The following is a 144,179-nucleotide window of genomic DNA, read 5'->3' as shown; positions in this document are numbered from 1 at the left end:
GCGGTAGCAGAGAGAACAGTCTATGACTAGGGTGGCTGGAGTCTTTGACAATTTTGAAGGCCTTCCTCTGACACCGCCTGGTATAGAGGTCCTGGATGGCAGGAAGCTTGGCCCCAGTGATGTACTGGGCCGTACGCACTACCCTCTGTGGTGCCTTGCGGTCGGAGGCCAAGCAGTTGCCATACCAGGCGGTGATGCAGCCAGTCAGGATGCTCTAAATGGTGCAGCTGTAGAATTTCTTGAGGATCTGAGGACCCATGCCAAATCTTTTCAGTCTCCTGAGGGGGAATAGGCTTTGTCGTGCCCTCTTCAAGACTGTCTTGGTGTGTTTGGACCATGATAGTTCGTTGGTGATGTGGACACCAAGGAACTTGAAGCTCTCAACCTGCTCCACTACAGCCCCGTCGATGAGAATGGGGGCGTGCTCAGTCCTCTTTTTTTTCCTGTAGTCCACAATTTTTCCTGTAGTCCCCGGGTGGTCCCGGGGATCGAACCCACTACCCTGGCGTTACAAGCGCCATGCTCTACCATTTGAGCTACAGAGGACCACTATTCAATGCTGGTCTGACCAATCGGAATCCACGCTTCAAGATTGTTTTGATCACGCGGGCTGGGATATGTTCCGGGTAGCTTGCGAAAACAATCTAGACGAATACACTGAAACGGTGACTGAGTTTATCAGGAAGTGTATAGGTGATGTTGTGCCCACTGTGACTATTAAAACCTACCTTAACCAGAAACCGTGGATAGATGGCAGCATTCGCGAAAAAACTGAAAGCGCGGACCACCGCATTTAACCATGGCAAGGTGACTGGGAATATGGCAGAATACAAACAGTGTAGCTACTCACTCCGCAAGGCAATTAAACTGGCAAAACATCAGTATAGAGACAAAGTGGAGTCGCAATTCAACAGTTCAGACACGAGACGTATGTGGCAGGGTCTACAGACAATCACGGACTACAAAAGGAAAACCAGCCACGTCGCCGACACCGACGTCTCGCTTCCAGACAAGCTAAACACCTTCTTCGCCCGCTTTGAGGATAACACAGTGCCACCGACAAGGCCCACTACTAAGGACTGTGGCCTCTCCTTCTCCATGGCCGACGTGATTAAGACATTTAAGCATGTTAACCCCCGCAAGGCTGCCGGCCCAGACGGCATCCCTAGCTGCGTCCTCAGAGCATGTGCAGACCAGCTGGCTAGTGTGTTTACGGACATATTCAATCTCTCCCTTTCACAGTCTGCTGTCCCCACATGCTTCAAGATGGCCACCATTGTTCCTGTACCCAAGAAAGCAAAGGTAACTGAACTAAATGTCTATCGCCCCGTAGCACTCACATCTGTCATCATGAAGTGCTTTGAGAGACTAGTCAAGGATCATATCACCTCTACCTTACTTGTCACCCTAGACCCACTTCAATTTGCTTACCGCCCCAATAGATCCACAGACGATGCAATCGCCATCACACTGCCCTATCCCATCTGGACAAGAGGAATACCTATGTAAGAATGCTGTTAATTGACTATAGCTCAGCATTCAACACCATAGTACCCTCCAAGCTCATCATTAAGCTCGAGGCCCTGGGTCTGAACCCCGCCCTGTGCAACTGGGTCCTGGACTTCCTGACGGGCTGCCCCCAGGTGGTGAAGGTAGGAAACAACATTCCACTTCGCTTATCCTCAACACTGGGGCCCCACAAGGGTGCATGCTCAGCCCCCTCCTGTACTCCCTGTTCACCCATGACTGCGTGGCCAAGCACGCCTCCAACTCAATCATCAAATTTGCAGACGACACAACAGTAGTAGGCTTGATTACCAACAATGACGAGACCGCCTACAGGGATGAGGTGAGGGCTCGGAGTGTGGTGCCAGGAAAATAACCTCTCACTCAACGTCAACAAAACAAAGGAGATGATCGTGGACTTCAGGAAACAGCAGAGGGTGCACCCCCCTATCCACATCGATGAGACCACAGTGGTCTGTGATTGTCTGTAGACCCTGCCACATACGTCTCGAGTCTGAGCCGTTGAACAGGCTGAGTGGGCGAGGTGCTTATATTCATGAGCTCGCCTTGACTTACAGCTCTTTGAAACGCCCTTGTGGTCATTGCCAGGTAACAAGGTAAACAATAGGCCACGTCATTGATGACAAGATAAACAATGGGCCACGTCATTCCGAGCCTAAATAGTATGCCTCAACCCATTTTCTCTGCAAAATGCTCTCATGGTCAGCAGAGATGATTATGGATATCAGACGAACAGCAGCAATACACAATTGCATTTCTATTGTTTTGTAACTAATTACAGAACACAGTTCACTGATACACTTCTTCACAAGAATTAGTAGCCTAAGTCACCTTAGAAGCTTAGACATAAGGGAATGTACATAAAAACAGTGTATTCAACAACTTATAGGTGCCTCTGCATTAGCACTATAAATTACAATATGTTCAGAATTGTATGTATTGATCAGACATGTATTTGTTCATTTACAATAGGCCAGCATAGACTAAATATTGATCAACATGAACACTCATGAGAAATAAAGGTGAGACATCATTTGACAAAAAATAATTAGAGCCATAAGCCTAATATAGGCACCCAGCTGCCCTACAGTGTGCAGGACCCAAAGATGTGTACTATTTGTAACACTCATCTCCACCCGAATGCTTGAAAAAAAAAAAAATACGATATCGTATCACATAAAAGTGAATTACTTAGGCTTTAGGAAATGCAACCAACTACAGAGATTGATGGGGAGGGGAGCGGGAGAGGAAGGGGACCCATGTACCCCATTTCAATCAAGCAGGCTTCAGTCACCCCCAAGATTGAAGCAGGAGACAAATTCAGCTATGGCCTCCTCCTTGTCAGGCCTCTCACACTGGGCAGACAGGGATACTGGGATGGACAGCTCGCACAGCAGGTGACCTCATTGAAGAGGAGATCCAGGGCCTGTCTACGTAGCCTGTAATGTTTTTGAAAAGGGAAATGTTTGTTAAATGGGCATTTAATTTAATTTTCTTTTATTTACTGTTCTGAGTTATGATGCTAGCAATTCATTGATGTAGTGATCTACTCATTCTACAATGTGTTTTCTGGTGTTTTTTAAGTACTCAATTTGAAATATGCAATATTTGAAACCTTGTTCAAAAAAACTTGTTCAAAGTATCGCCCTTTCTCAAACAAGCCATACAAAGCTGGTTACAATTTCAATTTCAGCCTCCAGAAAAGACAGAACAAATATTACAACAAATATTATGGTTAAACTCAAATATACTAATTGATTTTAAAACAACTTGATGGAATTATTTATTTTAAATAACATTTTTTATTAATTAAATTATGAATAGGAATTGTGGAGTTATGTCACACAAAATATATGGGAATGTTATATGTCAAAATATATGGGAATGTTTGCTCAATACAAAGTTACAACCAATTGATTGCAGCATTACCACATAAATGGAGAAGGCAAGTAGAAGGGGGAGAAGGTAGATAACTGCCCTATATTAAAGACCAAAGTTGGCTGGAAAAAAGTATTATTAATTTAAAAAAATGAACCACTTCCAATTGAGGACAAAAATGCTGACAGCTGTGCCACACAGGTTACAAAAAAGCCGGGAAGCCATCTTCGATGTTCCGATTCCGTGGCACTTGATTTATTAACTAATATACAAAACAATGATTGACTCAACAATTTCAGTTTTTCTATTTAAATTATTATTCAAAATTATGTAACTAACAAAATGTTATAGGGGGCATACAACCAGCTATGTCAGCTATGCAGATTTTGCTGTGAAGAGATAGAATCACTGGTCATCTATTAAGTTATTGCCCCCTTGTTTCTGGTCACTGGTTCAGGAGTGGCTAAAAAATCATAACATTGTTCTAAAATTAACCCTACAAATAGCACTGTTAGGCGATCTGGAAAGCCATAGTCAATTAATCAACAACAACATATTACTCTTAGCAAAAATATTCATTTTAAAATCACAATCTTTTGATAATATGCGATTAGAAAGGTTCAGAATCTATGTAAAACAACAAAGCACAAGGTAATCAAGAAAGGGTGGTCTATGTAGATAGGTGGGATGGGCTGAGAGAAGCTGAGGGGTGGATTTAATCTGTAATGGTTATTAATCTGTAATAGTTGTGACTGAAAATAATATTTATCATGTGTACCGTACATGTCTGAGTACTATGAATCCAAATGTTTAAAAAATCCAATGAATCCAAATATGTTACGTGATATGTAAAATATAAAATTACAAATAAATAAATAAATAGTCCCATGTATGTAAAAATGTATTTGTAACAAAAATGTATTTGCAAGAAAGTTACTTTTGTCCTCCGAAGAAGGGCCAATAACAAATAAAAATAAACTTTATGTTAGTATTTGGAATTTTTGTTTGCCTGAAATGCTCCATTAATGCAGATTTTCAATGAATAACAAATGATTTACAGTATGTTGGGTCTGTCTTCACAGGCTTCACAGCATATCCCCTTCTTTGCCTTGGGAAAGCAGATTTTGTATCACAGCATTCCTGCTGCAGTGGTGGCCTGGGAAGCTGTGCAGACAGACATTTTAGAAAATTAAACATCATTACAGCTTGATGATAGTGGAAAGACAAAAGGAGTTGTAAAGTGAAATAATAATAATAATGACACAAGCTGTAAGACAACAACCCACACAATGGAATGGCAAAGTATGATTTTCAGGGGTAAATTGCAAATACTATACACCCCGCAACTCCTTTGTATACAACATTCCTTCGTGCCAGTTGTGTGTTGGCAGTTCTAAACCTCAATGTAAGGGTGCTTAGGGATGGAAGAACAAAAACCATACATTGACTATCAGGTGTGTTATAGAAAATATACCCTTCACAAGTCGAAACAGCCACAATTGCGTTATTTAACGTTCGTGTCACACTCATCGAACTCTGATACATTATGGTCAGCACTTGTAAGATCCACTGTCAATGATTAAACAGCATATGTCTTCAGGATTAGCTTCCACCTATATCGAATGTTCTCCCACTTCACTTGAAATGTGGAAATGTGCACTGCACACGCGTGACATGATAGTAATTTTTGGTGCAGTCTGTCCAGACAAAATGAAAGGCTTTTGCCAGCATGCTGGTAAGTAGCTTGCTAGTTAATAGTCACACCCATAGACATTAAACCTGTCACACCGCCACAGATGAATGGTTTACCAGAACCTTTGGTTGTACTTTCTGCTCGGTTTGCAAACCAAAAGCCAAAGCAAGGCGTATTCGCGCACGTGATGACGGTTTTAAAGCAGTACATATTTAAATTAGTTAAGATGATAAGACGCTACCATTGGTGTTTTACATTTCCGGCTTTATGTGATGTTGCATAAATCCGGAAGTAAATACTTGGTAATGCCACAACTAGAACAATGAGGCAGATATTTCACCGGATGTATAAATGTGAAGCATCCGCTTGGCGTTTCCACTCACTACCAAATATGGTAGTGGGAGAAGATGGAAAGAGATGGATTTTTGCCGACATTCTGCTAATTTTCTCAACGATTAAACATTTGATCTCAATACAGTTTTCTGTTCCCAAAACTAAAATCAGTTACGAACACAGTGGACAAAGTTTTGTAGACTTTACCCTTTTACAAAGTTTCAAAAAATGGCATTGTTTAGAAGGAGCGCAAATGCAAATTTAGTTATTGCACACAGAGTAGATATTCCCTAACCGAAATATGCAAATATATGATAGAACGTTCAGGATCTCGCTAGCTCTTGCTTGGCTCTGCCCACCTCCTTGCTTGTTCTGCCCACTATGACTCATTTGTTCAAATTTGAAACGACAGGCTGTGATCTATCTTGGTTGGGTAGGTTACTTTCTAAATGTAATCCATTACAGTTACTAGTCACCTGTCACAAATTGTTATCAGTAACGTAATTTTTGGATTACCCAAACTCTGTAACATCATCTGATTACTTTGTTACTTTTAGATGACTTTCCCCTTAAGAGGCATTTGAAGAAGACTAAAAGGATCCATTAAACACATTTGGTGTGTCATCATAGTGGTCTCTGACTTGTGGTCAGACTTGCTCAATTGTAATTAACTTAAACTAGCGTCTTTTTTCAATGCTGAATTGAATGTCATTGAGAGAACAGAAAGTAATCCAAGAAGTAATCAGATTACAATATTTTTGCTGGTAACGTAACTGTTAGATTTTTGTAATCAGATTACATGTAATTTACTCCCCAATCCTGCATACTCTGCTTATGTGTACTATATCCAACCATGTATACATGCTGGACTGAGAAAATTCACAGGCAGAGAGGTCATGTTAGAGGGGCTAATGATGGTGAAAGACAGTGGACATGTATGATTTTCTCATGTTCAGACCTATCCAGTGGTGTCCTCTTAAAATTGTTAACTGAGAATTGGCCATTCAGGTTCTACGCACAAGCAAGACAATACGCAAACACAGTACAATATGCTAAGAACTTGTGGTGTCGAGAAAACTATGCTGAGATGCTGTGAGAACAAGAATTCCGCTGACACTGTACTTTGATTATAAAGGTTTATTTATATCAAAGGGTTCCAGCGTCAATTTACAGATATCTGCCGATATCTGGAGAATAACCGGACCCCAATCTGTAATATGTTATTCTGTCCTCCTTTGTTTTAACCAAGTATTTATATCCTATGCCCTATGTAACATAATATGGGTGTTTTCCCCTACAGACCAATCCCAGGAGGCCACCTAACAGACTTCCTCGGCTTTAAGGTGCCCCTATAGAACTACTCCCCAGATGCTCCCTTTAAGCTGAGTCAACATCCTCTAAAACCATTTGAAACCATTAGCAAAGTCATACATTCCTCAGATACCACAAACTCCAATACAAATTGAACAATGTCAAATGCTTCATTCATAGAACCACAAAAGATTGATCCAGTGGAAAGATAGAGCCTGCTCAAGCAAATAAAGAAATACTGTATTACCAGTGTTTACTTTACCAATATACTAACTCTATGGCAAAAAAACAAACAGTGGGGCAAATACAGTTGAGACAAAGAGGAAGGAGTTGTGACAACTCACACATACACTACCGGTCAAAAGTTTTATAACACCTACTCATTCAAGGGTTTTTCTTTATTTTTACTATTTTCGACCATGAAGGCCTGATTCACGCAGTCTCCTCTGAACAGTTGCGTACTGCATTAGCATCAAATAGCCCCCGCGATATGCAACTTTTCAGGGAAGTTAGGAACACATATACACAAGCAGTCAGGAAAGCAAAGGCTAACTTTTTCAAACAAACATTTGCATCCTGTAGCACTAACTCCAAAAGGTTTTGGGACACTGTAAAGTCCATGGAGAATAAGAGCACTTCCTCCCAGCTGCCCACTGCACTGAGGCTAGGAAACACTATCACCACCGATAAATCTACAATAATCGAGAATTTCAACAAGCATTTTTCTACGGCTGGCCATGCTTTCCACCTGGCTACCACTACCCCGGCCACCAGCTCTGCACCCTCCGCTGCAACTTGCCCATGCTCCCCCCGCTTCTCCTTCACACAAATTCAGACAGCTGATGTTCTGAAAGAGCTGAAAAATCTGGACCCCTACAAATCATCTGGGCTAGACAATCTGGACCCTTTCTTTCTAAAACTAGCTGCCGAAATTGTCGCAACCCCTATTACTAGCCTGTTCAACCTCTCTTTCGTAACGTCTGAGATCCCCAGAGATTGGAAAGCTGCCGCGGTCATCCCCCTCTTCAAAAGGGGTGACACTCTAGATCCAAACTGTTACAGACCTATATCCATCCTGCCCTGCCTTTCGAAAGTATTTGAAAGCCAAGTTAACAAACAGATCACCGACCATTTCGAATACCACCGTACCTTCTCCGCTATGCAATCCGGTTTCCGAGCTGGTCATGGGTGCACTTCAGCCACGCTCAAGGTCCTAAACGATATTATAACCGCGATCGATAAGACAGTACTGTGCAGCTGTCTTCATCGACCTGGCCAAGGCTTTCGACTCTGTCAACCACCGCATTCTTATTGGCAGACTAAATAGCCTTGGTTTCTCAAATGACTGCCTCGCCTGGTTCACCAACTACTTCTCAGATAGAGTTCAATGTGTCAAATCGGAGGGCCTGTTGTCTGGACCTATGGCAGTCTCTATGGGGGTGCCACAGGGTTCAATTCTTGGGCCGACTCTTTTCTCCGTGTATATCAATGATGTCGCTCTTGCTGCTGGTGACTCTCAGATCCACCTCTACGCAGACGACACCATTTTGTATACATCTGGCCCTTCATTGGACACTGTGTTAACAAACCTCCAAACGAGCTTCAATGCCATACAACACTCCTTCAGTAGCCTCCAACTGCTCTTAAACACTAGTAAAACTAAATGCATGCTCTTCAATCGAACGCTGCTGGCACCCGCCCACCCGACTAGAATCACTACTCTCGACGGGTCTGACCTAGAGTATGTGGACAACTACAAATACCTAGGTGTCTGGTTAGACTGTAAACTCTCCTTCCAGACTCACAATAAGAATCTCCAATCCAAAGTTAAATCTAGAATCGGCTTCCTATTTCGCAACAAAGCCTCCTTCACTCATGCTGCCAAACATGCCCTCGTAAAACTGACTATCCTACCGATCCTTGACTTCGGCAATGTCATTTACAAAATAGCCTCCAACACTCTACTCAGCAAATTGGATGTAGTCTATCACAGTGCCATCCGTTTTGTCTCCAAAGCCCCATACACTACCCACCACTGTGACCTGTACGCTCTTGTTGGCTGGTCCTCACTACATGTTCGTTGTCAAACCCACTGGCTCCAGGCCATCTATAAATCACTGCTAGGCAAATCCCCGCCTTATCTTAGCTCATTGGTCACCATAGCAGCACCCACCCGTAGTCTGCGCTCCAGCAGGTATATCTCACTGGTCATCCCCAAAGCCAACACCTCCTTTGGCCGCCATTCCTTCCAGTTCTCTGCTGCCAGTGACTGGAACGAATTGCAAAAATCTCTGAAGCTGGAGACTTATCTCCCTCACTAACTTTAAGCATCAGTTGTCAGAGCACCTTACCGATCACTGCACCTGTACACAGCCCATCTGAAATTAGCCCACCCAACTACCTCATCCCTATATTGTTATTTATTTTGCTCTTTTGCACCCCAGTATCTCTATTTGCACATAATCTCTTGCACATACAGTGAGGGAAAAAAGTATTTGATCCCCTGCTGATTTTGTACGTTTGCCCACTGACAAAGAAATGATCAGTCTATCATTTTAATGGTAGGTTTATTTGAACAGTGAGAGACAGAATAACAACAACAAAATCCAGAAAAATGCATGTCAAAAATGTGATAAATTGATTTGCATTTTAATGAGGGAAATAAGTATTTGACCCCCTCTCAATCAGAAAGATTTCTGGCTCCCAGGTGTCTTTTATACAGGTAACGAGCTGAGATTAGGAGCACACTCTTAAAGGGAGTGCTCCTAATCTCAGCTTGTTACCTGTATAAAAGACACCTGTCCACAGAAGCAATCAATCAATCAGATTCCAAACTCTCCACCATGGCCAAGACCAAAGAGCTCTCCAAGGATGTCAGGGACAAGATTGTAGACCTACACAAGGCTGGAATGGGCTACAAGACCATCGCCAAGCAGCTTGGTGAGAAGGTGACAACAGTTGGTGCGATTATTCGCAAATGGAAGAAACACAAAAGACCTGTCAATCTCCCTCGGCCTGGTGCTCCATGCAAGATCTCACCTCGTGGAGTTGCAATGATCAGGAGAACGGTGTGGAATCAGCCCAGAACTACACGGGAGGATCTTGTCAATGATCTCAAGGCAGCTAGGACCATAGTCACCAAGAAAACAATTGGTAACACACTACGCCGTGAAGGACTGAAATCCTGCAGCGCCCGCAAGGTCCCCCTGCTCAAGAAAGCACATATACATGCCCGTCTGAAGTTTGCCAATGAACATCTGAATGATTCAGAGGAGAACTGGGTGAAAGTGTTGTGGTCAGATGAGACCAAAATGGAGCTCTTCGGCATCAACTCAACTCGCCGTGTTTGGAGGAGGAGGAATGCTGCCTATGACCTCAAGAACACCAACCCCACCGTCAAACATGGAGGTGGAAACATTATGCTTTGGGGGTGTTTTTCTGCTAAGGGGACAGGACAGCTTCACCGCATCAAAGGGACGATGGACGGCGCCATGTACCGTCAAATCTTGGGTGAGAACCTCCTTCTCTCAGCCAGGGCATTGAAAATGGGTCGTGGATGGGTATTCCAGCATGACAATGACCCAAAACACACGGCCAAGGCAACAAAGGAGTGGCTCAAGAAGAAGCACATTAAGGTCCTGGAGTGGCCTAGCCAGTATCCAGACCTTAATCCCATAGAAAATCTGTGGAGGGAGCTGAAGGTTCGAGTTGCCAAACATCAGGCTCGAAACCGTAATGACTTGGAGAAGATCTGCAAAGAGGAGTGGGACAAAATCCCTCCTGAGATGTGTGCAAACCTGGTGGCAACTACAAGAAACGTCTGACCTCTGTGATTGCCAACAAGGGTTTTGCCACCAAGTACTAAGTCATGTTTTGCAGAGGGGTCAAATACTTATTTCTTTCATTAAAATGCAAATCAATGTATAAAATGTTTGACGTGTTTTTCTGGATTTTTTGTTGTTGTTATTCTGTCTCTCACTGTTCAAATAAACCTACCATTAAAATTATAGACTGATCATGTCTTTGTCAGTGGGCAAACGTACAAAATCAGCAGGGGATCAAATACTTTTTTCCCTCACTGTATATCATTCCAGTGTTAATACTAATTGTAATTATTTTGCACTATAGCCTATTTATTGCCTTACCTCCATAACTTGCTACATTTGCACACACTGTATTTATATTTTCTGTTGTATTTTTTTTTTACCCCATATGTAACTCTGTGTTGTTGTTTTATCACACTGCTTTGCTTTATCTTGGCCAGGTCGCAGTTGTAAATGAGAACTTGTTCTCAACTGGCTTACCTGGTTAAATAAAGGTGAAAAACAACAACAACAAAAAAACAGTTGATGTTGGGATGTGTCTGTTACTTTAACTCTGTGAAGCATTTATTTGGGCTGCAATTTCTGAGGATGGTAACTTTAATGAACTTATCCTCTGCAGCAGAGGTAACTCTGGGTCTTCCATTCCTGTGGCGGTCCTCATGAGAGCCAGTTTCATCATAGCGCTTGATGGTTTATGCGACTGCACTTGAAGAAACTTTCAAAGTTCTTGAAATGTTCCGTATTGACTGACCTTCATATTTTAAAGTAATGATGGACTGTCGTTTCTCTTTGCTTATTTGAGCTGTTCTTGACATAATATGGACTTGGTCTTTTACCAAATAGGGCTATCTTCTGTATACCACCCCTACCTTGTCACAACATAACTGATTGGCTCAAACACATTAAGAAGGAAAGAAATTCCACAAATTAACTTTTAAGAAGGCACACCTGTTAATTGAAACACATTCCAGGTGACTACCTCATGAAGCTGGTTGAGAGAATGCCAAAAGTGTGCAAAGCTGTCATCAAGGCAAAGGGTGGCTATTTGAAGAATCTCAAATATAAAATATATTTTGATTTGTCTAACAATTTTTTGGTTACTACATGATTCCATATGTATTATTTCATAGTTGTGATTTCTTCACTATTATTCTATGTAGAAAATAGTAAAAATAAAGAAAAACCCTTGAATGAGTAGGTCTTCTAAAACTTTTGACCAGTAGTGTAGGTATAAATGTGTGTTGGTGTATTATGTGTGGTTAAAATTGCATTCTTATTAGATTTATACAGCAGCTTCCCAGAAAGATGTCTCCCACCACATAGAAGCATTGCTCCAGGTTGGACATGTCATTTCAGCACATTGAGGAATATATCCTCAGGAGCACATCATATCTGTGGTTAAGAGATCATTTAATGGAGTCTCTACACCTTAAAGCAAATCAAGATCTTGATCCAATCAGCATCATCCTGGGTAAAATAACTAAGGACATGTCACGTTACATCACAGGCTGCAGACAGCATGGGTGGATTTTAGAACCACACGTAGTATGCAGGAGCAGGGTATTCAAACTACTAAGTCTTATTAAAAAAGGGGATGTTTTTATTCAAATCAGCATTACTACCACCTGTCATAGTAAAATGAAGGACTTGTACACCCCATACCAATGAAGTGCAAGCAAAACTGTATTCAAAGTAGTGAGTTCTCTTTCTGTTAAAGTTTTGTATTGGTTATTTGATTTTTAGTTGTGACGCAAATTGTCAGTCAGTTTTAACATCTTGGATTGCTAGCTAATATATCCGATACACTATTGCGAATAAAACATTTCCCTGCAAAAGAAAGAGACCAAATATTTTCTTCTCCAACTCGTTTTAATAGCAGGTAGTCTCTGCTGAACAACATTTATTTTTCCAGTGGGATAAAACAGCATTTGGTGAAATAATATCAAATAAATAAATTTAACAAAGCACCACAATATTGATCAAAGGCATGAATGTGCACTGTGTATATGGTAAGCTACATTCAATAAAAACCTTTCGTTTTCCAGCACATGCATCAAACAGAATTATAGAACCAAACAGAATTATAAAACTGAGTATGTAAAAATAAAGCAGTACAAGCAAGAAACGGCCACAAAAGGAGGACCCTTTTCCCTTTTAAAAACACGTTTGGACACTTCAGCCTCAATGGGCAGGGTCACACTGCCTTTTCAACATCTTGAAAAGCACCAGCAATCTAAGCACACTCAAGCCACAGTTACAACAGAAGAGGAAAACAATCAAACACACAGACATTCAGTTGAAACTATGATGAGCACATATTCTATCACACAATCAGAACCCAAAAGCTATTGTATGTTGGTACTGCTTTTATAACCCAAATTTGAAAAGTAACCCAGAGGGGCAGGTGCATAAAGAGTGTTTAAATACTAGCCTGGTCCCAGATCTCTATGAGCTTTAGGCAACTCCTCGTGAGGATTGTTGCCCTTTCATACATGTATAAGACATGTAACATGTATGGCATGACAACTAGTCAGAGAAGTCCATAGTCAGAGAAGTCTAAAGCCCAGACAGGTCTGGGACCAGGCTATAGTCAGAGAAGTCTAAAGCCCAGACAGGTCTGGGACCAGGCTATAGTCAGAGAAGTCTAAAGCCCAGACAGGTCTGGGACCAGGCTATAGTCAGAGAAGTCTAAAGCCCAGACAGGTCTGGGACCAGGCTATAGTCAGAGAAGTCTAAAGCCCAGACAGGTCTGGGACCAGGCTATAGTCAGAGAAGTCTAAAGCCCAGACAGGTCTGGGACCAGGCTATAGTCAGAGAAGTCTAAAGCCCAGACAGGTCTGGGACCAGGCTATAGTCAGAGAAGTCTAAAGCCCAGACAGGTCTGGGACCAGGCTATATTCAGAGAAGTCTAAAGCCCAGACAGGTCTGGGACCAGGCTATAGTCAGAGAAGTCTAAAGCCCAGACAGGTCTGGGACCAGGCTATAGTCAGAGAAGTCTAAAGCCCAGACAGGTCTGGGACCAGGCTATAGTCAGAGAAGTCTAAAGCCCAGACAGGTCTGGGACCAGGCTATAGTCAGAGAAGTCTAAAGCCCTGACAGGTCTGGGACCAGGCTATAGTCAGAGAAGTCTAAAGCCCTGACAGGTCTGGGACCAGGCTATAGTCAGAGAAGTCTAAAGCCCTGACAGGTCTGAGGCCAGCTATAGAAATGCTGAGTCATCCTCTACAGTAGGTTTCAATGTATCCAGTGGCAGCAGTCCCACAGCTCTCCCTGGAGGGCAAACGCAAAAACAGCCCAACTCAAAATATCCAATTAACAGAAATACAATCTCTTGCAAGTTGACATAAAATGATAAAACCAACATCTAAAAAGGGTTTAAGAGAGTTGGACTTGAAATAATTTTTAAAAACAGTGTGAGTAGAGATTGTGTGTGTGTGTGTGTGGGGGGGGGGTCATATCTCCCCTCAGTGCGACGGCGGATCATGGGGGGGCAGTTTTCACATTCCGGCAGGCAGGGCTTGAAGAGGAGAGAGGGAGCTCTTTACTTCTTCCAAACGGTGTAGAAAACCCACCTGAGTCAGCTCGTTAAGGAGAATTGCATGCAAACAACAACCACACGTCTCTGTATGAATGTTTGACTATGTCTGGCTGTAAATGGGAGAAGTGTCTGATAACTGCAATACTTTTTATAAGGATACAGTTCCATATAAGAGGGCACACACACCACCTCTTTGGAAAAGTTCACAGGACACGAGAGCCTTCCCAGCTGCTCCTCATAAAGAGCCAGTGCCTCAGTCAGATTTGCACAGTTTCCCTGAGGACCACAACTCTGGGTTAAAACATGGACCACACAGCAATTATGTAACAAAATATACAGTTGAAGTCAGATGTTTACATACACCATAGCCAAATACATTTAAAAACTCAGTTTTTTCACAATTCCTGACATTTAATTATATTAAAAATTCCCTGTCTTAGGTCAGTTAGGATCACCACTTTATTTTAATGTGAAATGTCAGAATAATAGTAGAGAGAATTATTTCTTTCAGCTTTTATTTCTTTCAACACATTCCCAGTGGGTCAGAATTTTACATACACTCAATTATTATTTGGTAGCATTGCCTTTAAATTGTTTAACTTGGGTCAAACATGTCGGGTAGCCTTCCACAAGCTTCCCACAATAAGTTGGGTAAATTTTGGCCCATTCCTCCTGACAGAGCTGGTGTAACTGTCAGGTTTGTAGGCCTCCTTGCTCGCACACGCTTTTTCAGTTCTACCCACAAATGTTCTATAGGATTGAGGTCAGGGCTTTGTGATGGCCACTCCAATACCTTGACTTTGTTGTCCATAAGCCATTGTGCCACAACTTTGGAAGTATGCTTGGGGTCATTGTCCATTTGGAAGACCTATTTGCGACCAAGCTTTAACTTCCTGACTGATGTCTTGAGATGTTACTTCAATATATCCACATAATTTTCCTTCCTCATGATGCCATCTATTTCGTGAAGTGCACCAGTCCCTCCTGCAGCAAAGCACCCCCACAGCATGATGCTGCCACCCCCGTGCTTCACGGTTGGGAAGGTGTTCTTCGGCTTGCAAGCTCACCCTTTTTCCTCCAAACATAACGATGGTCATTATGGCCAAACAGTTCTATTTTTGTTTCACCAGACCAGAGGACATTTCTCCAGAAAGTGCGATCTTTGTCCCCATGTGCAGTTGCAAACCGTAGTCTGGTTTTGTTATGGTGGTTTTGGAGCAGTGGCTTCTTCCTTGCTGAGCGGCCTTTCAGGTTATGTCGATATAGGACTCGTTTTACTGTGGATATAGATACTTTTGTACCCGTTTCCTCCAGCATCTTCACAAGGTCCTTTGCTGTTGTTCTGGGATTGATTTGAACTTTTCGCACCAAAGTACATTCATCTCTAGGAGACAGAACGCATCTACTTCCTGAGCGGTATGACGGCTGCATGGTCCCATGGTGTTTATACTTGCGTACTATTGTTTGTACAGATGAAAGTGGTACCTTCAGGCGTTTGGAAATTGCTCCCAAGGATGAACCAGACTTGTGGAGGTCTACAATGTTCTTTTTGAGGTCTTGGCTGATTTCTTTTGATTTTCCCATGATGTCAAGCAAAGAGACACTGAGTTTGAAGGTAGGCCTTGAAATACATCCACAAGTACACCTCCAATTGACTCAAATGATGTAAATTAGCCTATCAGAAGCTTCTAAAGCCATGACATCATTTTCTGGAATTTTCCAAGTTGTTTAAAAGGCACAGTCAACTTAGTATATGCAAACTTCTGACCCACTGGAATTGTGATACAATGAATTATAAGTGAAATAATCTGTCTGTAAACAATTGTTGGAAAGATGACTTGTGTCATGCACAAAGTAGATGTCCTAACCGACTTGCCAAAACTATAGTTTGTTAACAAGAAATTTGTGGAGTGGTTGAAAAAAAAGAGTTTTAATGACTCCAACCTAAGTGTATGTAAACTTCCGACTTCAACTGTATGTGTCATTAAAAACGTCACACTAGGATAAACTTGTCTCTCATGAACAACAAAGACCCAAGAGACAGACATCATAAGTCGATCATGTGTAGGGATAGTAATATCAATTTCATAACACCAGGAGGAGTAAGAGGTGCATTCCACACAGTGGTAGAGTGACTTTATGAAACATTCAGCTAATATGGGAAAGGCCGTCTTACCTGTGTGAAGTACTTCCCAGTAGGACGCAGTACTTTGATTGAGAGATCCAAGATAAGCTGTAGGAACTCCCATGTAGAGTCTGAGACAGAGTAAACCATCTGTCAATCAGTTATGTGAGCGATTCATATAAGCGTCTTTCCTCCTATCCAAGAAACAGGCTAACATTACACTGTCCACATCTTAAATCAGATCAATTCTTTGCAATGAGGTACAATGCAGTGCCTCTTTACATGAGCCATACCGGTATTCATCATTGTACAGTTAGAAATGAATGTCCAAGAGGACCCCATGAGAGCATCTGTCACTCACCCTCCTCTGGCGCTGTGGAGATAGGAACTGCTGTGAGGTCATTGATGACGTAATCAAACGTCTTCCCTTCCTCAACATACTTTTTCAGAACCGGAACACAGTCCTCTACCAACACCTGGAAATACAGTCATGGTAACCCCTTGTAGTAACATACAAGACAATACAGAGCGGTGCAACTCTTTCAAGAGTAGTGGGCAAATTACAAATGTTCCATCTCTACTAAGGAAAAGTGCAATGGACAGCACTGTAATCCTCACCTGGTAACAGTCTCCCTTCAGTTTGTCCAGAACACTTCCACAAGCCTTCCTCATGTGCGTCCTACACCCATCAATCACCATTTGGTCGATGTAGACACTTTGTCAAGGCATTACAAACCAGGCACATGGATAGATCACAGACCAGATAGTCCTACCGGGTTACGTCTAGAAAAATTATCCAAGGTTAGTGTTAAAATATTTTTGGTGCAAATCCCTGAAGCAATCTGTTAACTGGGCACAGAAAGACGTGAAAAGCAGCGTCCTGAAAGGATATCTCCACCATGGTGATCATCTCTGGCTTGAGTTTGACGGCCTCAGCGAGGATACCTCCATCACCGCCTCCTAAGATTAGCACCTCCTTTCCTGTATAGTTCTCTTTCCCTCTGCCCATGATGGCCTGGGTGTAGGGTAGGTCACTCTCTGCCAGATCTGCCATATGATCACATTACAATATCATCAGATATGCCATATAATTACATTACAATATCATCAGATATGCCATTACTGAAACCCAGTCAAATGTTAATCTTATTAGATTCAGATTTCAATCACGAAAAACTACAATAGTGACCTCAATAACAGTAAATAACATAATTACAATGATATACATGAGCAGTAAGTGATGGAATAATTCATAACAATTGTATCAAAAATTCACACAAATTACACATAGGTTTCCTTACCTTGTATGCAGTCTATGGACAAGGTATGACAGCAATCCATGCCCTGGTTTTGATTTTCCTGCCACGGTTTTCAAATGCTAATGTTTTAGCATGTGTGGCACAAATCCCATTTAAGTCATGCAATTCTCGCACATCATGTCCAAATCATCCGAAAGTATGTAAAATATATTGTGAAGCGCAACAAAATCACGTACAGATGATTAGAACATGTGCAAAAAACGCTAATATCGGTACCATGACTTAAATGGGATTTGTGCCGTAAATGCTAAAACGATAGCATTTGGAAACAGTGCCAGGGAAACTAAACCAAAGCATGGATTGGTGTCATACCTTATCCATAGACAGCTTACAGAGTAAGGAAACCAATATGTAATTTTGTAATTTGGGTGAACTATCCCTTTAAATCAAGGCCTGTAGGAATCAGAGTACAGAGTTGAGTGGTCGGAAATCCTTTCCAACCGCTCTGGTAAAAACCGCTCCAAGCTCACAGGAAAAAAAACTGCCGCTCCAAATTTGCTCCATTCATTAAAAACCAACACCCATCTATTTTTGTGACTACCTGGACCTACCATTTGGTTTTAAAGTATTGAAATCAAACCATATGATTTGAATGAAAGGTATTTTAATAAACATGAAAAGATGACCGTAAGAAGTGCTCATACTCTGGTAGGAATGTTATATTTTACTTACTAACATCCCCATTGAGGATCAGGATATTGCCAAACTGCTGTGAGTGCAAGATCTTTATATTCTGGTATGCAGAGTCCTCATCGTATACAACCCGATCTATGTCATACTCCACCAGTCTGCCGTCGGCTGTGGGCCAGTATCGATCAACAGCTGCACCTCGTGTCAGAGCTGGGAGCCTGGGGAAGGGGGGGAATGGTAGAAATCATGTTCATGATGGCATCATGGAGACATTGACAGATGGTTACAGGGTAATAATTTCACACTACAGCTTGTGTACCTCTCCAGTCATCACACAACAAGGCCACTACAGTATGATCATCCACCACTCGAGGCTTACCTCTTGACCCTCCTAATGTTTCCATGTAGGAGACTTTTCAGCTTCTTTTCCAGTGCATTCAAAAGCTGAGAGAAAACAGAAAAATCGTATTTATTATTTTGCATATCCTAACGTTACATTAAGCAAAATATCCTAAATGTCAAATAGTCCAAAGGCCTATGGCCACGTGTTGCAGTATTGAACTCATGGAAAGGTGTCCTACTCAGGGTATTCAGAAGGTCTGTTAAATAGTATATATTTGTAATATTTGCGTTATTGTGTATGGATATAAGCAGGTCCAGTGCAAAGACAATTATTTATTTCATCACCTACGTTATCTACTTGTGCAATGTTATCTCCTTCACAACACTGCAGATCAACGGTAACCAGACCATGGGAGTGCACACGCAGAATAACCAACCTGAAAAGAGACAGACAAACAAACAGAGAGACAGACAAACAGAGTTAAAGTGTGGGGAGAACAGCATTGATTCTAGGCTATAACCTCTCACTCACTTCTCTCTCCTTAAACCTAGAGCTCATAAGTAGCAGATATCCTATAGGCTACAGCTGTGGCATAATACAGGTTGTGACCTATTATTGACCTAACATTTCTGAAAGCACAGTGGAGATCCAGGGGCAGCTGAAGGTTGAGCATTTTTTTAAATCCAAAATGATGTGTTGTGTTGCTGCGGGCAGCCATATTCATGCAGGCTTAGGCCCACACAATGCCTCACCAGCTGTGTTTACCACTCACCACACAAAACAGGAAGCACCAAACCCCTTAGATCCGATACACAAAGCCACTAAAGGGCTATGCGTTCAACTGAACACAAGCCATTGTTGTACCAATGATACACTTAACTGGCCAATCAATGGTCTTCCTAAAGGGTGTCTGACCACTGGAACACACCTGGTGTTTCCATTGGACAGTCTGGGTATTGGTAAAAATAACTGGGATTTTACAAATTCCTCACACACATTAAATATTTCTCAATTAGAACAACATTTTTGTGCAGCCTGTATAGCATTCCTTTTATTCCAAACTAACCTTGACAGATATCTGACGTTAGAGTATTTGCTGAGGAAATATTACACTGTTGAGCTAACTAGTGTTTGGAACTTCTGTTACGCCTACATCTATTTTGCATAAACCTTGATTGTGCTGATCTAAGATGACATCTATCAATACAGTTCAGATACAGTCATTTACATGTAAAAGGACCCATGAGCACCAACATGTGAAGTTTATAAGAGCATATCACATTTGGTGTCAAGTGAAAGGTAAGAGTTTATTTTTGGGAAATGACGGCATTGATACGTTTTCCAACCATTTTCCATCTTAAAAATAAGGAATAAGCAAAGGCGTTGATTTCTGGTCACACAGATGGAAAAGGGGTCGTAGAAAACATCTACTAGAAAAAGTTCTAAAGAGGTATTAGAAATACATTAAAAACACAATAACGTTGAAGTAAAGTCCCCTGCCATCTAATATCAACATTTATATTTAGTTTTGCAGAAATTATTTGCTTTCTGTAAGTTTAAGAAATATTGCCTAGTGTATTGTCATTCTGTTACCAACATCTTTATATTTTATAATCTCTCCCTCATGAGGAAGTTCACAGAAGTTAAAAACAAATAGAGAGTCGCACGCTATATACAGTGAGTGCTGATTTTGTACGTTTGCCCACTGACAAAGAAATGATCTGTCTATATTTTTAATGGTAGGTTTATTTGAACAGTGAGAGACAGAATAACAACAAAGAAATCCAGAAAAACGCATGTCAAAAATGTTATAAATTGATTTGCATTTTAAATGAGGGAAATAAGTATTTGACCTCCTCTCAATCAGAAAGATTTCTGGCTCCCAGGTGTCTTTTATACAGGTAACAAGCTGAGATTAGGAGCACACTCTTAAAGGGAGTGCTCCTAATCTCAGTTTGTTACCTGTATAAAAGACACCTGTCCACAGAAGCAATCAATCAGATTCTAAACTCTCCACCATGGCCAAGACCAAAGAGCTCTCCAAGGATGTCAGGGACATGATTGTAGACCTACACAAGGCTGGTATGGGCTACAAGACCATCGCCAAGCAGCTTGGTGAGAAGGTGACAACAGTTGGTGTGATTATTTGCAAATGGAAGAAACACAAACTAACTGTCAATCGCCTTCGGCCTGGGGCTCCATGCAAGATCTCACCTCGTGGAGTTGCAATGATCATGAGAACAGTGAGGAATCAGCCCAGAACTACACGGGAGGATCTTGTCAATAATCTCAAGGCAGCTTGGACCATAGTCACCAAGAAAACAATTGGTAACACACTACGCCGTGAAGGACTGAAATCCTGCAGCACATATACATATACAGGCCCGTCTGAAGTTTGCCAATGAACATCTGAATGATTCAGAGGAGAACTGGGTGAAAGTGTTGTGGTCAGATGAGACCAAAATCGAGCTCTTTGGCATCAACTCAACTCGCCGTGTTTGGAGGAGGAGGAATGCTGCCTATGACCCCAAGAACACCATCCCCACCGTCAAACATGGAGGTGGAAACATGGGGGTGTTTTTCTGCTAAGGGGACAGGACAACTTCACCGCATCAAAGGGACGATGGACGGGGCCATGTACCGTCAAATCTTGGGTGAGAACCTCCTTCCCTCAGCCAGGGCATTGAAAATGGGTCGTGGATGGGTATTCCAGCATGACAATGACCCAAAACACACGCCCAAGGCAACAAACGAGTGGCTCAAGAAGAAGCACATTAAGGTCCTGGAGTGGCCTAGCCAGTCTCCAGACCTTAACCCATAGAAAATCTGTGGAGGGAGCTGAAGGTTCGAGTTGCCAAACGTCAGCCTCGAAACCTTAATGACTTGGAGAAGATCTGCAAAGAGGAGTGGGACAAAACCCCTCCTGAGATGTGTGCAAACCTGGTGGCCAACTACAAGAAACGTCTGACCTCTGTGATTGCCAACAAGGGTTTTGCCACCAAGTACTAAGTCATGTTTTGCAGAGGGGTCAAATACTTATTTCCCTCATTAAAATGCAAATCAATTTATAACATTTTTGACATGCGTTTTTCTAGATTTTTGTTGTTGTTATTCTGTCTCTCACTGTTCAAATAAACCTACCATTAAAATTATAGACTGATCATGTCTTTGTCAGTGGGCAAACGTACAAAATCAGCAGGGGATCAAATACTTTTTCCCCCTCACTGTATAAACTCCCAGTAATTTATTGGGTAAAGCACCAACGTTTCAGCATCACTGTGCCTTCTTCAGACAATAAAGAAGGCACAGTGATGCTGAAACGCTGGTGTTTTACCCAATAAATTACTGGGAGTTCATATATATATATATATATATATATATATATATATATATATATAGAGTGGGCAACTATTTTTATAGCTTACAGTTTATTCGCTGTTAGCACCTCTACACAAAATCATTTCTTTGGGTGTGTGCCATCTCATGCTTTTTATTAGAAGTTCACAAAAGTAACAAGTAAAAGGTAGACCTACCAATTAGTTAGTGTTTTTTCTGATAATTTTATTTATGAATAATTAAGTAATTAAAACACGTCACTGTTACCAAATCGGGCACACCACGTCATTTCAATACGGAAATTTGGGTAATATTTGGTTGAGAAATTGATAAACGAGATTTCAACCTTTACTCACCCATTCAAAAAGACAGCCAGAAGTTTGTTGAATTCCCAATATTACAGCAATTGTGACGCTCTCCACAGACCTGCGACCTTCGCATGCTATCTTGAACATGCACGCTTTCTATGATTGCATAAGAAGACATGTATAGTTACAGTAAACTAACCTCAAAATGTGGCCATGGATGCGTTACTCATGTTAAGGGTTGAATAAATACTGTTACATTCAGGGGTGAAAGTACATTTCACGTCCTCCTATATATGTACGCCCACCGCATGAACAATGGGTCATAGATGTACATAAGGAACCCCTATTCAACCCCTATTTAGTATGATCTCTGTGGGCCTAGTAAAGGTTTGTCATTTAACTTCTATCATGTATTAACTTTAAAATGGGGCATAAACACAACCAGTCATGGCGTTTGTCTGACTGTCAAACAATCACTCCAAGCGCCGCTCCTGTTGGCTACCCGTGCACGTTTGTCCACTCACAAAATAATTCCAGCATCCCAACAGTGCACCCGCAATTTAATGAATGGAAAGAGAAATCAGTTAGAAAAGAACCTAATAGTGTAATGACATTCGACAATTGTCATTAGGCCCACTACGCTTATAGTATGAATTGATGCATCCACTGCTGCGGGCTAGGCATGTGTGTCTCAGTCTCTGCAACTTATCTCCGCCTTACTGTATAACAAAAGTATTGTTTAATTCTGTTTGGTTGACAAACACAACCAAATAGCAACATTTAAAGGATATGTTATACTTCGATAGTTTCATCTGAGCTACTGGCTTAATCCTATTCTTAAATTTTTATTAAGTTAAAGAATAGGACTCAATATGTAACTTTTGGGGTGACCCGACCAAATTAGAGTTATAGATCTGTCACTCTCATTGAAAGCAAGTCTAAGAAGCAGCAGATCTGTTCTATTTCTATGCTTCCCATTCTTAAGTTTAGTTTTTGCGTCTTTTACTTTCAGTTTTGTACACCAGCTTGAAGCAGCTGAAAATACAATATTTTTGGCTATGGAAAATATATTTCACAGCGGTTTAGATGGTACAATGATTCCCTACCCAACGAATGCTTGTTTTGTCACACAAACTGAAAGTAGGCGAACTATTTCTGCATATTGCACCTTTAAAGTGCATTTAAAGTTTGATTTGATTTAGTCCTTTTCTTTAACTTAGATTTTTGGATGAGATGGAGACGTGAATCCAACATATCAATTATTAATTTTTAGACAAACTGGAATTAAACCAGACTAAGTCAGTGGCAAAGATGGCGCTGTCCAAGCAGAAGATGACTTTGTTCGTGATGCGTGCCCCCAAATTATACAACAGCACACCGGACTTGAAACAAAGATAGATGTAACCATGTGCTATTCAATGTATTATTTGAGTGGCATTGGTGCTCCCAAGTCAAAAATGCATGTGCATTCCACAGGTCACGTTTATAAGTGTGTTCAAAAAATGTTATCAAGATTAGGAAAAGTTTTGCAGCACACCTGAGAGTTCCTCAGGGCACATGAGTATGCCACAGCACACCGGTTGAAAACCACTGGAGTAGAGTTCAGTACAGTAGAGCACGTGTAGAGTACAGTATAATGTAATATACTCAACTGGACTGTAGTTAACTATATTCTACTTTTCTTTACTGTGCTCTACTGTACAGAACTTATGGCTGCATGATATGGGCAAAAAATCGAATTGCGATATACATGAAGAACACCTGCTCTTTCCATGACACAGAATGACCAGGTGAATCTAGGTAAAAGCTCTTATCCCTTATTGGTGTCACTTGTTAAATCCACATCAATCAGTGTAGATAAAGGGGAGGAGACAGGTTAAACAAATATTTTTAAGCCTTGAGACATGGATTGTGCATGTTTTCCATTCAGAGGGTGAATGGGCAAGACAACAGAATTAAGTGCATTTGAACAGGTATGTTAATAGGTGCCAGGCGCAGCGGTTTGGGTCAAGAACTGCAACGCTGCTGGGTTATCAAGAATGGTCCACCACCCAAAGGACATCCAGCCAACTTCACACAATTGTGAAAAGCATTGGAGACAACATGGCCCAGCATCCCTGTGGAACGCTTTCAAAACCTTGTAGAGTCCATGCCCTGACAAATTGAGGCTGTTCTGAGGGCAAAAGGGGGTGACGGTGCCCACTCTGGTCTTGGCATGTGCACTCTAGTCAACAGCTCACAGATACAGTGCGGGTTGGCTACCTACATGAGACTATTATGGACAAAATAGCACGATTATTTATATTTGTCACACGGCAGCCAAGCATCGATCATCATGTCACCAAAATAAGACCCTCAATATTTATTGGAAAAGAGCGTAAAGCTCATCACCGTGCACTTTCACCACCCTGTGAAGTTCATCATAACTTATTTAATCTGTAGTCTAATAAACTGCATGCTTTCCCGAGTCGTAGTGGTTGGACCACACAACATATTTTTGCGTGAATCCAAGTTTACTTCAATATGATGGTTATTATAATCAATATTTGCGCATAAAGGTGCTTCCACCTCCATTTCTCACATAATTAATTTCAGACACAAAAAGAACCTACCTTGTCTAGTGTATTTGGTTTAGTCTACATTTGGAAAGTTTACCGACAAATTTGCTGTTGTTTCCATCAGGCCTGTCGTGACATTTTTTATCCAACATGTACTTTACTTGCGTAAAAAGGTTGGATGGAAATGTGGTTATAGAAATATAATAATTATTTATATTAGGAAGCAGTGGAAAGCAACATCGTTCTAGTTTGGATCAATCTGTTGACTGCATTTGACCTAACAGAACAGCATGCAAACTTATGGTGAATATAAGCAGCCACAAGAGGAGAGGGAGACATGACAAACAGAGTAAACTATAAAAACGGATATTACACACGGCTGAGTGGCGTTTCCATCTCTTGCGATTTGGATATTGCAAATGTCAATATTGCAGTTTCAATGTGAATTTGTTGTACAATACTGTGCGCTGCTGTACTGATCTGTCCAAACTTATTAAACATAGATGTCTATGATTGGTACAGATTTGGTCCGGTCTGGACCAACCAAATGTGGTCTTGTTTGGGGGCAGAGCTCATTAGAATAATAGCCAGTGTGTTAAATAATACCCAAACATACAAAGGAGCATATTAAAATGTTCTACCTTTGTGTACCTTTCATGAAGAGAATGACATTCATAATTAGGCATTTCTGTAGAGTACAGATCCAGGACCCATGATGTAATCCTGTTACCATCATTCTGTTGCTGGGTGTTGATCCACTTCACTTACTGTAGTTCAAAATAACCTAAATAGATTTTTTTCAAACTCAAGATGTCATGTCATAGCTGACATCCCATTCTTTCTGCAGACATCTTTGAATCTTAATTCAGAGTAGATATTTAACCAAGTTTTTTGAAAACGTAGTCACATAAACTGAGGGAGATTTTACTGTCATTCTGTTACCAAACTTAGGATCTGCACTGTTCCTCAAGGAAATGTGTTTTAGTAACATTTTCTGTGGCAATTGTTAAAAGTAGACTTCTGTATATACATACAGTGGGGAGAACAAGTTTTTGATACACTGCCGATTTTGCAGGTTTTCCTACTTACAAAGCATGTAGAGGTCTGTAATTTTTATCATAGGTACACTTCAACTGTGAGAGACGGAATCTAAAACAAAAATCCAGAAAATCACATTGTATGATTTTTAAGTACTTAATTTTGCATTTTATTGCATGACATAAGTATTTGATCACCTACCAACCAGTAAGAATTCCGGCTCTCACAGACCTGTTCGTTTTTCTTTAAGAAGCCCTCCTGTTCTCCACTCATTACCTGTATTAACTGCACCTGTTTGAACTCGTTACCTGTATAAAAGACACCTGTCCACACACTCAATCAAACAGATTCAAGCCAAGACCAGAGAGCTGTGTAAGGACATCAGGGATAAAATTGTAGACCTGCACAAGGCTGGGATGGGCTACAGGACAATAGGCAAGCAGCTTGGTGAGAAGGCAACAACTGGTGGCGCAATTATTAGAAAATGGAAGAAGTTCAAGATGACGGTCAATCACCCTCGGTCTGGGGCTCCATGCAAGATCTCACCTCGTGGGGCATCAATGATCATGAGGAAGGTGAGGGATCAGCCCAGAACTACACGGCAGGACCTGGTCAATGACCTGAAGAGAGCTGGGACCACAGTCTCAAAGAAAACCATTAGTAACACACTACGCCGTCATGGATTTAAATCCTGCAGCGCACGCAAGGTCCCCCTGCTCAAGCCAGCGCATGTCCAGGCCCGTCTGAAGTTTTCCAATGACCATCTGGATGATCCAGAGGAGGGATGGGAGAAGGTCATGTGGTCTGATGAGACAAAAATAGAGCTTTTTGGTCTAAACTCCACTCGCCGTGTTTGGAGGAAGAAGGAGGATGAGTACAACCCCAAGAACACCATCCCAACCGTGAAGCATGGAGGTGGAAACATCATTCTTTGGGGATGCTTTTCTGCAAAGGGGACAGGACGACTGCACCGTATTGAGGGGAGGATGGATGGGGCCATGTATCGCGAGATCTTGGCCAACAACCTCCTTCCCTCAGTAAGAGCATTGAAGATGGGTCGTGGCTGGGTCTTCCAGCATGACAACGACCCGAAACACACAGCCAGGGCAACTAAGGAGTGGCTCCGTAAGAAGCATCTCAAGGTCCTGGAGTGGCCTAGCCAGTCTCCAGACCTGAATCCAATAGAACATCTTTGGAGGGAGCTGAAAATCCGTATTGCCCAGCGACAGCCCCGAAACCTGAAGGATCTGTATGGAGGAGTGGGCCAAAATCCCTGCTGCAGTGTGTGCAAACCTGGTCAAGACCTACAGGAAACGTATGATCTCTGTAATTGCAAACAAAGGTTTCTATACCAAATATTAAGTTCTGCTTTTCTGATGTATGAAATACTTATGTCATGCAATAAAATGCTAATTAATTACTTTAAAATCATACAATGTGATTTTCTGGATTTTTAGATTCCATCTCTCACAGTTATAGTGTACCTATGATAAAAATTACAGACCTCTACATGCTTTTTAAGTAGGAAAACCTGCAAAATCGGCAGTGTATCAAATACTTGTTCTCCCCACTGTAGGTATATGGTGTGTTAAAATTTGCAATCAATGTTTTTGTTTGGCATACATTTTAAAGTGACATAGAGACTCACATTTTCACTCTGTTACCATGGAATTGCCCATACATCACCTTGAACTAGTGGCACCCTGCCCTACGGAGGGGTGAAAATGTGGCACCCTGCCCTATGGCACCCTGCCCTATGGCACCCTGCCCTACATTTTATCTTTGAAGATTGCAACCATGACCATATAATCTTCAACTCAAAAAACCCTGTGCAAAGCATAGTATGGTAGCTTGTTATCTATCAATAGTTTGGATACATCCCCATTATTGACTGTCTCCTGTGCTTTATTATGTGTTCTTATTATTTTTATTGTAGCACTTTGGCTTTTTGAAAAGCAAAAAAATATATACTAGATGTAATTCTATTTATTCTACAAAATATATTGATTGTGACATAAATAATGATGACAGTGTTGATGGAACTGGTGCCTACCTGCCATTCTTGCCAATGAAGGTAGCAAGGTATCCATGTCCCTCCGTGTCATGGACAGTTTCTGTCATTTCCTGCTCTTGAAATATAGACTGCAGCCCATGCACAGTTGAAGGACAGTCAGCTAAACAGAAAAGGGGAGGGGCATATATGGTGAGAACAAATCAAATCAATTTTTTAATTTTAATTTTAAATTGTATTTGTCACATGCGCCGAATACAACAGGTGTAGACCTTACAGTGAAATGCTTACTTACAATCCCTTAACCAACAATGCAATTTTAAGAAAAATAAGTGTTAAGTAAAAAATTGATAAGAAAAAGAGAAAAATAAAAATAACAAATAATTAAAGAGCAGCAGTAAAATAACAGTAGTAACACAGTTATGACCAAAACACAACCCCCTCATTAAATTCCTCTTCCAGACAGAATCACCAATAATGGCCCATTCTCCCTGAGGGCAGTCCCAGATTAATTTCTGCCCAGTCTGATCGATAAATGAAATGGGCGGGAGAAGTAGGCTATAGCTCAGACATCTCTGTGTTTCACAGCTCCTAGTGTAAATAGGCCTGCTAGGTAGGGGATTAGCCCTGGGAGCCTCTTCCACCCCCAATTTATCAGGTATGTTTGAGAGGGCAAATGACTGCAGTCCCTGTGCAGGTTTAAGTAGGTGATATCTTGCTAGGTAAAGGAGAATGGATTTATCTTACTGCACACACCGGTACTGTACCTTGTAACAACCACCTATAATTGTAGGAGAAAATTACGATTAATAATCTAGATAACTAGCTAGCGACGGTATGTTCTTTTCTTGATTGAGTGTGCACCATAACAGGCAGACCAGACAGTTGGCTGAAATTAATACAAAATTATGGCAGGAGCCTAATTTAACTAGGAAATTCATCTTGCAAGCCTTTTTACATTGAGTGGCTATGGATTTCAAACCCATTATTGGCCACTGGGACCTTATGATTTATTGATGGCTAGCCTCACCAATAAGCATGGTCACCATTGTTTAGCTAGCTAGCTACTCGCAGTTTGACTGTCTGTCCAGTCACGCAGACAGGCGCAGCAGCAGACACATGGCTTTGCTAATCTAGCTAGCTAGCTACCTAGCAACTGCACGAAAGGTCATATATCAATCTGCTGGCAACCAGTGACTTGGAATTATGCTACCTAGCTATTAAGATAGCGGATGCCATTTAGTTAGATCAATTCTTACTCAGTATTAACGAGTTATGTCCTCCGAGAAAACCCCCCACTAATCGTGCATAGCTAGCTATCTATATTATTTTTATGCAAGTATATTGGACAGACTACGCGTATTGACAACGATTAGCTAGCTAACGTACAGTAGTTAGCTAGACGCGCAAAGGGAAAATATAACCGCCCATGTCCTGTAGTGCAACCTGGTCTCAGAGCATTTCGTATTATTCTGCTGAAACCGTTCGTAATCTAGCGAATGCCCGTGTGTGCAATTTACCTGGCGCTGAGAGGTTGAAGTCGAGGGTGTAATGTCGCAGTGCCATGACTGGGTACAGCCGTCAGCCATGCCTGGAGTAGGCAGCTGGTGTGAAAACGGAGTTTGTCTGTGGATACTGAAGGAGGAACCGTGGGGCCTTGATCGTACTGCCTGTGCCTCTGCTGCTGCTTGAGTGAGAGGGTTCGCTAGAATGCAGACTGGTCTGTTTGTGGACACGCAGGGGGGATGGTCCGATGACGCTGTGGCTAGTCTACCTCGTGCTTACACTTGACTACAGTTCAGACTAGGCCTACAGTAGGCTTCCTGCGAGTTGGGCAGAGAGAGACCTGTTCCCAAACTAATGTTCTTATATTTCTTGAGATTAAAGGCCCAGTGCAGTCAAAAACGTGATCTTCATGTTTTGTATATTTCCACACTATGAGGTTGGAATAATACTGTAAAATTGTGAAAATTATGATAATTTCCTTTTAGTGTAAGATCTGTTTGAAAAGACCACCTGAAATGTCAGCCTGCTTTGGTGGGATGGAGTTTTGGCCTTCCTGGTGACATCACCATGCGGTAAACTAGTTAATAGACCAATAACAAAGAGAGTTCCAAACCTCTCTGCCCATAACAGCTAGTTTTATTTTTTCCCTTCCCCACTCAGACCACTGCCAGACAGTCGTAGGAAAATTCTCTTTGCTAAGAAGCTATTTTTGTTTCTTTTAGACAATTTGAATGGAAAACAGTCACAGTAAGGTACTTAACAGTTACCCAGAAATATTTGATATTGAGATAAAAATGGCTGCATTGGATCTTTAATATTTTATGTGTTCCACACTCCAGTCCTTTGCAGGGATGGGCAACTTGCAGCCCACAGCATCCAGCCAATTAAATAGGTACATCCCACAGTGTATTTTTATTTATTTTTATGAAATTAGAGATTTAGCTGAGTAGCCTAAGCAGCTGATTTCTTATGCGTTTCATCTCAGTGCTTGGGAAGTGAACTGTTTTGACTAATCAAAAATGTCCTTTTGATACAAAGATCCTGATGAAATGTGGGAGATTTTGGAGATTTCAGATAAATAATAACAGAAGGGAAAGCTTCCATTCCTACGGAAAGGTGACTTCAAGCTGTGTGTCTATTAGATGTAAAAAAATAAATATATATATATATATATATACAAAATCTGCCATTTTAGTGTTTGATGCAAACACTTGCAGCCCACATCTTGATTTTAGATTAAGTAATCCAAAATGTAATAGGCTATTTTTAAGAATGTAACTGTAATCTGATTAGGCCTACACATTTTTTAAGTAATCTGGGTTGATTACAGTTACTTCGTTTTTGTAATCTGATTACATCGTAATGCCTGTTACATGTAATCTGTTATAGTGTCGTTTGGACATCCTTCCAAATCCTGTCTCGTCCACTCGACTATTGGAAGTCTGGGAAACTTCAGTATTGGATTTGGCGTTTGAATGGGAGCGCTGGCATTCAGCAACAGTGCACCTGTTTAGTTTTAGTGGAGATCCCTCAATAATAATTCTCACTATAGCACATTGGTAATAGTCAGTGACAAATACACAGAGTGTACAAAACATTAAGAACACCTTCCTAATATTGAGTTGCACCCCTCAATCAAAACTCAATTCAACTACTAACCACAACTACTGACCACAATTACCGACCACAACCATACAACTACTGACCACAACCAACCAACTACTGACAGCACAACTACTGACCACAACACAACTAGAGACCATAACTACTGACAACAAATACTAAACACAACCCCTGACCACAACCACACAACTAGAGACCATAACTACTGACCACACAACTACTGAACACAACCAAAAAACGACTGACCACAACTACTGAACCACACACCTACATACCAAAAACTACTGACAACAACCACACAACTACTAACCACAACCAACTACTGACCACACAACTACTGACCACAACTACTGAACACAACACAACTAGAGACCATAACTACTGACAACAAATACTGAACACAACCCCTGACCACAACCACACAACTAGAGACCATAACTACTGACCATAACTACTGACCACACAACTACTGAACACAACTACACAACTACTGACCACACAACTACTGACCACAACCACACAACTACTGACCACAACTACTGACTACAATAACTGACCACAACCACACAACTACTGACCACAACCAACCATCAACTGACCACAACAACACAACTAGGGACCATAACTACTGACAACTACTGAACACAACTCCTGACCTCAACCACACAACTACTGACCATAACTACTGACCACTACTGACCACAACTACTGACCAAGACTAATGACATAACACCACAACTACTGACCACACAACTACTAACCACACAACTACTGAACCACAACCACACAACTACTGACCACAACCACACAGCTACTGACCACACAACTACTGACCACACAACTACTGACCACAACTACTGACCACAACCACATATCTACTGACCACTACTGACCACAACTACTGATCACAACCACACAACTACTGACCACAACTACTGAACCACACACCTACTTACCAAAACTACTGACCACAACACAACTACTAACCACAACTACTGACCACAAAGCTAATGACCACAGCCACACAACTACTGACTACAATTAGTGACCACAACCACACAACTACTGACCTCACAACTACTGAACACAGCAACCCAACTAGAGACCTTAACTACAGACCACAACTACTCAACACAAACACTGAACACAACCCCTGACCACAACCACACAACTAGAGACCACAACTACTGACCACAACCACACAGCTACTGACCATAACTACTTACCCACAACTACTGAACACTACTGACCACAACTACTGACCACAACTAATGACCACAACCACACAACTACTGACCACATCTATTGACCACAACCACACAACTGCTGACCACAACTACTGAACCACACACCTACTTACCAAAACTATGGACCACTACGGACCACAACTACTGACCTAACCTACTGACTACAACTACTGACCACAACCACACAACTATTGACACACATGCACACCACACAGACTAAGGTGTGGGACTGACCGGTACCCACCAAAGGGCAGGACCTGGATTCAGTCCAGCAAGTTCCCTGCACCCCAATTACTGAGAACTGAATCATTCAACATTTCATCACAAGTTATTTGTCAAAATAACATTTTTGATTCGTCAAAAGTCTAAAAGTCTTGACTAATCAAAAATGAAATTTTTCGACACATAGATCATTATGACATTTTTTGATTATTCAGGTATCAGTAAGTGGTCTGACTTGTTTGGTTAAAAAACTGAACATTTCACAATTTCACACACACCCAAGGCAAAGGTGTAGGACTGACAGGACCTAACCTCACTGACCTGTGGCACTAGGCCTATGCATATTTGGGTATTATTCTACACATTGGCTATTATTCTAATGAGCTCCATCCCCAAGCAAGACCACATTTGGTTGGTCTGGACCGGACCAAATCTGAACCAATCATAGACGTCTATGTTTCACAAGTTTGGACATCACAGTACAGCACAGTAGAGTACAGTAAAGTACAGCGCAGCACAGTAGAGTTCAGTAGAGTGAAGTACAGTATATTTCAGTACAGTACATTATACTGTATTCTACTCAAGTGTGCTCTACTGTACTCTACTCTACTCTACTCTGGGCGGCAGGTAGCCTAGAGGTTAAAGAGGCGAGCCAGCAACCGAATCCCGGGTCTGACGGGAAAAATCTGGCGGGAAGTTAGCTGGCATCGGGAAGGTTGCTGGTATCAAATCCTAGATTACATTTACATTTTAGTCATTTAGCAGACGCTCTTATCCAGAGCGACTTACAGGAGCAAGTAGGGTTAAGTGCCTTGCTCAAGGGCACATCGACAGATTTTTCACCTAGTTGGCTCGGGGATTAGAACCAGCGACCTTTCGGTTACTGGCACAACACTCTTAACCACTAAGCTACCTGCCGCCCCATTGCCTGCCGTTGTGCCCTTGAGCAAGGCACTTAACCCCCCACAACAACTGCTCCACGGGCAGCCCCCTACTCCAACCTCTCCAATCTGTATATGTATGTGGAGGGGTTGTGACAAAGCGGAAGTGACATTTCGGTTGGACCTTGTGTACAATTGACAAATAAAGTGATCTTAATCTCGTAACCTTAATCTACTGTACTGACCTATACTCTACTGTTCTGTACTTTACTCTGCTGTCCAAAGTTGTGAAACATATCTGAACCAATCATGGATGTCTATGTTTGGTCCAAATTAAGGCCAGTCCGAACCAGACCAAAAACCTGTGGACGTTGTAATCAAGGCCAGGACGGACTGACCAAAAATCTGATTTTACAGTGGATATTCATCAAATCTTTCATAATTATTGTGTTCTAATAGGCCCACAATGTGGTTACTAAAATCCGATTTGGGTATATTAGGGTTTTTTCGCTGCATAATATTTAGAAATATTCCTGCTAAATGCTAACTCCTGTTCGTATAAACTGGTAGCATAGCTAACATCCAGGACCTCTATACCAGGCGGTGTCAGAGGAAGGCCCTCAAAATTGTCAAGACTCCAGCCACCCTAGTCATAGACTGTTCTCTCTGCTACCGCACGGCAAGCGGTACCAGAGCGCCAAGTCTAGGTCCAAAAGGCTTCTCAACAGCTTCTACCCCCAAGCCATAAGACTCCTGAACAGCTAATCATGGCTACCCTGACTATTTGCACCTCCCACCCCATCTTTTTACACTGCTGCTACTCTGTTAATTATTTATGCATAGTCACTTTAACTCTACCCACATGTACATAATACCTCAACTAACTCTGCTCTTTTTTTCTCAACACTTTTTTGTTGTTGTTGTTTTATTTTACTTTTTATTAAGAAATAAATGCATTGTTGGTTAAGGGCTGTAAGTAAGCATTTCACGGTAATGTCTACACCTGTTGTATTCGGTGCATGTGGCAAATACAATTTGATTTGATTTGAAATCGATGGTGGTATTTGAAGCAGTTTTTAAGCGTAATGGAGTTGATTGGTGATGATGACATGAACATGTATGGGTGGCAATGAGGAGATGCTGAATCTTTCCCCCACAAGGGGATGCGTGAGTGGCATTGCCATGGTATTTCAATTGTTTTGGTCGAGTTCGATTGATCTCTTTGCCACATCTATTCAATTGCAATAATTCATTTTTTGGTAACAGAATTACGAGTTTTAATCACTTAATGGTCCAATGCAGCCATTTCTATCTCACTATCAAATAATTTCTGGGATACAATTAAGTACTATGATTGTTTACAAAAAAATAAATAATCATGCTTCTTAGCAAAGGGCAATTTCTCAAGCAATAATTTTGCTAGGACTGTCTGGGAGTGGTCTGAGTTGTTAGGGGAAAACTGAAAATGTGCTGTTATTGGCAGAGAGTTTTGGAACTCTTTCTTATTGCATTTACCGCATGGTGATGTCACCATGAAAGGCCAAAACTCCATCCCACCAAAACAGGCTGCAATTTCAGGTGGTCTTTTCAAACAGGTCTTACACTAAAAGGGCATTATCATAATTTTCACAATTTCACAGTATTATTCCAACCTCATAGTGTGGAAATATATTTATATATATATATATTTATATATATATAAAACTCTTAGCTTTCATTTGATACCCAACTATGAACTTCATGTTGGCGCTCATGGGTCCTTTTACATGGAAATGCCCCTTATTACAAAGTTTGTTCAGATACCCTGCATGTATAATAAGATGTTATATAAAATGGGTGAGGTCAGGTTAGAGATTACACAACGTCTGTCAGAGTGACTGTGCCCATTCCTTTGTTTGCAAAAGTAGGCTCAGACTCAGCTACACTTTGTAACGGCGGTGATACTGTATGTGAATGCTTCCATACAGCTGTTACACAGTAGGTACTGTAAAGGATATTGCACAGAGAATTTTGGACCAACCTTCACTCGGCGATACTTCCTCAATTCCCGACTTGGAAGACAACACGTCTTCTAAACATCCATGTCTAGGTTCGTTTGAATTTACACTGAACAAAAATATAAACGCAACATGCAACAACTTCAACGATTTTACTGAGTTACAGTTCATACAGGGAATTCAGTCAATTTAAATAAATAAATTAGACCCTAATCTATGGATTTCACATGACTGGGAATACAGATATAAATCTGTTGGTCACAGATACCTTAAAGAAAAGGTAGGGGCGTGGATCAGAAAACCAGTCAGTATCTGGTGTGACCATCATTTGCCTCACATCTCCTTCCATAGAGTTGATCAGGCTGTTGATTGTGGCCTGTGGAATGTTGTCCCACTCCTCTTCAATGGCTGTGCGAAGTTGCTGGATATTGGCGGGAACTGGAACATGCTGTCGTACATGTCGATCCAGAGCATCCCAAACATGCTCAATGGGTGACATGTCTGGTGAGTAATGCAGGCCATGGAAGAACTGGGACATTTTCAGCTTCCAGGAATTGTGTACAGATCCTTGCGACATGGGGCCATGCATTATCATTTTGAAACATGAGGTGATGGCGGCGGATGAATGGCACGACAATGGGCCTCAGGATCTCGTCACAGTATCTCTTTGCATTCAAATTGCCATCCATAAAATGCAATTGTGTTCGTTGTCCGTAGCTTATGCCTGCCCATACCATTACCCCACCGCCACCATGGGGCACTCTGTTCACAACGTTGACATCAGCAAACCGCTCTCCCACACGACGCCATAAACGCTGTCTGCCATCTGCCCGGTACAGTTTAAACCGGGATTCATCTGTGAAGAGCACACTTCTCCAGCGTGCCAGTGGCCATCGATGGTGAGCATTTGCCCACTGAAGTCGGTTATGACACCGAACTGCAGTCAGGTCAAGACCCTGGTGAGGACGACGAGCACGCAGATGAGCTTCCCTGAGATGTTTGACAGTTTGTGCAGAAATACTTCAGTTGTGCAAACCCATAGTTTCATCAGCTGTTTGGGTGGCTGGTCTCAGATGATCCCGCAGGTCAAGAAGCTGGATGTGGAGGTCCTGGGCTGGTGTGGTTATACGTGGTCTGCGGTTGTGAGGCCTGTTGGACGTACTGCCAAATTCTCTAAAACAACGTTGGAGGCTGCTTATGGTGGAGAAATAACATTCAGTTCTCTGGCAACAGCTCTGGTGGGCATTCCTGCAGTCAGCATGCCAATTGCACGCTCCGGTGCATTGTGTTGTGTGACAAAACTGCTAATTTTAGAGTGGCCTTTTATTGTCCCCAGCACAAGTTACACCTGTGTAATGATCATGCTGTTTAATCAGTTTTTTGATATGCCACACCTGACAGGTGGATGGATTATCTTGGCAAAGGAGAAATGCTCACTAACAGGGATGTAAACAAAGTTTTGCACAAAATGTGAGAGAAATAAGCTTTTTGTGCGTATGGAAATTTTCTGGGATCTTTTATTTCAGCTCATGAAACATGGGACCAACACTTTACATGTTGCATTTATATTTTTGTTGTAGAAAATGTAGAAGTAGAACATGCTTTGTTATTATTTTTCTCCATGAAGAAATCCAACAATGTGTAAGCCGCCATCTTGTCTATTTAAAATCTTCTCATTGATCAAGACAGGTGAGTGTTATCATGACATGCGGCACATTGGGGTGGACACCCACCTATCTCAATCAATGAGAGACGATTTGAAATAGTTTGTCAGTGTGGAAGTACTCCCAGTACTTTGATTTGTTAGAAGGATAAAATGACAAGAATATAACTGTAAAATGTCAACTGTGCCCAGGAGAGAAACACCTCTCCACTGCAAGAAACACAACTTCAAATCTGTTGAAGCACCTGCAAAAGCAACACGCCACGACAAAACTCGTAGCGAAAGTCCCCTGAGGCTTGACCACTGCTGCTGAAGATGACTGTAGGCCTACCTCCTCCAAACAACCAAGGCTTGATTTGAACCATTCAGGAGGACAGGCTGTAACCCAGGGAGAGCTGAACAAGCTTGTAGCTGGGTATGTAGTAGAGGAAATGCTGCCATTATCCAGTGGTGTGCAGGCCTACGTAACGTAACGTTGACATTGTTTACATTGAGTGAGGACGCGCAAGGGAGTAATAAGTAAAGGAATTTGTTACGGTTGAAAGAAGAAACAAGTAATAGGTAATATATTACTTTTTTTGAGTAATGCTCCCAACACTGGTGAGGGTGATGCTAATTGACATTGAGCCCCCCCCCTCGCCCACTCCCCCCTCTGTGCTTGCTGATGGGGGAGTTTGTTATTGCCTCTCAGCAGGGGAAACCATCGAGCTCAGGGGTGGCCAAATACAGCCTATGTCACAACAAAGGTAGGCTACTGTCTGTCCACACAACTATCAAGGGGAAAGGGGAAATTACAGATTTAGCCATTTAGAAATATGTATCATACAGTTTTGTTCACCTCTTTTTAGATTGGAGTGACTGTGCTGTTCAGGATTCAGGCTCATATTCTGACTAAGACCTGGGCAGCTGATGGAACATGGCTGGGTCTGTGCTGACATGGCCTGCCCCAAGTACACCAGGAGCCAGAGTGTGCAAAGCTGTCATCAAGGCAAAGGGTGGCTAGGCAAAGGGTGGCTAAGAATCTCAAATCTCAAATATATTTTGATTCGTTTAACACTTTTTTGGTTACTACATGATTCCATATGTGTTATTTCATAGTCTTGATGTCTTCACAATTATTCTACAATGTAAAAAATAGTAAAAATAAAGAAAAACCCTTGAATGAGTAGGTGTGTCCAAACTTTTGACTGGTAATGTATATGTAATGTCGACACCTGTTGTATTTGGCGCATGTGGCAAATAAAATGTGATTTGATTTGATTTATATATAATAATGTCTGAGATAGTGATTTACTGGGAACCCTTGTCCAACGCTGTAACTTTGTTTATTGAGTCAAGCCCCTAGAGGGCATCAAAGACCAATCAGACACTGGCCTAGAAAGCCTCAAATAATATTGTCTGAAAAGGCAGCCTTTATTTCTTACGGCCATGCTTCAAAATACATTTGACTAGTAGATTAACTTTAGACTAATTTAGCATATTGTGGAGACCTGGGTGTCTGCATTCAGGTGGAGAAGATGAAGTTATTTGCCATGTGTTCACATTTGCCATGTGTTCACCCCTTACGATGAGAGAGACCCTTTTCAGTCAAGCTACTTTATCTTCCTCCCTCTTATCCACTTGTATTGTGTATATCACCTTCTGACTGCCTCCCAATGAGGGAGTGGTACTGTATTTCCACCAGACGGAATGCACTGTGGAGAGGGAAACATGAAACGTGGGCCGCAGGTGTCTGCAAGCACAAAGACTCTCACATGCACTCAACCTTGAGTGAGAGCCAACCAGCACTATCACATTGACCTGACATACCATCACAGAGAGTCAGTCAAGCAGCCTGTTAACTTATTTATAGTTAAAGACACACAGTATCTACAAATTATGTAAACTGTTGGTCCAGTAGGCTTAAACATAAATCTTTTTTTTTTTTTATTACCTTTTTACAGTATTTCTTGAGACTTAATGAGGGGTGTGATGAAGATACATTCATTTAAAAGAGATGAATGACACAACTATTAAGAGGAAGTTCATGCTATTGTACATTCAGTATTTTGAGTAACAGTAGACCCAAACAAATCCCTGTTTCCTTCCTCTATACTTCCTGAGGAAGTGCCCCAGGGAGCATACAGGTGATTCGGAAAGTATTCAGACCACTTGACTTTTTCCACATTTTGTTACATTACAGCCTTATTCTAAAATTGATTAAATAAATAAAAATCCTCATCAATCTACACACAATACCCCATAATGACAAAGCAAAAACAGGTTTTTAGATTATTTTGCAAAATTTTAAAAAACGTTTTTTCCCCGTTTTTTTTCAGGTCTCTCAAGAGATGTCCGATCGGGTTCAAGTCCGGGCTCTGGCTGGGAAACTCAAGAACATTCAGAGACTTGTCCCGAAGTCACCCCTGCGTTGTCTTGGCTGTGTGCTTAGGGTCGTTGTCCTGTTGGAAGGTGAACCTTCGCCCCAGTCTGAGCAGGTTTTCATCAAGGATCTCTCTATACTTTGCTCCATTCATCTTTCCCTCGATCCTGACTAGTCTCCCAGTCCCTGCCGCTGAAAAACATCCCCACAGCATGATGCTGTCATCCCCATGCTTCACCGTATTGATGGTGCCAGGTTTCCTCCAGAAGTGATGCTTGGCATTCAGGCCAAAGAGTTCAATCTTGGTTTCATCAGAGAATCTTGTTTCTCATGGTCTGAGAGTCCTTTAGGTGCCTTTTGGCAAACTCCAAGCGGGCTGTCATGTGCCTTTTACTGAGGAGTGGCTTCTGTCTGGCCACTCTACCATAAAGGCCTGACTAGTGGAGTGCTGCAGAGATGGTTGTCCTTCTGGAAGGTTCTCCCATCTCCACAGAGGAACTCTGGCGCTTTGTCAGAGTGACCATCAGGTTCTTGGTCACCTCCCTGATCAAGGCCCTTCTCCCCCGATTACTCAGTTTGGCCGGGCGGACAGCTCTAGGAAGAATCTTGGACGTTCCAAACATCTTCCATTTAAGAATGATGGAGGCCACTGTGTTCTTGGGGACCTTCAATGCTGCAGACATTTTTTGGTACCCTTCCCCAGATCTGTGCCTCGACACAATCCTGTCTCGGAGTTCTACGGACAATTTCTTCGACCTCATGGCTTGGTTTTTGCTCTGACATGCACTGTCAACTGTGGGACCTTATATAGACAGGTGTGTGCCTTTCCAAATCATGTCCAATCAATTGAATTTACCACAATAACGCTCTGACCTGAGTGGGTGGGTGCAGTGTCCAGATGCCCCTTTCCAAGCACTCTGATTGGTTGGGAATGGCAGGGCTATGATGGGTGAGGGATAACTTAGGTAGGTTGAGCAGCCAAACTAACGGGATTTAAGGGAAACTGAAGGGACTGTGAGGGGAAGTTAGGTAGAGTGGAGAGGAGCGGGACGGCCTTTTTCTTTACAGGTATTGTGTGTAGATTGATGAGGAAAAATAATAATTTAATCAATTTCAGAATAAGGCTGTAACGTAACAAAATGTGGAAAAAGGGAGGGTGTCTCAATACTTTCCGAATGCACTGTAAATACTGAAACACAATGACAATAAGACAAGACTATTGACACACCCAGGACATTGGAAAATCTAAAGAACTATTTAAAGAACTTCATAAACCACTATATATATAAAAATAAAATACAAAATAAAAACATCCACAAATCATTGAATAGGGAAATCCTCTGCTAGGAAACATGTCAAATAATATTATGAACCTTTGGAAATTATATCTTGACTACATCCAGATTTTTCCCTAGGACCGCTCATCCACTTTTTGTATCTCCATGAGTACAAGGAAATACGATGAATAAGAAAATGGAGATATATGTAATTCTAGCTACACTTGCAGGACTTAACAATCATATTGGACAACTGCTCCACCTGTGCAAAAAAAGAAGAAAAAAAGTGTACATTCAGTGGATAGACACTGTTAAGAAACATTTAAACCAAGCAGCTTTGTTTACTATGATTTCAATTCAGTGAGGATGTTATGAGAGTTTGATCTGATACTTCTATCAATACAGCATTCACTGACCTTGTGTTGTCTACCCACATAGTAGAGAATGGGTAGGGGCTCCAAGACCTGTGGAACACAGCAGGGTTGTGCAGAGGCTCCAGGATTGTGGTGCTTATACAGAGCCAGTACCTGTGGTTAGGTAAACAAAAGGTTACTAGATATCTCATTGAATATAGTCTCAATCTCACCCCGTGGCAATACAGTGTCATTACTGAAAGCCCCAACTGCACAGATCCTTTATAGACAGTAAACAATAGAGAGGCTTACAGGTACATGACTGGTAGCATTACCTGGGAGTACTTGTTCTCTGTGTTCCATATATAGGTGCAGGGGCCCATGCAGTAGTTAGCAAAGTAGCCAGTGGGTTCATGGATCCACTTCCAGCCCAGGTCCTTACGGAAGTCAATGTAAAGCCTTCGCACACAGCAACTCTCTGAATTGCTGGGGGTACACACACACCTGTGAGTTATACATCTTACAGTGAGGGAAAAAAGTATTTGATCCCCTGCTGATTTTGTATGTTTGCCCACTGACAAAGACATTATCAGTCTATCATTTTAATGGTAGGTTTATTTGAACAGTGAGAGACAGAATAACAACAAAAAAATCCAGAAAAACGCATGTCAAAAATGTTATAAATTGATTTGCATTTTAATGAGGGAAATAAGTATTTGACCCCCTCTCAATCAGAACGATTTCTGGCTCCCAGGTGTCTTTTATACAGGTAACGAGCTGAGATTAGGAGCACACTCTTAAAGGGAGTGTGCAAAACCCTCTGCAAAACATGACTTAGTACTTGGTGGCAAAACCCTTGTTGGCAATCACAGAGGTCAGACGTTTCTTGTAGTTGGCCACCTGGTTTGCACACATCTCAGGAGGGATTTTGTTCCACTCCTCTTTGCAGATCTTCTCCAAGTCATTAAGGTTTTGAGGCTGACGTTTGGCAACTCAAACCTTCAGCTCCCTCCACAGATTTTCTATGGGATTAAGGTCTGGAGACTGGCTAGGCCACTCCAGGACCTTAATGTGCTTCTTCTTGAGCCACTCCTTTGTTGCCTTGGCCGTGTGTTTTGGGTCATTGTCATGCTGGAATACCCATCCACGACCCATTTTCAATGCCCTGGCTGAGGGAAGGAGGTTCTCACCCAAGATTTGACGGTACATGGCCCCGTCCATCGTCCCTTTGATGCGGTGAAGTTGTCCTGTCCCCTTAGCAGAAAAACACCCCCATGTTTCCACCTCCATGTTTGACGGTGGGGATGGTGTTCTTGGGGTCATAGGCAGCATTCCTCCTCCTCCAAACACGGCGAGTTGAGTTGATGCCAAAGAGCTCGATTTTGGTCTCATCTGACCACAACACTTTCACCCAGTTCTACTCTGAATCATTCAGATGTTCATTGGCAAACTTCAGACGGCCCTGTATATGTGCTTTCTTGAGCAGGGGGACCTTGCGGGCGCTGCAGGATTTCAGTCCTTCACGGCGTAGTGTGTTACCAATTGTTTTCTTGGTGACTATGGTCCCAGCTGCCTTGAGATCATTGACAAGATCTCCCGTGTAGTTCTGGGCTGATTCCTCACCGTTCTCATGATCATTGCAACTCCACGAGGTGAGATCTTGCATGGAGACCCAGGCCGAGGGAGATTGACAGTTATTTTGTGTTTCTTCCATTTGCGAATAATCGCACCAACTGTTGTCACCTTCTCACCAAGCTGCTTGGCGATGGTCTTGTAGCCCATTCCAGCCTTGTGTAGGTCTACAATCTTGACCCTGACATCCTTGGAGAACTCTTTTTTCTTGGCCATGGTGGAGAGTTTGGAATCTGATTGATTGATTCCTTCTGTGGACAGGTGTCTTTTATACAGGTAACAAACTGAGATTAGGAGCACTCCCTTTAAGAGTGTGCTCCTAATCTCAGCTCGTTACCTGTATAAAAGACACCTGGGAGCCAGAAATCTTTCTGATTGAGAGGGGGTCAAACTTATTTCCCTCATTAAAATGCAAATCAATTTATAACATTTTTGACATGGGTTTTTCTGGATTTTTTGTTGTTATTCTGTCTCTCACTGTTCAAATAAACCTACCATTAAAATTATAGACTGATCATTTCTTTGTCAGTGGGCAAACTTACAAAATCAGCAGGGGATCAAATACTTTTTTCCCCTCACTGTATCTCTTACAAACAGTGCGTTAACAAGGCGTCTAAGTAGGCCTACAGTATATCAATCAGCTAAAATAGATTAACTTTGTTAGTACACATTTAAGAGACATCAATTGATAGTTATAAACGTTCTCTTGGGCCGGTGGAATAAAGGATAGTCTCACTCTGAGCAGATCTCTTCAGTAGTGGTTTGTCTTTTCTTCCGAGAGCTAAGCTGGCTGTGGCGTTCCACAGGAAGTGACATCAGTAAAATGTGAGGCTTTGGCATGTTCGTGAAGAGAGTTTCTTTATCTCCCCTTCGCTTGAACATCCCTATTGTATAAAACATTGACACATCTGTCAGTAAAGAGATTCACAGTGGAGGCTAGTCAGAAAACGCATGGCTTGAGTTGATTTCAATATGGTGAAAATAGCTAGTAGACTGCAAATACCTGATATTTCGAAGAGGAATTCTTCCATTTGTTTCCCACAATCACAAGGCAACTTCAATTGGAACCCTTGCTCCTCTCCTGGAAAATGTTGTAAAAATCAAAATATAATGGTGTATCAAACTTATTTTTAAACCTGAAGGAATAGGTCTGCTGTTTTAGGTGTAAAATTCTGTTGAACAGTTCTTACACATGCTTTGCTATGGGCCTTCTTTGTAGTGCCACTTCAATCAGACACAGATTTGTAACAGGATATGATTGTCAGTGTTTCAACATACTATTTGTGTTATGCAGTTATAATTACAACCCTAAAGGAAATTGTAACTTACTAGCCCCTTGCAGCCACTCCCTCAGAGTCTCTGTAACATCAAAGGACACCCAGCGATTGGCCCATTCCTTGGAGACAAAATGGGACTTCAGGTAACGTGCCTCATCTTCAACACCTCTGTAGAGTTCCAGCCTCTGCTCGCTGCTGTCGGACATGCCACGGTTCTTGATGAGGAGACGGAGCTCAGCTTGAGAGAGCAGTCGATCAGTCCCCAATACTGACCGCATCTCTGACATGTTGAAGAGCATCTGGTGCTTACTGGTGTTCTCACCTGGAAAAGAAGGAGAGTCAGTCTCCTAGTGATTGTTAGTTATTTCTACTACTGGACCTGTCAGTGCCATAGAGGGCATAGAGAAAGCATTTTACCATAGTACCAGTAATAAAACTATTGTGGATAGATTTTGTTATATAAAGACACGATCAGGGAGAGGCGAATGCAGTTTCAGGTTTGGCTTTTCCTCAAATACTATCCACTGGAGCCAAATTACCCCTGTGAGTCTGTAACAATAATTACACATTGGAAGGGCCGCTGAGGAAGTGAGCCTGCTCTGGGGGGCAGATCATACCATGCTGTAGTCTATTCATAGACGCTAGATAACTCCTCTAGCATCTATTCACAAAGGTATCTTCTGTCCGGGGGGGTTTGTTAAGAGCCCCGATGCTCGGTCTGAACATTAACGCGCATCGCTTGAAGTACAGTTTTGGAAACATAAGGAAATAATTTTCTAAAAACAAAAGGTTAAATTACTAGAACCTTTATAAGGTTCCCAAACAGACATATTTCCATGTTACAGCGGTTGTTTACGGAAGACAGACAGGAAACAGAGTCGACCACCTGTGCTAATCAGCTATTTGGAGTGCTCTGAATACCTGTGTGTAACGAAATAAGGAAGCCAGAAAAGTGTTATAACTGAAAAATAATGTCCGCTGCAACTGGTTAAAACAGTGTACAGTAAGTGTATATTTTGCATTTGTGACATTATTTTGATGTGACAGGAGAGGGCTTTATGTTTCCAAAACCTTATTGCAAGCGAGGATTATTAACGTTTCTAAACATTAAAACAGAGTGTGGGGATTGTAGTTCACATGGTCCCAGCCTCTTGGCGATACTTACGCCTGAGAACTCTAGGGATAAGGCAGAATGCCACCTTGGGTTCTCAAGAGCAAACCATGCTGCATCGCCACATAGCATTACACTAAACCAGCAGCATAAAAAAGGAGCTAATCTGAGGTCACGATCCTGAGAGCTTCTGGGGCAAACCTAACCTGCTCAGAGTGACTGCCTGGACAACAAGTTTATACTGCAGAGATTTATACTGTCTTTTAGACAGAAAAAGGGGAAGGATCCAGCAAAGGGAAGGAAACATATGGTAGGGAGGTAAAAGGTTGAGGCAGGCCGTGGTTTTAAACACAGCAGACAGGGCAATTGCAGTCAGTTCAGTAAACCAATGGAAGAAACACCCATTTCCAGTCAACAACCTTATCTAAAGGACATAATTATACACATTTACATCCTAAAAATGTTCCACCAACTGCAGTTTGCTCAGTCAGAAACTACAGCACTATTTCAAATTCATCCTATTTACAACATAAGACAAGGTTGAAATAGCCTTGCTTTGCTTTGCTTAATCATTTGCCTGCTAACCCTATCTGCATCGCTCAATCCAGTGTGGTGAAAAGTTTGACAGATGCTTCATGGTATACAGGGATAGAAGCCACTTTATTTTCAAGGGCACGACTTGAGTCATTTAACAGCATGTATCCTGAAGTGTTCCTTCCTGCCAGCTGTTCAGATAAGCACACGGTAATCAGTCAGAGGAAACCTCCCTTGCCCCATCCATCTGTCTCACCCTCCACATTCTAGGTGACAATATGGTCTAACATTATTTCACTCCTTTACAGTTCAAGATGGAAGCTAGTCCATTTCCTAGACCAGAGTGTAGCTGTATAACATTTAGCCACCTTGCGAGATATTTGCCGACCCGTACCTGTGCCTGTTTGGCTACACTTCTCCCTCATCGGAGAGTATATCAGAAATCGGTTGACGGTTCTGATAAGGAACTCGTTGTTTGCGTCACTGAGAGGTGCCCAGGAAAGAATTACATCCAATTGTTAGATGTCCCCCCTCTCTATATCAAAACCAAACATGGATTCCATGTTGTGTCTAGCTTAGCACACACACCGGTGTGTTTCACACATTTGTCTAGATAATCAGACTATTGGGCAACATGCTGCTGCAGACGGGAAGTAGAACGGAGCGTGTACGCGCAAACATTGACATCCATGTTTGGTTTTGATTTCGAGGGGGGTGGTAGCATCTAACAATTGGACTTACTCATTCCTGGGCACTGCTCAGCGATGCAAACGTCAATTTCCTTATCAGAACCGTCCACGGATATACTTTCCGACTTGGGAAAAGCGTTGCCAAACAGGCACAGGTCTGCAAATATCTCGCACGCCTCTCCAATGGTATGCCCTAAGATGAAATGTTACTGTTAAAATAACTGTACATGCCAGCCAGCCTTGATGAAAGATTATGACAAAAAACATATACTCCTTACTTTTTTTTGCATTGCTATTCAATTACCATGGTGAAGGCCTGTGGTTAGCTAGGCTTTATATCTTAATCAACCTTTGAAGATCCCCCCACACACATCAACCATTTAACAAGCCTATACCTGACTGAAGTGAGGCTAGAGAAGCATCCACTTTAACCTGACAAGCCAGAGCCTGTGTAAGCAGCAGGATGTGTATGCATGTAGTCAGCATGCATGGGTATACAGGCAGGTCCATAATTATTGGCACCCTTGATAAAGATGAGCAAAAAAGACTAAGTCGTACAAATACTGAGCTATATTGTGTGCTTCAAACATTTGGAAATTCTATTATTTTATACCAATACAGTTGCACAGAGAAATATATTTTGTTACAAGTACTCAAATCTATTTTGGTACTTGCAATGGTAAAATATGGTGGTGCATCTTTGATGTTATGGGGCTATTTTGCTTCCACTGGTCCTGTGGCCTTTGTTAAGGACAATGGCATCAGGAACTTTACCAAGTACCAGGACATTTTAGCCAAAAACCTGGTTGCCTTTGCCAAGTGGATCTTCCAGCAAGACAATAACCCTAAGCACACATAAAAATCGACAAATAAATTGTTAATTGACCACAAAACCAACATTTTGCAATGGCCATCTCAGTCTCTGGACATGAACTCCAATGAAAACCACTGGTTTGAATTGTAGAGGGCAGTCCATAAGCGCAGACGAAGGATATCAAGAATCTGGAAAGATTCTGTATGGAGGAATGGCCTAAGATCCCTCCCAATGTGTCCTCTAATCTCATAAAACATTTTAGAAAAGGGCTCAGTGTTGTTATACTCACAAGGGTAGTGTGCTAAGTGTACTCACTTTGTTTCATGTTGAACTTGTGGACCTCCTTTGCAAAGTATGCCTCCTCTTCTGCATCCGGAGTGGGCGGTATGTATGTGTGCACCTGCTCCTCACTCAGCTCCACTGTGCTGTTGTAGATGGACATCAGGGAGGTTGGGACCTCCTCAGTGTCTCCCTCCTGGTCAATCTCTGGCTCCTTGGGCAGCCGCAGCTTGCTCAGTATCTGTCCACGGATGGCCTCAATGCGTTTCCTCTTCACCAGCTCCAAGTCCAGTGACTTACAGGTGGACATGGCTTCACTCCGACACACATATTCCAGCACCAATAAGGCAACCAGCATCAAACATTCTACCCTCATGGCACACTTTAAAGAGGAACAATGTCTAAGACAGCAGACTTTCAGAGTTGACTATTATGTGGATTTACCGTCCTGTTTGAGCTCGCCGAGTCCCGTTGCATGAGCTGATTTCAATGCGCTTCTCCTTCTGCTGTCACAATCCTCACTGAAACACAGGAGGCTTCAGGATCTCATGTGGAGCTCCTCTGAAACTGGCACATGCTCTGGAGCCGAGGTCAGACCACGGAGAAGCACCACAAGAGCTCAGCCTAGACTGAGTCACTGTCTCACTGGTATGGTGCCTCACAGACTCTCAGTGCTCCCTAGAGGCAGCCTCAATTCATGAATGAATGAACTACAGCACTCACCACATTACTACCTGTCCCTGGGAGCCAAATACACACAAGTTAAAAAAACAAATAAGCTCTGGAAATAGGAGACCCTGTGTAAACTGTGAGATTTGGAAAGTAACATCATGAACTATAAAGGGAAATCTCAATGGAAATTGTAAAGTTGTCTCAACTTTCTTCTCCACTATCTATAAACTTTAATTTGTTAAAATCAGTTCCAATGCAATTTTTTTTGCAAATGTGACAGTCTTCCTACAACATTACTGAAGAAGTTTTAGTCAGCTGACCCAATTCCCATTGCAGTCTGATAAACTGCTTCACAGATTAAGCCAAAGCAAAGGGGCGTATCATTAGTGTAAAATCATAATATTGAGAAATGTAAATGTCTTAACCAGTTATTCATAAATACATGCACACAGCATATTGCATTAAGCAAAATAAAACTACTGCCTAGCTTCAATTACTTAACCATTTCAAATTCTCCAAGACTGATGCTGTCATTCACTAGACCAGTAGATGCACTTTCCAATCCTAAACTTGCCAGAGAACACTCAAGACAAAGGTCCACCACAACAAATGAAAGAGCAGAGACATCCTAACAGCAACAACAAACTCACCCTCACATAGTTTACAGCTCCTTCTCTTTCTCTAGTCTTTACTATATCCAGATCCAGTTAGTTAAAACATTTCAGACTAAAACCAAAATAAGAAGAAAAAAACACTGCACACAATAATCTTTCCTATTAGAACCTACTGTTCAGACATTGATAGTGCTGTTTGTTTTACTAGCCATCATCAGCCACTGATCTTTTTCTCCATTTCCTTTGCTTTTCTATCCTAGTTCCTCTCTTGCGCTAAAACAATATGAAGCTCTAAATCCAGGAAGTGAGCAGCATTGTGAAACTTCTACCGTTTCAAAACACAGGGCTGCTTGTTCTGTTAGCTTTGCCGGAAGGCAAGACACGTTAGAACTTAAATAACTGGTTGATTTGCTAAATTGAATCCACCTGCAATTGCTAAAAACGTAGCATCATCCATAGTATCATCTAAATAGACTAACATGGCTACAGTATATTTATAGTTCATATACACTGAGAGTATACAAAACATGAAAAACACCTGCTCTTTCCATGACATAGACTGACCAGGTGAAAGCTATGATCCCTTATTGATCACTTGTTAAATCCACTTTATCAGTGTAGATGAAGACGAGGAGACCGGTTAAAGAAGGATTTTTAAGCCTTGAGACAATTGAGACATGGATTGTGTATGTGTGCCATTCAAAGTGTGAATGGGCAAGACAAAAGATTTAAGTGCCTTTGAACGGGGTATGGTAGTAGCTGTCATGCGCACCGGTTTGTGTCAAGAACTGCAACACTGCTGGGTTTTTCACGCTCAACAGTTTCCCATGTGTATCAATAATGGTCCACCACTCAAAGGACATCCAGCAAACTTGACACAACTGTGGGAAGCATTGGAGTCAACATGGGCCAGCATCCCTGTGGAACACTTTCGACACCTTGTAGAGTCCATGCCCAGACGAATTGAGGCTTTTCTGAGGGCAAAAGAGGGGGGGGGGTGAAACTCAGTATTAGGAAGGTGTTCCTAATGCTTGGGATATTCAGTGTATTTTGTCTCTTCCCTGTGTTTCTATCAAATGTTGACAACTACTGCATATTATTCAGAAAAAAATACATTGTTGAAAAGTGAGTTAATTGTGTCAGTAGATATGACACTTGCAAGGTAATGATTTATTTACATAATTCTACTATATAAAAACAAGAAGTTCATAGAAAAATATAAAATTGAAATTAAGTACAGTTTCAAATCTGGTTTGCATTGGTTAACATTTTTAAACATGACCTCAGTTATATAAAATGTTCTCAAAATATTGACAATCAGGAAGGCAGATGGTGTTGAAAGGCTGCAAGTATGCCACATCAATGCATCTCACAAGGCAAAATATCTAATCTGACCTGCTCAGTCTTTATGTACCCGTTGCAGATATGGTCAAAATCCCCACCTTCCCCACCTACTAACAATACAGTGCTCCATTCAGGCCTCTCTCCATTCACCCTTCACTCTGTCCCATCTCTCAACATTTCAGCTCTCTACACCATATCTGTCAAAGTGTCGCATGATGATGCCTAGCTCCAGCTCTACAGTGCCCATAGCCACCGTGTGCAGCCTATATCTGTCCGCCCCACTGTATATGATGTTTGGGGAGCGCAGCTGGGGACCTCCACCCACAAAGGTTTGAGCTATCTGCTCCTGCCAGGATCCCAGTGGTCTCCAGGTCACACAGCGTACATGGTGGTGCCCTGGGCTGGAGGGCACATGGCAATATCCATAACCATATAGCTGACAGCGCCCAAATGCATCCTGGTGCCAAACCTGCAGGTGAAGCTTGGGCCAGCCTACAGGGGAAGAAAAGTCAAATTAGTCAAATAAAATAACATTTTGTCAAATGCGCCGAATACAACAGGTGTAGACTTTACCGTGAAATGCTTACTTACGAGCCCATTAATGCAGAGTTAAAAAGTACGAAAATGAGCAAATAAAAATAGAAAATAGTAACACAATGAATAACAATCACAATAAATAACAATAGCGAGGCAATATACAAGAAGTACCAGTACTGAGTCAATGTGCAGGGGTACGAGGTAGTTGAGGTAATATGTACATGTAGGTAGGGGTAAAAGTGACTAGGCAATCAGGATAGAAAATAAACAGAGTAGCAGCAGCGTATGTGGAGAAAGTGTGTGTGAAAGTGTGTGTGTGTGGCGTCAATATGCATGTGTGTGTTTTGTGTGTGTGAGCGTACAGTGCCTTGCAAAAGTATTCATCCCCCTTGGCATTTTTCGTATATTTGAATTTCATGTAATGGACATACACAAAATAGTCCAAATTTGTGAAGTGAAATTTAAAAAATAACTTGTTTCAAAAAATTCTAAAAAATTAATAACATAAAAGTGGTGCGTGCATATGTATTCACCACCTTTGCTATGAAGCCCCTAAATAAGATCTGGTGCAATTAATTACCTTCAGAAGTCACATAATTAGTTAAATAAAGTCCACCTGTGTGCAATCTAAGTGTCACATGATCTGTCACATGATCTCAGTATATATACACCTGTTCTGAAAGGCCCCAGAGTCTGCAACACCACTAAGCAAGCGGCACCACCAAGCAAGTGGCACCACCAAGCAAGCGGCACCATGAAGACAAAGGAGCTCTCCAAACAAGTCAGGGACAAAGTTGTGGAAAAGTACAGATCAGGTTTGGGTTATAAAAAAATATCAGAAACTTTGAACATCCCACGGAGCACCATTAAATCCATTATTTAAAAATGGAAAGAATATGGCACCACAACAAACCTGCCAAGAGAGGGCCGCCCACAAAAAATCACGGACCAGGCAAGGAGGGCATTAATCAGAGAGGCAACAAAGTGACCAAAGATAACCCTGAAGGAGCTGCAAAGCGCCACAGCGGAGATTGGAGTATCTGTCCATTGGACCACTTTAAGCTGTACACTCCACAGAGCTGGGCTTTACGGAAGAGTGGCCAGAAAAAAGCCATTGCTTAAAGAAAAAAATAAGCAAACACGTTTGGTGTTCGCCAAAAGGCATGTGGGAGACTCCCCAAACATATGGAAGAAGGTACTCTCGTCAGATAAGACAAAAATTGAGCTTTTTGGCCATCAAGGAAAACGCTATGTCTGGCGCAAACCCAACACCTCTCATCACCCCGAGAACACCATCCCAGCATGGTGGTGGCAGCATCATGCTGTGGGGAAGTTTTTCATCGACAGGGACTGGGAAACTGGTCAGAATTGAAGGAATGATGGATGGCGCTAAATACAGGGAAATTCTTGAGGGAAACCTGTTTCAGTCTTCCAGAGATTTGGGGCCTGGACGGAGGTTCACCTTCCAGCAGGACAATGACCCTAAGCATACTGCTAAAGTAACACTTGAGTGGTTTAAAGGGAAACATTTAAATGTCTTGGAATGGCCTAGTCAAAGCCCAGACCTCAATCCAAATGAGAATCTGTGGTATGACTTAAAGATTGCTGTCCACCAGCGGAACCCATCCAACTTGAAGGAGCTGAAGCAGTTTTGCCTTGAAGAATGGGCAAAAATCCCAGTGGCTAGATGTGCCAAGCTTATAGAGACATACCCCAAGGAGACTTGTAGCTGTAATTGCTGCAAAAGGTGGCTCTACAAAGTATTGACTTTGGGGGGGTGAATAGTTATGCATGCTCAAGTATTCAGTTTTTTTGTCTTATTTCTTGTTTGTGTCACAATAATTTTTTTTTACATCTTCAAAGTTGTAGGCATGTTGTGTAAATGAAATGATACAAACCCCCCAAAATCATTTTTAATTCCAGGTTGTAAGGCAACAAAATAGGAAAGATGCCAAGGGGGGGTGAATACTTTTGCAAGCCACTGTATGTAGTGTGTTTGTGTATGTGTTGGAGTCTCAGTGTATGTGTGTGGGTAGAGTCCAGTGAGTGTCCATGCATAGAGTTAGTGTAAGAGAGTCAGTGCAAAAAAGGATCAATGCAATAGTCCGGGTAGCCATTTGATTAAAAGGCTGTCATGTGCCTTTTACTGATGGGTGGCTTCCGTCTGGCCACTCTACCATAAAGGCCTGATTGGGGGAGTGCTGCAGAGATGGTTGTTCTTCTGGAAGGTTCTCCCATCTCCACAGAGGAACTCTGGAGCTCTGTCAGAGTGACCATCGGGTTCTTGGTCACCTCCCTGACTAAGGCCCTTCTTCGTCGATTGCTGGTTCCAAACTTCTTCCATTTAAGAATGATGAAGCCACTGTGTTCATGGGGACCTTCAATGCTGCAGAAATGTTTTGGTACCCTTCCCCAGATCTGTGCTTTGACACAATACTGTCTCTGAGCTCTATGGACAATTCCTTCCACCTCATGGCTTGGTTTTGGCTCTGACATGCACTGTCAACTGTGGGACCTCGAGTCTCATAGCAACAGGTCTCTATACTTATGTAAATAAGGTATCTGTTTCTATTTTGAATACATTTGCTAAAATTTTGAAAAACCTGTTTTCGCTTCGTCATTATGGGGTATTGTGCGTAGATTGATGAGGGGGAAAAAATATTTCATACATTTTAGAATAAGGCTGTAACATAACAAAATGTGGGAAAGGTCAAGGGGTCTGAATACTTTTCGAATGCACTGTATGTAGCTTTCAATTTACGTCTGTGATGAACTGCTACATAGAAATTGTCAGGAAGCTAGCTAACTACCTTGCAGTCCTTTAGTGGTGTAGTGCAGATCAATGGGATGACTCCAGTATGCCATGTACCCTGTCTGAGGCAAATCCACTTGGGTTTGCCCCTCCTTCAAGCCAGAGAGAAGTCTCCATGCACCCCCTTAAATAACAAAATTGACGTGTTGTCGTAAACAGAGTATCACAATCACAACAGGTGAGTTGCAGTAAAATGCTCAATAAAATAATCTGAATATAACAAAAGACACCTGTATGAATTCCCCACTTGCAGAAAAGACTGTTCTGAGGGAAGCCGCTAGCCCCGACGATCTGACCGATAATGTGCAGCTCTGCCATTACTGGTATATGTGCAGCTCCTTTGCCTGCAGGTAGAGCACATAATAAGGCTGAATTGAACATCTGTTTACAGTGTCAGCGGCTAGCTGTGATTAGCTAGCTAATTAGCTATTGTATATGGCTAGCTAACTTCGTAGGTTCAAATGATAAATTCGTCAACATAGCTGGCCTGAAATATGGTTGTTAGTTAGCTAGCAAGCGAGCACATTTTATTAACGTTTTAATACATCACTGTATAACAAAAAATTATAATGTCAAAAACACAGCTACCGCTTGCATTCAATCAGAGGAAAATGCCGAAGCCACCATGATCCTAATTTCCTTGGCAACCAAACAGGAAACTACGGAAGCTGACGTCGAGAGAAAGCGGCAAAAGCGCGAATTCAAAATCCACAAGTGGTTTTGACAGCTCTGTTCCCTTCCTTCCACAAGGGAATCAAATATTTATGTCCATAGAGGGAATTTGCCTTTATAAACATTTTTTTAAATGAGTAATTGGTGTTTACCTAATGCTTTTATGTTGGTACTCCTTGCTTGGATGACCTTGTAGGAAACTAGGGAAATTGTGTACTACCTTATTGCAATGGAAGACTGTTTTCAGCCCCCTTTAAAGTCAAAGTTGTGGAAGTGAGGAGAGTCAACAGTCTGATTGCAGGAGTGGTACAGGTCAGAGAAGTCTGTGGTGGGCGGCAGGTCAGGAGGCCTTACGTCAGAGTTAGCAGAGCATGCACCTAGGTAAGCCATGGCAGAGGAAGCAGCGGCCCCTTCCATCAGTAAATACAAAGCCCTCACTGCCCGGGCATCATGGCTGGTGCCATGGCACAGACAGTCCACTGAACGATTAGTCCCTTTGTACCTCTTCATGTGAGGATATTGCATGCCTGTAGTGGACGGTAGAGAGAACATCTATGTCATGCACATCCTTAATTGCAATCTACACCACTACACCACCAGACGTCACATAAAACTCGACTTTTATCAAAAACTACAGATTTCAGCACCCAAAGAAAAGCTTGCATTTATACAGGACAAACATTGGTACAAAGAAAGCATTAAATAATAAAAACTTTTACAAGTATCGACGGACAGGGACTCGATGTTGTCGGGGGTGCAGTCCGCCCATACTCGTAGTCGCTCAACTCTATCGTATGTTGTGGAGTTGAGTTTATGGTCCTTTCAAGACAACTGGGAACTACTGGGTCAAATCATGAAGTCAGTGATCTTCAGGTCCAGTTTCCGACTTGGAATTCCGAGCTGGATGACCGTTTTAGAACTGTATCACGTGTTGGGCTAATATGTTGGATACATGTCTGAAGAGTTTACAGAAGACGGAAGTGCAAAAAGTGTCCCACTTTTCTGTATTCACTCAAATAATAGTACAATTAACAGTACTAATAACATTACTACAAGAAAAAATTAAACAGATATAGTACTTCAAGAACCAGAGCCCTGCCTAACCTAAGTACTAATGTAAACTGGATCTATTTTCTCCATTGGAAAAGCCTGTCCCACTTTAGCTACTCCATGCTGTCCTACTTTAGCTGTTTATGGTTGATAAACCAAAAAAAAGACTGAATTACAAAGTTGAAACATAATATTGGCAACTTTTTATATATATTTTGATGCACCAGTACATAGTATGCACATTTACATCACAATTTGGCACAGTGCCTTATTTATGACAGTTGTATAACCTTAACGTCAAAACAGAAAAAAAGCTGTCACTGATTTTACTGTGTGCTTCGTGGGTTGAGCTTCCTGTTTGAAGCTTGTGCTACCCCCCTCTGTGATGTCACACCAATGAAGTGATGGGATTTTTATCATGTGGTTTCTCTGCAAGGGTTTAGTAACAATAGTTTCGATTTTCTCTTGTCAGAACAAGAAATAAACAAATCAGGATTAAACTGAATTAAACTGTCCCAGTTTACACACCAAATTCACCCTACCCCAACATACGATGAAACATCCATGTCTTCATCACTGAAAAAGATAAACGGTTGTGTTTGATATCATTTAAAAGCATGCAAACAGTCTTGTCAAACTATTTTATCATTTCTTGAAAGAAAATGTTTTTGAATGAAATTATTATTATTATTTTTTTTTACCTCTAACGACAATTATCTAAAAATGCTTAAACTCATTTTTTTTTGTGTGTTGTGCCAGCCAACGGTTGAGACACAACATGCTATTGAATACAGGATGGGTGTCATTTTAATCATAGAAATATAATTAATAGAATGGACATCCCTTCAGACCATTGCAATTTAGCTGGTACACAATTGACATTTACATTTAATTGAAATTTTAACTTCTAATTACTACCACAAAGATGGCCGCCGGTATACCCACCGTCTAATTTAAATTTAAATGGTCATGTCTATTCTATTGTCTATATTTCTATGATTTCAAAATGGAGGATTGACGGTATAATTTAAAACAACAAATATTCCCATCCAAGTCAACATTCTCTGATGTGTGGACCTCCAACAACCATGTTTGTGGTGCCATTCGAAAGTTGACATTTAATTTCTCCCATTTTAGTTCATTTATCAGCCAAAACATAACACCCACCCTGTATTCAAGATAATGTTGTGTCAACCAATGGTAGCACAACAACAAAAAACTCAGATGATGTAAAATAGGGTCTGAGCTACAATATATGCAAATATGAAAACAATCAGAGTTTACGGGTTTTTAGATCATTGACGTTTAAGGTTAAAAAACATGTATTTAAAAAAACAAATTATTAAATAGTTTGACAACCCTGTTTGTAAGCTTTTAAATTATATCAATATCAACCGTTTATCTTTTCCAGTTATGAAGACATGGATGTCTCATGGTATGGTGGGTTATGCAAAATAGGTGAACTTTGAACACCTTTAACTCTTGAATGTTTTGTCATTCAGGTCCAAAAAGTCACTTTCTGAGCACTTCTACAATGGGCAAAATCTGTATGGAAGGTTTTGTACAAATCAAATGGGGTGCTGTCAAAAAGTGATTGAATTCAAATGGATTTACCCAGGAGGGACATTTGCATCTTAAAATATATTTATTTTATTGACATAATGCTTGTTTTCCATGAACAAATCAGCGTTTCTCAAAGAGTTCAGAGCATTTTAATGCATCCAACTGGTATTTACGACTTCACAACTGGTAAATTCCCATCCTTCACAACTGGTAAATTCCCACCTCCCACTTGGTTACGAACACAGCATACTTTCCAACGTCATAAATACAACAAGTATTTCTTCATAGTATGTAATGTATGCTGGGGGGAACAAATTCTCTAAAAGTATGCACTATTCTCAATTTACTGTTTCTTCAACGGTTGAGTGTGCATAAAGTCAGAAAAGTCTATGTAGAAGAGGGAGTAATGGGGGGAAAAAATGTCAAGAGCTTGCCCAACCGGCCGCAAGAAGGCACTATTTTTCCTTGGAATAATAGTGCCATCTTGCGGCCGGTTGAGCTAGTCAAGAGCAAAAGTTTTCCCTATGAGTAATTCAATCGTGAGAGACATGCCTAATACTCGCGGACTATTTGCCTATTAAACTAAATTCAGTCTCGAAGATAGGCTACATCATATCCAGTAGTAGTAAGTTATCTTGTGAATTCGACTTCTGGAAGAAGCAAAACTGTTTCAATAATTTCCATGAATGGCATAGTCTACTCTCAAGGATAACTTTTTGGAAAGCGGCTGAAACCTTCAAGAAATAGAGTCTAACGTGGATATTGTGCGAGGAAGAAGATGACTCATTTCTTGCCAGGAATTATGTAAAGATGTCTGTCTGAGGCATAATTTTAGTCGTAGTAGAGACCAATCTTGTTCTTCAAGAACAAACCTGAACGAGGATGAAGGGCGGCAAAGGGTGTTTGCATTTATTTGTTCTTCTGTTGATGGATATAGGTACAGTGGTCCCTGTGCCAGGTGAGTCAGCATGGATGAAAACAGAGATTCTGTTAACATTTTAGCAATATAAGTTACCTCTCAGAAATGATCATAACGTATGTTTTATTATTTGAAAAACTTTCTAAGAAAATGATTTTCCTTCATTATGGTTTATTTTACTTATGAACGTTTTAGGCAGATATACAGTGAGGAAAAAAACTTTTTGATCCCCTGCTGATTTTGTACGTTTGCCCACTGACAAAGAAATGATCAGTCCATAATTTTAATGGTAGGTTTATTTGAACAGTGAGAGACAGAATAACAACAACAAAATCCAGAAAAACTCTTAAAGGGAGTGCTCCTAATCTCAGTTTGTTACCTGAATAAAAGACACCTGTCCACAGAAGCAATCAATCAATCAGATTCCAAACTCTCCACCATGGCCAAGACCAAAGAGCTCTCCAAGGATGTCAGGGACAAGATTGTAGACCTACACAAGGCTGGAATGGGCTACAAGACCATCGCCAAGCAGCTTGGTGAGAAGGTGACAACAGTTGGTGCGATTATTCGCAAATGGAAGAAACACAAAATAACTGTCAATCTCCTTCAGCCTGGGGCTCCATGCAAGATCTCACCTCGTGGAGTTGCAATGATAATGAGAACGGTGAGGAATCAGTCCAGAACTACATGGGAGGATCTTGTCAATGATCTCAAGGCAGCTGGGACCATAGTCACCAAGAAAACAATTGGTAACACACTACGCCGTGAAGGACTGAAATCCTGCAGCGCCCGCAAGGTCCCCCTGCTCAAGAAAGCACATATACAGGGCCGTCTGAAGTTTGCCAATGAACATCTGAATGATTCAGAGGAGAACTGGGTGAAAGTGTTGTGGTCAGATGAGACCAAAATCAAGCTCTTTGGCATCAACTCAACTCGCCGTGTTTGGCGGAGGAGGAATGCTGCCTATGACCCCAAAAACACCATCCCCACCGTCAAACATGGAGGTGGAAACATTATGCTTTGGGGGTGTTTTTCTGCTAAGGGGACAGGACAACTTCACCGCATCAAAGGGACGATGGACGGGGCCATGTACCGTCAAATCTTGGGTGAGAACCTCCTTCCCTCAGCCAGGGCATTGAAAATGGGTCGTGGATGGGTATTCCAGCATGACAATGACCCAAAACACACGGCCAAGGCAACAAAGGAGTGGCTCAAGAAGAAGCACATTAAGGTCCTGGAGTGGCCTAGACAGTCTCCAGACCTTAATCCCATAGAACATCTGTGGAGGGAGCTGAAGGTTCAAGTTGCCAAACGTCAGCCTCAAAACCTTAATGACTTGGAGAAGATCTGCAAAGAGGAGTGGAACAAAATCCCTCCTGAGATGTGTGCAAACCTGGTGGCCAACTACAAGAAACGTCTGACCTCTGTGATTGCCAACAAGGGTTTTGCCACCAAGTACTAAGTCATGTTTTGCAGAGGGGTCAAATACTTATTTCCCTCATTAAAATGCAAATCAATTTATAACATTTTTGACATGCGTCTTTCTGGATTTTGTTGTTGTTATTCTGTCTCTCACTGTTCAAATAAATCTACCATTAAAATTATAGACTGATCATGTCTTTGTCAGTGGGCAAACATACAAAATCAGCAGGGGATCAAATACTTTTTTCCCTCACTGTATAGGGTTAGGCTAATATTAATGTTAATTTTACACTATTTAATGGTCAACTTAACTCATGCTTCCCCAAGTGAACAATATCTACTGAATATCAGTTTAACATTCAGATTAATGGGTGTCCTTTGAATCAAGTGTTTCAGTTTGTGAAGAGCCCGGCCAATGTAACCTCATCCCTGGGTAAGCCGGTGCAGGTGCTCTGTACTCTCCAGGGAGATGGAGGTGGAGAGGAACCTCCAGATGTGGTGTGGTTAAGGGACGGTCAATCCCTGGATTACGCTGACACCAATCAAGTCCAAGTGCCTGTCACTGAAGGAAGTTGGCTGACCATCAGTGAACTCAGGTCATTCTCAATTATGACTCTCTCTCTTGCTCTCGCTCTCTGTTTACGTCACATAAGTCAGACCAAGAAGGTATCTTTTTTTTTTCAGTGATAGTAATATGTCTGTCTGTGTGTCCTCAGAATTGATCATCTGGAGCTGTCAGACATTGGGATATACCGTTGCATGGCAACAGTGGGGAGGAAGGACTTGATGTCTCAGGAAGGGCTCATTCAGCTAGAAGGTAGAGTTTCTGTCTGTCTCTTCAATAATCTGACTTTTTATTTTCTACAGTATCTTACTTACAGTTAATCTTTTCCAGGAATCCCTCATTTCTCAGTGGAGCCTCATGACGTGACAGTAGTGGCTAATGTTAGCCTCAGCCTGCAGTGTGTGGCCCATGGGCCTCCAGAACCTGTCAGGATCATCTGGCTGCAGAACGGAGGATCACTCAACACGCTCCAGGACCCGGTGTCCCACTCTCCCTCCGCTCTCAACATCACAGGTAAAGACTTTTGTCTTACTTTTGCATTTAGCTTACAAACAATACATTATACAGGCTTAAAATTGAAACCGCGTTCTGTAACTGTCTATTTGCTTTTCTCTCAGTCTTTCCTCTGACTGACCACCTCCTTGAATCTCTGTTGTTAGGCCTCAACCATACCAGCAGCTTTTCCTGTGAAGCCCACAACAGAAAAGGTGTGGCTACCTCAGCCTCTGGAACAGTGACAGGTCCGTACAAACAGGGCAGGAGGAAATGACTTATGATTATGCTGATTGGTTTGGTCTTATTCATGACTATCCCTCCTGTCTTGGTGTAGTGGTTCCCTCCCAGGCACATAAAGTCCAGGCTGTAGAGGTCACCATCTCTTCGCTGCTGATCTCCTGGGAGCCTGGCTTTGGAGGGGTGTATCCTGTCTCTGTATGCTCTATACAGGCAGCTCCATCAGGTCCTGACCGCACTGCATTGCTTAATCACCTGATCCATAATCAGAATGTAAATGTACCACCTGCTCGACACCTGATCCCAGACCTGGAGCCCTACACCAACTATGATGTGAGGGTGGCTTGCCGTAGCAGTCAAGGTGCTTCCCCCTGGACACCATGGGTAACACTGCGCACATCTGAAGGAGGTAAGCTGTTTGCCACAATCCTCTACCCACGAACCATCAGTGTGTGTTTATAACATTCTATTACTGATCATGCATTTTGTTATTTGTATTCATCTACAACTCTTAGTCATTTTAGCAGATGATTTAATCCTAAGTGATTTACAGTACAATAAGTGAATTTAAAGTGCGATACCTATGTAGTAGAGGTCAGTGACTTACAGGGAATACAGGGGGAACAATGAGAGTTGAGTGACTCGCTGTGGAACTAGGCTGGTTATGGGCCAAAGATTATTCTGGGAAAAAAACGTTTTGAATTGGTTAAGGATTCTCAAGTGTTTTTGATAGAACAGACAGAAGAGATACAGGTTTATGGTTTTGAAAAGCAGAGGGGTCAAGCATTTAATTCTAAAGGTTTTTCTGAGAAAGAGCCAGATGGATGGAACCCGACGTTAAATCAAGATTTTCAGTGCTATTCCTCTGAGCTGGCAACAGACAGTCAAGTTTGCCAGTAAGAACACCCTTCTCTCCATCCTCAGTGTTTTAAATATAAACTTCTATATTGAGAAAGTTGCCTGTGTGAAGGAGGAGGTACTGAGGGCAGGAGGGAAACAGATGAAACATTCTCTATTCATGGTTTGGCAGAGGTGGGTCAATCCTGCTGTATCCATATAATGCTGCAGTGTGTTTGAATTATGGCTAGTGGAGAAGCGGTTTTTCCATGCCAACTCATGCTTTCCACAGTCTGCAATGTAGATATGTTTGTGTAAAAGGGAAATAGAAAGAGAGACTTTCAGAGAGAGGAGAAAAAGGGAAACTGACAATTCCACAGTGGTGTAGTGCACATCAACACACCATCAACTGGCCAATAAAGAATTTTCCTCAATAAAAAAATAGTCAGGGAAAATGGCTGAAAAAAGTCCTGATTCAATCAAATCAGTAACCAGATGTCAGGCTTAAAAGAAAACACCCTTCTTGTGCTGTGTGAATGCATGTTTGGATTCATTTGATTCGATTAGCTAAACGATGTTGACTGTGTGAAGCAAAAATAAGTCATCATCATATTGATTCATTTCAAACATGTTTCTTGTTGCATGCAGTAGATGGCTCATGATTCTTAGTTCTTTGCGTAACCTAACCATTTAGACTCTACTTTGTCACTCCTCTTTATCTGAAAATAATATGCACACACGAGGTAGCACAGACCTTTAAGGTGAGTGTGTGTGTGAACTATATTCCTGACCTCCCCACAAAGTAAAAGTATCTTATCCCGCTCATCTACATCTCTCACCACTGCTCCTTGTGTCAGAGTTAGAGGGGAGTGAGAGGGGCGCGGGCTGAGGGAGAGAGAGAGAGAGAGCCGGGTAGATGGAGGGAGAGGGGAAGGTGCTTGTGTTTTTGTTGGCCGAGGTGGAGCCACATGTGGAAACTATCAACAGTGGAACACTCACTGATGACATCACCAGGCTGGGTCCAGTAAAGGCCCCAGTTGCAGCCCACGCTATGACTCACAACGTGACAGACAAAGATGCCTTTATTTACATTGTTGTCTTAATAAGATAAATATTATGCACAGACCTTTACACACTGGTTTTAACAACATGAGTCTGGTAGTGTATATTACAGATCATTTGGTATGTTGTACACATTATTCCTTTTTTGTATCTGACAGTGCCAGAGGCAGCACCAGACAATGTGAGTGGACTGTTTAATGGAACAGATGTTATTGTCAACTGGACCAAGCCACCAGGCAGATCGAATGGCCAGATACTGGGGTACAGAGTGGAGTACAGAACCCCTAACATGTCCAAGGTAACCCATGTTACAGTTGTCAAAGTAAACATATGCTGTAGGCATTCTCTCTCTCTCTCTACCCTTTACACACACAGAGTGTAATGGCATCTTTGCTGTTGTTTTGTTTTCCTGTTTCAGGCTGTTATGGAGTCAGTTCAGTCCTCTGAGCTAGCTATCCCGCTCTCCAGCCTCCTGGACAGTGTGTCCCTGAGTGTGAGTGCCTGTACTGTTGCAGGGTGTGGCCCCTGGAGCCCTGTCCAAACCCTCAAACAGAAACAGCCTGGTGAGTCTGGACATAACAGCGGGAGACAACAGGATGGCTGGGATGGGCCAAGGAGAGGAGAAAACCGCAGGGATATTCCAAATGTTCTAGGTTGATTCATTTGGTAGCATATTCTAGTGTCTGTGTAATAGCTGACATACCTCTCTTTCCTGCATTTTAGATTTCTCCCCACATCAGGCATTTTCCTGGCATTGGTGGTATGTGATCATGGGGATTGCTGTCAGTCTGGCCTTGATAGGGTTCATCGTGGTATATGCAATCATATTGCGTCAAAGAGAGACATGCTTTGGGTATGTACCTATGGGTCTCCCTGTATCACTTTGTTAAATTTTTTTGTCATTGCTGTTAGATGATCAATTAAAAACACCTGTGTGTTTGTGTGTGCGCAACAGGAAAACATTTTACCCTATGAGAAACGGTGGTGGGGATTTCGTAGTAAGATACAGCGCCCGACGCACCTACAATCGCCAGTCAAATGAAGCCACATGTGAGTTGTCATGCCAGTGACGTAAGAGAAACAGTGAAGGGTGAGGTGATATATTAGTTATTAACACAAGTAAATGCCTTGGAACCAAATGATGTGTCATGCAGTGTGAGAGTTCAGGAACAGATGTTGAAGCTCAGATTTCATCTGTTTTCTCAATGTTGTTCTGTGCTAGATGTGGTGGGGCAGAATGGTGTCATGATCTGGCTGTTAACACAATCCTCTGGAGAACACAGAGCAATTCAATTGAGAAAGGAGTTCAAATCTTTGTAGAGTCACTGCTATTATTCTTAGGGGGCAAGGCGCCTAAATCTTTTATTACATTTCTTTCAATACAAATGAAAAATGTTCTAAATCATAGTTTTGTGATATGTTTGCTGATACAGCATTTTGTTTCACCACACATTGTTCTGGAAAGGCAAACAGGAAGAGAAAACATATACTGTAATTCTAGAGCAGCTTAACAATAATGGAATAATGTTTTTCAAAACAGGATTTCTCAGTTGTGGGGGATGGGGGATGATTCATGCTAAAGTTATTTTCCTATATTTAATGTTTTAAGAATCCCTGTTTCTGTGTAAGAGATGGAGTATTAACCCTTTCCACAGTGAACAGCCTGGTGATCAGTGATGAACTGAAGCAGAAGTTGCAGGATGTGATGGTGGACAGACACAAGCTGACCCTGGGCAAGACCCTCGGAGAGGGTGAGCTCGGACTAAAGCCTTTATCATACATTATATAACGTAGTCAGTCATTAACTACTACATCCCAGGCCCTTAAGAGGCTTAGATCCCCAGCTACACCCACCTACCTGACTAACAACATGTCCATGTCTTGCTCTGCAGGGGAGTTTGGCTCTGTCATGGAGGGGCTTCTGGTGCACGAAGAGACTGTCCTCAAAGTGGCTGTGAAGACCATGAAGAGTGAGTGATCAGACAGTATCAGATACCCCCATGTGTGTCTCCCATGGTACAGTATGTGTCAGTTTGATCTCAGCCACCCTCTCCTTCTCCCTCTCATAGTTTCCATCTGTACTCGCACTGAGATGGAGGACTTCCTCAGGGAGGCTGCTTGTATGAAGGAGTTTGACCACCCCAACGTCATGAGACTCCTTGGTGAGAGACTGGGCTGATTTGTTTTGTCACTTATCAATCTACTATTAACATGCAGTCATTTTGTCTCATAAGAGTCCGTTACAAAGTAGATCTGACTAGATTAATTATGTTATTCCCCGTCCTCCCTGTAGGAGTGTGTCTGCAGACGGTAGAGAGAGGAGGCTACCCGTCCCCTGTGGTCATCCTGCCCTGTATGAAACATGGGGACCTGCACAGTTTCCTGCTTTACTCTCGACTTGGGGACAGTCCTTTGGTCAGTTCCCTCCCACGAAGTTCGGAAAAGTTTTTGCTACATAAATAAAATGTAGCGCCGTGGTCTTTCTCCTTTCATGCATGTTCCATTTGTGCTGCTGTATAGCACCGCCCGTCTGTATCTAATCGTCTCCGTCTCCATCCACCAGTCCCTGCCTTCTCAGATGTTGGTGAAGTTCATGACAGACATCGCACGGGGAATGGAATACTTGAGCAACAAGAGGTTCATCCATAGAGACCTGGCAGCGCGAAACTGCATGTGGGGATTCTCACCTCTCTGTTCTGTCAATGTGTCCCCCTCTTTCTCACACATACTCTTCAATTTTCTTCTGTGATAGTCTGAGAGGATGATTGTAAAACAAGTTGAGCATGTTGAGTGATACGAGTAACAGTACTGTTTATTATGTTGCTACTATGTTGTCTACATATACACAGTGTACAAAACATTAAGAACACCTTCCTAATATTGAGTTGCACCCTCTTTTGCCCTCAGAACAGCCTCAATTCGTCGGGGCATGGACTCTACAGGGTTTCGAAAGTGTTCCACAGGGATGCTGGCCCATGTTGACTCCAATGCTTCCCACAGTTGTGTCAAGTTGGCTGGGTGTCCTTTGTGTGGTGGACCATTCTTGATACACACGGGAAACTGTTGAGCGTGAAAAACCCAGCAGCGTTGCAGTTCTTGACACAAACCGGTGCGCCTGGCACCTACTACCATACCCCGTTCAAAGGCACTTAAATATTTTGTCATGCCCATTCACCCTCTGAATGGCACACATACACAATCCATGTCTCAATTGTCTCGAGGCTTAAAAATCCTTCTTTAACAGGTCTCCTCCCCTTCATCTACACTGATTGAAGTGGATTTAACAAGTGACATCAATAAGGGATCATAGCTTTCACCTGGATTCACCTGTCAGTTTGTCACGGAAAGAGCAGGTGTCCTTAATGTTTTGTACACTCAGTATATATCTGTCCTGCAGGCTGAACGAGAATATGACTGTGTGTGTGGCTGATTTTGGCCTATCTAAGAAGATCTATAATGGAGACTACTATAGACAAGGACGCATTTCAAAGATGCCAGTGAAATGGATCGCCATCGAGAGCCTGGCAGACCGAGTGTACACCACCAAGAGTGATGTGGTGAGCTATCCTTACTTGGTCCAGCTACATTATGTGATCCATGTCTGCTACTGTATTTGGGTTTTAACATCCTGCAGCAGAATTCAAAGCAAAGAGTAAATACAAGTACATTATTTTTGTGACTGTGCTTATTTCCCTCTCTCGAAGTGGTCGTTTGGAGTGACTATGTGGGAGATAGCCACTCGGGGGCAGACGCCCTACCCTGGAGTGGAAAACAGTGAGATCTATGACTACCTTAGACAGGGCAACCGCCTCAAACAGCCCCCTGGCTGCCTGGACACCATGTGAGTGCCTATTTCTGGATCAGAACACATGAATCATTGAGTAGTTTGAATTGTATTACTTATCATTATTTAGTGGTATATAGTAGAGGCAACCAATGTACCTTTCCTGGAGTATCTGGATTTTTGGGAATTTTGTTGTATGAGCCTCAGTCCTCTATATTGTAGCTACTCCCTGATGTTCTCCTGCTGGCTACTGAGTCCTAAGGACCGCCCGGGGTTCCCCTCTCTGCGCTGTGACCTGGAGAAAGCCCTGGAGGAGATGCCCGAGCAGGAGGAGGCAGATGACCTGCTCTACGTCAACATGGAGGAGCCCTCAGGCTCTCTGCTGGGGGCTGTGGGGGGCTGGGAGCCCTTTGGAGTGCCTCGCCCATCCTACCGGAAGAACCTGGACCCTCTAGAAACCATCCAGGTGCATCATCATAATCATCATGATCATGCTGAACGCTATGTACTCTGCCCTCAGCACGAGGCCCAGCCCTATCTCAATGACTCTATTGACAGCCTGAGCTGGATGGCCTCCTCGTCGAGCCCCACTCTGCAGCTCCAGGCCTCCTGCTCCTCCTCCCCCACCTCCTCTCTCCTGCTGGACGGACAGGACAACAGGGAAGGAGGATGGGACCGGAGGGCCTTTAGGCAGTGAGGTTAAAAGAAGGCACATAGAAGAAATACTGAAAAAGTAGACAAATTCACTACAATACTGTAGTGTAGTCAAATTAACAAGATCTAAACAAATAATTGATTTGTTGTGTTACGGACGGTTCAACAGTTGTGTACATATACACTGTAGTCAATTGTCACTAATGTGCAGCCACCAATCACATGCTACATAAATATTTATCTTCCCAATATTAAGAAACCAAATCAACTAATCCATTGGCACTGACTGTGTAATACATTGGTATAATCCTTTACTGAAAGAAAAGTTCAGCATACTGTAAGTGCATCAATGCCTTTATTTAATAAATCAATGAACAAACCCATTAATAAACCAGTATTTTTTGTTTTAAGAAAACAAAGTAGCGAGTTCCCTCAAACTAAACAATGTACTGGATGCATTCATGGTGTTCACAGACTAGTCAGCCTCAAAATACATTCAATAAATTAAAAACAAATAAATACACAAACCCTAGTTACTACCTTAACAACACAGTAACCCTTATCAGTTCTGTTGAGAGAAATAGTAATAATTAAACAGATAAAAATAATATTTCAGGAAAAGCAGCAGTCGAAGAGCATTTAAAGCCAATACTGTACTCTGAATACATTCAATGTATGGGTAGTGGTTGTAGAGCTGTTCCAGTGGGCTGGTAAAATATGATCTAAGAGACTGTTGTGTCATCAGTGTAAATGGCTTTAAAGGATAAAGTACCATCAACTATACTCCAGTTGTGTTTCCAATAGATCTGGTACCGGTATCTCTTGCTTTAAGAGTAGGAGGAGATAGCTGGGAATCAAAGTACTATACCAATAACAACAGTTTTGGTACAGTATCAATAGTTGCTGCTGTCGCATGCAACTATTAAAGTTTGTTCCAATAATAGAGGGGACTGAAGTTTTACTAAATTAACATATGCATATGCACTTCATTATTGTGAATATTTGTGTGTTGGCAAAACAGAGTATTTTTCCACATTCATTTCCACAATGACATTTCAAGAATTACTTTCACTGAATGTTTCACCCTGACATTGCTACAAACACTTGTAAATGCAGTTTAGTTTGCATGTGTTTGAGCTATTGGAAGGAGAGGGTAAAGAGCCCTCTATTGGTCTTGCACTGTAAATGTGCCTTCACCCTGGCCCAACTCACTTCCATACAGGATAGTACAGCTATTTCAGTATGGTTTACTTAAGCAATAAGGCCTGAGGGGGTGTGGTATATGACCAATATACCATGGCTAAGGGCTGTTCTTATGCACAACGCAACGCGAAGTGCCTGGATACAGCCCTTAGCCGTGGTATATTGGTCATATACCACAAACCCCCAAGGTGCCTTATTGCTATTATAAACTGGTTACAAACGTAATTAGAGCAGTACAAATAAATGTTTTGTCATACCCATGGTATACGGTGTAATATACCACGGCTGTGAGCCAATCAGCATTCAGGGCTCGAACCACCCAGTTTATAATATGTTATTAATCCTACTAATTGTAGTAGTATGGCTATGCAAGCTGATCCTCATATTGCTTCCTGAAACAGTCCCCAGCAGGGAAGAAGTCCCACGCTCGCTCCTGGTACATCTTCCACACATACGACTCCTGGAACAGAGGAGAGGAGGAACCAGGGCAGAAGGAGAAAAGACGAGACAGCCAATTGAAATGAATGGCTACTAAATGTGAGGCATTTGGTGCCACAAACAGAAAGACTGACTGACAGACTCACCTGGCCAGTATGCTCCGTCTCATCTTTGTTGATGAGGTACATTAAGAAGAACCTGCAGAGGACAGACAGACAGGCAGGTCAGTGTGATGGCAGCTGGTCATGGACACACACTGATGACTGATTACAGGGAGAACACCCACATGTAGTTGGCCAAGTTGTGTTCCTCTAGGGTGTGGGTCTCGAAGCCATGCGGTGTCGTATCAAAGTAGTCGCTTCCAATTCCACAGATGAAGCACTTGGTCTACAAGAATCAAATAAACAGAAACAGTAGGCAAGATGGTGGTATGTGCATAACTATCTGACTGACTTAAACTCACCTAAAACTGATGAATGCCAAAGATACAATAAATAAAAAAAGATACGTACCTCCATGTCTTCCTTAACCTGCTCCTGTTGGTCTCGGAGCTCTCCGAAGGCGTCAATGATCAGACCTGTAGGTAACACACAAACTCACAGCCATCACTTCCCTTACAGTAGAATGGAATTATGACTAGATAGCTAGTCATAATTGTTTTAATTATGACTAGATATCTGAAATTGCCCTTGCTTGAGGTACTGTATAGTGGTGGGTAGTGTTTTGGAATGCATAAGAGGGACGGTGCTGTACCCTGGATGATGGCCAACAGGATGACAATGACAAAGAAGAAGAAGGTGATGTCAAAGACGACCCGGTAGAGTTCGTACACGTCTCCCGCCGGGTCCTCGATCTCATCCCCTATGCCACCGCCAGCACGCACGCCCACGTACATGTGGAAGAGGTAGCACTGACAAAAATGGAGGGAAGCAAGCACATCGAATATAGTGAAGTAGTATGTAGACTCACACATACTGTACGACTGTAGAGGATTGAGCTGGCCAGAGACAGAAAACATAACACTGACTCACAGTCATCATGTCATCACATTTCATGTCCGGCTCATCCTCATCTTCACTCTTGTTGTAAAACTTGCGGAAGAAGATAAAGGCCACTACAGTGTAGAGATACACCACCACTGCCAACAAGCCCAATGTCATCATGAGCTAGGAGGGAAACAGGGAATGAGTAGAATCAGCAGCACATTCACTACACATTTCACATGACATTTTAGTCATTTAGCAGACGCTCTTATCCAGAGCGACTTACAGGAGCAATTAGGATTAAGTACCTTGCTCAAGGGCACATCTACAGATTTTTCACCTAGTCGGCTCGGGGATTAGAACCAGCGACCTTTCGGTTACTGGGACAACGCTCTTAACCACTAAGCTACCTGCCGCCCCATGGAGGCTGGAAGAGTGTTACTGGACAGGTCCTACCTGTTTCCCATTGTGGGTGACGGAGGACAGGATAGTACGCAGATCCTTCACACCGATGGCTATGTCCAGCAAGTGACAGGCATAGAAGAAGTTGTTGTAATGTCCAAGCAAGGACATGATTGTGTACCAACACAGATAGAGAAAAGTCTGGGGGAAAAGATTGAAATAATATTAAGTTTGTCTTCAACCTACAGTATGAAAACTAACATTATTATAACCAATACATCTATAGCACAAATATAGAAAATACTATTAATCTATAATCCCTCTTACCCCATCTGTGAACACAACTCCAAATTTCCAGATCTGGTACTTAAAGTCAATAGATGTACACCTGAAAAATATATGATTTTACTTCAATAACAAAATGTTCTAATATTCATGTAGGGTTAACAATATACTGTTAATTTAAGTGGCCATGAAAAGCTCCCCTATTCGATTGAAGAAGTGTTTGTATAACAGCATTGGTTAATACCAGGCCAATGTGGAATTGTCTGGTTCCTCCTGCTTCTTATCAGTTTGTTGACTGACATCCAGTGAGGCTAAATCCATGCCAAGGAGCTCTGCGATCCTCTCTCTGCCGTAAATGTCTCCATACTTTTCCAGGACCTGGGTACACAGACATACCATGGACCATTCCATCCAGAGACCAACTCAACCAACTTCATACAGTGCCTTGCAAAAGTAGTAATCCCCATTGGCGTTTTTCCTATTTTGTTGCATTACAACCTGTAATTTAAATTGATTTTTATTTGGATTTCATGTAATAGACATACACAAAATAGTCCAAATTGGTGAAGTGAAATGAAAAAAATAACTTGTTATAACGGAAAGGTGGTGCGTGCATATGTATTCATCCCCTTTGCTATAAAGCCCCTAAATAAGATCTGGTGCAACCAATTACCTTCAGAAGTCACATAATTAGTTAAATAAAGTCCACCTGTGTGCAATCTGTGTCACATGATCTCAGTATATATACACCTGTTCTGAAAGGCCCCAGAGTCTGCAACACCACTAAGCAAGCGGCACCATGAAGACCAAGGAGCTCTCCAAACAGGTCAGGGACAAAGTTGTGGAGAAGTACAGATCAGGGTTGGGTTATAAAAAAATATCCGAAACTTTGAACATCCCACGGAGCACCATTAAATCCATTATTAAAAAAATGGAAATAATATGGCACCACAACAAACCTGCCAAGAGAGGGCCACCCACCAAAACTCATGGACCAGGCAAGGAGGGCATTAATCAGAGAGCCAACAGAGACCAAAGATAACCCTGAAGGAGCTGGAAAGCTCCACAGCAGAGATTGGTGTATCTGTCCATAGGACCACTTTAAGCCGTACAGGGAGTGGCCAGAAAAAAGCCATTGCTTAAAGAAATAAATAAGCAAACACGTTTGGTGTCCGCCAAAAGGCATGTGGGAGACTCCCCAAACATATGGAAGAAGGTACTCTGGTCAGATGAGACAAAAATTGAGCTTTTTGGCCATCAAGGAAAACACTATGTCTTGCGCAAACCCAACACCTCTCATCACCCCGAGAACACCATGTTTTTCATCGGCAGGGACTGGGAAACTGGTCAGAATTGAAGGAATGATAGATGGCGCTAAATACAGGGAAATTATTGAGGGAAACCTGTTTCAGTCTTCCAGAGATTTGAGACTGGAACGGAGGTTCACCTTCCAGCAGGACAATGACCCTAAGCATACTGCTAAAGCAACACTTGAATGGTTTAAGGGGAAACATTTAAATGTCTTAAAATGGCCTAGTCAAAGCCCAGACCTCAATCCAATTGAGAATCTGTGGTATGACGTAAAGATTGCTGTACACCAGCGGAACCCATCCAACTCGAAGGAGCTGGAGCAGTTTCGCCTTGAAGAATGGGCAAAAATCCCAGTGGCTAGATGTGCCAAACTTATAGAGACATACCCCAAGAGACTTGCAGCTGTAATTGCTGCAAACGGTGTCTCTACAAAGTATTGACTTTGGGGAGGGTGAATAGTTATGCACGCTCAAGTTCAGTTTTTTTGTCTTATTTCTTGTTTGTTTCACAAAACAAAATATTTTGCATCTTCAAAGTGGTAGGCATGTTGTGTAAATCAAATGATACAAACCCCCCAAACATCTATTTTAATTCCAGGTTGTAAGGCAACAAAATAGGAAAAATGCCAAGGGGGGTGAATACTTTCGCAAGCCACTGTACATACATAGCCTCCAAAACCCAAAAGTAGCTTACCTTTCGCTTAACAAACTTGTCCCAGTAGTTGTTTGGAAAAGAACTGTGAATAAACAATTGGAAAGATGTGCATCATTTAAGCTGTAATTCCTCAAGTTTTCTGAAAGGATATAATATTAGTGGTATAGGTAGACTTCTAGGAGCTTGCTTACGGTGTGTTGAGGACCAGTCTGTCCCATTGGCCTTTGATGTCATCATCCTCAGGCTGCTCTGTGATGTAAAGACCATCAAACTCCAGCTTCCTGGCCAGCTCCTTCTCTCTCTTAAAGATCACCAGAGGGATCTGAGAGGAACACACATTCTCTGTTGTAATTGAGATGTTTATGTCATGATACAGATCACTCGTGTTCTTGATGAAAAAATCCCACTAACTGTTATGGAGCACAGATACACTTGAGGTTTGTTGTTGTTGTTGTTGTTGTAGTATGTAGTATGTATGTATTAGTAGTAGTAGTATGTATTAGTAGTAGTATGTAGTAGTATGAATTAGTAGTATGTAGTATTTACTATTGCATGAACCTCACCTTTAGACAGTTGTAGCCGATGATGCAGAGGAAGGCGATGACTGTGTGCAGGGCGGCCAGAAAAGTGAGGGTGGGCTGCATGTAGCCAGTGCTCTCCTCCAAGAAGAAGTAGACTGGGCCCTCCTCCTCCTCCTCGTCTCCTCCTTCCTCCCCACCAGATCCCTCCATCTCTTCTGCCGAGCCCTCAAACAGCCCACTGCCCTCAAACAGCGCCCCCACCCCCGAGCCCTCAAACATGCCAGAGCCCTCCACCTCATCACCTTCTCCAGGGGGGCTGTCCGACACCTGCACAATGGACACAGGCAGAGACACAACAACACAGATACATGTGAACATTTAACACTTGATGTGTTATGCAGGGTTGAGGTCAATTCCAAATGAAGGCAGTCAATTCAGGAAGTGATTTGAATTTAAAGTTCTAAAACCGGTTATATGTAATGTTTAGGTCAGAACACTGTACAACCACATGTCACTTCCCACCTGGAGATGGTATTACACATAAAACAAATCAAATGATGGTCAGATACACTACATGAACAAAAAGTATGTGGACACCTGTTCGTCTCATTCCAAAATCATTACATTCACATTTAAGTCATTTAGCAGATGCTCTTATCCAGAGCGACTTACAAATTGGTGCATTCAACTTAGGATAGCCAGTGGGATATCCTAGCCATTAATATGTGTTGGTCCCCCTTTTACTGCTATAACAGCCTCCACTCTTCTGGGAAGGCTTTCCACTAGATGTTGGAATATTGCTGTGGCTGGGGACTTGCTTCCATTCAGCCACAAGAGCATTAGTGAGGTCGGGCACTGATGTTGGGCGTTTAGGCCTGGCTCGCAGTCGGATTTCCAATTCATCCCAAAGGTGTTAGATGGGGTTGAGGTCAGGGCTCTGTGCAAGCCAGTCAAGTTCTTCCACACCGATCTCGACAAACCATTTATGTATGGACCTCGCTTTGTGCATGGTGGCATTGTCATGCTGAAACAGGAAAGGGCCTTCTCCAAACTGTTGCCACAAAGTTGGAAGCACAGAATCGTCTAGAATGTCATTGTATGCTGTAGGGTTAAGATTTCCCTTCACTGGAACTAAGGGGCCTAGCCTGAACCATGAAAAACAGCCCCAGACCATTATTCCTCCTCCACCAAACTTTACAGTTGGCACTATGCAGTCGGGCAGGAAGCGTTCTCCTGGCATCCGCCAAACCCAGATTCGTCTAGTGGACTACCAGATGGTGAAGCGTGATTCATCACTCCATGGAACACATTTCCAGGAGTGAGCTTTACACCACTCCAACCGACGCTTGGCATTGCGCATGGTGATCTTAGGCTTGTGTGCGGCTGCTCGGCCATGGAAACCCATTTCATGAAGCTCCCGACGAACAGTTCTTGTGCTGACGTTGCTTCCAGAGGCAGTTTGGAAATCGTTAGTGAGAGTCGCAACTGAGGAGGACAGATTTTTACGCGCTACGCACTTCAGCACTCGGTGGTCCCGTTGTGAGCTTGTGTGGCCTACCACGTTTCCACGTCACAATAACAGCACTTACAGTTGACCGGGGCAGCTCTAGCAGGGCAGAAATTTGACGAACTGACTTGTTGGAAGGTGGCATCCAATGGCGGTGCCACGTTGAAAGTCACTGAGCTCTTCAGTAAGGCCATTCTACTGCTGATGTTTGTCTATGGAGATTGCATTGCTGTGTGCTTGATTTTGTACACCTGTCAGCAACGGGTGTGGCTGAAATAGCCGAATCCACTAATTTGAAGGGGTGTCAACATACTTTTGTATATATAGTGTATTTCAAGTAACAGTCATTTTTATATATAATGTAAGCATTTGTTCACCTTGTAGAAGAGTAGAATGAAGTTTAGAGCAAATGCAATGAACAGTGCCAGAAAACGCAGATTGTAAAAGTTCCGAGAGAGGTAGTTCTGGGAAAGAAAGAGACAAAATAAGTCGTATTAATCCAGGTGGACAGAGGAACTGACAGTATCCAAATTGCCACATCAGCAAAAACTATTAGAGGAAAGCAATTATTTAACTGCCATATCTAACCAAGAATTTGTTTCTTTGGATGTCCAGCTCAGTCCAGAGTTGGAACCCTTGCTCCCTGTGTTGTTTCTTATCTTTCTTAGCCTTGGTCTTCTTTTCCTTCGGTTCCTCCTGCTTCTCCTCCTCTTTGGTCTCAGCTTCTTTCTCGGCCTTCTCTCCATTTTCAGTGCTGAAAATTAAGTAATAGGATGTTTGGTTTTTAGCACGTTCCAACAAACACCACAACATTAACGCGTGTACAGTATGGTTCATACAGGGGGATGAGAGAGTGTAGGGGAGGCAAGACAGGTAGGAAGATGGCCTGATGTACTCACTCTGCCTTCTCAGGCTCTGGAGGGGGCTCCTCTAAGGCAGGAGCAGGAGCAGGCTCAGCAGCTTGGCCATCAGCAGATGCAGCAGCACCCTCCTCTGGTTGCTGCCAACCACAAGAAAAGGTCATTAGTATAAGTGAATGTAGACATACTTTACTGGAAAGCTCACCATGCACTTTTTAGTCTCTGCATTAAAAAGGAAAGGTGCCTCACTTGTTTCCTCCTGGTCAAAGGAGTACCCTCGGGAGTAGGAGGCTCAACAGTGGCCTCAATTCCCATGTCACCAAGTCCTCCTGGAGCATCGATGCGTGGTGGCCCCCCACCTTCCTTGTCTTGGTTGTCCTCCTGCTCCTCCTCTCCACCACCTGTGTCCATTTGGTCAGTCACCCCTCCTGCCTCCTGCTCCTCCCCAGCCCCAGGCTCCCCTGGCAGGTCCCCATGCACCTCGTCCTGGGTGGGGTCGGGCATACTGGCCAAGATCTCTGTCACTGTGATGTTCTTGGCTCCCTCCACCAGGCCTCCTCCAAATAGAGTTTGCCAAATGAGCAAGAAGAAGCCCTTACATACACTGTAGATGAAGTGCAGGATGCCAATGAGGATAGTCCAGAAGAAGGTGGCCAGACCCACCACTATCTGCTTGATAGTCATCTTCCTCACCCTGCGGTACTGCCTGCGCAGGTTACGGAAGGTGAAGATACTCAGGAAGTTCAATAAGCTGTTGATGAAGTCTGCAAAGGCAGAGCTGGACTCTGGCTCTCCTTCCTCTCCATTGCCCTCTTCATCTCCCCCTCCTCCTCCTCCTCCTGCTGCCTCAGCTCCTCCTTCAGCCGGCTCATCATCATCATCCTCCTCCTTCTCCTCATCCTGCTCTGAGATCTGGGAGGCGATGTTCATCTCAAAGATGGTGTCCTCGCAGAAGTTGACAAACATCTCCATCTTCTCAGACTCGCCCCCCTCATTGACAACATCAAAGATGAACTGTCGTTTAGACTCTCTGACCTGAGGCATCTCCCACTGTGTGCGGTTGACCTCACTGATCTCAAAGTAAATACGCTCTATCTTCCTGCTGGCACCCATGATCTCTATACGTCCCAGGAAGGGGCGGAAGTAGTTGAGTACACTCTCTGCCTGCTCTAGGAAGTTCTTCAGCCTGAGGTCATGAGGCACATGTTCAGACAGGTTGGTCAGCAATACTGCAATGTTAAAGCCAATGTCTTTAGCTGGCTCCTGGAAGCGGTCGGCAAACTCCTCAAAGTTGATCATGTCATTCTCATCGGCCTCTGAGCAGGACAAAAGGAATTGGATCTCAGAGGGAGAGTACTGTTTCTGGCTGTCCATTGCCTTCTGAAAGTCCTTCTTAGAGATCAACCCTCGGGGGTCGGTCACGTAATCACGGAAGGCGTCTGACGCCACAATGTCCTTCAGTTTGAGGAACATGTCAAAGAATTTGAGGATCATCTCCACGTTGCTGGAGGACTCCACCAGCATGTCCACCATCTGACGGGCAATGGTGCCATTCACAACATTACCTGAAACATGGCATAAAATGGAAGCAAATAATGAAGGAGGTGAGAGAAATGAAAGAGAAAAGGCAGAAACAGCAGAAAGATTGTCATGAAAATGTATTTTTACCCTCCAGTAGAGAGAGTAGCATAACCACCATGTCTTTCTGGAGGTCCAGTAGCTCCTTCAGCAGGTCAATCTGGCTGGAGTCCTACGAGCACAAACACATACAGTGCCTTCAGAAAGTATTCACACCCCTCGACTTTTTTTGTTGCGTTACAAAGTGGGATTAAAATGGATTTAATTGTCAAGTTCAACACTAATATATCTTGATTAGATAAGTATTTAACCCCCTGGGTCAATACATGTTAGAATCACCTTTGGCAGCGATTAAAGCTGTGAGTCTTTCTGGGTAAGTCTCTAAAAGCTTTCCACACCTGGATTGTACACTATTTGCCTATTATTATTTTAAGAATTCTTCAAGCTCTGTCAAATTGGTTGTTGATCATTGCTAGACAACCATTTTCAGGTCTTGCCATAGTTTTTCGAAACAGAATTAAGTCAAAACTAACTCGGCCACTCAGGAACATTCACTGTCTTCTTGGTAAGCAACTGCAGTGTAGATTTGGCCTTGTGTTTTGGTTATTGTCCTGCTGAAAGGTGAATTCATCTCCCAGTATCTGGTGGAAAGCAGACCAAACCAGGTTTTCCTCTAGGATTTTATAATATAATATAATATGCCATTTACCAGACGCTTTTATCCAAAGCGACTGACAGTCATGCATGCATCCATTTATTTTTAGGTATTGGTGGTCCCGGGGATCGAACCCACTACCATGGCGTTACAAGCGCCATGTTCTACCAATTGAGCTACAGAGGACCACACATTTTGCCTGTGCTTAGCTCCATTCCGTTTATTTTTTATCCTGAAAGACTCAGTCCTTAACAATTGCAAGCAGACCCATAACATGATGCAGCTACCACGATGCTTGAAAATATGGCGAGTGGTACTCAGATTTGTCCCAAACATAACACTTTGTTTTCAGGACAAAAAGTTAATTGCTTTGCCACATTTTTTGCAGAATTACTTTAGTGCCTTGTTGCAAACAGGATGCATGTTTTAGAGTATTTTTGTTCTGTAACGGCTTCCTTCTTTTCACTCTGTCAATTAGGTTAGTATTGTGGAGTAACTACAATGTTGTTTATCCGTCCTCAGTTTTCTCCTATCACAGCCATTAAACTCTGTAACTGTTTTAAAGTCACCATTGGCCTCATGATGAAATCCCATGTTTTTTTGTTTGTATTATCTTTTACCAGATCTAATGTGTTATATTCTCCTACATTAATTTCACATTTCCACAAACTTCTAAGTGTTTCCTTTCAAATGGTATCAGGAATATGCATATCTTTGCTTCAGGTCCTGAGCTACAGGCAGTTAGATTTGGGTATGTCATTTTAGATGAAAATTGAAAAAAAGGGTCGGATCCTTAAGAGTTAAGCACAGTGTTACTCCTGAACTTATTTAGGCTTGCCATAACAAAGGGGTTGAATACTGACTGAAGACATTTCAGCTTTTCATTATTTATCTGTAAAAATGTTGAAAAACATAATTCCAGTTTGACATTATGGGATATTGTGTGTAGGCCAGTGACAATAACTCTCAATTGAATCCATTTTAAATTCAGGCTGTAACACAACAACATGTGTAAAAAGTAAAGGGGTGTAAATACTTTCTAAAGGCACTGCACAGAACACTTCACAACAATTACATTTAGTGTTACAACTGTGCATTTCAGGCCTGTAGACATATAATGATAGTGAAGATAATTCTTATGCCAATGGAATCTCACATTGCTAGAGAATCTAGAAGTATTCATGCAGTATGACAGTAATGGGATGGCCTGAACCCATATGGTTTGGATTTCAGTGTAAACACCTTTCATTAATGAGTATTCAATGAGTTCACCAGCACAATGAGTCTCCAAATCTATATGAATCTGCTGATAAAATGTCCTTTGCCACTGACTATGTGCTCTACCACTCCTAAGAGCCATGCTGTATCTTCTTTGATAAATTCACCCACAGTGGTTAAATAACTTATCCTGTACGTCATCTGAGGTCTGCTCTGTATATACAGATCACTGCCAAAATAAAGGAAACACTTGACTAAATGAGGGATACAAAGTATATTGAAAGCAGGTGCTTCCACACAGGTGTGGTTCCTGAGTTAATTAAACAATTAAAACATCCCATCATGCTTAGGGTCCTGTATAAAAATGCCCAGTTGCCCATTATTTTGGCTACAATGGGTAGAAGAGATCTCAGTGACTTTGAAAGCGGGGTCTCACAGGAGCATAGGGGGTTTAAAGTGTGTGTCTGTGTGTGTCTCAGTCACCAGATCTCAACCCAATTGAACACTTATGGGAGATTCTGGAGCGGCGCCTGAGACAGCATTTTCCACCACCATCAACACCAAATGGTGGAATTTATCATGGAAGAATGGTGTCGCATCGCTCTAATAGAGTTCCAGAAACGTATGCGAAGGCGCATTGAAGCTGTTCTTGCGGCCAACTGCCTTTAAGACACTATGCTGGTGTTCCCTTTATTTTGGCAGTTACCTGTATGTACTCTAAGAAATAGATGATGAACTGGTACAAAACTGCCATTCGAGTAAATGCTTATGTCTCCATGGTAAGACAGAAGGAGCTGAAGGTTAAAAGGATAACACCTTACCCTTAAGATGATCCTTTGCTTGCATTTTATTGAGATACACATTTAAAATATTTCATTGTAAACAATTAACAAATCAGGGATTTTGTTTTACCACACACATCAACTTACATTTTACATGTATGCAACCTAAAATTCAAGAGAACCTGTATGTTCACTTGGTTTCTGGCCAACAACATTAGTTTAAATTATTAAAAGTGAAAAATAATATTCATTTTACACAGAAAGACTGGAGAGTAGCATGCATCTCCAACGTTATGCTGGAGCAATGTTAGAATTAGTGAGAAAGCATCATGTCAGAAGTGAACAGCATACAGCCAACCATACATTACTGTGTATAATGAGTGCACACGGAGTGGCAGATTAATACAGTGTAGGCTCCATCAGGGATTGTTAAAGGGCTGTCCCTTTTTTCAGTTAGCTTTACATTCACCTGCTTTTAAGAATTTCACGTTACTATCCCTAACGCAGACCATTAAAGGGGCAATCGGCAGTTGCTACATCCATTTTTGGACTTAAATTAAGTTAATAAATTAAGGATATGTACCCATTGATTCTTGAAGAATATCACTTATAAATGCCTCATGAGCTTAGTTCAACTGTCGTACCCCATCAGAACCCAAAATATAAGCTTGTTTTACTCCAATGTTTGTAAACAAAGTACATGTAAACAAAAACATGGTTAAAACTGTCATTTTGATATAACGTATGGTCAGTCCTTGCATCTATAGCTCTGTCTATGAATTTGAGAGGGGTTACATTTCTCCAGCCCCATCCCTCAGCTTTTTACCGAAACGGGGCGGGGAAAACGCTTTGTTATTGATTCTACTGCTGATTGCCACTTTAAAGAAGTTGAGTAAAGTCTGGAATGAGAATCCAATATACAGCAGGTAGGTTAGTAATGGAATTTTATAAAGCACTTGACGTTAACCAAATAAAACAATGTGGACCTCTGCCTTTCATTGTTGCAGTAGGTTGTTTTCAGTTGTTTTAATTGTTTTGGATGTTGACATACAATATTGCATGACAAAAAATAAGTACTTTTCTAGTTCTTATTCCAGCTTTAAAAGGCAGGTGAGTATAAAACAAACCGAAAAAAAGGAAACCAGGGATGAATCAGGACAAAACTGGTAAAAACTCAATCACGTCAATAATAGATAAATAAAATGAATACATACTTTACCCTGCATAGACCATGTGAAAGACAGTTTACATAATCAATATCTCCTAAGATTTGTAAGCAGAGTAAAAACGTAAAGACAGTGCTACATTTCAAAATACTTTGCCACGTGGTTTTTACTGTTAAACTTTTATCAAGGTGTTACGTACTAACATTACAACACTAATATATGTAATTATAAGTACTGTACATATCATTTATCAATCTACTAACTATTTACTCGTAAGTAACTAACATACTTACAGTATGATACAAATATGGCGTTAATTTCTTCAATTACCACTGTTCAATAGTGTGCCATAGTCATGTATTTGGTGTGTCTGCAAGCCAGTGCATTTGTGTGAATGTCAGTTAGAAAGACAGTGTGAGGAGATATCTGTGAGGGGGGTTGCTTTATGCATGGGAGTAAGAGCGGACGCTTTCATCACAATACGATTTAGTTCACCATTCCAGATTCAGTTTCTACAAACTACTTCTACCGTAATTATATATATATTTTTAGAAATTACAGACTTATCAGTCAAACAATGCAACAAAAGTGTTCAAGTTGTTGGCTTGAAAAGTGTTTGTTAAATGCAAAGTTGGCAGTCAAGTGTAAGTTCATAGCAAATTCTCACCCCTGCAATGGTAACACGGATCACTTAGATCGTGAAACCACAATGCTCTATTATAAAGTGCAGTTGCAAGTTGATACTGTATTTTGTGCACAGCAAGCAGTGTATACTAGCTACAACACATACAGATTTGTATGTTTACATATCAGATACGTGTGTGATATACAAGTTGTCATTTCCTCATGCACAACCAATCAATGTTTGCTTAAGGTAGATCATTTGTGGTTTCTAAATGCTGCTCGCTGTGTTTTGTATGGTGAGAGATGTGTATGTGTTGAGGCAGGTAGCTTGTACCTGTGCCAGCTTCATCATCATGTGGGCAAAGACGTGAAGGAAGCCCACCACTGCATCCCACAGCCTGCTGTGGGTCAGGGACTGCTGGTTGCCTGTACACGGACCCTGAGGGAGAACACCAGGTACGGTCACACACATACCATACCCAGTAACATCCAGTCATCTACATACTGTACAGATTCATGGGTTTATACTCACCTGGATGTACTCAGTCAGACTGTTGAAGATCTGTTTAGCCACTGTCATGGCCTTGGAGAAGTTCTTCTTGCCTGGCTCATCAATGATATCTTTCCCAGAATAATACCAGTAGAAATCACTGATTGACTCCTAGATAGATTTGATAGAGAGATAGAGAGATAGATAGAGATAGAAGAGAGGAGAAAGAGTAGAGAGGAGAAAGAGAAAGAGAGAAGAGAGAGCGAGAGAGAAATACGTGCATGGTGAAAGGGATAACAGGACACCTCTTTAACAGGTATGTGTTTATAGTCAGAGCGCCAGTACCTGCAGTCGGAGTAGGTAATCCACAGTGCAGATGATGATGTTGATAGTGGTGGTGCTGCCTGTCTGTGTCCGCAAGTAGTTCTGGAAATCTGAGACAAAACATACAGTAAGAGTCCACTCAAAGACTGCCAACTTTTGATTAGCATTACAGCATCGTTATTCAAGTCACGATTCAATGATACATCTGTCATTCCCTAAATAGAACACCATTGGCATAATTCCTCTCACCGTTATTGTGGCCCTCACAGAGCAGCTGCAACATGCGGAACAGATCACAGGTAAACTCATCATCCGACATGACTTTCTCACCTGGAGGGGGCGAGACAAAGGGAGAGAGCGTCACACTAGTTCTAGGAGTACTGGACATCTTTAAGAGTAGGGGGGTTCAGTCAGGCTACCTCTATCTGTGTGCAGCGTAGGCTGGAGGCTAACTAGAGAATTTGAGCCATTCATCAGAGTGTTAGCCTGTGTGTGCCATGGTCAGCAGCAATAAGGTGAGTGTGATGAGCATTGCACAGCTCTCCATCACGTCTGCGTAATCGTATTAGTAAGAGCTGCAATAACCTCCTTACAGACTGTCCATCTTTCTGATCACCTTGGCAACATAGATGAACAACAGTTTTAGTTGATACTGGGTTGTTTACTGTAAATACTGTGATGTCACGAGAGGCTGTGTCCTGGAGGGACGTTACATCCCCCTGAGGTGGCTGCAAACCCAGACAGCTATGGCTCCATCTGCTGGTATGGTCGGGAACTCCACCCCTCTATGGCCAATCTTCCCACGCAGCTGAAACAAATGAGGAGCTGATGAGCTGAAGGTTTGGGAAGGGAAGAGACACACTGAGGGAGTGTGTGGGGGGTGAAGAGACACAGTCTCCAACCTGGGCTCTCTGGAGGACAAGAGTGCTGCACGTCCACTTCCATGAGGAATATAAGGATTTGGAGATACTTACCTTTGGGAAATACTCACCTTTGGATATATGCACCTGTGGAAATACGTGAGAGACATTTGGAAGGACTTTTTGCTGGGTTGGCCACTAGCTGCAACGTGGACTACAGTAAGGCTGGGGAAAAGTTATCTGAGCGAGTGAGAATTATGATTTTGGATGTGGAAGAGACATCCCTGAACTGTTAACCCTTAAAGAGCCACAAGAGAACAGAATTTTGTTATATTTTCGTTAATTTCCCAAGACCTATAATAAAATCCTTGTTTTGTTTGAACCTTGTCTCCTTGCACTACTTGGAGCAATCCCGCTGAAAGCTGTGTAGCCTCTCGTGACGTGACAGATGGTGGAGAATACAGGCACGCTCAAGCGTTAATAGTGCATGTCAGAGGAGGATACCGAAGGTTTGATCACCCAGTTTTCCAAGTTGGCCGTAGGCTCCCCCGCACGACTGAAATGGAGGACATATTGAAAGCCCTTGTTGCTGGCCAGCAAGCCCAGATGCAAGCAACGTGGCTCTCTTGGAGGAGCAAAAGAAAGCCAACCTTCTGAAGGCAGAGGAATTGCAGTTGCAGAGACAGAGGGTTGTCCAAAATACCCGCCCAATAAAGGCAAGTGACTTTATATCTAAGATGGGAGCTACCGATGACATTGAGGCATACCTGCATGCATTTGACGCCACGGCCACTAGGGAAGCCTGGCCCAAGCAACAGTGGGTTGGTCTGTTAGCCCCCTTTCTAACCGGGGAATCGCTGAATGCTGTCCGGGACCTGGGCCCTGACCAGGTTACTGACTATGATGCCCTGAAGTCTGAGATCCTCAGCAGATATGGACTCACAAAGTTTGGTATGGCCCAGCGCTTCCACAGCTGGACCTTCCAACCAGACCAACCTCCTCGGGCGCAGATGCATGAACTTGTCCGAATCGCAAGGAAATGGCTGGATCCGCAGAGGAATACAGCAGCGGCGGTGGTGGAGGCCGTTGTGGTGGATCGTTACCTACGCGCCCTGCCTTATGAGGCAAAACGGTTCATCAGTCAACAGGCCTTGACCACGGCTGATCTGACCGTGGAAGCTGTGGAAAAGTACCAGGCCACAGCGGAGATGCTGAATGCTTCCCCGAAAAAGACCCCAGGAGTGCGGCCCCACCACAAATGGGAAGAACCCGTCCAAAGGACCCCAAGGTCTCGAACCCAGCCACGTCAGGACTTATCCCGGCTCCAGGGGAGCCAGAAACCAGACGGGTCCAAGAAGAGTACACCAGGAGGGGGGAACTCGACAGTGTTACCGGTGTGGGGAGATGGGACATATCTCCTGGCAGTGTGGGAAACCAGCCGATGAACCTATGCCCACTGCAGAGTCCTCCAGCTCAGCACCCACACACCGTTTTGCCTCGCTCTTGGGAGTCGTAGATGGCGGCCCAGATCGACCCCCCCACCTGCCCGGTAACTGTGAATCACCATGATGTGGAGGCCTTACTGGATTCTGGTAGCCGGGCCACCCTGGTGCGTAAGGATTTGGTGGGCCCAACGTGTCTGACCCCGGGGAAAGTCCTCCCAGTTTCCTGTGTCCATGGGGACACCAGAGAATACCCCATTACTGAACTTACAATGACCAGCACACGGGGAACCATACACACGACGGCGGGGTGGTTGATTCCCTCCCCGTCCCTGTCCTAATTGGACGAGACTGCCCAGCCTTTTACCCACTCTGGAGAGAGTCTCAGGAGAGGATAACCCGAGTACCTCGGAAACGGAGAGGCAAGACTCATCCTGGGAAGGCTCCGGTGCAATCCTCCGAGTTACTCACTCCCGCCCGGGCTCTGATAGGGATGGCAGGTGCCCAGACCGACACAGAGACGGAGCTACAGAATCTGGACAAAGAACTGTCTGGTCTGAAGGGGACCGCTGAGAGGTATCGTTTGTTAAAGCAACAGTTAGACATGAAGACAGAAGAGTTAGATATCCTCCAGGTTAAACTCCAACAGAGCTCCTTCCTAAGCAACAGGAGGAGCTGGAGAGGCTGCGCAGGACCATCGAGGAGTGTGAGGAGACCCTGCGCAGTAGTAAGGAGGTCCAGAAGAAGGCAGAGGGAGAAGTACAAGGTGTTGGAGAACAAGATGAAGAATGCGGAGGCAGAGAGAGAGAAGGAACTGAAAGCTGCTCAACAGAAGCTAAACTCTGCTAAAACCAAGGCTGATGCGTTCAGTAAGAAACTCAAGGAGAGACAACAGGAGGCTGAGTCCCTGGTCCTAGAGGTGGAGGAGTTGAAGAGAGAGCAGGCTGGCAAGCACCACGGCAATGCGGACGCCCTCTCCCGGCGTGATGCCTTCTTCGCTGCCTTTACCCCGACGAGGACGTCGGTCCCGAGGAGGGGATGTGTGATGTCACGAGAGGCTGTGTCCTGGAGGGACGTTACATCCCCTGAGGTGGCTGCAAACCCAGACAGCTATGGCTCCATCTGCTGGTATGGTCGGGAACTCCACCCCTCTATGGCCAATCTTCCCACGCAGCTGAAACAAATGAGGAGCTGATGAGCTGAAGGTTTGGGAAGGGAAGAGACACACTGAGGGAGTGTGGGGGGGGTGAAGAGACACAGTCTCCAACCTGGGCTCTCTGGAGGACAAGAGTGCTGCACGTCCACTTCCATGAGGAATATAAGGATTTGGAGATACTTACCTTTGGGAAATACTCACCTTTGGATATATGCACCTGTGGAAATACGTGAGAGACATTTGGAAGGACTTTTTGCTGGGTTGGCCACTAGCTGCAACGTGGACTACAGTAAGGCTGGGGAAAAGTTATCTGAGCGAGTGAGAATTATGATTTTGGATGTGGAAGAGACATCCCTGAACTGTTAACCCTTAAAGAGCCACAAGAGAACAGAATTTTGTTATATTTTCGTTAATTTCCCAAGACCTATAATAAAATCCTTGTTTTGTTTGAACCTTGTCTCCTTGCACTACTTGAGCAATCCCGCTGAAAGCTGTGTAGCCTCTCGTGACGTCACAATACAAAATAGAAAACCTCTTGCTGAATCATAGCCAATAGGTTGGCATGTACTGTAAAAGCACATTCACAGCAGCAAGCTATGATAAAAACCTCTGCACTTTTAGACACACAATCAAACACCATTATGTCACATACACAAACAGTTGTCCATAAACACTGAAAACACAGTATACTACATACACAGTATACACACATAAAAGTACATGGTCACATCAACATGTATAGATACAATGGACATCACGGTATACAGACATACAACGTATGGAGAAGTTCACTCCCTCAGTTCCTTAAGTCAGTGCATGCAGACACACAGTCATGCATCACAGACCTACTGCACTCCTAACTCCACTGAGTGTAGGTTAGGGCCAGAGTTTGGAGTTCTGTCCAACCAAGGTAAATAGGAGGAGGGTTGATGTCATTGTGGGGGGGATTACAGTGTAAGTCATGTGATGGTTCACAGAGTTGGGTGGGGCAGACACAAAGGGCTTATAGGGGATCATGGCCAGGGACCAGGGTTAGCGAGGATGAATTTGAGAGATCGATGGATTCAGATATTGATTCCGTGCTTCGGAGTTTCAGTAGATCTGTGGTTAGACACTCAAGGGGAAAGAATGCTTTTCAGTCATTGTCTGTTGCTAGTGCACATTACTCTTTGAGAGTTGAATAAGTTTGCTATGTATACATAGAAATGTATTTACCTGAAGAATAAAATGGCATTGGCATTACCTGACATGACTGAAAAGTTATTTCATAAACTCCTTGAGTGTGAAATTGAATAGAGGTGGGCTCCACAACACGAGATAATTAAAAAGAGAGAAAGAAGATGAAGGTGACAGGGAGAGCAAGAGAAAAGAGAGAAAAAAAGAGAGACAGAGGTATCATTTACCCCGTTCTGACTTCATGTCTGAGGACCAGCAAAGGAGGGAATGGGAGAGGGGAGGGAGAGACGCAATGATGGCAAGGTAGGGAAAGAGAGGGCCAGTGAGTTGACAGACAACAGTAGAATACTTAGGAGTTGGGAGGGGTGGTTAACAACATTCTATTGTCAATAATTCTAAAATTAGTTTACAAGAATATTACACTTACAAAATATTCTACAAATAAACAGAGTGTAAACAACACAAAATATTAGCGAGTCAAAATACAGTACTAGACAGACACTCTGTAAATTCAAATCACCATCTGACAAAATTACACAGTTAGATCAAAACATTTAATCATTCAATCATTATTGGACAGCAGAGTTTATGGATGTTACTACAACTGAACATTCATAAGATGGAGGAATGAAGTGGAGGAACTATCCCTCAGTGACCATAGGTCCTGATACTGAACGTGTGTGTGATTGCCTGGACAGGACATGGATGCAAAGGTGGTGCAAGGTGGGGCAAAGGTGGTGTACCAGTGTCCAGTATGGTCAGAGGTTTAAAGACTTACTTGTTCCCTCCTCCGACACCATACCCAGCCCCTCTGCCTTGTTCTGTCTCTCAAAGGCATTCAGGTCCAGGACACTGTCATGAAAAACAACACTTTTCTAAGCATACAGTCACCTTTTATCAAACTTCATAAGCTGTTGACTCCATTTTCTAGTATGTAAGTAAGTTCTACTCTATACTTGAGTAATTCAGGGGTGAAAACAAAAACCTGCATGTCTGCATTAGAGCCTGGACACTCAAAAAGAAGCCAACATCCTTCTTATCCTTCAGGTATTCAAGCATTTTCTGCAAACAGACAGTGAGACCAGTCAATAACTTCTATAAACTCAGGTCAGATGGATAGAGCCCACTGGGATGATACTTACCTGTTGAACCTCAACGTTACCACCATTTAGGATGGAGATGCCCAGTTTAAGAGTGGAGGACACCATGCAGCCAGTCTCACCTAGATGGAGCAAAAAGTACTCTTTACCATTCTAGATGACGGGTATAAATAGTCTTTGTAATGTGTCGACCATGACAGGTATCCTTCAAACACATGCACTGTGACTGAGAGACATTGACTTGTAGGGTTAGCCTGTAGGCAGCCTGCAAGATGTTCTGTATGGGCCGGGGAAGTACCTTTGCAGGCACTGATCATCTGCAGCACCATCTCAGCCGCCCCACGGTTGTGGAGACGGGACTGCTGGTATAGGAGTCTCTGCTTCTCCATCTCTTTCTCCTGCGATGGACACAGATGCTGTGACTGTGTCCTGATGGTCACACATCCCACCCCGCAGTCACTCCGCATTCACACAGCTTGTCCCTAGCTGGCTAGACGTTCTCCCTAACCTCCACTGACTTGCAGCCCTAAATGTTGAAATAGTGTAGGCCTATAGTTTTATATGCTACATATCACAGGCGGCTGGTGGCACCTTCATTGGGGAGGACAGGCTCATCGTAATGGCTGGAATGGAATAAACGGAACAGTATCAAACACATCGTTTCCATGTACTTGATACCATTCCATTGACTCCATTCCAGCCATTATTATGAGCCATCCTCCCCTCACCAGCATCCTGTGCTACATACTGTATCTATCTACATTTGAAATAGTTTCTCATTCTCAGTATCTACTCTCTGCTCTATTTCTTGTCATTTTCCTAGTATTGTATGGGAAAAACCAATTCAAACCTGCATGCTTCATGTGCTTTTTGACTCGTTTTCCACACATTTCATTATCTTTATATCACCCGTCTGTCTCATTCTCTCTCCCCAGTTAATTAGTCATGTAGTCGTTAAACTAGTTCTTCACGTTTGCTGACTGGAGCAAACGTTAGACTACAGCAAACAGCCCTGATGACCTTGCATGCTGCAGTGCTATTCAATGCAAAGGACCATACAGGATCTATTGAATAACCACAGTGTCTCCCCTGGTGTCTTATATCACACATTGAACTTTACACAGCCCTCAGAGTGGAGCAGTTCTGCTGAAAGGAATATTATGACATTTTTATTTTTAAAAGCCCAAACATCTCTTTGTCACAGAACCACATTTACTGTAATCTTGCTGTAATGCAGTTAAGCATATATAAGGTATAAAAACTAACCAGATTTAATATTGTAACCAACATTTTCTTTAAACCAAAATGTAATTAAAATACTAACATGTTTTATCAGTTCCCCCCACCCACAGCATCCCACCCTCCTAACCCACCCACACCCACCCAAAGCCACCCAAAGCACCACCCACCACCCGCGTATGCCTGACCATGGTCTACCCAGTAAGTGTGGTGAAGGTGTACTTGACATTACTTACTGAGTTTCCATGGAAACTATAGGGATTTTTGGATACAGTTTGTCTACCAGTGAATGTGTTGTTGCTGTAACTATGTGTACACATACTGTTACTGTACGTGTCAGTCTATGTCTGGGAGAGAAGACTGGCTTTCACTGTAGTTTATTTGTCAATACGCTAAGTAAGTATGGAAAGGAACAACATTGATTAGTAACATTCAGTTAATAGAAATGAACGTGTTATGCCAGAGTAAGTGGAAGAGCAGAAAGAGAACATGGAACTGCCACAGACAGAGGGGGCAGAGGTCAGTCAAAGGTTTATTAGTTGGTTACGGTGTGAGAAACAGACAGGATCAGTTCTGTTAGAGATTCCCATCTGAGAAACAGACAGGATCAGTTCTGTTAGAGATTCCCATCTGAGAAACAGACAGGATCAGTTATGTTCGAGATTCCCATCTGAGAAACAGACAGGATCTGTTCTGTTAAGAGATTCCCATCTGAATCTACATGAAAGACCATACAGTACACAAGGGGTATGAGCCGACAGTGATAGGATAGACTTGGGACAATGTGTGGTAGTATACATGTGACTTACAACATGGCTAATGGCCTCCTCCACTCTAAAGGTAACTATTTACAGAACTCCTATTCATCCAAATATACCACTTACATAAATATTGAAATATACCGATATACACCCAGTTTATTAGGTACACCCATCTAGTACTGGGTCGGACCCCCCTTTGCCACCAGAACAGCCTGAATTCTTCGGGCATGGAAAGTTGCTCAATTGGTATCAAGGGACCTACCGTGTGCCAGGAAGACATTCCCCACACCATTACACCACCAGCCTGTACAAATGACACCAAGCAGGATGGGACCATATAATATAAAAGGTAATGCTGCTTACGCCAAATCCTGACTCGACAGAAACTGGGATTTGTCGGAACAAGCAATGTTTTTCTACTCCTCAATTGTCCAGTGTTGGTGATCGCGTGCCCACTGGAGCCTCTTCTTCTTTTTTTTAGCTGATAGGAGTGGAACCTGGTGTGGTTTTTTGTTTGTCGTACCATTCTCGGTAAACCCTAGACACTGTCGTGCGTGAAAAGCCCAGGAGGCCAGTCGTTTCTGAGATACTGGAACCAGTGTGCCTGGCACCAACAATCATACCACGCTCAAAGTCGCTTAGGTCCCTTGTTTTGCCCATTCTAACTTTCAATCGAACAGTAAATGAATGCCTCGATGCCTGTCTGCCTGTTTTATATAGCAAGCCACGTTACTCACTGTCTGTAGGAGCGAATAATTTTTGTGAATGGGGTGGTGTACCTAATAAACTGGCCACTGAATGTATATACAAACTACGGAAAATGTAAAATGTATTTCTGGCGAAAAAAATGGAGGAGCCATTATATCTTGACAACATTAATTTGACCCATGTAAACACATTCTGCCTGCCAATTTGAAGGAATACACATCAGTGGAACTTTGTGCTTAGCAGGTAGGTCAATACTTTAGGATGGTCCATATGATTTTTGTATGGTCTACAGCAGGGTTCCTGAACTGGCGGGCCGAATTTGGCCCGCAGAATTTGGCCCGCAGGTGGTTTCTGAGCAAAAAATTATAATATATACAGTACCAGTCAAAAGTTTGGACACACCTACTCATTCAAGGGTTTTCCTTTATTTTTACTATTTTCTACATTGTAGAATAATAGTGAAGACATCAAAACGATGAAATAACACATATGGAATCATGTAGTAACCAAAAAAGTGATAAACAAATCAAAATATATTTTATATTTGAGATTCTTCAAATAGCCACCCTTTGCCTTGATGACAGCTTTGCACACTCCTGGCATTCTCTCAACCAGCTTCACCTGGAATGCTTTTCCAGCAGTCTTGAAGGAGTTCCCACATATGCTGAGCACTTGTTGGCTGCTTTTCTTCACTCTGCCGTCCGACTCATCCCAAACCATCTCAATTGGGTTGAGGTCGGGGGATTGCGGAGGCCAGGTCATCTGATGCAGCACTCCATCACTCTCCTTCTTGGTCAAATAGCCCTTACACAGCCTGGAGGTGTGTTGGGTCATTGTCCTGTTGTAAAACAAATGATAGTCCCACTAAGCCCAAACCAGATGGGATGTGCCTTGAATTCTGTGTGCCTTGAATTCTAAATAAATCACAGACATTGTCACCAGCAAAGCACCCCCACATCATAACACCTCCTCCTCCATGCTTTACGGTGGGAACTACACATGCGGAGATCATCCGTTCACCCACACCGCATCTCAGAAAGACACAGCGGTTGGAACCAAAGATCTCAAATTTGGACTCCAGATCAAAGGACACATTTCCAGCGGTCTAATGTCCATTGCTCGTGTTTCTTGGCCCAAGCAAGTCTCTTCTTCTTATTGGTGTCCTTTAGTAGTGGTTTCTTTGCAACAATTCGACCATGAAGGCCTAACTCACACAGTCCCCTCTGAACAGTTGATGTTGAGATGCGTCTGTGACTTGAACTCTGAAGCATTTATTTGGGCTGGTAACTAATGAACTTATCCTCTGCAGCAGAGGTAACTCTGGGTCTTCCATTCCTGTGGCGGTCCATATGAGAGCCAGTTTCATCATAGCGCTTGATGGTTTTTGCGACTGCACTTGAAGCAACTTTCAAAGTTCTTGAAATGTTCCGTATTGACTGACCTTCATGTCTTAAAGTAATGATGGACTGTCGTTTCTCTTTGCTTATTTGAGCTGTTCTTGCCATAATATCGACTTGGTCTTTTACCAAATAGGGCTATCTTCTGTATACCACCCCTACCTTGTCACAACACAACTGATTGGCTTAAGAAGGAAAGAAATTCCACAAATTAATTTTTAAGAAGGCACACCTGTTAATTGAAATGCATTCCAGGTGACTACCTCATGAAGCTGGTTGAGAGAATGCCAAGAGTGTGCAAAGCTGTCATCAAGGCAAAGGGTGGCTATTTGAAGAATCTCAAATATAAAATATATTTTGATTTGCTTAACACTTTTTTGGTTACTACATGATTCCATATGTGTATTTTATAGTTTTGATGTCATCACTATTATTATACAATGTAAAAATAAAGAAAAACCCTTGAATGAGTAGGTGTGTCCAAACTTTTGACTGGTACTGTACATATTTCTTACATTCTTTATATTGTTGGACATAAAAGACTGTAGAAACACCAGGAAATCAGCTCCAGGTGATTGTAATTTTGGAAATCTGTTCCCAAATATTCCCACGCATAATAGACACACGTGATTGTATACAAATGTAAGGAAGGTTTGAAATGATTATGTTTTCGTCAAATATTATATCTGTTTGGGCTTCTTACAATAAATTTGCATTCTACAAATGATTTGTAATTATGTTCCAGCCCACCGACCATCCGCTCAAGAAAAAAACAGACCCGTGGAAGAATCTAGTTGATGATCCCTGGTTTACAGAATGTGTTTTTTTCTGATCACTTTGTCATGCAACATCTCCAGAATGTTAACCACGATGTTAACCACAACGGCAAGGTACAATCCAGAAACATTTGGGTTGACGCAAAACACACATAAGGAGAAAGAGGGACCGAACAGATAACATTTAGGATGAAGCAACACACATACAGTATAAAGAGAGACGGAACAGACAGGAGAGACAAAAGAGAGATGAGGGAGAAGAGAGAGAAGAGAGAGATGTGCAGTGGATGATGTGGTCACTCGATGCGTTGAGAGCTACCGCTCCAGTGTCTCCCCGGTCCCCTGTCCCTGGTCGCCCCATACCAGTTCTGTCTGTCGCACCTCAAAGGACATCTCATCCTCAGCCCCTTCCTCCACCTCCTCTCCTCCTTCGTCCTCCTCACCAATGTGGCAGCTCTACAACACAAAGACAAGAAAAAAATAACATTACATACTGTAAACAACAAAACAACAACACATGAATATACAAATAACCATAACACGCTAAAACGTTACCTGCTAAAATGTAATTCAAACAGAAAGATAGCTCACCTTTGCCATAATATCAGCATATGCCATATATAGGTAATCTGTATCAAGTTTACTGTAACAAAGAGAAGAAAGAGGCAAGATGTCAAAGGTGGAGATGTGTATTTACTGTTGAATTCAATCCAAAAGCTGCTCAACTAAAATGCTTGAGGGAGAAAAGGAGTCCCACCTCTTTTCTGTGAGAGCAGTACGACTGAAATGCAAAATGAGCTGGTGAAGGGGGTCTGGCTTGGTCTCCGTCTCTTCCTCCTCCTCTCCTTCCTGCTCCATGGCTTTCTGGGAAAGAGAAAGAGATGTGGGAGTGAAACTATAGGAGGAAACTCGCAGATCCTGAAATCCTCAAAAGGTGAATCAAGAATGCGGCGGCAGAGCTTACAGACAAGTCGTCTATCATTCTGTCCTCAAAGGAGTAGCCCTCAGTATGGATCCAGTTGCGTTTGTATCCTTCCAGGAACATATTGGAAGCTCTATGCCTGTGAGTCAGACAAAAACGATGTTAGTATCTGTCTTTTACTTGTGACTGTGTGCTACTAACTATACAGTGAGTGTACGAAACATTATGAACACCTCCTCTTTCCATGACATAGACTGACCAGGTGAATCCAGGTGAAAGCTATGATCCCTTATTGATGTCACTTGTTAAATCCACTTCAAATCAGTGTAGATGAAGGGGAGGAGACAGGTTAAAGAAGGATTTTTAAGCCTCGACACAATTGAGACATGGATTGTGCATCTCTGCTATTCAGAGGGTGAATGGGAAAGACAAACGATATAAGTGCCTTTGAATGGGGTATGGTAGTAGGTGCCAGGCACACCGGTTTGTGTCAAGAACTGCAACGCTGCTGGGTTTTTCACGCTCAACAGTATACCGTGTGAATCAAGAATGGTCCACCACCGAAAGGACATCCAGCCAATTTGACACAACATGGGTCAGCATCCCTGTGGAACACTTTCGACACCTTGTAGAGTCCATGCCCCAACGAATTGAGGCTGTTTTGAGGGCTGGGGGGGTGCAACTCAATATTATGAACATATTAATAATATGTTCTTAATGTTTTGTATACACAGTGTATATGTGTTTGAATACAAGACTGTTGTAATCTCTCTCACCTGGGTAGGTTGTAGAGTGGCGTCATCCTAAAGCAGGCTACCACAGCCTTGCGTCTCTGCTTGGACAACAGTTTGTGCCACACCATCTTTTTGGATTTGAAGGGGTGCTCCGTCTAAGTGAGAGAAGAAAGAATTGAGAGAAACGGCACCACTGACATCATGCCATGTGTGTGAAGTAGGATTATATTGACGCTGTAGGATTATATTGACGCTGTAGGATTATATTGACGCTGTAGGATTATATTGACGCTGTAGGATTATATTGACGCTGTAGGATTATATTGACGCTGTAGGATTATATTGATGCTGTAGGATTATATTGACGCTGTAGGATTATATTGACGCTGTAGGATTATATTGATGCTGTAGGATTATATTGATGCTGTAGGATTATATTGACGCTGTAGGATTATATTGACGCTGTAGGATTATATTGATGCTGTAGGATTATATTGATGCTGTAGGATTGAAAATGGGTGTACTACTCTACTCACCACCTCAATGTGATAGAGCACAGCAGACACCTCCTGCACCCTCTTAACCACTTTCTCTGGAGCGTCAGCATCCTCAGCTTTCCCTGCCATCTCCTTATATAGGGACATCTGCCAACGCATGGACGGGTTCTCTACCTGAACACAACACACACACACACACTGCAGCTGGAGGAACACACTGCAGCTGGAGAAACACACACACACTGCAGCTGGAGAAACACACACACACTGCAGCTGGAGGAACACACACTGCAGCTGGAGGAACACACTGCAGCTGGAGGAACACACATTGCAGCTGGAGGAACACACTGCAGCTGGACCATCACAACAGAACACCATGTATCACTTTCTGTATAAACCCACTCCAACTTACCTTTCCTTGAAGATGCAGGTTGTTTTGCAAGAACTCCCTTACTTCCTCATCAGTGTCCCTCTGGAAGAAATGTTGTATTTATTTTGGAACAAGTTCTCTGTCTAGATATACAGCCCTATGGGTCTGGCACATAAGACTAGTCTGATACATGGTTACTATGGCAGAGTTATTTAAGACAGCCGAGGGCACACTACCAAAGAGTATCGGATCTTGGCCAGGTTGATAAGCTCCTGATCAGCAGGGGAACACATGTTGAGGCCGATGGGGAGCATCTTTTTCAGGGCAGCCACAATAAGTGACGTCTGCACTGAGTAACGGTCTCCCCGTCTCTTCTTCTTGGTACGCTCCACGTCTGAGCCACCAGCCTGAGAACATAAGGGGGGACCAAGGCGTTACACATGTCTTCTTCATACATACGGTTGGCGCCACAACCACTATGCGGGGCACTGTACCACGTATCAATTAACACTGCTTAGCATTGAACCCACGACAGCACTGATTCAATGGCACAACACTCACAATCACTATACTTTCTCAATAAAAGTCCTGGTCTACCTAATCATTATGAACACTACTACAATAGAAAAACAACTACTTCTACATTGTACTGTATATTTGACATTAAATGCACTAATCTATATACATGAACTTTGTGCAATCTACTAAAACCATAATGTGCTCGTCACATTATTCCCAGCTTGATACCTGTAATCCAGTGGAAATGTGACCATTTCTTCTCATTTGAATGACCTGTTGAGTTACACAGTGTCCCCCTACCTGTTCACCCGGACAGTAGCTATTACAATACCATTAACCTCTAATATCAAGAGCCATGGACTCCTCTCTGAACCCGTCATCTAGGTCAGTTCCTTCACATTATCATATCCTTCAGTATTTGCTGCAGGTGGACAGGCAATGAACAACCTACAGATGCCCAGAATGAGGGCTACATCTCAGCACCATAATGATCTGTTTCTCTGAACTCTTGGCTGGAAATGGGAGGGGAATGTGAGAATGTAATAATGTATTGAGAAGGACAGGGATTGGCGCTATGGTGGAAGGAGGGGGTATTGGGGTTGGGGGAGGACAACTGAAAGGAATCATTCTAATCTGTAGGACAGGAAATCAGTAAAACGGCACAGATAAAATCATGCTTACAAAACACACATTGCGTTCACATGAAAAATCATTCAGCATTCGAAACACTGGTTAAAAACAACCTTCTACAGTATGTTTCTCAGGTGGGTTTGGCACCAGCAGCACTAGGTGAAGAATGAATACGTTACATGGTGTTGGAGAGTAACAAAAGCTCCTGTTGAAAACACAAAAAACTATTTGCTGTTAGTAACATCATGTTGATGGGAACTAGAATCAGACGAAGGTGTTAGCTACCAATTAGAAAATCACACAAGCAAACCAAAATGTCCATGTGATACGTCCCATCGCCCCTGTGCTCTCCTCCCACTCTTGTGCTGTTTCTGTGAGGGAACATTATTGTCTGTTGTCTGCCGTCTCTGACGTCCCCAGCAAGCTTGTATGTGTGTATGTATGTGTGTGTGTGTGTGTGTGTGTGTGTGTGTGTATGTGTGTATGTAGTGTGTGTGTGTGTGTGTGTGTGTGTGTGTGTGTGTGTGTGTCATACAGCAGGCTGAGGTTGGCCAAGGGAGTGAAGATAACAGACGGCCCCACAGTAATGGCCACCCCATAGAACAGGAGAGGATGCAAAGCCCATAGAGATCCTATTAAATGAGTCTTCTAATTGCTACTTCTATGGCAAAGTCGCTACAAACAGAGAATGTGTTGTGGATAAATGCTCTGAAGCACTAAGGGAATCCGCAGTGTTGAAAAGTGAGAACAATGTGTTACATTGAACTTCTCTAAGTATATGTATGTCAGAGAACGCCCTTCATGCCAAAAAAGTGCATCTAGCTTTTTTCCCGTTACGTTTCCCTGTGAGTGTGTGTGAGTGGTAGGAGTGTGTCAAAGCCACAGATAAGTTCTCCAAACCAGTACTTCAATGCAAGGAGTGTGTTATGAATAAGGCTAGTTTAGAGGAAGGTGGGTACAAAGGTTTTAGGGGAGACTATAGAAGACAGGTTTGATTAAAATAGATTGGGGTGAGGTAAAGTCACATCGAGCATATTCTACATAGGGTACTATAGAGCTTGTTCCAGAGACCTGCTTCAGTCCTGTTAAATATAGTGACAGGTCAGGGTTAAATGGGGGACAGGTGGGTGGGTGGAGACTGACTGGGGGATATGATGAAGCTAAGCCATGGTCTGACACGGCAGTTAAAGGGAGGAGGAGTGAGTGCTGAGCAGCATCCCCTTGTGGAGGGAGCTTGATCACAAACGCTATAGACCAACCAACCTTCAACAGAAAAGTAAAAGACATGAAAGGATGACTCCAACCCAACTACAATCAACTAAGTGCAAACTCATTGGCAGGATGATGGCACTCTGCTCCCACTGCTGCTTTGGGCAGGCCTGGTGCGGAGCCTAGTGCCATGAGCCCGCCTCTACGGCAGAGCACTTTCATCAAGCGCCTCCAGACTCCCCCCCGTCACACACTGGCAGGACTGAGGGTGGCCCACGATGGCCCGCCCCTTCGTCCAATAGTGTTATATCAGTATGCTGCATGTCTGCTTGAAAGGTGCTCTTGCTTTTTCTGTCTGGCATTGTGTGGAGTATTGTGTCGGTCACCTGACCTCACACACAAGTGTGTTTATGAATGTAATTCTATGCAGTTTATCAGTAAATGTTTTATGAGAGATTAAGAGTAGACGTCTAGCTGAGTGTATGTCACTGTCTAGATATGTGAACACAGGCCTGTCCACAATGTTGCTGACAGTGTAACTGGATCCAAATGGTATCAGTGACACATGAAAGTTCACACCAACTGTTTTCTATTTCTGTGTGTCATAGTGCAGATATAAACATGTGAAATGCTGGACCCAGTTTATTCCCATTGGTGTTGCAGTGTTGTGCAAAACACGTAGCTAGTTACTGAGTGGACATGCACAACTGTATCTATATGCAAAGTATTTGCCGCTAGTTGTGTGTGGGTGTTGTACTAGAACATGCTAGAAGTGTGGTTGTGGTGTCCTGGTGTGCCAGTGTGTCGGAGGAGTTGATGAAAAGCCCCTCAAAGTGAGGTGCCATGCGGTCAGCACAGCGGTCGTGCAGAAACAAAGTCTAACCTCTGAGTCGCTGCCCTAGAAACCCAGCGTCAACACAGAAAAAAAGGACAAGGGACAGTCAAAGAGAGAACACTGTTAACACACCTGCTATAGTCACAATACTCAACCTCTACTGACATATACACTGCCTCATCTTATAGAGGTGCTTCTCTTAGTCCTCAGATGGCGAGACAGACATGAAATACAGGGCTAAAAAGTTATCAAAATGATCGAAAAAAAACACAAACCGTTTTTTAAGCTTTCCAATATACAATACCTGCTGAAGATTGTGTAGGGAAAAGACTTGAAAGAAGAGCCTTTTCTGTTGGGTTATTGTCAGTGATGATACAATATTGTGCTATGCAGATATCAAGTACACAGTTTTGAAAAAGATCCACCGATTTGTATAGGTAAATTAAACTCAACATGGTTAGCTACAATAGGTTAGGAGGAGATAATAAATCAATTGCCAATTAAGTATGTGAAACATATTTTTTGTTGATGAAACATTTGAAAGCAAACGATGCAGGATGTGAAACGAATTGCTGGCTACATTGTTTCTGCAGTGAAAATGATGGCCTCATTTATGATAGATGTTTCAGAAATTCAGACTTCCCAAATCTGCTGACATCAGTCTAACATGTCACAACATTTCAACGCTGAAGGTAACTGAATGGCTTTTTAACCCCAGATGGTCTGTATTGGCTCACCTTACTCATCTTTTTAACCCCAGATGGTCTGAATTGGCTCACCTTACTCATCTTTTTAACCCCAGATGGTCTGTATTGGCTCACCTTACTCATCTTTTTAATCCCAGATGGTCTGTATTGGCTCACCTTACTCATCTTTTTAACCCCAGATGGTCTGTATTGGCTCACCTTGCTCATCTTTTTAACCCCAGATGGTCTGTATTGGCTCACCTTACTCATCTTTTTAACCCCAGATGGTCTTTATTGGCTCACCTTACTCATCTTTTTAACCCCAGATGGTCTGTATTGGCTCACCTTGCTCATCTTTTTAACCCCAGATGCTCTTTATTGGCTCACCTTACTCATCTTTTTAACCCCAGATGGTCTGAATTGGCTCACCTTACTCATCTTGCTCTTGCTGTCAGCAGTCAGGAAAGACATGTTATTAATCTCATTCATCACCACAAAGTTCTGCTCCTCTCGCTTGAAGTTCTACAGAGACACAAGAAAGAAAAGGTGGTAATAATAATAATAATAATGTATTGGGTTTATATAGCACCAACTGAGGTACTCAAAGCGCTTTACATAGTAAGGTGGAAACTCATCTCATCCACCACCAATGTGTGGCACCCACCTGGGTGACGTACGGCAACCATTTTGTGCCAGAACACTCACCACACGTCATCTAGCATGGTGGAAAGGTAAAGAGTGATACATGCCAATTTGGAATGAGGGGGATGATTAGGTGGCCATGATGGAAATGGGGCCTGGTTGGGAATTTAGCCAGGACACCAGGGTTAACACCCCTAGTCTCACGATAAGTGCCATGGGATTTTTCATGACTACAGAGAGTCAGGACACCCGTTTAACGTCCCATCTGAAAGATAGCACCCTACGCAGGGCAATGTCCCCTTCACTGCCCTGGGGCATTGGAATTAGATCGTCTTAAGACCAGAGAAAAGTGTGCCCCCTACTGGCCCTCCAACACCACTTCATGCAGCATCTGGTCTCCCATCCAGGGCCTGTCCAGGACTGACCCTGCTTAACTTCAGAGGCTAACCAGCAGCGGGATGCAGGATGGTATGCTGCTGGTGATATGACAGGATTTACACTCACATGAGATTTGGACCAGAAGATGAAGACCTCTCCAACCATTCTGAAGAGCTCCTCTGCATCTGGGTCTGGGCATGTCAACCACCTCGCCCTGAAAATGGAGGACATCTCTTTAAGGTTCTAGTGATCGAGAGGCCGTGTACATTTCTAAAGAAAAAACATGACCGGCCACTAGTTCGCCTGTGTGCTGTACCTGTTATTGTCCACATAGCGGATGAGGAGAGGGTAGAGGGCGTACAAGTCCCTGCAGAGCACAGCAAACTCATCCCTGATGGTACCCTCCTCCTCATCCCCCTCAGCCTTCCCCTCCATACGCAGGTGGTCCTCTTCTGCCACCACCTTCCCTGTCCTCTTCTTCAGCTTCTCCATGGTGGGGATGAAATGGGACTTGAGCATCTCTGGCTTGGCCCTGCTCACAATAGGCTGGGAGAAGACTAGGGATAGAAGAGGAGTGGCGATGGTGAGATGGCAAGGAAACACACACACGGGCATAGTACACACATAGCATTGTGGCAACCTCACCAGCCAGCCTCTTCATCCAGGAGGCCTCGTCAATGCCCAGGTTGTTGACCACGATCTTCATGATGCTGCCCAGCAGCTGGTTGAGCTGGTCAGAGGTGACGTCGGTGCAGATCTGGCCCTCCAGCTCAGGGAAGTTCTCTACTCCTCTCTCCCACCAGCGGGGCAGGTAGTTACACAGCATGGGCAGAGTTATCTCGATCACATGGGGCATCTCAGTGTAACGGGCACCTGACTCTGCCAAGTCCCCAATCTCTTTCAACAGAACGTCTAGCTCTGGTATGTCCTGGCATAACTCCTGGACCTCGTTGGGCAGACCCAAGACTATTGACAGAAAGAAAGAGAGAAAGAAAGAAAGAAAGAAAGAAAGAAAGAAAGAAAGAAAGAAAGAAAGAAAGAAAGAAAGAAAGAAAGAAAGAAAGAAAGAAAGAAAGAAAGAAAGAAAGAAAGAAAGAAAGAAAGAAAGAAAGAAAGAAAGAAAGAAAGAAAGAAAGAAAGAAAGAAAGAAAGAAAGAAAGAAAGAAAGAAAGAAAGAAAGAAAGAAAGAAAGAAAGAAAGAAAGAAAGAAAGAAAGAAAGAAAGAAAGAAAGAAAGAAAGAAAGAAAGAAAGAAAGAAAGAAAGAAAGAAAGAAAGAAAGAAAGAAAGAAAGAAAGAAAGAAAGAAAGAAAGAAAGAAAGAAAGAAAGAAAGAAAGAAAGAAAGAAAGAAAGAAAGAAAGAAAGAAAGAAAGAAAGAAAGAAAGAAAGAAAGAAAGAAAGAAAGAAAGAAAGAAAGAAAGAAAGAAAGAAAGAAAGAAAGAAAGAAAGAAAGAAAGAAAGAAAGAAAGAAAGAAAGAAAGAAAGAAAGAAAGAAAGAAAGAAAGAAAGAAAGAAAGAAAGAAAGAAAGAAAGAAAGAAAGAAAGAAAGAAAGAAAGAAAGAAAGAAAGAAAGAAAGAAAGAAAGAAAGAAAGAAAGAAAGAAAGAAAGTGAGAGAGAGAAAGAGAGAAAGAGAGAGTGAGAGAAAAGGTTAGAGGAGAGTGTGTTGAGGAACTCGAAGTAAAGGTTGGACAGAGAACAAGTCACAGGAGCAGATGGACACTCACTGGCTCTTTCTCTAGGGGTCTTGGTGGTGTAGACAGAGAAGGCATTGTACTCATTGAGATGGGGCTCCAGGTAGGCCACAGGCATAGCAGCGGCCAGATGGGCCAGACACTCCCCCAGAGCTGGCCTCTGCCTGGAGGAGGGACGACAAGGGCAGTCAAACTCACAGATGATCAGGTTTGTATTGCTGTACTGTTAACACAGAGAAACAGAGCCAGATCCAGACTCACCTCTCCACATGAGGGTTCTTGACACTGCCCAGGGAGTAGATGGCACACATGATGCGGTAACATGACGTCTGGAGATCATCCACTGACCACCAAGAACACACACACACACACAAACACGGTTAACAAAGTCAACAAGACACTTTTTCACAGTTTTGAGAGTAAGTCAACTTGAATGCTGTGTCATCACATGAATGCTGTGATGGCATATGACTCACGCATGACATCATCTCCAAACTGGTGCTGAGAGATGTGGTCGAACAGGGAGGTGAGGACTGGGAGCAGAGCGATGGTGGTGTAGTTGATGTTCTGGGACACGCCTTTCACCTGCTGTAGACGGACCATACAGTAGGACAAGACATTTCAGACCAAAAGGCAACAGTTAGTTCTGGAATTGTTCAATTCCTACCTGTTCTCTTGTAGACACTTACCTGGTTGCCTTTAGACACCTTGCCCAGTTTGAGATTCTCCACCATCTTCTCGATATCATCAGCTGCACCCTCAAAGAACGACCGGAGCCCTGCCTTCACAATCTCAGGCCCAGACTTCATCACCGTCCTGAGGAATACAGAGCAGGGAACAGAGGACGGCTATGAGAAAATCTTGATCCAATACCTTTGTATTCAGATTGTGAACACATTTCAGAGTGGCGATTACCTTGCATCGAGAGATCGTGCCAGGATGTGAAGACAGTTGACAATAGCAGGGGCGTCATTCCCTTAAATAGTGCAGAGGAAAATATAAAGGAATAGACAACAGCTGACTGGTCGAGACAGAACTAAATCATCAGGACAACGCAGATGTCTTACCGAAGAGAGAAACTCTATGTCTCACCAGAGCAGCCATTTTACAGAAGATACTACAGCGGGAGAGAAAACCAATAGAAAAGAGGAGGAAATGCAGAGAAAGATAATGAATGATGAAAATAAAGGTAAGAGAAAGGGAGAAATTACAGCACAGAATCAAAAGAGAGACTTGAAAGGATGAAGAGAGATAAAAGTGGCTAACTACAGTGAGGCGTAACAATATACTTAATACGACGTGACAGAGAGTTACCTGGCAATCATCTCTTTCTCCTTGTTAGAGGAATGTCCTCCACTACCCAGGACTTTGGCCGGTGTGGACAGGAAGTACAGACAGTGGTTTTTAAAGTACTGGTTGATCAGGGGCAACAGGATCTGAGACAAACACAGTTAATTTGTATTTGTATTTATTAGGGATCCCCATTAGCTGCTGCCAAGGCAGCAGCTACTCTTTCCTGGGGTCCAAACACATTAAGGCACTAATATTACATATAAAACAGTACATCATATAACATTATTACTCCACTACATATATACAATACAAAATGTATAATACCACCATACAACAATATTACAATGTATGTGTGGTTCATCATTATCCCATCTATTCTTATACCCCTGCAGTAAACATGGAACAGTTGAATCAAATGGCATCTCCCCTCGAGATCGGCCGTTTCACAGGGATTCTGCTCTCACCTTTGCAAAGAATTTGATCTCCTGCTCATGAGGCGACTTCTCCACTCTGCCACTGCTCACCACAGCCTCTGAAGAAAACACACAAGACAACATTTTGGAGTATTGTTAACAAATTAAATGTCAACTCTGACATTAACGGAGCACTATTTCATTGGTTATCATCATCCACCCTCCTCCCAGAGCCAACTCTACCAAGATGAGCTATGAACTCTTGGGCGATCTCCATCCACTTCAACAGCTTCTGCAGGAAACCATAGGCAAAGCGCTTCTCGATAGATGAGATGTCTGACTCCATGTCTTTCATTCCCCTAGAGAAAGCATGATTTGTTAATACATATTCAGTTGTTTCTAGAACTTCAATGACTTTTCCTTTTACCTGGTGACCGCAAATCCATTAAGTTGAAGGAATTTGAGAAGCTCGTGAGCCTTCTCTCTGTCTCGTGCCTTTTCTTTTGCTGTCAGGGTGTCATAGGGTACTAGCAACGGGTGGGAGCCGCCTCCTAGACACAGTCAAAACACACAGAGCTGCCATTAACTTTGTTAATGAGAAAGGTGACTGGCAATTCTGTAGTCTGTATCCTCCCCTTTTTCCCCCTCAGAACAGAATGACCTCTGACCTTTGGACTGCAGCTCCATCTTCTTCTTTCGACCCCATGTGTTGTGATAGTTCTCTGCAAGTTGTTCTGCCATGGACTGGGCAAATGAGAAATTAGAAGAAGAAAAAATTTGATCAAATAACAATGTAAAGCAAATAAGAGGGATGGTCCAACCTTCAGTGTGATCATACCTGCAGCTCTCTTGACAGTGCCATGTGGGAGATTTCAATTGGTTGGGGACTGTAGCCATGGCTGGGGTCATATGTTGCCTGAAATACACATATTTGTATTCATAACATTCATTCACACTTTTTATCATCTCTGTCTGATCTGAAGAACAGTTATTCATCCTTTTGGATCTTCCCATTTCTCTGTACCTGTGCAGTCTGAGAGATCTTCCGAGCTGCCTTCTTCTGCTCAGTCTTTGCTTCCTCTCCTTCCCTCGTTTGATCCAGGGTCCACTCCCATGCAATCATGGCTTTCATGGACTCCTTGATGGGCCAACGGTAGATCTCTTTGTCCTATAAGGGAAGAGATCATTACAGACTGAGGGCATCAGAGAGCAGCAACGTAAAGATCTGCGGTGGCTGACAGAAATGACTATGCTTTGCGTAAGAAAATGATCAACTGTGCTTCTTACCTTCTCTGAGAATGTTTTGTATGGTCGGAGCATGGGGTGCGTTTTAGAATTTTCATCCAAAATCTCTCCATACGTCCAGTTATTCTGAATCTGCAGGTGAACAGACATACATCACATTATTTCAGTTACACAGTACAACTGATGTTTATACACAAACACTTAACATTGATATTTTTACTGACCTTTTCAAAAGCCCACTTGTCATGTGTGTGCTCAGCATATTTGTTGATGAAGCCGTCCAATCTCTCAGGGATGATAGTACTACAATACAAAATGTAGTAGACTTCAGTACGCCATAGTCATACCTTACTATACAGTGGCTAAAAGCAGAGGATATTGCATAATATTTATGAAAATATCAAAACTGTCCGTCGATACTGTATCTTATCTAAATTGTTTTAGAGTATTCTCCTATTGGTTTACCGCCCTTCCTTCACCTCTCCACCCTCTCCCATTCTACGGTCTTACTTTGTGGTCTCCACTGGTTTAGGATCAAAGTTTCCCTCTGCATCCACCAAAGCTTTCTTCTCAGTCTTGGAGGAGTAGCTGGCATCTACATAATCTGGAGGGATGGCCCCAGCAATGGCGCATATGCACGGCATGGCAATTTTGAACAGCTCAGCATCAAATTTCTGAAATCATAACCAGAGGACATAGTGAAATATTTTTCTACAATGATATACCGTATCAACGTTTTCTTATTGTAGACAAACATTTCCTAGTGGAAAAGTTTTCCATGCAGCTGATATATCAGTGTAATAGTCTAACCTTGTGGGCCAGGGACTCAAAAATGCCCCAGAAGAGTTTGCGGGTGAGATGCAGCTCTTCCTCTGATGACACTCCAAAGTTGCCCCAGCCGTTGGGCAGGCAATAGTACTTCCAACAACGCTCATAGTGATTGGTCAAAAGCTGCAGACAACAAAAGAACATTATGAAATCAGCTTAATTTTACATACTAACATCTGGATGATCAGTTCATTGGCTGTATCTTGATCTTCATTTCTTTGTTTTGTTTCTATAAAGATTTGATTGTCTAATGACCGGTTAAGTCATGTCCATACCTTGAGAGGCATTTTGGCATATTCATTGAGAATTGGCACATCAAATACCAGCCTTCTCAACAGGTGCTGTAACATCGACGGCCGCAGATTCCTAAGAAATAGAGGCAAATAAATAAGCACATGTAAATAATCTAAATAAATAATAATAAATACATCTATCAAGCATGGTTAAACACCTCACTAAAAGTTCACTGTACAAACAGTTTACGGAAGAGGACATCCCAATGTCCAGGAGACATTAACATTAACTTAGAGGGAATAAAGAAGAAATTCCACTTACACAACGCAGAAAGACAGACGTTAGATAACAACAGTTAGAAGGTCAACCGTGCCAGGGTAACAAGTCCAACTCACTTGCACAAAGCCATGAGACACTCCTCTATAACATCTCTCTGGGCCTTAGTGAAGGCTCGTCCGCGGGACAGACGGTAGATGGTGTGCAGCATAGAGTCGATCATAATGGCCCGGTGGTCAGTGCCAGCGAACAGGAAGGCACACTTGGTGATGAGGGGCAGCACGGCCAGAGAGAGGTAGCGGTTCAGAGCCAGGGCCATCTCTGTGGTGCAGAAAGCCACCTAGCGGGGAGAGATCCATTTAAACGGTCATATTCTCTGCATTCAAAAGACCACAAACTACCTATTCAATTAAAAACGTGTTTATATGACATCTAACTCAAAGACGAGCATAAGACCAGACAATGTTAATATGGGTAGTGAGATAGAGAGAGGCTGACTCACTGTGTCCAGAGAAGCAGCTGCCCTCATGTCAGGCAGGAAGCCCACCTCCAGCACATGAAGCAGGAAGTCTTGGTTGTCAATACCATACACTCTGTCAAGGAACAGCACCATTGGAGCCTTGTGGTCCGGCACAAAACTGGAAGACATCTTGGGTTCAATGACGCTGTTATCTAGACATCCCAAAAGACAGGAGAATAATGGCAGGACTCACTTTAATTAACAATTTGGACTAATTACAGATATAAAAGGGGATACATTATGATCAAACTAAACTTAATCCCTCTTTAGTTCCATTTCATCATCAAGACGTCAAGATTCTCTTTCCTTGAACCAACACAACAGTTCATTTAATCCAAATGGTTTCGCCTCTGGCTCACCTTTTCCAAAGTCTGGTATCTGGACAGACAGGCTGATGACTCCCACCAGGTCCTCTATGGGCACCAGGGACCTCAGGATGGCCCTGATCCTCAGCGCCTCACCCTTCCCAGCCTGGATCAACTGGGGGATGAACAAAAAATAGCAACGTCTTAGAATGAACCACAGCAGCTTGCTAGCTCCATTCCATTAGCCTTAGCTTCTCTCTTAAGGTTTTCCAATGCTCAGTACTCACATGCATCTCTGGAGCGCAGCGTCCCAGCAAGTCAATGAGAGCAGAATAGAAAGACATGATGGCATTCCCCAGGTGAACCTTGTTCTCCTCATGCTGCTCCTCCCCACCAGGGAACCTACCAGGAGAAAGGAAGAATCAACACATGTAGGCCCAAAACTTGTCAAAGGAGAACAAGTTCTCATCTACTACGCTAGTAAATACTGTAGATATTCAATCAGCCGAGTCCCTCAGTGGTTCTTACATGCCGGGGAAGCGTCTGTCTTTCTTGACAGTGGGGCCGTCCCTGGCAGGATCCTCAGAGATCTTGATGGCCTCCTCTATAGCAGCCAGCAGGCCGTTCCCACCCTCTCCTCTCAGGGCCGGGCCAAAACACTCCGGCCGACGGATCAGAAGACGCACCACCACATTGGCGTTCTCCTCTACGCTCTCTCCTACAGGGGGGCATAGAGCCAAACCACGCTCAGTGATGAAAGCAAACGGAAAGACTCCTAAAGACATCATCCCAACAGTAGTGTATTCCATTACGAGGTCCGCAAACACAGACCATTGACGAAGACAGCAAAGCGGAGGAAGTCCAGGTATTTCTCCCCACCGCAGGGGTTCCAGCCAATGTCAGGGTAACCCTTAGCCAGGAGCTGGGGACAGCTCTGGAGCCCACAGCCTGCGAGGTACTTCACCACCTGGGAGGAAAAACACAGGACAAAAGAAACAGAAAGAGAGATGACCAATGTGATATATGCGGCTGCATCAGATAATCTGCATGTGTTTGTTGGGGATGTCCAACCTTCTCCAGGTCTTGTTCCTGTAGAGCCAGAGCCAGCTCATTGTTGTCAATGCAGGATGCTGCAGCCACGTCTAGAGGGGTGGAGCCACGCATTCCTGAAAGACATCCATGACATGTTCAGTCCCAACACACAGCAAAACTACTCTGCCTTTAGAGGAATTATGTCAACCTTTCTTTCCCATTTATAAGAATACAAACTTGTATTTATTATATTTTTATTATTTTACCAGGTAAGTTGACTGAGAACACATTCTCATTTACAGCAACGATCTGGGGAATAGTTACAGGGGAGAGGAGGGAGGATGAATGAACCAATTGGAAGATATCAATGTCCCTCACCAAGGCCAATGCCACTGTTCTGAAGCAGGTAGCTGAGGTGATCGAACATGGAGCGCTGGTTCTGACGACTGATACGACAGAAGTAACACAGGAAACGACAGCAGTTGGTGACCATACGAGGGAATCTGATCTCCTGCAGAGGAACACATGAAGGGTGAATGCACTGACTACAGTGTAATAACATTTAACGCATTCCGAATTTTCAGCCAATCATTGATCCTGTAGTTACGAACCATATAACCACTTTACCTTGGAGTCGCCACCACCCAGCACGTTGACCATCACCTCCATGACAGTCTCGTGCATGCCCAGCGCTCGCATCAGGTTGGGGTGCTGATAAAACACTTTGTTGCTCATGATGTTCCTGATGGAGAGAGAAGGCTCAAGTTGATTCTCAGTTCCTCCAGTAGATCCTCAATCCGTCCTGTTCTCTGTATAGTATATTGTTTTACTGGTCTACTGTGTACTACTGACCCGATGCTCTGAATCATCAGCCTCTCCTCCTCAGGGCCCATCTGGACGATGAGCAGCGAGCGGATCTGTCCCAGGCACTCCAGCAGGTCCATGGTATCCTTTATGGAGATGGCGTTGATGGTGTAGGCCTTGGGCAGGGCCCGGATCAGCTCCCCCAGCCCGTCATACTGACGGTGCAGCAGGCTGAACATCAGACGCACCAGCTCAGGGTTCTGGATGAACGACTCCTGGGCCCAGTGGATCATAGTATGGGAGATGAGCTCCTGGAGGGTGCCTGGAGGAGAGAGTGGGAGGGGGGTTATAAACAAGACGCATCACTTGATTGATTGTTTGATAGTTGTTTTTGTGTTAGTAGTGATAAATGCATCGCAACCTGAAAATATTTGATTGTTGAAACCGAATGAAATTATCCCATGACTAGACTGAAATTTCAATTTTGTAATGTTGTCTCCAGCTGGAGCAGTCTACTGCTTTTAAAGGTACAATATATGCAGGAATCGCTATGCCATTTCCTGGTTGCTAAAATTCTAATAGTTCGCCTAATTTCAGTTTATGTGACAAAACAAGCACTCAGAGTCTAGAGAATCATTGCACAATCTAAACCGCTGTGAAATATATTTTCAATAACCAAAAATATTGTATTTCCAGCTGTTTGAAGCTAGTGTAAAAACTGTTAGTAATAGACGCAAAAACTAAACTTAAGATCTATAACTCCCATTTCTATGTGAATTTGGTCGGGTCACCCAAAAAGTTACAAATTGTATCTTTAATTATCCAATAAACGTAATCAATCATTCAGATTGTCTTCTGGCATTGAAGGTAAATCTTTGGCTTGATTTTACCGTTTTTCATTGGGACAACTGATAAAGAGTGAGACTCACTGGGTTTGGTCTCTTCCACAGGTTCCGGCGCCTCCTCTACCTTCTTCTTGCGGAGGTGCCTCAACTTGTCCACCATTCTGAAGAGTCGTCCTTTGAGAGACATATCCAACTCCTCCTCCACCTCTTCCTCTTCAATATGTACACCTGACGGTGTCATGAGGGATGAAAGATCATTGACATTTAGCCTGATCACCTCAAATGTATTTGTATACAAGTGAAATTATAAGTTACATTTGGCGATCTAGGTACTGAATGAGTTTGACTGACCGCAGTGAGCAAGCAGGTTCTTGTGAAAAGACAGCAGAGCATCGCGGACCTCGTCAGGCACAGGACACTCCTCATCGTCCGCAATGCTCTTAAAGTTCATCAGCATGTTGACCTGCATATGAAAAACAACACAGAGACAAACTGTTCATTTTTGTTACCATTCATGTACTGTTAAAAGTGTGATAGTACTCTTGATCCTCCAGGAGACAGTGGCTGAGGCTGAAGGTACCTGCTCCTGTGGTGGGGAGCGGAACTCGCGGGTCTTGCGGGCGGTCTCGGCAGCGCTCATGGTGAACGCCAGCATGAGCTCGTTGTAGCGCGCTCTCTGGTTGGCCTGCACCTGGCTCACAAACTGGTCTGAGAAGGCTATGATGGCCTCCACCCTGTGGCGCAACTCACAGTCACAGAAATACTGCAGCAGAGTGCACATCTGACAGACGGAAGGGAAAAGACATGAGATGTAGCAACATAGATTCGTGTAATTGGTCAAACTATGAAGGATATTGAAAGTTACAGTGAACTGAAAAAGGCACACACACCAACCTGTAGTTTAACAGACTCTGGTAGCTTCATGTGCAGTAATCCCTCTTCCAGACCTACTTGTTCTTTTGCCTCTCCATCCGCCTCACCAGGCTTCGCCACCTCCTCCGTCTCCTCATCACCTTTCTCTCCATCCTCCCCCTCTTCTTCCTCTTTTTCTACCAGCTCCAACTCCTCCAGCTCTGCCTCCAACTCCTCATCTTCCTCACCCATCCCCTCATCCTCCATTTCATGTCCACTCTCTACTGCCCTCTCCTTTTCTTCCTTCACCTCCTCCCCCCCTTCTTTGAGCGCCAGTGTTTGGTTCCCCGCTCCGTTGGCTGTGGCTTCAGCTTCTTCTGCAGCAGCTTGTGCCTCTCCACTGAACACCGTGGGCTCTATCATCTTCAGGATGTGCTTGACATCTTCATTCTCGAATACACCCATGATGAGCAGGGTGCTGATGAGCTTGAGGATGGGGACAAAGTGGAACTCAACACTGCCTCCTACAGGATCCCTCATGGCCTGACCACCATCTTGTACAGCTTCTGTCAGCATGGTCAGGGCCTTCGCCTTCAGCACCTACAGGAGAGAGAGAGGGAGACATTAATGACCATCGGTCAGTTCAAACAGAAAACCCTTCCGCTCTCCCTCCATCAGTCTGAGGCTCCTTACCTGTAGGGGGATGAAGGGGCTGAGGGTGTAGATGTCCAGGTCTGTCCCCACAAACCCAGTGGGGGAGAAGTGGAGTTTGGGGCGCAGACAGGTAGTGAGGCCCACCCCTGGTAAAGCATGGGAGTTGTCAGTGTTTGAGTAGAGGTTGATGCTGCGTGTCTCGTCTGTCATGGGCACGATAAACTCCTTGTTGGTCATGAGGCGGTTCCTCTTGGCCGACTCCAGGTGCATGCTGATGAGCAGGTCGTAGTAGCCGCTCCTCATTGGTCCAGGCAGGTAGGTGTTCTCTATGGCGTAGAACAGCTGGGACTCATCAACATGACTGCACAGGGCGTGAGCCACGCGGTTGTTCCCCAGAGCACAGACCGAGCCGTACAGCTTCAGAGTGTGGTAGTGGAACTTCAGCAAGTCCATACGCTCCGACAGCTCCAGGACGTCAATACATCTAGAGGGGACATATGGAGAGAACTGTTAGCTGTATAGACTCACACATCTATTGCATCAAAGCCAGAGCGGGTGGCTATTGGTTATATTTATTTTCCAATACTATAGGCAACACTGAAATCAACGAAAGCATTTCCATTTCATCATGTGATCTTTGTCGAAAGCTACAGTGCCCTCAGAAAGTATTCACACGTCTTGATCTTTTCCACATTTTGTTGTGCTACATTCTGAATTTTTAATTGATTAAATTGAGATTTTTTGGTCACTGGCCTACACACAATACCCTATAATGTCAAAGTGGAATTATGTTTTTCTACATTTTGAAAATCCTTGAAAAGCTGAAATGAAAAGATGAAATGTCTTGAGTCAATAAGTATTCAACCCCTTTGTTATGGCAAGCCTAAATAAGTTCAGGAGTAACACTGTGCTTAACAAGTCACATAATAAGTTGCATGGACTCACTCTGTGTGCAATAATAGTGTTTTTGACTGACTACCTCATATATCTGTACCCCACACAAACAATTATCTGCAAGGTCCCTCAGCCGAGCAGTGAATTTCAAACACAGACTCAACCACAAAGACCAGGTTTTTTTTTCCAATGCCTCGCAAAAGGCAGCTATTGGTAGATGGTAAAAAAAGCATGGTGAAGTTATGAATTACACTTGGGATGGTGTATCAATACACCCAGCCACTACAGATACAGGCATCCTTCCTAACTCAGTTGCCGGAGAGGAAGGAAACCGCTCAGGGATTTTTGCCATGAGGCCAATGGTGACTCTTTAAAACAGTTACATAGTTTAATGGCTGTGATAGCTGAGAAAACGGATCAACAACATTGTAGTTACTCCACAATACTAACCTAATTGACAGACTGAAAAGAAGGAAGCCTGTACAGAATACAAATATTCCAAAACATGAATCCTGTTTGCAAAAAGGCACTAAAGTAATACTGCAAAAAATGTTTGGGGCAAACCCAATACAACACATTACCGAGTACCGCTATTTTCAAGCATAGTGGTGGCTGCATCTTGTTGTGGGTATGCTTGTATTCGTTAAAGACTGGGGAGTTTTTCAGGATAAAAAAGAAACGGAATGGAGCAAAGCACAAGCAAAAACCTAGAGGAAAACCTGGTTCAGTCTAAAACACAAGGCTAAATCTACACTGGAGTTGCTTACCGAGAAGGCAGTGAATGTTCCTGAGTGGCCGAGTTACAGTTTTGACTTAAATCTACTTGAAAATCTATGGCAAGACTTGAAAATGATTGTCTAGCAATGATAAGCAACCAATTTGACAGAGCTTGAAGAATTTTGAAAATAATAAATGGGCAAATACTGTACAATCCAGGTGTGCAAAGCTGTTAAGAGACTTACCCAGAAAGACTCACAGCTGTAATCGCTGCAAAAGGTGATTCTAACATGTATTGACTCAGGGGTATGAATACTTATGCAAATTAGATATCTATGCGTTTCATTTTCAATACATTTGAAAACATTTCTAAAAACATGTTTTCACTTTGTCATTATGGGTTATTGTGTGTAGATTGGTGAGAAAAAATATATATTTTAATTCATGTGGAATATGTGGAATAAGCCGAGGGGTATTAATACTTTCTGAAGGCACTGTATGTTCTCAAAATAGGAACAATTGCTACCATTCTTGATTACTTGATAATCAGTTCATCAAATACAATAATCATCTGCTTAGAGGTCAGTAACTGTGGCCGTGTTCTGACCTGTTCTCCTCAGGGATGTGCAGGGCCATCATGGTAAGAGGCTCTCTACACTCCACCATCCAGCCATGCCTCTCATTCACACGGCCCATCTCTGGGGACAGGAAGTGGTTGGGCATACGGCTCCAGATGACCGGGGTCAGCATCTGGACATCCAGCCTGGGAGGACACTGGGGGACCGGGTTCTTACGCTCACTGCGGAACATGGCTGCCGAGATGGGCATGATGTTCTGCGGTGAGAGGAGAGAACAAACATTGACTTTGGAGAGTAGAAGGGTGGTCGCTGAAGTGAAATGATCGGCTGAGCGAGAGAATTAAAGGAAAAACCACATCCATAACGATGTAAAAGCAGACAGTAATGAGTTAACACTGTAAAAGCAGACAGTGACAAGTGTACTTGAGTGGTTCTCTGTGAGTCTGACCTTGAGCTTGCCCAGCTCCACTTGCAGCATGTTCTGACTGGAGGGCAGAACAAAGACAGCTGGGAACAGTTTAGTGTTGGGCTCCACCTGGAACAAACCACTACAGTGTCACATATGAAGCCCATAGTTTGTACCTTGCCCAATAAGTCCATTAACCCTTGACATGCTTCTGAGTAAATAAATACATGTTTACACTGTGAATGCAGCATCTCACCTGGTAGAAGGTGTTGATCTCTTTCCCGTTGGCTGTGAAAGTCATGAGGCCTGTGTCCAGGTCAATAAGGCAGCCAATTACAAAGTCCTCCTGACTGACACGGGTCTGCTGGGAGCTGCTGAACTCCCCTCCCCACACCATGTAGCAGTTACTGCGCTTCATACTGAGGGAGACAGGAGAGAGAAAATAGTATGCTAAGATATTATCTCTGTGTGAACACTGTGTGTGTATGTGTATGTGTGTGTGTGTGTCTCACCTGTCATGGATGTTGCCTTTGTCATCTCCCACGGTGACAGTGACATTTCTGACTTTGCTGAGGTCAAAGTGCAGGTCATACTGGTGGTAGTCAGGGGTGATCCAGCCCACCCACACACCGCTGGGTTCTTGTCCCGCAAACACTCGCACTGAATAATAGTACTGCACACAGAGGAAATGGACAGAAAACATTATTAACAATCTCTTCAGCCAAAAATGTCCTGGTGAAGAGAAGTGATTTTCCAATCAGAGAGTAAGGTTTAGACACTAGGGTCTGAAGAGGTCATTTGTAAAAGGACGTACTGTGGTGGTGTTGAGGATGATGTCGTCGTCATCTCTGTCATCTGGGACCACTTCCTCCATCAGGCGGGGCATGGTGGGAACAACAGGGGGCGGAGTGAAAGCTGCCTTCTTGGCCTTGAACAGGAACCTGAGGGGTACACAAACAATGTGTATTAGGGCCTCCTATTCAATATGACTGAGAAAACATTATGATGATTACAGTTAAACTGAAATTCCAATTTAATACTGTAAAAAGGGGCATCTGTGTTCAACGATTTCTCAATTAACTGAAAAGGAGAAGATATTTATATCAAATGTTTTTTCAATTTTTTACTTGTAAAATTCAAATCGATTCCTAAATTGCCTTCAATTCAAATTGACCCCAACCCTGGTTTTCAGCATTCACTTTCTACTTTTTTCCAACAGAGTTGATGTAGTCTGTCCAAAGCCTATTGTCTTTCTCTTTAGCTATCTGACCCCTACTCAGTACTCACCCCTTCTTCTTGCTCTTCTCTGTAGAGGCATCTTTCACATTCTCTGCTCCTTCATTGACAGGGATCTCCTTAGGCACAGAGGGTTCCTTCTTCTCCTCCTCCTTCTCTGTGCGGCTGGCAGACTTCTTCAGCACCTCAAAGTCAGAGTCGGGGTCAACCTCCAGAACCTCGTCCTCAGGGATGGTCAGAGCTCGGGTGAGGGGGGTGGTCCCGGCCATAACCTTAAAGGTCTCGTGGAACTCCACGGGCATGCTGAGCCTCAGGAACAGCAGGTCTGTATTGGCGTTCTGAGAGCCAAAGGTCTTATGGGTCAGCTTCAGACAGGGAGCACTGTCCACAGTCCCATCCACACGGGACACCTACACAGGGGACATGGGAGGGTGGAAATCTAAGAGAAACATTACTTTGACATTTGTCAATTTATGATCATGTAATATGGGAACAAAAGCCATTTCTAGGCATAACGAGACACTGTTACTGAACAAGATGTGCAGTACCTCAACGTGAGGGTGTTCTGTAGGTACAGCGATGAACTGGGGCAGGCTCTTGCTGAACCACATGGTGATGTCTCTCTTCATGTTGATGGCGAAGGGCTCAAAGCCCTCCTGCAGGCCACAGATGGTGAAGTAGCGAAGGCTGCTGACGTTCTGGCCCAGGTTGAGCCGGCCAACCTGAGACAGGCCCAGACTACACACAGGAATGAAGCCTGGAGACAGACAGACACAGTTTAATAAATAGCATAGATCTAAATCAGTGAATCATACTGAATCATAATATCCACCTCATGTACAGCAGACCCAACCTACAAGGATTTACCTCCCAAGCCGCAGCCGTCACTCACCATCTCCTATGTCTATGTCCTTGAAGGCCATCTCAGAGCCAGAGTCGCTGATCAGCATCTCTCCGTTCAGGGTGAAGAAGATGTTCTGCTCTACCAGGTCGATCATACAGCCCACCACGTCACCTGGCAACCAGCTACGACCAAACGGCTCATTGCCCACATGCCAACGCTGAGCCTAAAAAAGAAAAGTCCAAGTTAAAATAGGATACATTAGTAAATGTTTTCCCTGAAACAGACAGAGAACAGAGCATTTATCACCGACCATACCTTGAAACCATTGAAGACATAGGCGAGCTCATCCGCCCCCAGCTCTGTGTCAGCGCGGACACTGGGTCTGGCCCAACCCACTCTCATCTCCCCCACAGTCACAGCCTCAAACTCAAAGTACCACTTCCCCTGGGTCACCGCGTAAGACTTCTCAGCCCGGAACACACGGATCTTATTTCCACGGGAATGACCTTCCCCATTACCACCTAGCACAAACAGAGATACAGGTGACATTATTAAGATGTTATATATATAGCAGTCAGGTACATCATTACTGGTACCCTTGATAAATATGAGCAAAAAATACTGTATAAAATAAATTATATACAAATACTGAGCTAAATTGTACGCTCCAAAAATATCGTGGATATCCTTCATCTGAGCTTATGGACTGCCCTCTTCAATTCAAACCACAAGTTTTCAATGGTCAGTATTTGTTTTATACAGTCTTTTTTGCTCATGTTTATCAAGGGTGCAAATAATTTTGGACCTGACTCTCTCTCTGTGTGTGTGTGGTGTGTGTGTGTGTGTGTGTGTGTGTGTATGTATATATACAAAACCAGTCAAAAGTTTGGACACACCTACTCATTCCAGGGTTTTTCTTTATTTTTACTATTTTCTACATTGTACAATAATAGTGAAGACATCAAAACAATGAAATAACACATATGGAATCATGTAGTAACCAAAAAAGTGTTAAACAAATCAAAATATATTTTATATTTGCGATTCTTCAAAGTAGCCACCCTTTGCCTTGATGAAAGCTTTGAACACTCTTGGCATTCTCTCAACCAGCTTCACCTGGAATGCATTTCAATTAACAGGTGTGCCTTGTTAAAAGTGACAAGGTAGGGGTGGTATACAGAAGATAGCCCTATTTGGTAAACGACCAAGTCCATATTATGGCAAGAACAGCTCACATAAGCAAAGAGAAACAACAGTCCATCATTACTTTAAGACATGAAAGTCAGTCAATCCGGAAAATTTCAAGAATTTGAAAGTTTCTTCAAGTGCAGTCGCAAAAACCATCAAGCGCTATGATGAAACTGGCTCTCATGAGGACCGCCACAGGAAAGGAAGACCCAGAGTTACCTCTGCTGCAGAGGATAAGTTCATTAGAGCAGACTATTCATAGGAGACTGCGTGAATCAGGCCTTCATGGTCGAATTGCTGCAAAGAAACCACTACTAAAGGACAGCAATAAGAAGAAGAGACTTGCTTGGGCCAAGAAACATGAGCAATGGACATTAGACTGGTGGAAATCTGTCCTTTGGTCTGTAGTCCAAATTTGAGATTTTTGGTTCCAACCGCCGTGTCTTTGTGAGACGCAGAGTAGGTGAACGGATGATCGCCGCATGTGTAGTTCCCACCGTGAAGCATGGAGGAGGAGTGATGGTGTGGGGGTGCTTTGCTGGTGACACTGTCAGTGATTTATTTAGAATTCAAGGCACACTTAACCAGCATGTCTACCACAGCATTCTGCAGCGATACGCCATCCCATCTGGTTTGGGCTTAGTGGGACTATCATTTGTTTTTCAACAGGACAATGACCCAACACACCTCCAGGCTATGAAATGGCTATTTGACCAAGAAGGAGAGTGATGGAGTGCTGCATCAGATGACCTGGCCTCCACAATCACCCGACCTCAACCCAATTGAGATGGTTTGGGATGAGTTGGACCGCAGAGTGAAGGAAAAGCAGCCAACAAGTGCTCAGCATATGTAGGAACTCCTTCAAGACGGTTAGAAAAGCATTCCAGGTGAAGCTGGTTGAGAGAATGCAAAGAGTGCGCAAAGCCGTCATCAAGGCAAAGGATGGCTACTTTGAAGAATCTAAATATATAACACTTTGTTTAACACTTTTTGGGTTACTACATGATTCCGTATGTGTTATTTCACAGTTTTGATGTCTTCACTATTATTCTACAATGTAGAAAATAGTAAAAATAAAGAAAAACCCTTGAATGAGTAGGTGTGTCCAAACTTTTGACTGGTACTGTATGTATATATATATATATACACACACACACACACAGTATATCTAGCTGTATTTAACAGGACAAGTAACTAGTTCATTACAGTATTGAAATATTAACAACTTGGCAGACAGACAGACTCACTGCTCTCCTGGTCAGGTGGCTCAATGTTGTAACCATAGCCGATGAGAGTGCGGACAGCTGCACAGACAGTGTCTCTGTTGGTCTTCTTGGTCTTTTCGTCCAGCAGGTTGTATGGCACCAGGCGCGGGTTGCGTTTGTTCATAATGTCCTGAACAAGACTTGAAATCAACTCAAACAATTGTGGGAGTCATAGAATTATTCTGTAAGTCATGGACTTACATCTTGATAGAGTGATACTGTATTAGCTCCAAAAAAACATTATTATTCTATTTGTCTTGAACAGTTACATAAATGTTGGCTCTGAAAACATCACAACTACAACGACTCATGAGTCAGGTATGAATAATGCTTCACCCAGAGTTCAACTTTTATAAAGTACTATATCTGCATCACTTTAGGGGAGCTTGTTGTGTGCCCACCTCTACGCCTACGAGTGCATTAAAACCCACCCCACAAAAACACAATTGATATTCAATAGTCATTGTCTGAAATGACTTGAGCTACAGTATTATCACAGGTTTGGCCTTACTTGCTGTGTGCGAGTCTCCTGAAAGAACCAAGAACAGACAGAGAGGAAAAGCTACCTGTACAATGCTGTAGGTCCATCCCTGGTGAACCCGGTCACGAGCCCACACATTGTGTCCATTTTCTGACAGTCTCTCCACTAGGTTGGTCTGGTTGGGTGTCAGCTTGACGTGGTTGAGGTCCAGAGGGGCAGGCTTGTATCCACTACTCATCATATATCTAATGGAACAAACGGGATGCTATGATTACACTAGTAAGTGAGAAGTCATTATGACTATTCTACTAATCTCACTAAGTGAACAGGCCTTTACTTAAATGACAATCCAACATTTCACAATGCCTATCTCAGATAATGTAAAACAATACATTTTCAACCATGTAAGTGAATATCAGAGAATAATGACGTCATGTCTAAATAAGTCTGAGATCACAATCTTGAGCTATCACTCACGTTTTGGGCATCTTGATGTTCTTCAGGTTCTCCTCTGCTTTCTCATCTCCCATGCCCACATGACAGCCCAGCGCCAGTAGAGTCCTTTGAGAAACAGAAGGAGAGGTAGTGAATACCTAGCACACACAGACACACTAGGCTGAGAGGGCATGTCCAAGACCTTGAGAGGGCGTGTCCAAGACCTTGACTCACTTGAGTGTTTCTCCCGACATGGCAAGGTTGTAATTCTTCTCTGGCTCTGGCAGGCTCTGGAAATCTACCAGGCAAGGGTGCAGTTTCTTGTTGTCATCTCGGAACTTGAGTAGAGGAAACAATCAAGATGTTTGCCAGATTGGATTAAATAGATATCACTCAGTCCTGTAAGCAGTGTATGGGAAGCACTCACCGACCCGTAGGTCCATCCTTGTTCAATGCGAGTGGCGGCCCATAGCTCATGGCTGTTTTCTGCCAGCTTCTCCCGAATGCGCTCCAAGTGAGGCGGAAGTACAATCTGAAAGGACAACACAGTGAATGGAGGCAAGAGAGAAGAGAATGAGACACGCACAGATCATTCAAGGGTTTTACCTGTACTGTGTCCACAGGGCAGGGGGTAAAGGCTGTGTGCGAGAGGGACTGTGTGGGCCCCAACAGGTTGCGGACACCATTGAAATCATGCTTATACTCCTTGATGGGCTCAATACGCAGTCGGTCCTTGGGCAGCACAGCCTCATAGCACGGGGCATAGCCTGGCGGTGGGAGGAATTTAAAGTCCCCATGACGCCCTCCCAGGAGAAAACGAACCCTTGACGTTTGCGAGAAGAAGAACATGAACAGTGATCACTCATTAGACATCCTCTGTGACAGATTTTCTTAAGACACATTCTAAAAACAGCAGCTCTATAAGCCCAATCAGTGGTTCTCACTTGACGCCTGCAGAAAAGCTGACAACAGGGAAGAAGAGGCCGTCCAGGTTGAAGTTCTCAAACATGCCTTGGACAGGGTGCCCGTTGATACGGAACGAGATACTGGGCACGCTCAGATCCAGGCAGCAGCTGACCACATCGTCTGCCGCTAGGATGTGCATGTTGGGGGAGGCAACATGACGGAGGACTCGTCCTGTTGAGACACACAGATCAATAAGATCTCAACCACTAATAGAATGATGCATTCTAAAGCTAGGCCCTGCTCACTGTACCTGACCACAGGTGGAGTCCATCAAAGGCATATGAGTAAAGGTCGTCGCCAACCCCGTTGCCGCCCCAGCCCTCACCACCCCCAGGGTAGGGGCTGTAGCCCTCGGTCAGAGCCCAGCCCACACGCAGGTGGAAGGCCTGGGCCGTCAGGAAGGGCTCCACATAGTCCACCATCACCTCAAAATACCACTTCTTATACTGTGTGGATCCCTCACAGGTTCCAAGGAAGATGTTGGGTCTCACACTGAGATAAAACATAGTTAATGGTTTGAAGGAAAAAACGAATTGCAGTGGTTAGATTTTCACAAACGATATTTAGTATGACCAGATGTCTATATACCTGGTGACATAATTGATGATGTTGGACTGCAGGAGGAGGTCGCGACCCGGAAGCAGATTCTCTGTGATGAGATTCTGATTGGATCTTACAGCCACACCATTACACACACACAAAGAGCAGAGCACATCCAACACCTAGGCAAGGGAAAGGTATTCTAAAATCAGCTTTCAAATCATAAGGAGATGGACCGTCAACAAGATAACATACGAACACTTCTCTGGATAAGCACAGGCCTAAATAATAATAATAATAAACATACAAATAATAAACTTCAATGACCTGCACACATATTCACTGACCTTGTGATTGCGTCCATGCTTATCCAGTAGAGAAATTATAGATTTAATGTGGTTCTCCTGGATGATGTTCAGGACCTCTGGACTCTCAATCAGAACGCAGTACAGCACCTCCAGGATGCCTGTGGTGAGAGTAATACGCAATGAAACACAGAGGACACTCCCATAACACATTCAAGTCCATTTGATTCAGTGCTGAAAGGTGACTGAGTATGTAGTGGGACTTAACCTGAGGAGGCCTCTAGACGGTCCAGTTTGCTGACCAGCCAATCCAGGTTATCACAGAACAAAGCACAGTTGGCCCGGTTACCTCTGATGAGAGAGGCTTCACAGAAAGAGAATGAGAGATCAGAGCTAGGTCATGTTCAGATTGAAGGGCATGTTGCCACAGTAACCACAGCAATGCAGAAACATGATGTACCTTGGATCCTGAAATAATGGGCTAAATAGAAGGACATATACCCAGTAGCTCATACAGGAGATTAACGATTTCCTTCCAAGACTCGGCAGCCTCCTCCCCTGCAAACTCGGAGAAGTGGGCCGCCGTGTTGTAGACATTGAGACGGTCAATACAGTCCAGCACCAGAGTGATCATGCCCTGTGTGGAATGACACAGAAAACGTCGGAACACTAAAGGGAGGAGGAGTGCGGGAAAAATATTTTGAAAGTACAGTATATCTTCTTTATCTGTTGCGTGTGAGCATTGACCTCCTCTTGGAAGAGGTTCTGTCGGTTCTTGAGGGAGCGTAGTTTGGTCTGTTTCTCCTCGTGCTCCAGCTCCTCCTCAGGGGGCCGGAAGTAGAAGATGAGGTCCTGCAGGGAGAGGGCCACGGAGTCCATGGGCAGAGACAGGGGGCCTGAAGAAGACTTGTTCTTCCCACTCAGAGAGTCCAGCGCTCTGGAGGCACAGAGAACAGGGGAAAACATTTCACTGCACTGACCATGAGGTCAAACATTAAACCAAGGCGATCTGCCCCTCCTGAAGGATAACAGTAAATCAAAGGGGTCATAGAAAACGCATTGGGAGTGGAGAGGGGCCATACTTAATGAACTGTGTGAAGAGGCCTGCTGTGTTGTAGATCATACGAGCAGCCTGGAACTCCTCCGTCTGGGAGCGGGCCACGGTCAGGGCATCGTCCATGTGGCCCTCCTTATGAAGGATGGCCTGAGAGAGACACAAGTGCATTGACAACATGGATAAACACCAGTTGCACTCCAGGGGAAAGCTGACTGAGTATTTCAAAAGCCAAAACTAAATGCAATCACAGTAAATCACTACATTATGGGGTCTTTATTATCTCTCAGCATTTCCCTTGTTGTTGTTCTTCCTGTCCATTAGCTCAGGGGTTTTTAGGCACCTTGCCACACGATTTCTCCATACCTTCCTCTTAAGAGGTCCCAGACGGGCGGACTTGGCATCGACAGAGGCGTACGTAAGCCAGAGGCCAGTGGAGACGTGCTGTACAAAACACATGGACTCCCCATACTTGATCTCTGGTGTGCCCATGCCCTCCACATCTCGTTTCTGAGCCACCTCGATCTTTTCCTGCAGGTTGGAACATTGAACAACAAGGAGAAAGAATGAGACTATCAACAGTTCTAGATATGGAGGGAAGATATGAATGCTGCTTATGTTCAATTCTATGAAAAGGACTGTGTGCGTTTTCACACTGCTCTTTATATTAACAGAGTGCCGTTTGTGACGACCCTGACCTTGGAGATTCTGAAGCAGAAGGCGGACATCTTGGCGTTGGCTTTTTCAGGGTCCACCACCAGCAGTCCTTTCTCTTCATCCAGGCAGAGGTAGCGACCTGTGGTTATGTGACGCACTCGGAACGACTGGCCCCATTTCATGTGACCTCCACTCCATCTACACAGAGCCATAAGTACAACCCCAATGAGAGAACTCATGTAAGACAATTGTAATGGTTTTTGTTACATAAAGCTGATGGACAGAAGAGCATCCACTCACCCAATCCGAAGGGGTTCTAGTCTCCATAGTGACCGAGCATGGCTACAGACAGCACCCCCCTCATAATGAGCAATTCTGAAAACAGAGATGGGCTGTTAGTGACAGGTGGTGTTTATGCGGTGTCAGATTACATTTCTGATTAACCTTCCTAAATTCTCCCATGTCACCCCGCTCCTCCGCACACTTCACTGGCTTCCAGTCGAAGCTCGCATCCACTACAAGACCTTAGTACTTGCCTACGGAACAGCAAGAGGAACTGCCCTTCCCTACATTCAGGCTATGCTCAAACCCTACAACCCAACCTGAGTACTCCGCTCTGCCACCTCTCGTCTCTTGGCCCTTCCACCCCTACAGGAGGGCAGCTCCCGCTCAGCCCAGTCAAAACTAATCTCTGTCCTGGCACCCCAATCGTGGAACCAGCTTCCCACTGAAGCTAGGACAGCAGAGTCCCTGCCCATCTTCTGAAAACATCTGAAACCCTACCTCTTCCAAGAGTATCTAAATAATCCCCCCCACACATAAAAAAAAGCATTTTGTACACTAACACTTTCCCCCCTACTAGCACTGCCTTTGCTGATAGCTACTTTATTGAGGACATGTTTACTTTCTATGACTGACATTTGTGGTTGTCCCACCTAGCTATCTTACATCTTAAGATGTAAATGTAGAATAGTTCAACAGTTTTCATCACCTGCGCTGGTCGTCTCCTTGTTCGGCAGCAGGGATAGCCAAGCACTCATCCATGTGACCATGGAACAGTCTAAGAACATAGCCTCCAGTCAGAAAGCCTGGGGGGGTAATGTTACATTGGCAATGAGAGAAAGACATGGCAGTCAAGTGTAGTGTTTCTAGATAATTAGCTAAATGACTATGAAATAGAAAAACAAACATATACAAGACACCTTCAGCAAGTTCACAGCCAGACATCACAGGGCTCATGGTCCACAGGGTCTGCATGAAGGAGGCATCCACCATGAGGTCACCACTGGCGTAGGAGAGATGCTGGAGAGAGAGTGGGGTGGGGGGGGGGGGGAGAGAGAGAGCGAGAGAACATGTCAGCTCCATCCATAACCTGGGGTTGAAAGTCCATATGGCAGTGTGTCACCAACGCAGCTCACCAGGTATCTCTCAGAGGACACGCTGACCAGGATGAGGTCATCTCCCACCCTGACCTTCTCTCCCTCTGACCTCTGCTTGGACGCAGGGTGAATGGTCCACCAGCACGCCTCCCCTGTGGAGGAACACACGCATCACTCAACTAAGGAGCAATATGAACACTGTGCAGAAAAGATGTGGACATGCCACTGCTCTTCTCTATGGTAAAAGCCATACCTGTGGAATCTTCCTGTAAACCCACATCAAAGGCCAGTTTGTCTGTGAGTGACCTTGAGGTAGTCAAACAGCTGAGGTACTGCCGCACACAGAGAGTAAAAATTACACACTGAATCATGAAGCGCTCATTGAAAAGCAAACCTGTGTAATATTTGTTTTATTTTATTTTAACTGCAGCACAGTTACATGGGTTAGTGTGGGAGATCGTGTGGGTGTGGGAGATAGTGTGGATGTGAGAGACTACTGGATGAGGTATAAGTAGAAAGCAGTGGATGATAGTGGGTTGGTAAAATGAGAAACATATGAGACTACACAGTGAGACAGAGAGGAGGCTGCTTACCATGCTAGAGTGAGTGTGTTTCAGTAGGATAGCATGGCCATACAGCAGGGTACGGTGGCCCCCTCCTTGAGATGACTGGGCAGAACAGAGGAGAGAGAGAGGTTCAAAAACTAACCAAAGAGAGTAGTGTATGATTCAACATTCAGCCTGCTAAGGTCAGGTACACAGGACTGTTAAAGACTAAGGAGGGAGACAGGAGTTGATCATCCTCCTCTTACCAAACTGGGAACAACATGGCAGGCGAAAGAGAACCTATGTACTGAACGTATCTGGCTGAGAAGAGTCAGAGAGCCCACCACAGAGAACCAACACAACAACAAACATGTCCACATAGTGGCAATACAAACCAGGGGTGAGTGGAAAGGGGAAAACACCAAGTTATAAAAAATAAATAAAACATCAAGTCAAATGAGTAACAATACCACAGCAAGTCAAATGTCACATGTTTTCCTGTCTGTAACTGGAAGGGAGGGAAAGTGACATTCAGACAACCAAACAATATTGTTACTTCAACATTTGTTATAATTAGTGGTTATCATTTCCACCGTCAACGTTGTTATCATCGTGATTATTCCATGGGTAAGTGCAGAGTCAGAACACAGCGCAAGACTGACTTCTAAGTCAGATTTAGTGGACAATGTGTGAACCTGTGTGTGTGAGAGTCTGTGCGTACGTGCGTGCAGCTTGATATTCAAGATTACACTTTGCCCTATATTCCAGACTTTCTGAAGATTAAGATTAATTGGCTTGATGGTTTGGTCAAACCACAGAAACTCAGGGGACGACGTAATAGCATTGATTAAGAAACTGTAAAGGGATGGTATGGTACACATTCAATGAATGGGGCTTATGTGACTAAGAGGAGTGAAGATGGGAGTATGGTGAAGGTTGTATAGGAGACTTTCAGAGGGACAGGGTCACAGGGCAGGAAGAGCCCTGTTTCAAATGTCACCATCCAATACTAGGCCTGTGGTACATGATTCTGATGCTGGACGTAGTGTAGAGATTATATTGCAACCAGAAGCCCTCAATGGCGGAGAGCTTCTTAGCTGCTCCTGGGCTGCTGACAGGAATCTTTCCTTGGGTGTCATTTGAAACGCCGATCGGTATTTCAGCTATGACAACACTGAGCAAAGTGTGGAGTGAGGTAGTATGAGTGAGGGTAGAAGAAAGTGGTGCATCACTGTTGGAGACATTGGGTGAGAGGTGAGAGGACTCTCAGGGTAGACAAGGGGGGGAGAGGAGGGGAAAACTTTGGGGAAATGTGACAGGAAGGGAAACATGAGCAGACATACCCATTTGTCCAAATCGACTGCCTATGGTTGGCAGGTGGGAGGTGAGGGGTGTGGGGTCAGAAAAGAGACAAAACGAAGTTAAGTTGCTAAATGAACAAGATACCTTGACATAATATTAATATTTCAAATACATCAGTGATGTGTCATTAGCACATAACTCTATTCACTACAACACTACTTTTACAACTATGTGTAAATGACATAAGAGAGGATGTTCTCACTACCATATAAGAAAGCCATAACTCTATTTTGTGACATTTTTTACCAATAGTATTGGTTCCCATATTATGGGAAAAACATGACATCTGTTGTATTCAGAAAGAACTAAGCTCACTGGACACTACACAAAGACCTACTCTATTTTCCAGCCAAAGAAAAACTATTTCCACATACTGTAGAAAACATTAAGAACACCTTCCTAATATTGAGTTGCACCCCCTTTTGCCCTCAGAACAGTCTCAATTCGTCTGGGCATGGACTCTACAAGATGTCAAGTGTTCCACAGGGATGCTGGCCCATGTTGACTCCAATGCTTCCCACAGTTGTGTCAAGTTGGCAGGATGTCCTTTTTGGTGGTGAACCATTCTTGATACAAATCTTTTGTCTTTCCCATTCACCCTCTGAACGGCAAACATACACAATCCATGTCTCAATTGTGTCAAGGCTTACAAATCCTTCTTTAACCTGTCTCCTACCCTTCATCTACACTGATTGAAGTGGATTTAACACGTGACATCAATAAGGGATCATAGCTTTCACCTGGTCAGTCTATGTCATGGAAACATAATGTTTTGTACACTCAGTATATACTGTATAATTGTTTAACATCAGATGTAAAAGAAGCTCCTTTAATCCCAACACACAGCAGAACCATCAGCCCCTCTGCTAGTCTCTTACCTCATTGAGCTCCATTGTGTTGGACAGCATCTCCTGTAAGGCTCGTACCGACAGGGACTGCTCCAGAATGAAGCAGCAGATCGCCAAATCAGGTGGCACATTCTACAACACAACACAGACATCCATCAGCAAAACCCAGCGAATGGCAGCAACTAGAATATAGATGTAATCAGAGAGTATGGAACGTGGCTCTTTCTACCTGAGCATTGGAGGTGGTCTCCAGGAAGCAGAGGCGGTTCCCGAAGCCCTCACATGACAGACACAGTTTGATCTGTTCTTTCAGAATGGAGGCAGTGCATTGTAGCACAACCTGGTCATCCTACATAGAGAAAAAGTGGTCAGAGGTCAAAACCAGATGACATTAATCCAACCTTATAAAATAATCAGTAGTCAGCTGAGCTAGCCTATATCATAATTATTATTTAATAGTTTTACATTAAGATGTTTCATCACTTGTGTAATATTTGTTAAGTAGTATTTCATAAGCATATTTAACTTGCCATTCATAACCTTGATAGGCCCATATGACACTAATACTGGCCAGGGGTAGAGTTACAGCCAAAACACTTAAGTGTGGATGTGTAATGGTTGTAGTGGAAGACAAAATAGTAAAAGCGTGAATCTGATTCCTGTGCACCAAACAGGCATATTTTACATTACATAAGAGCAAGGCTGCAACCCTGACCACCATATGGTAACAATTGCAAGAGTGTAAATGTATATGGTCTGTATAAGCTGGAAGTAGAGGCCTAAGCGTTGTTGTTCACTAGTTTACTCCAATTAGGGAAGGGGTGGAGGGGTTGGAAAGTAATAAAGGGAAAAAAAAATTTTTTAAGGATATGTATATATATGTATGTATGTATATAAATTATATGTATTTGCGAGAACAAAAAATATCTGGGGGATTGGAAGTGATGCAGACAATTACATTGATGGAAGTTACAATCTACCTGCAATATTAAAGCTGATCTAACCCCCAATTATTATTATTTTTTAATATGAAAAAATATATATATAAAATAATAAAAGATAACAATAGCATGAACGGATACAGCCGAGTGATAAAGCATTCGTAACAGGGAGTCTAAACATAGTAGGTCAAAACGCAAACAAACAGCTGTCAGCAGACACTCTCTGGTCAGCAGACCCTCTCTGGTCTTGAATCTCACATTCCTAATCTTCACTCCCACATCTTCTTTGTCATTCCTCTGTGCCTGGGCCTGCCCCTATCCTAACACTAACCTCCTTGGTACTCGGACTGTGGGTAAGCACCCGCTCCTCCCGGTCCTCTATTTCAGAACCCTGCACACGCTCCTCCCGGTCCTCTATTTCAGAACCCTGCACCTGCTGCTCACACATTCCCCTCAGTCGAGCAGTGGATATTTGAGAGCCAGCCAGCCTGGCATAATAATTTGTAATGCACTCACACAGAGAGCAGTGAGACAGACAGACCGGTGTCAAACTATTATTCTTAGGCTGACAGCTCAAGACACACTAAACCTGGCCAATGTTAACCATAGAAACCAGCCAAAAGTGGCCAAAGAAACATACTCCTTAGTCATGACAGAAGAACAGTGGACACTGATAAGCCATTGTAACAAACCTTTTATAAAGCCTACAGTACTGTACAATTCAGTGAACTTTAGTTAATTTGTACTAGTACTACCACTGTCAACTATACCAAAACTATCAGAACACAATGCCATCACTCTAACCTGGCAAAGATAATACAAACAAAAGCACTTCATCATACTCAATGTGTAGGGTGAGTACAGTTCTCATAGGGACAGAAATAAACAGGTGCTCCAATGGCCCTGGCTATAAACCTGCTAATCCCAAGACTCTGTAAATATAGAACTCAGCAGAGTTCAAGATGAACAGCATCAACGCAAGTGACCTTTCTCACACCTCCACATTCAGCTGACCAACTCAAGATGGTTCACTTCTTTGGCGAGAGCATCATCTTCAACACACTGTTATAAACATAGCCATGGTATACTCACAGATATACACAAATGCATACATGAATACAGTAGATTTCTTTACATTACTTTATGTTCATAGTTAGTACTGTACTTCTACAATAAATGACATGTCAGCGGCTCTCCAATTAAACTCCTATAAGAATCTAACCGACTCAAGTAATGATCAGGAGAGAATCACTAAACAGACTTAAAGGCCCAGTGCAGTCAAACATGTGATTTGCCTGTGTTTAAAGATACACTGAGTTGTACAAAACTTTAGGAACACCTGCTCTTTCCATGACATAGGCTGACCAGGTGAATGCTATGATCCCTTATTGATGTCACGTGTTAAATCCACTTCAATCAGTGTAGATGAAGGGAAGGAGACAGGTTAAAGAAGGATTTGTAAGCCTTGAGACATGGATTGTGTATGTGTGCCATTCAGAGGGTGAATGGGCAAGGCAAAATATTTAAGTGCCTTTGAACAGGGTATGGTAGTAGGTGCCAGGCACACCGGTTTGTGTCAAGAACTGCAACACTGCTGGGTTTTTCACTCTCAACAGTTTCCTGTGTGTATCAAGAATGGTCCACCACCCAAAGGACATCCAGCCAATTTGACACAACTGTGGGAAGCATTGGCGTCAACATTGGCCAGCATCCCTGTGGAACGCTTGAGACACCTCGTAGAGTCCATGCCCCGGCAAATTGAGGCTGTTCTGAGGGCAAAAGGGGGTGCAACTCAATTTTAGGAAGGTGTTCCTAATGCTTTGTACACTCAGTATACACAGAGCATACAAAACATAAGGAACACCTTCCTAATATTGAGTTGCCCCCCCCTCCCCTTTGCAGTTCTTGACACTGGCACCTACTACCATACCCCATTCAAAGGCACATACAATCCATGTCTCAATTGTCTCAAGGCTTAAAAATCCTTCTTTAACAGGTCTCCTCCCCTTCATCTACACTGATTGAAGTGGATTTAACAAGTGACATCAATAAGGGATCATAGGTCAGTCTGTCATGGAATGATTTGTATACTCGGTGTATATTTCCACTCTATGAGGTTGGAATACCTCTGTACCTTCAGGCTCTGATCAGGCTCTGATCAGTCCCTACACCCAAACGAGGGCATTGCGTTCATCCACCTCTGGCCTGCTGGCTCCCCTACTTCTGCGGAAGCACAGTTCCCGCTCAGCCCAGTCAAAACTGTTCGCTGCTCTGGCACCCCAATGGTGGAACAAGCTCCCTCCCGACGCCAGGACAGCGGAGTCACTCACCACCTTCCGGAGACACTTGAAACCCCACCTCTTTAAGGAATACCTGGGATAGGATAAAGTAATCCTTCTACCCCCCCTTACCCCACCAAAAAAAAAATATATATATATTGTAAAGTGGTTATCCCACTGGCTATAAGGTGAATGCACCAATTTGTAAGTCGCTCTGGATAAGAGCATCTGCTAAATGACATAAATGTAAAGTAAATTAATAATACTGTGAAATTGTGATAATGATGATAATGCCCTTTCAGTGTAAGAGCTGTTTGAAAAGACTGCCTGAAATTTCAGCCTGTTATGGTGGGATGGAGTTTTGAACTGCCTGGTGATTAAATGAATAGACCAATAACATTTACATTTCAGTCATTTTGCAGACGTTCTTATCCAGAGCGACTTACAGTAGCAATTAGGGTTAAGTACCTTGCTCAAGTGTAGATTTTTCACCTAGTCGGCTCAGGGATTCGAATCAGCAACCTTTCCGTCACTGGCTCAACACTCTTAACCACTAGGCTACCTGCCACCCCAAACGTATCAGCCAATAACAGCTAGTTTTCCATTTTCCCCTCCCCACTCAGACCACTCCCAGACAGTCCTAGAAAAATCATTGCTAGAGAAATTGCTCTTTATTAAGAAGCTATTTTTGTTTGTTTTCAATTAAAATGGGCAAAAAGAATAACAGTAAGGCACTTCATTGTTACCCAAAATAGATTTGATATTGATATGAAAACAGCTGCACTGGACCTTTAACAAAGCAGAGAGGCAATGGAGCAGGCATGATAAAAAGAAAGTGTTTGTGTTCTGTGGTGATTAATAGCTCCACGAATACACCCAACACCCCATCTCTGCATGGCATCACTCAGGCTTGACACAGCAATACATGTTATATAAAAGCCATTGAAATATGATTTAGCCTCACTCACGTCAGTATTTGAGTCCCTACTGAGGAAAAGAGCACTGCATAAAACTACACCAAAACAGAGAGCCCGTTTCAGAAAGGCATGCTGCATGCCATGTTCTATGTCAATGTCTTGTTGTGATTGTACAGTCAATGTAGCATACAGGTACGGTAGTCTTTGAGAGAGATATGGTCACTTTGAAAATTATGTTGCGTACAGTATCTAACACAGTATGCCAATGCCAGTTCCATTAAATATCAGTGCTTAGAGTTGGTACATTTATTTAGTTTCACTCTAATTACTGTACAGGTGAAGACTGAATTCAATCTGGTCATAAACAGGTCATAAAACACCATTAGGGAAATGTGTCTAACACAATACCTCTTCAACATTCAGAAGATGAACAGTGTGGAAATCAGCATCTTTAGCATGCTGGTCTCGATGGTGTCAAAATGTGCGGTAGTCAGTCACTAAATTGCTGTGAAGATTTGCCTTTTCTTGACTGGGCCAAATGATCGGATGCACCAACGCAACCTACCACTCCTTTCCATCATACTGCCATCTCATGACCTGACGTGTCAGTAAACCCATATTACTGCACCTAAAAGTAAAAACCAATATGATAATCAAGTCGTTCTTCAAAATCTGATTTCACATTCCATTACAAGAATCAACCCAATTCATATGCATCTTTTGTTCATCATTCTTAGTTTCTTGTATCACTACACTCGTTTTCATGCATTTCTATTAGCCAGCGTCAGCTGTTACTTGGCATCCAGCAAGCTGCCCAACTACCAAACAGCAACATATCAAGCTCCTCTGCTATATAAATAGATAACAATGCAAACAAACCCAGCACCTGTCCATGTCAATCTGGTCTTTCCAAAGTCAAAGGGAAGCCATTAACAAAACGTATGAAAGTTAATACATTGGACAACAAGTTACACTTATTGTAGCTATACCGCAGCATGGTTTCTCTCATAGCCTTTATCAGTTACAATCAAAACGAATAGAACTAAAAGAATCGAGCATCACTCACCGTACGTAAGAACTGAATCTCCTCCTCTCCATCTCCTCCTTCTGCCATCCTCTCAGTTTATTACTGATCACTCCTTGAGAGAGATGGTAAAATGCCTCTCTATTCTCCCTGGTTGTTCCGCACCCAGCCTTGCTGTCTCTCTCCCACCTCTTTCCTCTCACTCCCAGCGTCTGTATGCGTGTGGGCGAACTGAAGGACAATGTGGGTCCAGTGGCTCTGGCTGTGTTATGAGACAGACAGAGTGACAGTTAACTCCTGCTCAGTGCAACAGGGAAAGGGAAAAGTGGGTGGAGCAAACTGTAAAACATTGTGCCACCTTTACAACACACATATTTATGTTTAAACTGTACAGTTAGCCAGAAGTCCTATTGGATTGTTGTACCATATTTACAAATGTACTGGTAAACATGTGTCAATAAGATTTTACATATCTACAATATGTGTCAATGACCAAGCCATACCCAAAACACTTGCAGTGTTGTTGCATCAGTCCCAAAGGGATTCCATTAGTGAGGTCTGCAACAGGTTTGTGAATACAGACAGATTTTTAAACCTTGGTACTTACTAGGTCAGAAGAATGAAATCAACCTCTAAACAATCAGGAAAACACCTCTAATTTAACTAAGAGGGATAGACTAATCTGATATAAATTAATAAATCAAAGAATTAAAATAAATAATTTTATTCAAACTGAAATACATCAAATTACACAAATGATAAATAGTCAGATATGTAAAATGCAACTTGACACAATAATAACAAAACACAGCAGAGACTATAATAAATCAACCACATGAAAACACCATAAAGGGGCAATCAGCAGTTGCTACATAATATAATTTACTTGATATGATCATTATATTTCCCATTGATTGACAGCTTAGTAACTGTTGTACCCCATCAGAACCCAAAATAAGCTCATTTTACTCCAATGTTTGAAAACAATGTAAACAAACACTATATAGACTCAATACATGGTTAAAACTATAATTGTTATATTATGGACAGGCAGTCCTTGCATCCATAGCTCTGTCTATACATTTGAGAGTGGTTACATTTCTCCAGCCCCATCCCTCAGCTTTTTACAAAAACAGAGGCTGGGAGGCCACTTTGTATTGTTTCTACTGCTGACTGCCGCTTTAAAATGCTACTTTTCTAGGATAACCTAACTTGGCATAACAGACAATTACATTTAAAAAAAACACATGGCATTCTTGGTGCGAGTGATCATATTTTCCCATTTTTAAACCCTAATACTCAAGATCAATGCGCTAGTTACTGAGTACCATTCAGTCTGTCCTGTACCTCTCAGATCTGCAGAGGGTCCCCTGTGGCCATGCTAATCTCATTGATGGGCCAGCGGGGCGAGTCTCTGTAGCGTCTCTTGGTGGCTGGGAGCCTGAACTGCAAGGCTGGTGATGGAGAGAGTTCAACAGGGAGAGAACACCCATCACTCTCACTGACCCCCGTGTCTATCTCTAGAAAGTCTAAAGTCGTGACAGAGGAAGGGGAGCAGTTAGCCGCCAAGTGTGCAGTGTAGAGGTCAGTTGGTGATGTTCTGTCTATTGGTGTGGGAGAGGGTGTACTGGGAATGGGAGTGCATGTTTCTGTTTGAGAGAGAGGAGGGGCTGGAGGAAAAGGGAGGGAGAGTTTGACGGCTGTTGTTTTGGACTCCTGCTGTAGGGGGGCCATGGTCTGAGGTGGAACATCTAAGATCGTGTCTGTCTGAGACGGTCTATCCAACTGCATTGGAACTGTAAGGTCTTGCCCTTGCTCCTCCTTTGGACAGCATACATTCAGGTGCATCTCCAGCAGATCTGACTCCTTAGGTTGTTCCTCCACCGGTTCCAATTGTCTTTCCTTGAGATGCAATTGTGATTCTTTAAATTGCCCTTGGCAGGATTCCTTGTTCTGCTTTGGATTTGGTGATGGAGGAGTGCACAAATGCTGGATGGTCTGCAAGAGGTTTTCCTGTTGTAGTTGAGGATCTGGAGTATGTTGGATTTCAAACTGTCCCTCTTGGGCAAATTGATAAACACTAAGAGTTGGCTCTGGAGATGGACATAGGAGTGGCTCACTGAGGCTTTGAACAACCACTGGCACCTCTTGATGATTTTTAGAAGCTTGTCCTAGCCAAGGTCCGGGAACACCATCATGACTGATGGAGCGCCCAAACCGCCGTGCTCCCTGCCGACGTAGACGTACAACGCTCCGCTGACCCCCCTCCCGCTGACTCTCATGCAGGACATCGTTGAGCTGAGGTTCAGGGGGCCTTGGAGGAACACTGGGGGTACGGAGCAGCGTTGCCAGAGCGTTGAAACGCCTGATGCGCTCTGCCACAGACATGTGCTGGTGCGTCCTCTTAAAACCCAGTCCTGACGTCTTCTCTTTCTTCACCAGCGGTTGAAGTGTGTCCTCAGAGACTCCATCTTCTTTCTCCATCATCCCATCTATTTTATCCTTCTTGTAAATATCATCTTGAATCCTCAGTTGGTCCAATGTCACCTCCGGCATACTGATGGAGCGACGAGGGCGACGGGGCTTCTGACTGACACAAACAGATATATCCACTTCTGACTGCTTCTTACTTAGACCCACGTCTTCAGGGTCCTCTTTTATCCCAACCTGCTCTGAACCTCTCAATACACGGTTTGTTTCATACTGTCTAACGGTTTCCTCTACTGTCTCATTTTCCAACTTGACACCAGAGTATTCACATGATTCCCAAGCTTGTGTCCTGGTAGGTGAGTCCAATGTCGCGAGATCCAGGAAGTGATCAGGATTTTCAGCAAAGCTGTAGTTCAGCAGATCAGGGTCATCCTCCACTTCATTCCCCACTAGAACTGAATACAGATAAAATATCACATTGAGTATTTAAGTGAGTAACATGTAGATACATGGATGTAACTGAAAAACTGAGAAAAAAAAACAATCCAAACCTCGTCCTGGGCCATCAGTCATTATGACAGGAATCCTGGATGGTCCAACCTCAGAGCTGGATGCTTCAGTCATTCCATCAGTGACCATTCTACTGCCCATCATCCAATTCTCTTTGTCATTCCCAATGGATGTGGGGGAAGGGTCCTGTGAATAAAGTCATAGAGAAAGTAGATAAGTCAAACAATAGAGCTCAGAGTCAAGAGACAAGCATGAGCAATGCGAAGACCCAGTGTTAGGACAGAAGATTGGAGAGCGCCAGACTTACAGGGCTGCTCCAGATTGTCATGTTGAAGAATCTAAGGGATGTCCTTCGATGAGCCTTGTCCTCCTGCACCGGATGCCTTCAGGAAACACAGATACACAGTCAGACACAAAAACAAGGCAATAGAAGAACAAGGGTTAAATATAAGAACTAGAATCAATGCTTATGATGCTTTAGATTTACTCGTTTGATGTTTCATGATCTTTCTTGTAATTCCTCCTCTTCTCTGAGGCACTGAGAGTGACAGAGAGCTTGTGCTCCCTACTGCCCTCCACTCCACTCAGGACAGAGGTGTGACTACGGGTAGGGCTTTGGCCGACTGCCGACTCGGAATCTGCTGGGGCAGTCAAAACATAGAACTTGTCATACCGTATCTTATTCGACTGACTAAAAGCTATACTGTAGTACAGGCTATAAATACATCACCATTGGAGTGTTGTTTGCTCATGGATTGGTTGTCTTCTCTAAGGTCATGGATAGAGCGTCTGTATAGAAAGAAGGATAATATTTGCTCCATAAAGCATTTAAAAAACAGAATCTCCGAGACATGGTTCATCAAAAATATTTTATTTACAGCCCATTAAATGTAAGTACCTTTTTTTAGCAGAGCCCTCTACATCAGGGACAGGATCTTCGGTCGATTTTCGTTTGGATGTGACTGGTGATTCAGGTGTGGTGTGGCGATCGGTCTTTGTATTTTGCTGACCTGTGAAGTCAAGGTTATAAAGTCGGGGCAACACACTTATTGGCTATTACTGACAACTAAATAATTTCAGCATTACTTTTTACTAAAAGCATTTGAACTTTGCAGCCAGTTATTAAGCAGCCAAAATCATATCATTACCACAACATTATGCACGTACTGTCTGGGGGATGTAAAAGGCCAGTGTGAGTGCGGCCTGTCTTCAATTTACTGAGAGCATCCACAAATATCTCTGGAGAGATCAAGCAAAAAAAATTTATAATCTGAATTGAATTCATGAATTGACAGCAACGTACTTATTCTGAAATTATTATCACAGTATAAACCTCATGATCCAGTCATTGCAAAACTCTCACCTCCAACACTGCGCCTCCTTTGATGTCCTAAACGTCTATGCACACTAAGTCCTGCCTTCTGAAACCTCCCCCGTCAACTGGGGGTGTGGAGGACTCTGCTACTGTTGCCATGTCCATAATAGAAGGGGGGACGACACCTGGGGACATATAGAAGAGTGAAATTAGTATCAACTTTAAATCTAACAGCCATCATCAGCTACTATACAAATATATAGTTCTCAGAACTTACCAATGCGATCAGCATGTATTATGAGTGTCTTGATCACTGCTGCATGTCTATGCAGTTGTCTCTCTGTACCTGCGGTCAGTTTAGCGCCCCCAGCTGGACAATGTAGCAGATTAGGTGCAATCACAAGAGCCAGATTGCCCACTTCCATACGATTCTCTTTACATCTAGTGAATGTAAAGGATGGGAGATGGTGGAGAAATTTAGGCACAGAGACACACAGAGCTCCCTCTCTAAGCCCAGATGATCGAAGAAGTCATCATGAATTTCTGGAGACAAACCTTTGAGCTGTCTGTCTCAGGAAGGTGCAGAAGTATCGGAGGGCCCGTGAATGAGAGGGGGGGAACAGGGCTGTGAGAAGAAGAGCTCCATCATTCCTCTGCTCCTGGCCCCCCTCTTCTTCTAAGCCCTGTGCACGACACAGTGGCACCTGTAGATCCATAGGGATGAGGGGCGAGGGCAGCTCCCGTAAGAACTGCTTCACAAGAGATGCCACATCACAGGGCTGCAGAGTGGCTGAATGTGGCAGAGAAAAGACTGGCTCTCCCTGCTCCAGGCCAGTCTGTCATGAGGAGGTAGAGCGTCAACATAGAAAAGATAGTCCCATTGAGGTAAGAAAATTGACATTCCTGCGCCGTCTTACCCTAAGAGCTCGCATCCGACTAAACGACCCGGTCTTTCGAAACAGCCCTTCAGTTTGAAGATGCTGGGATAAAAATCCACAGGCATCCACCAAGAACCTATGGAACAGTTACATCACTCAAATGTAAGTTAAGTCATGAGCAACCAAAACTTTGGGTTGTCAGTTGTACATCGTAATCAGAATAGGCTACATTAGATTTTTTTTAAATCACATCTCCCAGATATGATTGTATTTAAAGCAACAATACAACTCAAGTTTACATACTTTGGCACTGTCCCACTCATATCAGTTAAATCACACTGTGGCAGCAATATCAGGTCCCGACCAAAAGCAAATTTAGATTGGTTCTCCTGAAAGACATCCATAAACAACAGATCATAATGATGTGCTAAAAAGGCTTCCTAAAACAATCAATCCCTCAACATTGGTGTTTGCAAATTATGATTAGTAAATTTGAATATTTAAGGAATGTGACCTTGGCAGTAATCAATCACGTAATCAACAAGTCTACCGTGGCAGCATACTGTGTTGCGGACACTGGAAAACAAGCGCTATTGACGCATTGAGGTTGACCGTTAAGGAAACATATTGGCCTTGTTGGTTACCTGTCTGACAGGGTCGCTCGTGTATGGCCCATTCAAGAAGTTCTTCCAGTTTTTAATGCGAACTCCAGATGCTTTCAAAGCGTGTATCACCGCCACCACGCGTAGACGGTCGTCCATGGGGTTTGGCATTGGTACATCCAGTTAAGATGTGTTCTTTAAAAATTAAAACAGTTGAAAGTAGTGGCTTTTGAAAACTACATCACTATAAACAAAAACTACATTTCGTCAGAGCTAGGCAGAAAGAGCTAGTTAGAAAAATGATGTAGCCTATGTTGTTGCACGTCTTTGAGCCTTTCATCCCGCCGCCAACAAAATCAAATACTTCCGGTCACCTGTGCCCAATGTAGGTGTGACGGGCATGGTTCACAGAGACGCTTGTCTGTTCTGAAGTCACAAATATAGTTTCAAATGGTCAGTACATGATGAAAAACAGCCCCATACATACCCGAACGGACATATTTCACATTTATTGACATTGATTCATAGGGCCTTTTCTTAAATGTTAACAGATATTACTGTGCGAGTGGTTTTCTCATGATGACAAAACAAAACAAGAAAAAAGTACAAGGAAGTACTTAAGTCTTTATTTAAACAGATACAGCTTGATTACTTTGATATCATTTTGAGAGATATCAATCAAACGATTAATAGGCTCTACAGGTAACAGGTAGCCTAGCGGTTAAGATCATTGGGCCAGTCACCGAAAGGTCGCTGGCTCAAATCCCCGAGCCAACTAGGTGAAAAATCAGTTGATGTGCCATTGAGCAAGGCACTTAACCCTAATTGCTTCTGTAAATCGCTATTTATAAGAGGGTCTGCTAATTGACTAAAATATATATTCTCACGTATTTAAAAAAATACAATATATTTTATCCACATACTCAACTTCCTACTTGTCCAACAAAAATATGATTATATAAATCGATTATTGCCTATCCTTCTTTACATATGCATCATCAAACATAGTTATTCAATTTAATTGAAAGTGCACATTCAAATCTACACATTGTTTATGAATTTGACTTTTAGCAAAATGTAAGGATGCCACTTTTGTGGATCTGCATCAATTATGTAAAACACAAATGATACTCTAATCTCCCCCTAATCTAATCTCCCCCTTTTCTCTCTATCTCCATCTTGATCAATTCTGTCTCATCATTTTTTTCGAGAAAAGTGCCTTCGTTGCTGACTACCCCCATCCACGTGACCCTCCACGTCCTCCTCCACGCCCCCTGCCTCCTCCCTCTATCAGGCCCTCCCACATGGTTGTGAGGGCCTCAATTTCTCCTGGCCGTCCACCCTGGACTGGTACACCGCCCATCAAAACCTTCACAGAGAGCAGTTACTCTCTTTACTCTCTTTATCTTCAATCTAAAAGTCAAACACAAACCTCAAGAGTTTTGTGGCGCAGTGATCTAAGGCACTGCATCGCAGTGCTAGCTGTGCCACTAGAGATCCTAGCTCGAATCCAGGCTCTGTCGTAGCCGGCCGCGACCGGGAGACCCATGGGGCGGCGTACAATTGACCCAGCGTCGTCCAGGGTAGGGGAGGGAATGGCCGGCAGGGATGTAGCTCAGTTGGTAGAGCATGGCGTTTGCAACGCCAGGGTTGTGGGTTCGATTCCCACGGGGGGCCAGTATGAAAAAATAAAAAATAATGTATGCACTAACTGTAAGTCGCTCTGGATAAGAGCGTCTGCTAAATGACTAAAATGTAAATGTAATACCTTGTAAACTGCAGTGCTTCTCCTGCCTTTACTGGCAAAATGTAAGACGGATCCTTTCTTGCTGCAAGCAGAAAAGACAGGGAGACAAGGGGAAGCGATGAGAGGGGAGGTATTGAAGCCAGCACTTCACTGCGCTGCTGGTTTATCATTAATATAGCTATTAACAATACAAATAAATATAACTAAACAATATATTTTTGGGATATATAAGCGTTACTATGAAAAGTCTACATCCATTTGCACTTCATATAATTATGCAAAAAGTTCATGCTTATTCACTTACACAGACTTCCTCATCCTCATTTTCTTGCTGACTCTGTGGAACTGTACTCATCTTCTGGTTCTGACTTCATCACTGCACTTTGGTTCCCCCTTAAGCGCTCAAAACTGTGTTGCTCTTCTGTTCTCTTCCTTGAGCTCACATTCTAAGGACAACTTTCTGCTCCTGACTAACAAAATGTAGTTTAGCGCTGTAAGGATACTGGTCAGTTAACAGGTCCGGGCCCAAATTCCCGATAGCGATAAAATTTAGGCTTAGGAATGTTTTAACTATGCATCTTTCACCGATTCGGCACGTCATTGCGTATATGTTACGCTACACATTAAATATATTGAGACAAATTACAGACAGTAGCCTACAAGTAGCAAACTATAACTTGATTGAACATTAAATGTATTTCAATATGATTGAAATAGGCCTATAGACTACTGTTTATATTTTAATGCAGTCATCTATGTTTTCACTTGAAGCATCTTTTTATACATCGCTTGTTTGTATCAATTGCAAAGACATTGGCAACTTTGTATTTGTAGTCAACTTTGTTCTGAAGTTAAGGCTATAAAATTCACTTACATTATTCAGCACTGTCATGAGGAAAACCACCCCCTCCTTTGACAAACTACCCATTGCTCAGAGTTGAGATTGGTGTCCAGCAGAGGCTGTGTCAAATCATGGCAATTTAGCAAGACGTGACTCCACCTAAATAGAAAAGTCAGTGTGAGAGAAATGTGCACTGTGCAGTGTATCAACATCACAATTCTGCTTACACTTTTAATATCACATTCCTGTCAGATTCCGAGAAGATTGAGAGAAGACTCATCCATATTTAGGGGTTGAAGCAACAGAGCCAATTCACTCTGTTTCTTACTTTCTGTCCCCTTGATCCATCTCCTGACCATCTTCATATTCTTGACACCAGTTCATTATATATCGACAATGCTGGGATCTTCCGCTCTTTCTCAGATTCACCTTCACTCTTCTCATCCTCTGGATGTAATGCTTTATGTTTAAGTATGTGTGCTGCTTGTAATTCTAATACCATGGACTCATGGTATTAAAACCATAAGGACAATAGCATCAACAATACACAACTCACATTAAATCACTTTATTGAAATTTCAAGAACTCCCACCTGCCTAATCTCTCTCACACCAGTGACTTTGTTGAGGAGAGGAGGACTCAGTGTGTCTGTGGTCAGTGCAGCATATGGACAGAGTCGGTCAGTTGGGTCCTCAACTCCCCCACTAGAACAACACCAGTTTTTCTGTCCGAAATGTGCGCACACACAAACGCAACATAATCATCGTATGTGGTCTGTAAATTCACTTGCTAGTTGCTACCCTTGTATCATGTACAATACCAGAGTTGCAAAAAAAGATGGCGGCCCAATGCTCTTACCACAATTTCGCAGTATTGTACATTGCTCTCTGTTACATTTTTTTTTTGGTACGGTAATTAGCAGAGCATACATGATCCCAATTTTAGACGCCGGCAATTTAAAAAACCGGAAAAGTAGATTGTGCTGATTTATTGGCAAATTGAACAGTGTCGCGCGCCGTAGTTTAAAAACTCAGTCAGAGATGTGCATATAATGACACGATACCTATGTCTTCACCCTAACTGTCCACAGAGCAGAAGCTCCCGCCTATTCCTCTCTTTGGATTGATGGATACATCTCGTTATTTTAGCTTTTTTGAATATTCGATGAGGGGTGTTGATGTCAACCGCCTGTATTCAATCGAGAGATATGCTATGCTTCTATGGAACGCCGTTTGGGTCTTTGCGTGTCAAAAAAGATACACGTCATACTTAACCCTGTTGCCCAAAACTAAGCTAAGTAAACTTCATCTGGCTGGTGAGGCTTGACTGGATCGGGTTATGTGTTGTGAAAATAGCCACAATAAGCATTAGCCAAAATAGTAGAATTTGCGGTTTGCCTTCAAAATAAAAGTACATCTTTGAAAGTGACGCAGAAGGTTACAATTGGTGAAATCATGCAATATCTAGACTAGATAATGTTAAACAAGGTTGGAATGTGGAGCAATGAAATGGGGTATCAGGCTACTCGGTGACACCCACAGAACACAACTGTGAAGAGTTTACGCAAATATTAGCGTTGTAGCTCTTATCGCGGGACTGTGACTGTGAAATCACCTCCCCAGTCAGCCTATTGTGCATATTGACATTCATATTGCACTGTACAGCTTTACCTAAGGATTGGGGATCAATTAAATGGGGTGTCAGTCTACTCTGTACCAAGAGCTTTTTTTCTCAACGTCCTCCTCAGAGTTATCGGACTCCAAAACATCCAGGTTGTATTGTTTTTCCTCTGGAATAGTGTTCAATACACATAGTAGGGTGACTGGTGCAATAAATGTTGCTCAATTCACAGTGGTTTCAGAGTCCCGCAATGAGAGCTACAACACTAATGTTCTCTGGGTGTCACTGAGTAGACTGATACCCCATGTCATTGATCCATAATCCATAGGTACGGCTGTACAGTGAAATAAATATGCCCCCAATGCAATTCTAAAGTTTAATACATCCAGTGTGATTTCAACATATTTTTGTCAAAATAACAAATTCGTTTATTTTGTTGAATTTATATAACAACAAACCAACCTAGTTTAGCATGATCCATTGCATAATTCCACTATTTGTATCTATTTGCATCACTGTCAATTACATACTTTTATTTTGAAGGCTAACTGCAAATTCCCCTATTGTGGCTAGCGTCACATAGGTGGGTCCGACCACCATTAATCAAATAAGAACAGTTTTATAAATTAGGGGTATTTTAGATGTTGATACCTAGCTAGATAGTTAGCTATAGCTACTGAAACATATGTCGTTTTGCTATGTTTTTGAGGAAGAACATTGTTTGCCTCCATCAGCTAACGTTAGCTAGCTTTTTTTTATGATCAGCACTGTCCAGAGCTTGGGGAAGACAAAACTTTACCAGCATCATAGCATATGTATCGATGAGTCGTTGTGACAAATGAAATACGAGTGATAGTGAAATCAATGTGTAATAACTACGTAAAAAATGAATGAACGTGTTAAATTGTTATATGACGTGCAGTCATATTCAGGTCCTGATTGGTCAACAAGCTTATTTGACACGTCAAATAGTGTTATTTGACGTGTATCTTTTTTGACACGCAAAGACCCAAACGGCGTTCCATGTCATGAATAGCCATCTCGAGACGTGTTTTTTGTTGCAGGGATGTCACGTGTCCAACTTATATCAGTAAACTCATAACAACCTAAGCATTACTATACTTCTATTCGATCAAATAAACCTCACGTAGAAAATAAGCCATTACATTTTTTATTGACCAAATCGACCTCCATACAAAAACTCCTCGTTTTCAGACAGTCCTCTATTCTGATGCCAGCCAAGTGAGTAGAGGACAAGGACGCTCATCACACCAGCACCGTCTGACATAGACACTGCTTGTGTATCTGAAAGAATGTGAAAGTATTGACAGAGATTAAGTAATATGTGTAATAAATAGATTGATAAGGTTCAGAAAACACACAGTAGAAAACAATAGCAAACATATTAAACTCAGCCTCTCTAGCTGGCTAGCTTAGCTACATTGTTGTTGTTTATGTGTCAACGAACGCCCATCTGGCACGAGTGAACTACACTTGTGACTGTACTTTTTGATTTAAGAGTAACCTTGCTTGATCAAATGCAACCACAGAAACCATAACTATTCTGGATTAGTGATTAAGAAAAACTTGAATGGCTATTTAGAAAATAAGTGTTCCTGGTTGCAAACTCTTTCCAAAGCTTGTAGCCCAATGTCCGGCAGATGGTCATATTGAGTCGTGTCATTTTACTCAATATCGCCATCTGTCTGCCTTTCGCCTACAAAGCTTGGAAGATGCGACAAGATAAGTTGTATAATTGAAAGGTTTTTGTTTTTCAATAGTTTTTCATTTCCGTAGGAATGCAAATAAGTATGTACTGTACATGTCCTATGGGCTGATACTTAAAGCACCGAAGCGGCGCTGGGACAAACTTCCTAACATAAAATCTGATGAATCCTATCTCGGAAGATTCCATTCAAACTCTAACAGCACCGCAGTGCGTTCTACTCCACCCTACCTTTTCTTACTGCTCACCATGATGCCAATGGTGACTTTAAAACAGTTACAGAGTTTAATGGCTGTGATAGGAGAAAACTGAGGATGAATCAACAACATTGTAGTTACTCCACAATACTAACCTAAACGACAGAGTGCAATAAGGCACTAAAGTAAAACTGCAAAAAAATGTGGCAAAGCAATGTCCTGAATACAAAGCGTTGTTTGGGGAAAATCCAACCAGTCACTGAGTACCACTCTTCAAATTTTCAAGCATGGTGGTGGCTGCATCATGTTATGGGTATACTTGTCATTGGCAAGGGAGGATAAAAAATCCTAGAGGAAAACCTGGTTCAGCAGGACAATAACCTAAAACACAAGGCCAAATATACACTGGATGACATTGAATGTTCCTGAGTGGCCTAGTTTTGACTTAAGTCGACTGGAAAATCTATGGCAATACTTGAAAATGGCTGTCTAGCACTTACCAACAACCAACTTGACAGAGTTTGAAGAATTTTAAATAATTATAATAATGTGTAAATATTGTACAATCCAGGTCTGCAGAGCTTTTAAAGACTTACCCAGATAGACTCTCAGCGGTAATCACTGCAAAAGGTGATTCTAACATGTATTGACTCAGGGGTGTTAATACTTATGTAAATGAGATATTTCTGAATTTCATTTTCAATAAATTTGCTAACATTTCTAAAAACATGTTTTCACTTTGTCATTATTGGGTAGTGTGTGTTGATGGGTGAAGGGGAAAAAACGATTTAATCCATTTAGAATTCAGGCTAACACAAGAAAAGGTGGAAAAAGTCGAGGGGTATGAATACTTTCTGAAGGCACTGTGTGTATATAAATAATGTTCTTTTGCTACAGCATAGTCTCATAAACCCATGTGGGCTGGGGATCCGTGAGAAGATGCA

General features: G+C 43.0%; 6 protein-coding genes across 10 annotated transcripts; 1 reads left to right on the top strand and 5 right to left on the bottom strand.

Moving 5' to 3' along the window:
- Window positions 1–12,416: 12,416 nt before the first annotated feature.
- Window positions 12,417–29,531, bottom strand: LOC121579545 (spermine synthase-like). The gene is made up of 11 exons (XM_041894231.2): window positions 29,293–29,531; window positions 27,815–27,935; window positions 18,870–18,957; window positions 18,558–18,622; window positions 18,221–18,396; window positions 17,122–17,276; window positions 16,848–16,937; window positions 16,591–16,705; window positions 16,281–16,360; window positions 14,265–14,380; window positions 12,417–14,138 (listed from the first exon to the last, which is right to left on the bottom strand). Exons 1-11 carry the CDS (start codon window positions 29,336–29,338, stop codon window positions 14,108–14,110), a joined length of 1,083 nt encoding a protein of 360 aa, XP_041750165.1. The 5' UTR covers window positions 29,339–29,531; the 3' UTR covers window positions 12,417–14,107.
- Window positions 29,532–40,061: 10,530 nt separating this feature from the next.
- LOC121579543 (transforming growth factor beta-1 proprotein-like) lies at window positions 40,062–48,779 on the bottom strand. Its single transcript, XM_041894230.1, has 7 exons — window positions 47,276–48,779; window positions 43,865–44,134; window positions 43,539–43,616; window positions 43,272–43,419; window positions 41,239–41,389; window positions 40,967–41,077; window positions 40,062–40,812 (listed from the first exon to the last, which is right to left on the bottom strand). The coding sequence occupies exons 1-7, from the start codon at window positions 47,613–47,615 to the stop codon at window positions 40,765–40,767; spliced, it is 1,146 nt and encodes a 381-aa protein (XP_041750164.1). The 5' UTR covers window positions 47,616–48,779; the 3' UTR covers window positions 40,062–40,764.
- Window positions 48,780–49,688: 909 nt separating this feature from the next.
- Window positions 49,689–53,897, bottom strand: LOC121580240 (B9 domain-containing protein 2). 2 transcript variants are annotated; one of them, XM_041895292.1, is made up of 4 exons: window positions 53,807–53,897; window positions 53,449–53,562; window positions 53,217–53,342; window positions 49,689–50,361 (listed from the first exon to the last, which is right to left on the bottom strand). In XM_041895292.1, exons 2-4 carry the CDS (start codon window positions 53,534–53,536, stop codon window positions 50,048–50,050), a joined length of 528 nt encoding a protein of 175 aa, XP_041751226.1. In that variant the 5' UTR covers window positions 53,537–53,562; window positions 53,807–53,897; the 3' UTR covers window positions 49,689–50,047. The 2 variants fall into 2 exon arrangements, with proteins under 2 accessions (XP_041751226.1, XP_041751225.1); XM_041895291.1 differs by having other exon boundaries at window positions 53,449–53,855.
- A 3,146-nt stretch (window positions 53,898–57,043) lies between these two features.
- On the top strand, window positions 57,044–67,801 carry LOC121579542 (tyrosine-protein kinase receptor UFO). The gene is made up of 18 exons (XM_041894229.2): window positions 57,044–57,461; window positions 59,233–59,440; window positions 59,561–59,661; window positions 59,740–59,922; window positions 60,069–60,149; window positions 60,239–60,550; window positions 62,199–62,338; window positions 62,459–62,603; window positions 62,764–62,893; window positions 62,996–63,090; window positions 63,696–63,791; window positions 63,933–64,010; window positions 64,110–64,202; window positions 64,334–64,455; window positions 64,604–64,713; window positions 65,438–65,597; window positions 65,745–65,881; window positions 66,047–67,801. The coding sequence occupies exons 1-18, from the start codon at window positions 57,386–57,388 to the stop codon at window positions 66,519–66,521; spliced, it is 2,742 nt and encodes a 913-aa protein (XP_041750163.1). The 5' UTR covers window positions 57,044–57,385; the 3' UTR covers window positions 66,522–67,801.
- A 138-nt stretch (window positions 67,802–67,939) lies between these two features.
- LOC121579541 (ryanodine receptor 1) lies at window positions 67,940–131,614 on the bottom strand. Of its 4 annotated transcripts, XM_041894225.2 has the most exons (108): window positions 131,412–131,614; window positions 126,438–126,557; window positions 126,239–126,340; window positions 125,342–125,362; window positions 124,047–124,121; window positions 123,707–123,785; window positions 123,493–123,605; window positions 123,277–123,376; window positions 123,066–123,162; window positions 122,375–122,449; window positions 122,116–122,272; window positions 121,784–121,948; window positions 121,446–121,567; window positions 121,111–121,300; window positions 120,865–121,000; window positions 120,632–120,727; window positions 120,406–120,524; window positions 120,107–120,240; window positions 119,769–120,010; window positions 119,497–119,689; window positions 119,159–119,375; window positions 118,980–119,084; window positions 118,787–118,890; window positions 118,595–118,678; window positions 118,203–118,362; window positions 117,619–117,766; window positions 115,499–115,704; window positions 115,232–115,406; window positions 114,888–115,096; window positions 114,391–114,749; window positions 113,918–114,044; window positions 113,616–113,776; window positions 113,360–113,522; window positions 113,146–113,232; window positions 112,727–112,953; window positions 110,548–110,992; window positions 109,897–110,454; window positions 109,583–109,783; window positions 109,354–109,465; window positions 109,087–109,230; window positions 108,206–108,479; window positions 107,981–108,095; window positions 107,732–107,864; window positions 107,393–107,487; window positions 107,153–107,288; window positions 106,850–107,039; window positions 106,609–106,723; window positions 106,376–106,496; window positions 105,999–106,168; window positions 105,616–105,836; window positions 105,262–105,352; window positions 104,969–105,109; window positions 104,669–104,832; window positions 104,383–104,461; window positions 104,201–104,290; window positions 103,938–104,081; window positions 103,752–103,829; window positions 103,582–103,657; window positions 103,341–103,464; window positions 103,157–103,272; window positions 102,965–103,032; window positions 102,522–102,643; window positions 102,275–102,324; window positions 102,123–102,183; window positions 101,897–102,023; window positions 101,684–101,795; window positions 101,469–101,550; window positions 101,241–101,371; window positions 100,162–100,482; window positions 99,833–100,073; window positions 99,643–99,730; window positions 98,926–99,018; window positions 97,859–97,873; window positions 94,854–95,024; window positions 94,660–94,719; window positions 94,287–94,421; window positions 93,793–93,905; window positions 93,059–93,155; window positions 92,852–92,958; window positions 92,686–92,737; window positions 92,458–92,550; window positions 87,512–87,611; window positions 87,256–87,335; window positions 87,099–87,175; window positions 86,892–86,965; window positions 86,341–86,358; window positions 81,729–81,809; window positions 81,501–81,589; window positions 81,198–81,326; window positions 81,000–81,104; window positions 80,090–80,095; window positions 76,311–76,392; window positions 74,892–76,207; window positions 74,682–74,782; window positions 74,371–74,536; window positions 74,160–74,246; window positions 72,318–72,602; window positions 71,946–72,076; window positions 71,794–71,836; window positions 70,034–70,167; window positions 69,832–69,892; window positions 69,559–69,705; window positions 69,151–69,285; window positions 68,873–69,029; window positions 68,632–68,696; window positions 68,406–68,506; window positions 68,266–68,317; window positions 67,940–68,141 (listed from the first exon to the last, which is right to left on the bottom strand). In XM_041894225.2, exons 1-108 carry the CDS (start codon window positions 131,457–131,459, stop codon window positions 68,046–68,048), a joined length of 15,306 nt encoding a protein of 5,101 aa, XP_041750159.2. In that variant the 5' UTR covers window positions 131,460–131,614; the 3' UTR covers window positions 67,940–68,045. The 4 variants fall into 4 exon arrangements, with proteins under 4 accessions (XP_041750159.2, XP_041750162.2, XP_041750160.2 ...); XM_041894228.2 differs by lacking the exon at window positions 86,341–86,358 and having other exon boundaries at window positions 92,476–92,550; XM_041894226.2 differs by lacking the exons at window positions 80,090–80,095; window positions 97,859–97,873 and adding an exon at window positions 78,915–78,932.
- Window positions 131,615–132,430: 816 nt separating this feature from the next.
- Window positions 132,431–137,542, bottom strand: LOC121580239. The gene is given in 14 exon segments (XM_041895290.2): window positions 132,431–134,254; window positions 134,351–134,495; window positions 134,617–134,692; window positions 134,797–134,947; window positions 135,040–135,098; window positions 135,208–135,319; window positions 135,477–135,548; window positions 135,673–135,732; window positions 135,735–135,809; window positions 135,902–136,065; window positions 136,180–136,460; window positions 136,542–136,638; window positions 136,806–136,891; window positions 137,147–137,542. Coding segments are annotated over 14 exon segments (3,042 nt in total). The 5' UTR covers window positions 137,276–137,542; the 3' UTR covers window positions 132,431–132,719.
- Between the last annotated feature and the right edge of the window lie 6,637 nt (window positions 137,543–144,179).

The sequence above is a fragment of the Coregonus clupeaformis genome, chromosome 13 (genome assembly GCF_020615455.1).
Source record: "Coregonus clupeaformis isolate EN_2021a chromosome 13, ASM2061545v1, whole genome shotgun sequence".
NCBI classification, from domain to species: Eukaryota; Metazoa; Chordata; class Actinopteri; order Salmoniformes; family Salmonidae; genus Coregonus; species Coregonus clupeaformis.
This window is presented reverse-complemented; position numbering and strand designations above follow the sequence as displayed.

Excerpts from the sequence above, each read along its gene's own strand:
- LOC121579545 (XM_041894231.2), bottom strand. The coding sequence starts at position 29,338 with ATGGCACTGCGACATTACACCCTCGACTTCAACCTCTCAGCGCCAG. Across the intron at positions 27,936-29,292 it reads CTTCAACCTCTCAGCGCCAG|CTGACTGTCCTTCAACTGTG; the intron begins GTAAATTGCACA and ends TTTTCTGTTTAG. Across the intron at positions 17,277-18,220 it reads GATCCTCAATGGGGATGTTA|ATCTGGCAGAGAGTGACCTA; the intron begins GTAAGTAAAATA and ends ATCATATGGCAG.
- LOC121579543 (XM_041894230.1), bottom strand. The coding sequence starts at position 47,615 with ATGAGGGTAGAATGTTTGATGCTGGTTGCCTTATTGGTGCTGGAATAT. Across the intron at positions 44,135-47,275 it reads CAAGTTCAACATGAAACAAA|GTGAGAACACCAGTAAGCAC; the intron begins GTGAGTACACTT and ends CTTCTTTTCCAG. Across the intron at positions 41,390-43,271 it reads ACTGAAGAGATCTGCTCAGA|CAATTCAGAGAGTTGCTGTG; the intron begins GTGAGACTATCC and ends GTGTACCCCCAG.
- LOC121580240 (XM_041895291.1), bottom strand. The coding sequence starts at position 53,599 with ATGTTCAATTCAGCCTTATTATGTGCTCTACCTGCAGGCAAAGGAGCT. Across the intron at positions 53,343-53,448 it reads CAAGTGGGGAATTCATACAG|GGGGTGCATGGAGACTTCTC; the intron begins GTGTCTTTTGTT and ends TTGTTATTTAAG. Across the intron at positions 50,362-53,216 it reads CACCACTAAAGGACTGCAAG|GCTGGCCCAAGCTTCACCTG; the intron begins GTAGTTAGCTAG and ends CTTCCCCTGTAG.
- LOC121579542 (XM_041894229.2), top strand. The coding sequence starts at position 57,386 with ATGAAGGGCGGCAAAGGGTGTTTGCATTTATTTGTTCTTCTGTTGATG. Across the intron at positions 60,551-62,198 it reads ACTGCGCACATCTGAAGGAG|TGCCAGAGGCAGCACCAGAC; the intron begins GTAAGCTGTTTG and ends TGTATCTGACAG. Across the intron at positions 64,203-64,333 it reads CAACGTCATGAGACTCCTTG|GAGTGTGTCTGCAGACGGTA; the intron begins GTGAGAGACTGG and ends TCCTCCCTGTAG.
- LOC121579541 (XM_041894225.2), bottom strand. The coding sequence starts at position 131,459 with ATGGCAGAAGGAGGAGATGGAGAGGAGGAGATTCAGTTCTTACGTACG. Across the intron at positions 103,273-103,340 it reads AATGGATTTGCGGTCACCAG|GGGAATGAAAGACATGGAGT; the intron begins GTAAAAGGAAAA and ends TGCTTTCTCTAG. Across the intron at positions 94,422-94,659 it reads ACCTGCATCTTCAAGGAAAG|GTAGAGAACCCGTCCATGCG; the intron begins GTAAGTTGGAGT and ends TGTTGTGTTCAG.